Below are 144179 nucleotides of genomic sequence, written 5' to 3'. Positions count from 1 at the left end.
TTTAAAAGCGAGTGTTCGGAATATTAGTCAAAACGGTACCCTGGCGTCTCTTCGTCGTTCTCATGCTCCGGGCACTACGATGAAGAAGTGTGATCGATCCGATGTAAAAACATCCTAAAGTAGCAATGACCCATCAGGAACTACATCAGATGAAAGATTACGTCGGCAGGTTTGGATTGAACCGGTGGATCCACCTTTTTTTCGTTTCTGTGCCGCTCCTTCTGCCACCATACAATTAGACAGATTTCCACCATCATCGCTACGTTTCTGGCGTCACTCAATATCAATACTGAAAACACTCAATATTTTCCGCAAGAATGATGAAGATTGGGATCATCCTGCCGATAAACATACCGCCTGTCGATTCTTGTGGCCATCACCACTGTACAGTGGGAATAAAAGGACCCGTAGCGGTAGTTATTTAGATGCCGCTATTTTGAAGGTCCGGAAAAGATATTGATATTGGTGATATTTTGGAAAAGGCCCATTTTGCCCAATTTTTCCCCAAACACCATAAAAGCGAATTAATCAACGGAAAATCTTATTTGTCTCTCCCGGGGAGGATTCAAATATTATTCAAGTGTTGATAGAATATTGGTGAAATGGATTGTATTGAGTTTTGTACGTGACGTATTTCAAAATTAGCCTATTTTGCCCGACTCTCCCCTACACTCATGAATTAGTTTTAAAAAAGTTGCTGGAAAGTGATTTCTCTCCTTTAAAATGATCTTTGCTATATAGTACTATAGTACAAATCTTTTCAATATACATGAATATTCTGATCATTTCGAGATTACAGATTTACGAAAAGGGTCCATTTTGCCCCATTTTCCCCAGAATACTTCTAAAAGCGAATTATTCAACGGAAAATCCTTTTTTGTTGCTTTCGAAGATGTCTCAAATATGAGTAATTGAATTCTGTGCGTGACATAACGCAAAATATACCTATTTTGCTCGATTCTCCCCTGAACTCAGTCCCGCGAAGGAATTCCTCCATAAGTTCTGTAACCTTTCTTGAAGTTTACAAGGCTGAAATGCCATTTCAGGTGATTGTTTTGCCACACCATTATTGGATTATTGTTAACAGTAAATGTAAATATTCACACAAGAACATTTTTCTTATATACATATAAATACAACCCCCCCCCCCCCCTCCCATCGAATTTCGATAAATTGAATTACAATTTTTATAATTGCGGTAACCGGATTGGGATTGATCATCACGCTGAATTTAAAAAAAAATGGAATTCTAGCAGCACGGCAAAAAGAGTTCATGTGCCGTCAAGTGAGAGTTCTCTCAATACGGTGAACCAATAGGAGGTAGGGAAAGTTCGAAATTCGAATATAGCTAGGAAGCACGCCTGGGGATATGTTCACTGCTCGCAACTATCATCGGACGGCGCCAAACTAATACCATCTAGCAATATGCCCACGAGTTGGTATCATTCGATAGACCATGCGATTGGATCCTCTGACCCTATATAAGTCCCATCGATCCACATGGAAGGGCTCGATTAGATCCTGGATAGTGTGCCAAACGGTGTTTTATTTCGGCAGTGAAAGTTTAATTTTTTCAAACGTTATTGCCTTTGGCAAAGTGATTTAGTTCTTAGACTATTACAGTTTGCGAATTCGTTAATAATCGCGACTGGTAAGGCTACTAGTTAGCCCCGGTTCTCCTTACCGTCAACGTAGAGACCGGTACAGTCAAACCTCCATGAGTCGATGTTCTATGACTCGATATCGACTCATGGAAGCAAATTATTCCATATCAAAAAATATTTTCTGGGTTACTGTGATGGTCCCTCCAAAGAGCTTTCCAAAGATTTCCTATTCCACATCTCGATATTTCCATGAGTCGATGGTCCCTTCAATATCGACTCATGGAGGTTTGACTGTAGTTAAAGTGAGAGGTCGCAACAGGTCGAAGAGTTTAAGTCGGTACAGTGATTGATTGTGAATATACCGACCTAGTGTGCATGGTGCCGCGGTTAAATTCCTCTCGAAGACACTATTCAGTGGTCTGCCGAAGGTCGTCCGTCAACAAACGACCCCAACGTAAAGTCCTCCAGGCGGAGGTGAAAGTAAAGCCTTCCCGAATTAGTGGAACAGTGAGCCGAAGAGCAGCATTTCCCCGGCAGTTCTAGTGCCGAAAGTTGTCTCCGGCCGGTTGTGAACCGGCGCCATTGCCAACCAAGTGGACCTCGTGGTGGCGATATCACGTGCAGCAGCATCAACGAGCTAAAGTGAGTCCGTTCCCTATTAACAGTGCCTAGAATTTCCAAATAAAAATAACCTAGTATCAAAATGATAAATTTCTAGTTCATTATTCACTTCTTATAGAGTACTTATAGAGTTCTTATAGGAGTACTACAAAGAAATTCCTCAGAAAGTTCCTCAAACGAATTATCCAGATGTGCCTTAAAGGAATTCCTCCGAAGTTCCTCAAATGAATTCTTTCGGAAGTTCCTCAAAGCAATTACTCCGGAAGTTCCTCAAAGGAATTCCTCCGGAAGTTCTGCAAAAAAATTCCTTCGGAAGTTTCTCAAAGGAATTCCTTCGGAAGTTCCTCAAAGGAATTCCTCCAGAAGTTACTCAAATCGATTCCTCTGTAGGTTCCTCAAAGCAATTACTCCGCAAGTTTTTAAAAGGAACTCCTTTGGAAGTTCTACTAAGGAATTCGTCTGGAAGGTCTTCAAATGAATTCTTCCAAAAGCTCCTTAAAAGAATTTCTCCGGAGGTTCTACAATAGAATTCCTCAGAAAGTTCTGCAAAAGAATTCCTTTGGTAGTTCCTCAAAGTTCCGCAAGTACTCTGAAAATTCATCAAAGGAATTCCTCCGGAAATTCTACAAAGGAATTCTTTTGGGAGCTCTACAAAGGAATTCTTCTGGAAGTTCCTGTTACGTTCCTGCACATGACCAACTGGAGCAGTTATGGGTTCGTGTTTCTACTGCTTCGAACGATGTTTGTATTGGTGTGATATATATACCACCAGAATACGCTACTGATCCTCACTACATTGAGCAGCATATTGAGTGTGCCAGTCACGTTGCGGGCTCACTTGGGCTGCATGATTCCCACCTTATACTTGGTGACTATAATCAGCCTGGACTCGTATGGAAAAATGTCCCTAACAATTTCCTATACCCCGACCCTTGTGAATCATCTTTCAATAGATCCAACTCAGCGCTGATTGACGGTATGTCGGTGCTTGATATGAACCAACTTAACCCAGTTATCAATCATAGTGATCGTATACTGGACCTGGTTTTCTGCTATGAGAAAGATGCTTGCCAGTGTAGCATTACTGAAGCCGATGAGCCACTGGTTGCTATGGATGCATTCCATCCTGCTCTCCTAGTATCACTTAACTGTCCGCAGAAGATACCCTTTATAGATACCATGGAACTTTCTCAGTTCAATTTTCGTAAAACTGATTTCTCCGCATTAAACCGTGCCATTTTAGAAAAAGACTGGACACCACTGTATACTGCTGAAAATGTGAACGATGCTGTGAGAATCCTCACTGATACGCTTCTCGAGTTGTTTCGGGTCTATGCTCCTGCAACTCGTCGTACTCAAGGTCAACCTTGGTCGAACCAACGCCTGAGAATATTAAAACGTAAACGTGCTAAAGCCTTACGGCACTATTCTGCCAATCGGAATATAGTTACAAAACAAGAGTTTCAGGTCGCTAGTAATAGATATAAGAACTATAACCGACTACTATATTCATATTATGTGCGACGAAGACAAAATGATTTGAAGCGTAATCCCAAGCGCTTCTGGACATTTGTGAATGAAAAGCATAAAGTAAATGGTTTTCCCTCCGTTATGTCCTATGGTACTGAAGCAGCATCATCTTCTGCGGAGATATGCAATCTATTTGCAAGCCATCGTAGCCGCTCTTCGTAATGTCCCAGAAGGACTACTAGGAATGCAGAACATTGTTTTCACTGAAGCGAATATTTGTGATGCTATCACCAAACTGAAAACATCTTGCCAACCAGGACCAGATGGTATACCACCCATTGTTTTCAAAAAATGTGCCTTGGCACTCTGCGCTCCTCTATCTGCTATTTGCAATCAATCTATGGCACAATCAGTAATTCCCAGATACATGGAAGAAATCCATCCTCATCCCAGTTTTCAAAAAAGGCAACCGTGGCAATGTGAACAACTATCGCGGTATCACATCTTTATGTGCAGGATCAAAGTTACTTGAAATTCTGGTTCACAAAATACTGTTTCATGAAGTAAGGAATTATATTTCAAATGATCAACATGGCTTCTTTGCTGGTCGATCAACAGTCACTAACCTCACAGAATTTACATCGTTCTGCTTACGTAATATGGAATACGGGTGTCAAGTAGACACTATATACACTGATCTGAAAGCTGCATTCGATCGTGTTGACCACAATCTTCTCCTTGCGAAGATCCAGCGGATGGGTGCTGCGCCAAAATTTGTCAACTGGTTAAAATCATACCTAATTAATCGACGTCTGTCTGTGAAGATTGGTGGAGCTCAGTCCAATTCCTTCTCGAATTTTTCCGGTGTTCCTCAGGGCAGCAACCTAGGCCCTTTGCTGTTTTCCTTGTTCATCAATGATGTTTGCGCTGTTCTCCCTAGAGGCTGCCGACTTCTGTATGCAGATGATCTTAAAATATATATCGTTATAAAGTCCCTCGAAGATTGTTTGAAACTCCAGAAACTTGTTGATGCCTTTGCAGAATGGTGTGGAATCAACGAGATGTTAATCAGTACTAAAAATGCTCGGTTATATCTTTCACCCGTAAAAAGAACCCAATCAAGTGGAACTATGATATTGAAGGTGAAATAGTCGCGAGAGAATCAGTAGTTAAGGATCTTGGCGTTCAACTAGACACAAAACTGTCTTTTCGAGAGCATTACTCGTATGTTATTGCGAAAGCTAATCGAAATCTGGGATTTATCTTCAGAATATCAAATGAATTCAAGGATCCGTACTGCTTGCGAGCATTGTATTTCTCGCTAGTGCGGTCTGTACTTGAATATGCTGCTGTCGTGTGGAGCCCTTATTCTGAAAGCTGGACTTCGAGAATAGAAGCCGTCCAATCTCGTTTTGTTCGTTATGCGTTGAGGTATCTTCCTTGGCGTGACCCTTTCAACTTACCATCATACCGGGGTCGCTGCCGTTTGCTTGCAATGGACACATTAATCAGGAGACGTCAGGTGGAAAGAATTCTGTTTATACAAAAAGTGATCAATACATCATTTATTCAATTTGCTAGCTTAAATCAACATACATGTTATTCCTCCTAACTTTTTAAGATTGGACTATAGACGCACTGGCTATGGTCAGAACGAGCCAATACGTATAATGTGTTGTATGTTTAATAGTGTTTACAGTTTATTTGATTTTTCTATAAGCACAAGTAATTTCAGACTACGATTGTTGCAATCTAATGCATTTGCCTAGCTTAAGTTTTATTCATGTAGACAATGATGTCAGATGAATGTACCAATTAATAAATAAATAAATAAATAAAAAGAATTCCTCTGGAACTTCCGGAGGAATCCGTTTAGAGAACTTCCGGACGAATTCCTTTGTAGAACTTCCGAAGGAATTCCTTTAAAGAACTTACGGACAAATTCATTTGTAGAATTTCCGGAGGAAATTTATTTGAGGTACTTCCGGAGCAATTTCTGATAAGTGATAAGTGATAAGTGAAAAGTGAAAAGTGGAAAGTGAAAAGAACGTGATAAGTGATTGGTGATTAGCAATAAGTGATAAATAATTAGTCATAAGTAATTAGTGATTAGTAATTAGTGATTAGTGATAAGTAATAAGTAATTAGTGATTAGTGATTCGTGATTAATGATGAGTTAATGAGTTAGTTAGATGTTAAGTGAAAAGTGAAAAGAACGTGATAAGTGATTAGCAATAGGTGATAAGTAATTAGTGATTAGTGATTAGTGATTAGTGTTTAGTAATGAGTGACTTAGTGACTTGTAATTAGTGATTAGTGATTAATGATTAGTGGTTAGTGATTAGTGATTATTGATTAGGGTTTGGTGATTAGTAATTAGTGATTAATGATTAGTAATAAGCAGAGATGCATCCTGAACAGAACATGAGCCAAGAGCGCGCCTTGGTGTTCTTAGTTTTGAACTCTGAACACAGTTCAGTGTGCACTGGGTTGGTACGCAAGCAAAACGATCATGGTAACTAAGATTCCTTAGATTTGGAACTATGCAAAAACATACGAGCATGCTTGATTTCTATCCGTTAGATGCCCACGTGTTCCGTTACTAGCCGAAAAATGTGTAGCAAACCGTCGCTTGAATTTGTTTTCCTAGGATACAAGTTGCTAAGTTAGGTCAGTGCTCTTGAACAGTGTGCAGTGTTCAGAATGTTTTGAACACGAACACGCGTTCTCGTGTTCAGATGCATCTCTGGTAATAAGTGATTAGTGATTAGTGATTAGTGATAAGTAATTGGTGATTAGTGATTTGTGATAAGTAATTAGTGATTAGTGATTCGTGATTAGTTATGAGTGATGTTAAGTGAAAAGTGAAAAGAACGTGATAAGTGATTAGTGATTAGCAATAAGTGATAAGTAATTAGTGATTAGTGATTAGTGTTTAGTGATGAGTGACTTAATGACTTGTAATTAGTGATTAGTGATTAATGATTAGTGATTAGTGATACGTAATTGAGTTATAGTGATGAGTGATTAGTGATTAGCGATTAGTGATTAGTGATGAGTGATGATAAGTGAAAAGTGAAAAGAACGTGATAAGTGAATATTGATTAGCGATAAGTGATAACTAGTGATTAGTGATTAGTAATTACTGATTAGTGATGAGTGACTTAGTGACTTATAATTAGTGATTAGTGATTAATGATTAGTGTTTGGTGATTAGTAATTAGTGATGAATGATTAGTGATGAGTGATAAGTAATTAGTGATTAGTGATTAGTGATTAGCGATTAGTGATTAGTGATTAGTGATTAGTGTTTAGTGATAAGTGATTAGTGATAATAATTAGTGATGATTAATTAGTGATTAGTGATTAGTGATTAGTGATTAGTGAAAAGTAATTAGTGATTAGTGATTAGTGATTAGTGATTAGTGATTAGTGATTAGTGATTAGTGATTAGTGATTAGTGATTAGTGATAAGTAATTAGTGATTAGTGATTAGTGATAAGTGATTAGTGATTTGTGTTTAGTAATGAGTGACTTAGTGACTTGTAATTAGTGATAAGTGATTAGTGATTAATGATTAGTGATTAGTGATTAGTGATTAGTGTTTGGTGATTAGTAATAAGTGACAAATGATTAGTGATTAGTGTTTAGTGATACAGTGAACTCTCCCTTACTCGATATTGAAGGGACCATCGAGTTAGGGAGGTATCAAGATAGGGAACACATTTATATTTGGCCGAATGCCGTTTATCCGAACAGTTAAAATTTGTTTTCTTAATTAGTGAAGTGAGAAGAGAGATGTTCGAAGTGAATGTTGAACAGCGAGAACTGAGAAGTGAGAAATGAGCTATTTTAAAATGAGTACAGAGTAGTGAGAAGTGAGTACTGAAGAATGGAAGTGAGTGTTGAGCAGTGAGATGTGTGCAGTAACATGTGAGTAGTAGAAAGTGAGAAATGAGAAGTGAGAAGAAAGTGGGGAGAAGTGAGTTGTGATAGTTGCGAAATGAGAAGAAGTATGTGAGTAGTGAGAAAAAGAGAAAAAAAGGAATTAGAAGGAGAGAGGATAATTATGAGGTGAGAAGCGAGATGTTAAGTAGTGAGAAGTGAGAGGAGAGATATAAGACAGTAGAAGGAAGAGAAAAAAAGAAAGAAGGAAAAAGAAAGAATATCGTTTTTCATTTCTTGTTCCTCGGTCCTCACTTCTAACTTCTGATTACTCCCTTCTCATAACTGACTTCTCACTCCTAATTTCTCACTTTTCACTTCTCACTACTTACTTCTTACTTCTCTCTTCGCACATTTGGCTTCTCATTTCCCTTTTCCCACAACTCACTTCTCACTTTGTACTTGGCACTTTGCACTTCTCACTATTAATTTCTCACCTCTTACTTCCCACATCTCATTTTTCACTTCTTACTTCTCACTTATAACTTCTTATATCTCTTATATCTTCTGACTTCTCATTTCTCATTCATCACTTTTCACTTCTCACTATTCGCTTCGATCTTCGTACTCTAAACTTCTCACTTCTCACCTCTCATTTCTCACTTCCCACTACTCACCACTCACTTCTTACTTCTCATTTCTCACTTTACTTTTCACACTTTGAATTTCTCACTTCTCACTTTTAACTTTTCATTTCTCACTATTAATTTCTCACTTCTCACTTCGCGCATCTCACTTTTCACTTCGCACATCTTACTTCTGACTTCGCACATATCACTTCTCATTTTTCACTTTTCACTTCTCACATATAACTTCTTATATCTTACTTCTGGCTTCTCATTTCTCACTTATCACATTCCACTTCTACCTTCTGACTTTTCACTTCCAACTTCTAACTTTTCACTTCTCACTTCTCTCTTCATACTTTTCACTTCTCATAACACTCTTCGCACTTCTTACTATGTATTTTCTACTTCCCACTACTTATTTCTCACTTCTTACTTCAAACTTCTCATCTCTCATTTCTCACTTCTCACTTTTAATTTCTTATTCCTAACTTTACCTCTCTCACTTTTCATATCTCACGTCTCATATCTCACTTCTCATTCTTCACTTCTAACTTCTTATTTCGCATATCTCATTTCTCACTTCTCGCTTATCACTTTTCACTTCTAACTATGTCGTGCATGTACTTTTTCTGACAACATCGAGTAAGCGAGGTGAAAATGCTTTGTAAAATTACTTCGACTTGTTAGATTCAAGTTAGATAGATTCAATTCACTATGTTAGATTCAAGGGACTTTGAATTTCATCGAGTTAGAGAAAATATCGAGTTACAGAATATCGAGTTAGGGAGAGTTCACTGTAAGTGATTAGTGATAAGTAATTTTTCGCACTGAGTGTAGGACAGCACTGAGTACAGGCAGTGCAAGTGAAGGCAGTGGAGGAGATGACTACGTCAGTTCAGCGGACAATGGAAAAAAGTTAAGGTTGCCATCCAAAGCAGCTGGTAGGGATGGTATCGGAGATGAGCTCATCAAGATGGGCTTGGAAAAGCTGGCCACTTGCCTGCATAAACTGATAGTCAGAATCTGGAAAACTGAACAACTACCGGAGGAAAGGAAGGAAGGGGTTATATCTACAAGAAAGACAACAATCTGGAGTGTGAGAACTTTCGAGCGATCACCCAGACCACCTTCCGTCGTCTGTCACCATTAGTGAATGATTTCATGGGAAGTTATCCTAACGCCCCATCTGTTCATTGATTTCAAGGCGCCATACAGTCAAACCTCCATGAGTCGATGTTCTATGACTCGATATCGACTCATGGAAGCAAATTATTCCATATCAAAAAATATTTTCTGGGTTACTGTGATGGTCCCTCCAAAGAGCTTTCCAAAGATTTCCTATTCCACATCTCGATATTTCCATGAGTCGATGGTCCCTTCAATATCGACTCATGGAGGTTTGACTGTACGACAGTACCCAAGTAACAATTTCCATGCTTCTTGGATTTATCTAATTCTTATTGCGGACTTATGACAGCAATCACCAAGCTAATTGCTCAGTTTTATTGACGCTCTTATTGCTATCAATAAAGCTCTCATAAATCTGTTGAAAAATGCTCCAAACGTCAAATGCCTATTGACCATATGAATAGATCTATGGTTGTGTGAATAGATCTATGGTTGTGTTGAGCGTAATAAATCCAATTTTCAACGCTTGAATAAAGCTTCAATTTTTGGTCATAATGTGGTCAAATGAATTACCCCCATAAGAATATTTGCATTGCGAAGAGTTTATGACGGTGTTTAATAAAAGCAAAATTTCACATATTATGAGTAACTGCCATGTCACTCATTTTAGTGTAACCGAAGGCTGACGATTTCTGATAAGTTAATTTCACACAGTAAGAGAGCAGTCGGCAATCGGACATAACCTCAATTATATTAAGAAAATTATTTTGAGCTTTTCAGTGGAATGTCTTCACTTGTCATAAGACGAGTTTGTACCATCCCGTCGAGTCAAGTACGAGACACTGAAGACGACCTTACTGTTGAGGTCGAAATACGTATCTGTCAAGGTACAATCAAGTGGTGGAATTAAAAGGGATGGTACAAACTCGTCTTATGACAAGTGACTCAATTATATGTTGTCAAGATGATGTTCAATGCCATCGAAACAAGAGGAAAAACCTACGAAGAAGTATGATTCCTTGATCGCAGGGTCACTAGCCGACCGTCTAAACTTTTTTCTTTTTGTGAGAAGCTAATGTAGTCCCTTAAAGCGATTGCTATGCCTCTTCGAGTGTAGTCGACTTTGCTGATTACTACGTATCCTGCGAGATTCTACTGTTCGTTCTCGACCTGTAGGATGAATTTGATACCGAGATCCACTATTCGTGCAAATGATTATTTTGGTGTCGTTCGTAATCGTGTTAATATTGATAGTGGCAATATTGTAGCTGGAAAGATCCATTTTTAGTGCAAGTTTTCTGGGTTGTTTGTGTATGTGTCAGCATCGAGACTCATTTTCTTGAGATATGATCGTCTGAGGGTCCGGCTACTGCTATACAAAGTAGAGGATTCGTCGGCTTCGTGTCCATCGCTTCGTAGGAAGGCATCTGAACGAGTTGGCTGTCGATGTAGTGAAGTTGATCCTGTGGTGGCCCACATCTTGAAATTAGGTTGTATTTTTGAAAATTCTAACAGCGAGAAGACATCTTGTGTCAGGCAAGATCGAAGGAGCCCATTGCAATGCATTGTAAGACACGCAGCTTTGCTCGTCGGTGATTGTGATTATGAAAGGTAAATAACATACCTATCATTCTTGCGACTCGAATGCTGTTTGATCATCTTTCGAAGAAGGTTCTTTCCTTTCTATGTCTGGCCTCGGAAAGACAGTACTTCTCCAAAATGAGAGAGAAAATCTGTGATTGTTTGATTCTGTACATGTTCGATTGTACTGCCTGACGTCAAATCATTCGCCTTTTATCCACATGCGGATTGGTTAGCTCTTTTTGTGAACTCATCATTTGCCCGGGATCGCAAGGACGTGTACTCGCGATGCGGAACAGACCCGATGTTGCCTTGAAATTATTTGACTTGAAATAAAACTTTTTTGTATAATCTGTGATCGACTTTCAAATATTAAGCTTCTGTAAAACATCAGAAGATTTCCAACTCTAAAACATCGCAGACCGGACCGAGATTCAAATTCGTCATCTTCGAATTGGCAATCCTACGCCGTTGCTGGCATAGCCGACTGGAGACAGCGTCTGTACCATTTAGAAATTAAGCGTCAACTCTTCAGCTCAATCAGACCAGCCGCAATAAATGATTCCATTCGTATTTAGAGATGTCGTAAATCAATCGATTACTTCGATTATCGATTAATTTTAGATCGACTACTTTCCAACGATTAATCGATTCAATAATCGACAGGAATCGAGAGTAATCGATTAGTTACTAATCGATTAATCGGGATTTTATGACAACTCTTATATGATTACTTCGATAAATCGTTCTATCATTATGATAATCGATTAATTTTGAATCGATTACTACTCAACAATGAATCGATTCAGTAATCGTCAAGAATCGATAGTAATCGATTAGTTACTAATCGATTAATCGAGATTTTACGACATCTCTATTCGTATTACTGAAATTATTCAGGCAGATTGTCATTGTCCAAAACACCACGAATATAATTGTTTTCCACTAGGCTGACTTTGTTCTTACATAGCGCCTGAGATTTAACCTTTATTTAATTGGATTAATCACCATTACTTGGTATGCAGTTTTTTTTATTGATTTTAAAGGTCAACAATTAGTTGTTAGAGTCACGTAAGGACCTAACACAAATCCTGTCCATATTACCCCATGAGTCAATATAACAGAAAATCGTCTCATATTGCAACTATTTTTCAATAAACATTGATTGATTTTGGCTAACTAAACATTTAAAGCATATACTCCAAAGCAATTTGAAGGTATTGCGTCCTGTCCCTTAAGCTCATTTATTATTCAGATGCAATGCTCGCCATGCCCATTAGCTTCATTTATGCTAATTTAAAATCAATGTAAGCCATCATCTGACCATCAGGCACAGTATTGTGGAAATTCTTGGCGCCAACAGCGTTCTGAATCATACGCGTGGAACTTGTTTCCCAACCGTAGCCACCCGCTCCCGACCCAGCATGAGTTAATATGCATTTGCCATCGGGAAACTTGCCGCCACGTGCGTATCACTAGACTAGACCTTCCGAATCCCCAAACACGAGCAACATACCTGTTTCAGCAGTTCCCTCTTCTCTGACGTCAACTGCACGCAACTTTCTTCCTGCTCTTTCAACTGGTACTCCAAGCTGTGCCATTTGACGATCGATGATGCCAGTTCCTCCTCGACGTGAGTCAGCTGTGACTGGAGCTTGTCTTTGATCTGGATCGACTCTTCCAGCTTCGACATCTTGTCCAGATGTGCCGTCTTCTCGTCCAGCAGCTTTTTCTCCAGGCTATCGACCTTCGCCTTGAGTGTGCGGATCTCGTTTCGCGCGAATTCGTGGTTTTTGCACTCATTTTGATAAAGAGACCGAAGTGTTTCCAATTGATTGCGGTACTTAATTGACTATTTAAAAATAAATACGAATATTTATTTTTACAAAATAACTAATCACTTAACAGCCAACTTACAGTACTGTCTTTCTGGCTGAGTTGCGTGTTCAAACGGTCGTTTTTGCGCTTGGCTGCTCTCCAGCACTTCAGCAGCATCTTGAATCCGGTCTCGAAGAATAGTTTGCTCGTGTTGCTCACCATTCGGGTTGTCCCGTCGTCGGCCAGTGCGGTAGTAGACTGGGACAAACTCCCTGTGGGCTGCGCACCGTGCTGCTGTTGGCTCTGCTTGGAAGGCGATCCCATTTCAATCATGGTCAGTGCTTTTTCCATTGGAAATTTACGTCCAGGGGTTTGCTTATTGACAAGAGATTCGGATAAAACTGGCTCCGGAAAGAGTTGCTTTTGGGCGGGTCGAATTGGTTTTCTAACGGTGAATTTGCTAACTGTTTTTGGAAGCGTTTGTTTCGAACTATTGTTCAAAAACAATTGTAGTAAGTGAAGGATTTTTAATTAATCTGGCACAAAACTTACAGATTAGACGTTGACTGAGCAGCTTTGATTTTTGGGGCCTTCTCGGAAGAAGTGCGCCGTCCAGCAACGCGGTTTACCAAAGCAGCATGATCGCTGTTGGAGCGGTTAATTCGAGATGTCTGTAGCTTCTCCATTTTGCGCTAAATGACAAGTAGTCGGCGTACCTACTGCGATCAAGGGGTTCTAATTATAATAATTATTAAATACTAACAGACCCGACGAACTTCGTTTCACCAGGTTTTGCCTAAAATTAATTTATTCTCTGCTTAGTTCTCGAGTCATGCAGAAATTTCTGTTTCATTTATATGGGAGCCCCCCTTTCCAAAGGAGGGAGGGGTCTCTAATCATCTTAGAAACCTTCCCCGGCCCCAAAAACCTCTCCATACCATTTTTACGCCGATCGGTTCAGTAGTTTCGGAATCTATATTCAAACAAACAGAAATTCATTTTTATGTATATAGATAGGACTATAGAGGCCAAGGTTTATACCAAATTATACTCTTGAAAGCGGAATTTATTTTTTCGGGAATTTGGTCCACAGGTTTTGTCTCCAAGTTGGGTGGGATTGACGAAATTTCGACATGAAATATAAAAGATTCGGCCTTATTTAAATACGTAGGAATCGGAATCAGTCGGAAAATTTTCTCTAGGTGCGAACAACGCTAACAGCACATATCATATAGGCACTTTTGCCGTGGAATGTGATCCTTCCATAATTTTGAAACAACAGCGAACCTAGCGGAGGAAATCAAGCTAAGCTTTACTGCACAACGAGCATGAGACAGAGCAGCTGGGCATGCTTTTCTGTCTCTTTCTTTTGCCTAGGATTTACGGGAGCGCCGTTCGTCGTTTGTTGATACACTAATAGTTCACTTTGAAACATATAGTATGTTCTATCACGCCTATCTGTTTTGTGTCAAAAGCCTTTTCAAATTATAAGCATCAACGATGTATTTTAAGTGATACCAAATTAAATTATAACAAGATGAGCTTTTACCAAAATCAATTATAAAGCTTTTTATTTAAAAATAGTATTTCTTCATATTTAATAATTAAACTCCACTATTTCCACCTCTATATTACTACACTAGTAATCTACAAAAAATCAAGATATCACCTCAGAATGCAAGTTCGGATTGTTTTCTATCGTTCTGAGGTGATAAACAACAAGAAAATCCGCTGCTTGTCGCTTTTATATAAAAGAGGTGAAGTCGATGAAGAGAATTCTCTCTTGCGACATTCGCTCTTATTCCAGATAGAGCTTGATTTGGAGCATGCAAATTAACGTAACATTTAATTGATCTCACTATTCTTCTTAATCTAAATATAATTAAACGGTGCTTGCTTGTAAAATTCAATGAAATTTAATTGAATATCGAATGTTAATTCATTTGATGGGATAAGCTGCAATTTTACACGTCGTTCAATTTTCAAAATTATTTGCTGTGTAGTTAGAACGCTTTGGATTGCTAAATGTTGCGGACGGAAAAGAGGGGGCTGCCCAAAGGCGTTTTCATTCCATTGAAAATGTAGGCAATTAACCTTTGGATGCATTAACCACACTAAGTCGAATCAAACAGTCGGAATCGCGAAAGCATCATTTTAATTTAAGTTTAAAAGTGAAAATTTAAAGTTATCGTACCGTCGTCGGGGTTGCATGACAATGAGTCAAATTGGGGTCAGAATGGGCCACTGTTTTAACTACCTATAATGCTTGTAGAATTGATTTTGAGTATCTAAGGGCAATAAAACTGAATTATAAGAGACCTTTTTAAACGATTTTGTTATCCGACCTCCAGACTGTCGGTGAGGGCACTGACCAATTGTCACTCCCCAGACCCATTGTGTCCCCCGATGACGGTATCCAACAATTTTCATATTTTTAGTTACGTAAATTTTGTTCTGAACCAGTGACGTAAGTGAGAAAGTAAATATTCATGATTACATTCCTCAACGCACCAAACTGTATTACTTAGTTTATGATGGGCGGTCGTGTCTTGTACATAACTCTTCAGATTTTTTCTTTCTTTTTTCTTCCTTCTTTCTCCTTTCTCTTATGTTCTTATTTCTTTTTCTTCCTTTTTCTTTCTCCCTTCTTCCACCATCCTTCATCTTTCTTTCTTCTTTTTTCTTTCTCCATACCTTCCTTCTTCCTTCTTAATTCTTCCTTCTTTCTTCTTTTCGCCTTCTTCCTTTTCCTTCTTTGCCTTTTTCTTTCTTCTTCATCTTCCTCTTTCCTTCTTTCTTTTCCCTTATTCCTTCTTCCATCTTTCTTCTTTCTTCTTTCTTTTTCCTTCTTCCTTCTTCCTTCTTCCTCTTTCCCTCATGCTTCTTCCTTGTTCCTTTTTCCTTCTTCATTTTTCCAACCTCCTCCTTTCTTTTTCTTTCTAGTTTTTCCATTCGCCTTTCTCCCTTTTTCCTTCTTCTTTCTTCCTTTACCTTTCTTCCTACTTCTTTTTTCCTTCTTTCTTCCTTCTTCTTTCCTATTTCTTACTTCTTCGTCATCCATAATTCCTTCTTCATTTTTTCTTCTTCTTTCTTCCTTCTTCTTTTTTCTATTCTCCTTCTTCCTTCTTCTCTCTTCCTTCTTTCCTCTCCCTTCTTTTTTCTTCCTCCATCCTTCTTAATAGGCATTGCAATATCATCTGAGCACAGGATACCATCTTTGCTTGTGCAAAGATATTATCCCTAATCAAAGAGTATTTGATGATGATCCTGATAGCCGGTTCGGTGTTTGTTCACGTTGAGAGGGCGTTGCTACAACAAAAGCTGTAAAAAAACTTTTCTCCATGGCGAACACTGCAATTTGTTTACTGAGCAGATAGATAACTAAGATCGATATCGCAGCATATCATCAGTATCTTTGCTCAGAAGATCGAATGATGGGATAAATTGCAATGCCTGCTTCTAAATTCTTCTTCTCCCTTCTTTTTTCTTCCTACTTTCTTCTTTATGCTTTTTTCGCATTTTCTTCTTCCTCTTACCTCTGCCTTCTTCCATCTTCCTTCTTCCTTTTTTTCTTTCTCATTCCTACTTTCTTCTTCCTCCTTCCTTATTCCTTCTTCTTTTTCTTTCTCCCTCACCCTTATTTCTTCTTCCTTCTTTCTTCTTCCTTATTCTTACTTTCTTCTTCCGTTCTCCTTCTGTTCATCCTCACTTCACACTACTAACTTCTCACTCCCCACTTCCCAATCGTCCTAATTGTCATTCGACCCAAATGATCGTTCGGCCTAGTGACCATTCGGCCTAATGATCCAGTATTCTTAGTAATCATACCATTTTTGGAAAACCACCTAATTTAAAAAAGTTATAACTTTTTTGACCATCATTTCTCCATTTATGAATCATAGTGCAAAAACTACATATATTCTCTGCTACAACATAACTGAAAAATAAATGGGAAATTCATTTTTTAAAAATCCATTTTTAGGTTTGATATTCAACGAAAACGACATGAAATCAAATCACATTTGATTCAAATGATCACTAAGAGGAGCCCTCCTTAGCCTAGCGGTAAGATGCACGGCTATAAAGCAAGACCCTGCTGAAGGTGGCTGGGTTCGATTTCCGATGCCAGTCTAGACAATTTTCGATTTGGAAAGTCTCGACTTCCTGGGCGGCAATGGCCCAGTGGGGGATTTAATGCCAATAATAATAACAATAAGAAGAAGAAGAAGAAAAAGATGAGCAAATTGTTCTTTCGTTACTCTTATATACCATAAGTCCTATACTCAAATGCTTGAAATTCTTAGATAGCCCGGAATAAAATTATTCATCTGATGATTTTGAAACAGCTCAAAACTACAACGATAGAACGCTATGAGAGCATGCTTTAGCATAATCAAGCCTATCTTCATTTCTTTTGATAAAAATCATTCATTCATTTATTTAGTTTACATCTAAACAGATAACACTAAATCAACAATTTGACGCCACAATACACGGTTCGAGGCCGCATCTCTCCATCCTCGAATGCGCCCCACGCTCGCCAAGTCGTTTTGCACCTGGTCTGCCCACCTCGCTCGCTGTGCTCCACGCCGTCTCGTACCTGCCGGATCGGAAGCGAACACCATCTTTGCAGGGTTGCTGTCCGGCATTCTTGCAACATGCCCTGCCCATCGTACCCTTCCGGCTTTAGCTACCTTCTGGATACTTGGTTCTCTGGCGAGCTCGTGGTTCATTCTTCGCCGGCACACACCGTCTTCTTGCACACCGCCAAAGATGGTTCTAAGCACACGTCTCTCGAATACTCAGAGTGCTTGCAAGTCCTCCTCGAGCATTGTCCATATTTCATGTCCGTAGAGGACTACCGGTCTTATTAGCGTCTTGTACATGACACATTTGGTGTGGTGGCGAATCTTTTTTGACCGCAGTTTCTTCTGGAGCCCGTAGTAGGCCCGACTTCCACAGATGATGCGCCCTCATATATCACGACTAACATTGTTATCAGATTATGGATCGACTGTACGTTTTAATTTCATTTATTGAACGGCTACTCAGTCTTGCACTTATTACAACGAGTTTTTTATTTACCCGACGTTACGACACGGGGATTTGTCTTTTTCAAGGGGAAAGTATTTCCCTCGTTGTAATAAGTACAAGACTGAGTAGCCGTTCAATAAATGAAATTGTTATCAGCCGTTAGCAAGGATCCAAGATAGACGAACTCTTTGACCGCCTCGAAGGTATCCCCGTCTATCGTAGCACTGCTTCCCAGGCGGGCCCTGTCGCGCTCGGTTCCGCCCACAAGCACGTACAAGCATGATAAAAATCATATGGGTATCAGAATTGGAATCCGAATATGACAAGTCTCATACTTTTACTTTTACACACCCACGACAAAAAGCTCATCGCAATAGGCACTTATTTCAAACTGATATAAAAATGACCAGATTCGGGATAATTCGCCCAAAGAAATGTGCAGTGCGAAATGTCAATCATCTTTAAATGAAAACACTAGGTTTTTTTATATAGACTGATTTATTCGTTACTAAAACACTGGTCGACTCTCTACATCTCGATGTTCCAATATCTTTTTCTATGTCGACGGTTTTCTCGGTCCCTTCGATCCACGCACGTTTTTGCTTCCTACATATCGATAACCTCTCTATCTAATTGTTTCGTTTCTGTCGTGGCCGAGCGAATATCCTTAGGACATCCATCGAATATCTGAATCGTCATAGTCGAAGTACTCACAAGTATGTTCCAACACAACAATTAGCTCTAATGATACTTGAGCGAAGCACCAGAAGTTCAGATTAATATCGTCACTTTTTCTTCATTTCGTTCTGTCAATCAAGCTCATATTTATGGTAATGATGAACGCCTACTATTTGGAAGCTATTTGATTAGCAGTTCAAATTTCATTCAAATAATTTATACTTTTATTCAGTAACTTCAATTATTATTTTAATACCATCTGCTACTACCACAGTTTCGTCAAATTTCGAATCAAATGAGAACTTAATTTTGTATCGTTTCCATATCACGTAATAATTTATATTTCGTTTCGTTACGAACTAATATAGACATTTCTAATCTCGTTCCGTTTCGTTTCGCCAAGAAAAAGTATGTTATCGCATATCCATAACAGGTATCACATGGCCGTTGGACGGCTGCCATTTCCAGATGATGCTTTTGATCCTATTGATGAGTTGCTTGTGCCTTTGGCCTTTCAATCACCTTTGAAGACAATGGAGCTCGGTCTACTTTAAATCCTTTAACAGTTTTCGAAACATTTTCACGTTCAAAAATGTCCACCGTGTACTTTTCACACGAGCTTCGTTCGCTTGAAAAAAATGTACAATGCGGAGCGCAACCTTCCTGTTTTGACAACATGTTTGAAACAACTGAACATGTTGTAGTAAAAGATCGATCCTTACCAAATTTTTAGAGTAGATTCAGGGATTGAAATAACAATGTTTAGCAAATCTTTGCCAGCTAACTTTATTGGTTCATTTATTAAAAAATAAATATGTGGAAAAAATGGTGTCTCACATTAATAGTTACATTTAACAAAACGCGTATCAACATTTTTAATAAGGTCGATACAAATATTAAATTTATTTTATGTCCTACAGCTCTCGGAAGGTACGAGGGTGGGAATAAAAAAATAACAAGGAAACAAAAAAAAAGTCCAAATGCAATTATTCCATGGAAAATTTAAAATTTTAATGGAAAATGATAGCAAAGAATGTTTAGATAAAGCAAAGAATATGAATATTTGTAACATATTTATCCAGTAGTGAATATAGCATAAACTTATAATTTGAAAAAATACTGGAACTTATTTCTGTAGAATATTTTGTTTTTTTTTTTTTTTTTCTTTTTGAAAAGTGCTGTTTTGCTGAAGGACTCTTAACTGTTGAAACAATAACAACAAAATATTTAGTACTGCCAGAATTATAAACTTTTTTTTAGGTCAAGTATGAAACTCAAACTGGTTGAATAAATGGGGGCAATGGTCAGATGTACTTTTGAAATCACAGACGTGTAGTCTGAACATGACTATTTTATAAAGTTCTTGCAAAGGTTCGGAATTGCAGACTTCCCGGACTATACGGAATACATGTGAAGTGTGAAGTAGAATCGGTGAAGCATCATATCAGCATGGCCTACTACTTGTTAGCGGATGGACTACGGGGATTTTTGTATAGTCGTACGGAGGTCATTTCGGCTCAAGCACGGCGGTTGCTGTCTGGGCGCTTCCCAACCCCCACACGATGCGAGATGTCTTCTCATGTGTCTGGTTGCAGATTTTCCCTTACCTTACTTCAAGCAAAGGTACGATCGTACACTAAAAACAACCTTGATTATTGGGTTTTATGAAAAATAAAACATTCTTCCAAACAAGTTCTACAATAATCTAAATAAATCTCTATTTCTTTATAAAAATAGTCAATCAAAATTACATTGGCTTTACGACACCGGGGTTGGTTTCCTTCTCAGCACCCATGTACGTGTGCCATTCATTAAGTGGGATCCAATTCTCACACACTCACTCTTGTGTTCTGAGTACCTTTAGGGGTACATAGGGCCAACGTAAAAGATCTCCATCCTTGACTTCGACCCAAGTCTGATTCCTATCGACTTCGTTTATTTCTCTGTTAAGGTTTCGTCGCCACGAGATCCTAGGTTTGCCTCTGCTATGATGTTCTGCCGGATTCCTGTCCAGCGCTTGCTTGCAGATTTCTTCTCCGCTCTTACGTGGCGTGTGACCGGTCTACGTCCATTCATATTGTAGAGATGCTGTTGATATCGGATTTCGGCAAATCTATGTGATCTCTGCTACCAAGTCTTACTGGCGTATAACATCACAGATTTCACGTTAGAGTTGCGTATTCGGGGTTTAATGCATTGCCTGAACCCAGTGGCGTAGCCATGGGGATGGTTTTGGGTATAAAACCCCCCCCAGAGACAACATTTTTAGAAGAAAATTTTTTTACCTTCTCAAATAAAAAAAAAGTTGTTCAGAGAACCCCCCCCCCAGACCAATTTTCTGGCTACGCCACTGCCTGAACCGATTGGATCTCCATGTTCAATGTTGATCTTGGTCCGCCGCCCGTTGTTGGCTGGTTTTGATTTTCGACCTTCTCCACTGTTTGCCCGGCAATTGCACAGTTGAAGTTGTTCACATCCAACGATTTGGTCTTGTTGACGTTGATGAGTGTCATTCAGTCACACGGCCAGGTCATTCAGTTTACTCTACACGGTAAAGCACTGTTGCGTTGATAAGGCAGTATCATCATCTGGGTTGAGGTCGTTCGATTGCTCTATGGTGGTGGGCTGCTAGAGCGGTCCATGATTTCGTCGATTTCGATTGGCAACAGCAACAGAGATATAATACATCCATTCTTGCCTCACTCTAGCGATTCCATTGTGCAGAACTCTTTGGTCAATTAGTACCAACTAGAGGGACTCTTGAAATTCAATGATGCAAAGCGTGACAGAATGGTTCTGACTTGATCGTGTTCGGGGGAATCCTGCCTGCTGCCGTCGGAGAATCGTCAACCTTTCCCTATAACTGAATTAGGATAAGTCTCCAATCATGCGTTGTGAATCATAGAAGAGGCTATTATTGACGGTTGTTTTGGCTTTCCTTCCATCGTCGACCATGGAGCCCACCTGCGCCCGTTTCTCCCGTTTGCAGCCAGCAGCGTTTGACTTACTTCTCTGAAGCCGCTTTTAGTTGACAGGTTTAGTATTTGGCTCCACTGGTAATGGATCAGCTGAAAATGGAGACGGTACCCGTAATAAACGCAGCGCTGAAATCGCATTTCATTATCATCTTCTAATTGGCGAGATCCGACAACGCATTGCTCGGATTCAGCGGCAGGAGGAGAGGTACGGGCGACGAATCAAAACAGACCGACTAGAGATCCAGCTGTGAAGAGATCGTTCGTTGAAGAACTTGGAGCTCGGGTAGTTGATATTCTGGAAGGTGGTAGCGTAGAAGAGAAGTGGGCGACGAAGAATGCTTTTATCGCAACAGGCGACAACAATTTGGGTGTGCTGTGCACGCAGCGAAAAGAACGGAAGATTTTGGAGCATAGAGAAGCAAAGATTGAGCAACAGATAGAATCAGAGGAGTTCGAGTCCCGTCAACGGAATGTGTCTCTGTAAGTAGGAGGCGGGCGCTGCTGCAGTCAGGACAGGACAGAAAGGATGGTTGCAGCAACCGGAGATTATCAATTACTCACTGACTTGGACAGCTGAAATGTTGGTTCGAGCACTTCAAATACTTTCTCCAAGTCTCAGTCAGTGTTCTTCATGAAGCAGCCATCCGAAGCATGAAATCTAAAGGGGCCCCCAATGTCGGTCGGCTGTCGGTGGAGGTGTTCAGGGCTGATCCTATGCTGTCTGTGCGAATGTTGTAGCAACTATTACGCAATATTTTTCCCCACTTCGCATCATTCTGGAGCACGGCAACAAGTTGGAAGTGTCCCTTTGTAATTCATTGACTACGGATGGGATTTCTGTTGTCTGAGTCACGAAAATCCGTGTGGCACCCAGGGGTGCAAGGGATTTTAAGATTTTCAGATCGGAGCTTTGTCTAGCCCCATTCGGATAGTCGCTGATGTGAGGCAAGGATTTCATCTTCCCTGTTAATTCTGAGCGTAATCGATAAGATCTTGGTGGGTGCGATTTACTGTGTACCATACCTTGAGCTGCTTTGGCAGTTTATTTTCGTGTAACATCTAGACGACTCTGATTTAAATTGGCTAATGATCACGATTCGAAACCCTATGTTAGTACAACGAGCTAACCGTATGCTTCATTGCGGCGGGTCTCACCATCAACGTCAGCATGACGAGGTGGCTGAGTGTCAACAGGAACAGCCCCTCAAACTTTGCAGTAGCCGGACGTTCGGAGGATTTCAATATCCTGGCAGTCTGATATCATCAGACGGTGAAATTAGGATCGACATGGAAGCACGAGTCAGAGAGGCTGGGGCTACCTTCGCGAGTTTTAGAGATATTCGGAGACCCAACCGGATTGTTCGACGCACCAAAATTTGAATGTACTACTCTATTGTGAAACATGTTGAATAGGCAGATATAACGCAGATGATGTCTAAAATTCATAATTCTGAAGGCATTACAGCTGGATAATGTGTGCCGAGCAACATAAACGCCATCAGACACCGCTAACAATAGATGCTAAAAACGTGGATGGAAATGACCACATATATGTGGCCGGAATCTGTAGGACGGAATCTGTAGGACGGAATCTGTAAGCAAGATAAATTATCCTTTGTAATTAAAATGAAATCCTATCCCAAGAATATCGTGGAGATGCAGAGGTATACTCGGTCTCTAGTAGCAAAGAGAGTCGGACTAGCAATCCTTTCCTTCCTCCATGACCGTAAGGAAGTGGCCGGCGCCGTTATTGACGTTACATATTTGAGCTCCCGAAACGTGTACATTAAGAATGGGTAGCTAGTCTCAAGCCCAATTTATTGTGTTGTCTGTACAATTTCGCAAGTTCCAGTCAATCACAGAGTAGCAACTACGAATTGTGCGGTCATAATACTCATGGTCATAGTACTGTGTTATGTAGGTATATGGTCCATTTGGTCACATTCCGGTACACTTTAAAATAATGGTTCTACTAGGAAAGTGGCAACTTTTCTATCCATTCGGAAACCTGGCTTACGAGACAGCAAACTTCATAGGTAATATTCCGGGACATTCTGGAATGCTGGATCCCTGGGATAAGTGGCCACTTATTGGTCAATTCCAGTGTTGTAGAATGTCATTTGCATTCGTTTGGATAATTTTCCCAGAACTTTTTCCAGAAGGTAGCTATCAATTCATGATGTATGACGAACTTATGGCGCTTAAATGTGCCTACAACTTTGTCTAACAAGACATTGCTGTAAATATGTAATCTGGGGCGTAGGAGGCAAAATGTCATTCAAATGACATTATGTCAAATGACACGTGACATTTTGATGAGTTTTCACTCTCCATCCTAAGGTGTTATATTTAGAGCAAAGTACCCTTGGACAAAACTATAGCCCTACTCAAGCGTTATGAGTACATCTAAAATTATGCAATAAATTTGGCTTCTAAAGAAGGTTATGAACAAATTAGTCAAATGACATGCAGATGACATTTTACAAGCCTGGTCAATTCCAAAACCTGATTTGCGACGTATCGACACCAGAGAATCAATATTCGAGCAACGCCTTACAATACACCCTTTTTCATCAACAGAGTTTGTTACTGACAAACACACCTCACAACAAGCCTTCATCAGAACCCGAACACAATATGACAAGAATCATTTGCCTTGCATGCTCTGGAATTTCCGAGAATACAATGCTATTTTTGTAATCGGAGTTAGATTCTCTAATATTGTCATAAAAACATGAGCTACGATAGCATCAAACCGAAATTTGCTGTAAAGATAATGCAACACAACGGGATCAAAAGTTACCAACATTTTTTTTGTTGCTGACAGAATTCCTCTGATCTTTGTCATTATTATCTCAAACAAAAACAAAGCTTTTTCGTTGGTTCTCTTTTGTCGCTTGTTTGATTCCCTGATCGACAGCCTTAGAACACATTCCTAGGGGGTCCCGTATCGTAGTTGGCTACACGTTCGCCTTATAAGCGAATGATCATGGGTTCGATTCCCAGCCCCCCCACCTCGTCAGTCGCCGGATCCGCAGCCCATACGGTGGCGTTTGGGGTACGCGCCTTGATGATGACTGACAACTTGTTCTTCTCGGAGGCATTCCTCCAACGTTACCCGGATTAAATGGCAACCGAACAATGCTACGATCATTGGATACTCGGCATGGACTAATGGACACAATGGACTCCCGACAAGACGAACTGGCAACGACAACAATAACGAAAATAGATTCTGTACAGCAGAATACCATAGTAGATCACGGCGCAGTAGCGGTTAAGAACACAGAGTGCCTACCAAATAAATATACGAATAAAAAAAAAGTGAATGGTCATGGGTTCGATTCCCAGCCCCTCCACCAAACCCTCGTCAGTCGCCGGATGCGCAGCCCATGCGGTAGCGTATTGGGAGACCCACCTTATCGTCATGGCTGCCTGGCCCTGATGACGACTGACAACTTGTTTTTCTCGGAAGCATTCCTCCAACGTACCCGGATAAATTGGCAACCGAACGATGGCACGACATGGACAAACGGACACAACGGACTGACGATGAGATGAACAACTGGCAACGACAACAATAATGGTAATGGAAAACTAAAAATAGATTCTGTTTGGATTTTGCACAGCAGAATACCACAGTAGCGATTAAGTAACACAGAGTGCCTGAATAAATAAATAAAGGAATAAAAAAAATAAAAAATAAAAAAAAGAACACATTCCTGTGAACTTGATTTGCAAAATCATTAAGTTTTATGCCTCGCAAGCTAGGTTTTAGAATTGAGAAAAAAAAGTGGTCACTTTCCCCAGCGAGCCAGCTTTCTAGGGTATTCCGGAATGTGACCAGATGGACTCAATTCCCTCAGTACACATTCCTATTGACCTGATTTGCAAAATCATGAAGTTTGATACGTCGCAAGTCGGGTTTCAAAGTTGATGAAAAGTAACCACTTCTCCAAGGGAACCCAAGTATTTCAGGGTGTTCTGGGATGTGACCACATTCATATGAACTTGTTTTGCAAAATCGTGTAGATTGACATGTGGCCATTTTTTCGGGAAGAGAGACAACCCCGATACTTCCATCAATATCTCCGGAACCATGTCCATTTTCAAAATGATGACCAATGCCCCAAAAACTATAGGAAGAATGTGATCGATTGCTGAAAACAGAATCAAATTCCAAAATGCAAGACTGCTGAGAACCATCATTTTGAAAATTTAGTTTTCCATGAAATTGGGGATCAGTTCGTAAGTGTTAACTAAGAAATCGACCTTGAAATTCCGGGCTAGTCCGGGTGTATATAGCTAGTATTAGACATTCAATATCGAGATGTAGCGCACAAATTTATAAAAAATCCTTTGATTTTCACCGTAAATCAACAATGTGAGGTAAGATTTTCATTCAATCAAATAATGTTTACAAACAACCATGCGTTCACCCTTTATTCCTCATTCAAGTGTGTATTTTGCACCACTCATAGAGCCGTTTCACCAAAGTCCCATTTTTTAAATAAAATAAAAACAATAGAACAATGTTATTTTGAGTAGGTGATCATTGTAATATGTAGCTAGTTTTGTAAATTTGTGTCTACTCGTTGAAGTGTTTCGATATCTCGGTTTATATTGGTTAAAATATCCAAATGCTTAAGAAGGGCATTTTGGACCATCTTCCCCTATCTCCATCTCGACTCGATGGTCATCCATCTGGGTTAGGTTTACGTACATTTTGACAGATGTCCCAATGAAAACCATGATATGTCCCATAGAAAAACTAATAAAACGTCACCAGTCATAACACGAGTTAAATACACGAAACTTTTCGAAGCCTTTCCGTGAAATTGATCCATAGTAGCGCATAACGGATGAATATAAATGAGCTCCCCGTATCCACCAGATATAATTTCGCAGCATTTCTTATCTTTTATCACACCCACTGAACAGTAATTGAATGCCTTTGAATCAATTTTTAGATTGTTTAGTATCGTGTTTTTCATAACAAGGTATTTTTTTAATTTCAATTCGCATGTAAAATTATCAGAAATTTTTAAGGATTTAAGACTGTGATGAATCTTGATCCATCACTCAAGACTATAAGGTTATAAAAACAGGAGTTACTAACGAACACTATGCTGCTATATGGCAATGTTGTCCCAATGTTGCAATGTTGAATTACAAAATGCTATAGAACTTGTACTATGCTGCCGCTAACCGCAAGTCAGACTTATCTGTATATGGTGCCCATATACAAATAAGTCTGATTTGCGGTTAGCGGCAGTATAGAGCTAACCAGAAAAGCATTTCGAGATCCCTATTTCGATATTTGCAAAAATTCATCGAGACAATGGTCTAAACAAATTACAGTTTTTAGGTGAAGGTTGTTTTCTGGAAAATCTCAAGTGGTCAATATTTTTGTCACGCGTTGAATTAGACACGTATGTTTATTAAATACATTACACCTATAGTAGTTTGTGCAACAAGTTGCAAAAAGATGATTTTTTCAGCACGAGTCGTACGTTTATGCAACGAGGCTTGCCGAGTTGGATAAATACTACGAGTGCCGAAAAAATCGAGTTTTGCAACGAGTTGCACACGCTATTTTTTGCAATGACGAAAAATGGACTTTAATATGACAAATCTGTACCAAAATTATACTTGTGCTTGTATAATTCCTTCCAGAATTTACTCCACATGTTCATTCTTGCCAATCAATTATGTTGCTACAGAGAACAATCAGATTCCATATTGCCGTGCCACATTGCATAGTTCGATAAACCGTGAAGCGATAGATGTACTTGCCTTTGAAAATTTTTGATGCCATGTCCATCAAACTATTTAATTTATTACGCGACGCAGAGAATACACTATTTGAACACTTACCTAAGCTTATTCTGCAAAATGTAGTCATGTTACAACTGTTCTGATGTTGGTTTTTCATTATAGCACCCAAATGAGTGTTATAATGAATATTATGCAACCCATTTGAGTTGCATAATGTTCATTAAAGCACCCATTTCGTTGGTATGGAAAAGTAGGCCGTTTTATGACTCAAAGGCGAACTGTAAACCAGATATTATGATCAGGAATTGCAAAAAATTTATTTACAAATGGGCTTCCAGTAACTGTTGTTTAAAAATAGTCCATAAAGAATGATTGAGCAGAAAAGTTGCAAAAAAAATCGTTGGATAATTGTTCGAACTGCAGGTCACTCCAGACAATCTTCTGATCGAATTTTGCCTGCCTTTCATGACGTTAGATTATCGTTGTGGTTGCTGCACGATATGCGAGCTCAAAAATTGATTGGAATCGTACATACTAGAAAAGTATGGGTTTTCCAAAGTATCGACGTAGTCGCGCAATATGCTATCACTTACCGTACTGGACCGGTTGCGAATTTGCACAACCACTTGCCGTAAAAGCATTCCACAAAAGGTAATACATCAACGTACCGAGCGTACACTCCACTTCATGTTATGAATCACTCATAACTGGGGAAAGCATGGTACAATCGACTTTTATCAATACATATTTTTTTCTCGAACGCATTTATTGCATCACCACCTGATTTTGTTCATACATTCTGCATATGTTTCGATGACAAGTTGGTAAAACAACTAACAAGTCCAATAAACATTATTAGCGATCTGGTGTAAACATAAAATTCGTAAACTATGATAATGATAATTTGAGGATAACATATTCGTTATGAATCCAAAAAATTAACACAAGGGAAAACGTGGAAATATGTTTGAACTTTTCAGCCTAGCCTCACATTTGACCGCTAATTATTCTGACAAAATGACTATTAATTCGTTTTGGAGCCTAGATAGTAGAATCCAAAACTTATTCACACAAGTTCGTTTATTGATGGTTATGATTTTTCAATGAATCTTTATAATGATTCTGTCTTGAGTGTGTCGCAGTAAATACAAGAATCAATACATGTGTTCAAAAATCGAGGGAATAATGTACCAAACGAAAGATCGAACCAAACAAACTTTGCGCACGCGTCATCACAGTCGCATCAATCGGTGTTAATCATAGTGCATTTACCTATACATCAATGCAACACACGTTGGAGTGATTTCATCGCCACTAGAAGAGTTCTGTAGTATTCACGAGTTTTTATACCATTAGCATGATGGTCACTGTAGTGAAATGGTTTCAATGTCGATCATCAGTCAATATTATGCTTTTAGTCTAAATCAGTACTAGTGTCCATATTTCTATACAAGATAACTGCTTATATTGTGGAATAATCTGTCCTGAAAACCTCTACATATCAGTTTGATTAAAGCTTCGCCCTAAAGTATCTAACCTGAGGTAGAAAAGCTCCCTCCTAGCTCAACAAACACAGAATAATTTAGTTAAACAGTCGAAATCATCGCACCCATCCACACAGCAACACGGCGAACGAAACAAACACCGCATTCCGCCCTACGCCGATGTCTCGTCAACTGGCGGCCAGTGTTAGTGCACAGTAGGCCAAGCTCGCGTGAACATCCATAGAACTACACTGCGATTGAATATTGCTCACACACGTTCCGTCCGCCAGCCCGTCAGCACTCGGCTCGTGTGAGTGTGCAGCGAGCTTGTTTTCTATTTCACTGGGCACGAGCCGTCGTGGTGAGTTTTCCCGGCGCTTTTCCAGAATCCATGCTTTCGCCAGCCGGAAAACTGACGGTGGTCTATCAGACGGTTCATGGCACTCGAAGCGACTGCAACGTTATCCAAACAGTGACGGTGCAATTTTTTTGGTGAAAATTTATTGTGTTCAGGAATTAGTGACTTATAAGCAGTAGCTTAACGAGAGTTAGCAATTAATCGTGTGCGTGTGGAATAATGCAAAACAATAAAACAAACGATTAGGCAGCAGGCGACGGGTTTCACCAGTGTGTCAAACTGAAATAATAAATCTGTCCAGGATTTACACCGTTTGCTTCCCACGGTTACAGCTCGTAGCCCACTATGACAACGCGAACCTCATCGTGAGAACCAAGAATTTCCAAGTTCAGTAAAACAGATCCCAGCAGGCCAAACGAGCAAGTGCAGTTGTCCGACCAAGGAGCACTTTGTTAGTTATTTGCCGTAATCCGTTAATATTTAGTGAAAAGTTTAAAAAAGAGTCAAGTGTCTCAACAGCCGTTATCAGTTTAAGGTGTTATCTTCCTTATCGCTATCTCACATTCGACCAATCACATACATTGTCGCCGGAAAATAACAATTCACCTTACGGCCCAGCGCTACTCTTTGGGTTTGGCGAAATTGAGTGATAATTGATCAACGGGATTTGAAGAGGTGGTCGCAGCACAAACGTCCATTCCACCGGACCAGACTGACGTCAATCCACAGTCGAGAAACTACAACTATTTTTATTGCTCCTGTAATCGAATGGTGAGTCGTCTTTCTCTGCTTATTATATTTTGATTTTCGTTTCTCATGCATTATGCCTTTGAACCAATGTTTGGATCGCTGCGTTTATTACCTTCCACTGCTCTGCATGGTTTGGTGCACATGTCTTGTAGGAACATACATCGATGACCCGAGTTCACATTGGACGATTTATCACGAGCACCCACCTGCTAAAGCACATAACGTTATATGTTAGCTTTTTTACCTGAGGCATTATAGTTTAAACGTGGTTTAAATTATTATTTATAATGTTTAGCTTTATTGAACATCAGATGAAAAACTACTATCAACAGGTTAAGCGAAGCACTACAGTGAACATATCTTTACTCGATGTTGAATGGACTTAAGTTACAAGAATAACCAAATAGAATTAGATCATTTTAAAATTATTTTGAAGAAATCGATCGAAGTATACAATCGAAAGACAAATTTACATGATTTTCTCTGCCTAGACACAAAAAAGATAACTTCCACCAATAATTCATAGAGTAAACAAGATACCAATTGAGTTATAGTACACATCACGTAAGGGAGTGTTTATTGTTGTCGTATATCAAGAATCCATTTTGAATATCGAGAGTTTATGTCACAAAACTGATTAGTGAGTCACATAGTACGCTTAATTATTATGGTGACCAGCTGAATGAAGTGTAATTGTTCGCTGTCACAAGAAGCTATGGCATGAATCATGTGATTGTGTGATATAAGGGAGATGTAACAAATGCACTAAATTATTTATCTTTGAAAGTTTACTCTGGAACTATATAGGAAACAGTTTGTAAATTTGAAAGATTTTCTGAATTATTAAAATCAGTATGAACAATAATGTTTACTGCAAAATTTCTAGAAACATGTACATACATATAAGTACATATATCGGTAATGGTGCTATAAATTGTGTGACTGGCACGTTATTGAAGCGTTCCTTGTTACATTGAATTTTTACACTTTTACATCACAGTAGCCAAACAATCAGATTTCAAAACAAGCGAGCAAAAACAACAACTTTAATTACGTTTCCAACAATCCGAAGTATCGTGATAAAATATGGGTTGCTGAGGTTGGATATGATTTTCAAAACTCTTGTGCACTAAAACTAGTTTTTCGTTCGATTCTATTCCAAGTAAAAGAAAAAAATATTTAGGCTTTTTTAGTGCTAATGTCATAAGGCGAGTTCACTACTATTCCGTTCATTCCACCACGTTGTAATCTTTACAGAAACGTATTCCGTATACGTCTTCAACTGAAAAACCATCTCCCAGTTCTCGTAATCTGTAAAGATTACAACGTGGTGAAATTAAATGGAAAAGTACTATACTCGTCTTAAGAACGTCATAGGAAAAGGCTCAAGAAAGGATAATATAAGCCGAGTTTGTATCAGTGGTGACAAAATCGAAGTGATTGAAGAATGACATTCAAGGTATCAGAAAATGTGGGAATTGTTCTCCAGGTATTTAAAGAATTGTTTCTAGGACTCCTCCGGAAATTTCTTTAAAAATACTTCAAGTTCTAGAATTTCTTCAACAACTTTCTCAGGATTTTTTTTAAACATCGAAAGTTCATTCCAGAATTTATCCAAACAATCTTTCGGAGATTCAAACCGGAAACTTCTTCGAGAATTTTCTCAATGAATCTCAAAAGAAATGTATCCGAAAATCTTTCTTTCTACAAAAATACCATTTTGAATTCTTCTGAAAGAATATCCCGGGAAACACCTTGAGGAACTTTTGCGGGAATTTAAATAAAAATTCCCTTGTGATTTCGGATAAACTTCCGATGGTATTTATGAAGAGATTTCGGGAAGAACTTTTGAAGTAAATTTCGCGGAAATTTCTGGATGATCTGTTGGGAGAACTCGTGCAAGAAAATTGGGAGAATTTCCAGGGTAAACTGTAAAGGAGTTCCCCAAGGAATTTCCCGGAAAAAATCCAGACGAGTTTGCTGGGTGATTTCTTGACGAAAAGTTGGGGATAGTACCTGGAGAATTTTGAAGGGGACTTTCGGCAGTAATTTCTGGAGAAGCTATATGGGGGGTGGACGACCGAAGTTGTACTTTTAAGATTGAAGTTTTTCGGCGATAGCAGTTTTAATAAGTAGCAAATACTTTCTTGCGACAACATTTCTTCCTTTCGTAGATTCAAACTCTTCGTTGATCATTTCATTCATTTATTTAGTTAACATCTAAACAGATAACACTGAATCAACAATTTGACGCCACAATGCACGGTTCGAGGCCGCATCTCTCCATCCTCGGATACGCCCCACGCTCGCCAAGTCGTTCTGCACCTGGTCTGCCCATCTCGCTCGCTGCGCTCCACGCCGTCTCGTACCTGCCGGATCGGAAGCGAACACCATCTTTGCAGGGTTGCTGTCCGGCATTCTTGCAACATGTCCTGCCCATCGTACCTTTCCGGCTTTAGCTACCTTCTGGATACTGGGTTCGCCGTAGAGTTGGGCGAGCTCATGGTTCATTCTTCGCCGCCACACACCGTCTTCTTGCACACCGCCAAAGATGGTCCTAAGCACCCGTCTCTCGAATACTCCGAGTGCTTGCAAGTCCTCCTCGAGCATTGTCCATGTTTCATGTCCGTAGAGGACAACCGGTCTTATTAGCGTCTTGTACATGACACATTTGGTGCGGTGGCGAATCTTTGTCGACCGCAGTTTCTTCTGGAGCCCGTAGTAGGCCCGACTTCCACAGATGATGCGCCTTCGTATTTCACGACTAACGTTGTTGTCAGCCGTTAGCAAGGATCCGAGGTAGACGAATTCCTCGACCACCTCGAAGGTATCCCCGTCTATCGTAACACTACTTCCCAGGCGGGCCCTGTCGCGCTCGGTTCCGCCCACAAGCATGTACTTTGTCTTTGACGCATTCACCACCAGTCCAACTTTTGTTGCTTTTGCTTTTGTTGCTTCGCTGATCATGTTTTTTATAAATAAATAATCTGATTGCCTGGGAGTTATGAATTGTCTCCCAAATTCAAGCCTGCACGGTTGTTTGGCCGTTTTAATACTTGTTTCATATTTATGATATGCTGCAAATATTAATGCAGCCAAGAAAATGCTGTGCATGTGTTAAGACAAGACAACATTTCGGTTTGTCGGATGTAGGAGAAAAAACACATTTATTAAGACTGCTATCGCCGAATGAATTCAATCGTTTCTGGAGTACTTCCCGTGGGTGTATTTCGTTGCATAATTTCTTGAGAAATTTCTGGATGGATTCGAAGAGAAATTTATGGAGCTGTTTTTAGATAAGTTTAAGAAAGAATTTTTGTAGCAATTTCTGAAGGAATAACTGGAAGAACTTTGTAAGGAATTTCCAGAATAGTCTCTGAAGGAACTTCTAAAGAATTCTTTAACCATTTTCTAGTACAATTATTGGAAGAACTTTGGAGGAATATTCTGACGGAATTTCCTGTAAAATTGTCGGGAGCTGGATGGGAGGTGATTTTAGACGAATTACATGTGAATTTAGGAAGGAATTGAAAAAAAAAATTCAGTGGGGCAAAATAATTTATGTAAAGTTCTTGTATCTGTGGTAAAAATCTAATAATTTTGATGTGATCTAAAATCTAAAATTCTGATGTGAATTTCTAGAGTAGAATTGAATTGAATTATCTTTAATTACGAGATTTTCGGCCCTGGGCTGGTTCATCTCGTATTTCTAGTGGAATTTCTGGCGAAACTACTGAAAAATTTCCCGGGGGAAATTCCGGAGCAATTTCTAGATGAACTTTAGGCAGAATTTGAAAACAAACTTCGGGAGGAAATCTTGGATTAACTTCTGAACGAACTTTCGTAGGAGTTTCAGAACAAAATTCCGGAGAAAATCCTAGAATAACTTTCGGAGGAATTCCTGAAGAAACTTTCTTATGAATTTCTTGCGGAGCTTCCGGAGGAATTCCTGGAGGAACTTCCGGAGGAATTCCTGGAGGAACTTCCAGAGGAATACCAGAGGAACAAAATTCCGGAGAAAATCCTAGAATAACTTTCGGAGGAATTCCTGAAGGAACTTTCTTAAGAACTTCTTGCGGAACTTCCGGTAGAATTCCTGGAGGAACTTCTGGAGGAATTCCTGGAGGAACTTCCGGAAGAATTCCTGGGGGAACTTCCGGAGGAATTCCTGGGGGAACTTCCGGAGGAATTCCTGGGGGAACTTCCGGAGGAATTCCTGGAGGAACTTCCGGAGGAATTCCTGGAGGAACTTCCGGAGGAATTCCTGGAGGAACTTCCGGAGGAATTCCTGGAGGAACTTCCGGAGGAATTCCTGGAGGAACTTCCGGAGGAATTCCTGGAGGAACTTCCGGAGGAATTCCTGGAGGAACTTTCGAAGGAATTCCTGGAGGAACTTCCTGAGGAATTCCTGGAGGAACTTTCGAAGGAATTCCTGGACGAACTTCTGGAAGAACTTCTGGATGAATTCTTGGAGGAACTTCCGGAGAAATTCCTAGAGTAATTTTCGGAGGAATTGTTGGAGGAACTTCCGGAAGAATTGTTGGAGCAACTACCGAAAGAATTCTTTCCTTCTTAGAAATTCCTGGAGAGCTTGGAACTCTTGGAAGCTTCCGGAAAAATTCGGAAAATTTTTGATGCATGAAATTAGGTAGGTATTAGGTGATCAAAGCTTTCCTAATTATAGAAATTAGGTACTTTGGACTCGTTCCGATAGAATAGAGTTCGCCCCCATACCTGACTACAAGTATGTTCCGGTTTTTATCTACACGGTCCTTGAGTTTCAATTGATAAAATAGAAACAGTGACAAAATCGGAATAATATTCTTAGACGATTTTTTTATGCTAAAATTTTAGTAAAAATGATTTATTGCTGGTAAAATGTGAGATTATCAGGTTCTAACATTTTTATATGCTGAAGGACTGTCCATAAACCACGTGCACATGCTAGTGGGTGGCAATGGTTAGTGAAAAGACATAGGAAATACATATTTATCATCAATGGTGACTGGTTGAGGTTCCTGACAAGTAAGAAGTGCATAAAAGGAACGTCCATAAATGATGTTACGAAAAATTAATCATTGTCAATCCCTCCTCCATTCATTGTCCCACTTTTTGTATGAAATTTCATATAAATTGATATGAGTAGTCACACTTTTAGAAATCCTCTCCCTCCCTCTCCTCCACGTGACGTAATTTATATCCGTTCCCTAAGATAAGGTGGCATCCGTTGATAACATAACAATAAATTTGAAAATATTTGACCTCCTTAACCCTTTCGGGACGGATGGTTCATATATGCCCAGCGTTTCAGATTGGCTGAGAAAAAACTACCGAAGAGAGCAAGGTCCCCAGTTTCTTCAGCAAAAATGTTCATCAGGAAGTCGGCTACCCAGGAAAAATATTGAAGGTCAAGTTTGACTATACCCTGAAGACCTAGATATCCAAAACCTTGGGAAGATTTTGCTTCGGACAGCTTGCAGATGAATCTGAAATATTTGGATCCTATACCACATTGTTTAATAAATCTGAACACTCAATCAAATTTAGTCATCCTGATCGTTGAGACAGAGATCAGTTTTCTGGAATACGAGATGCTTAAGGTTCTCCAAAACGTTTTCGAATTCAGCCCACGGTATCTACCAAATCAACCAAGGCTTATGCAAAGTCATCATCATCGTCATATACCCAATCCAGTCCAATTGTCCAATGTCCTCCAAAGTAATCTTGAGTTAAGATCAAGATATCTATTAGATGCACAATAACTAAGGAGGTGTTTGTATCGAGCAGTTTAGCTGCGGACTTTTTTGCTGAGGCATATTACGGACTTGGATTAGATAAAACAATACGACTTCCAGAATATTTTAGCCAACCGTAAAGGCCTGCAATGGTTCTAGCTAGTGATGATTGAAGTCATATAAGCAAAATAGACTCACTGCGATATCATATCTAACACCATTCATAAGTTCATTGTATAGGTCAAAGTCGTTTTGAAAATTTGGTAATAACCCAAACAACACCACTTGTTTCTTAGTGAGTAACAACAAGTGTGGTGTGACTTACTAATAGTCTGGGTTATGCACAACGCGTCGTATATGGAACTCCTTTGTGACACAAAAAGCGCAAGAGGTGGAGCCTATTTGCAACATCTTGCGGCTACAATGAAAATAAAAACACAAAAACCAACCGGGAATCGAACCATGGACCTTGAGATTTGTAACTTTTCACTATAACCATCACACCATCAATTCTATTTTGAGATTCTGCTACAAGTGCACTGCATAAACAACAACGTCATTTGAAACTTCATTGTACCTTATACGGAACATGTCAAAAATAAAACACTGCTCAACTGAGCTCAAAGTGTTTTGCAACACATCAGAAACATTGTCGTAACAGCAATGAACCAAAGTGTTATTAATTCTGCAACTTATCTGTTTTGTTTCTGATATGAAACACACTGAATTCCAAATCACCCAAGAAGTCAGATGCGTTGTATATTGCAACGCCACTTAAACGGAAATGGAACATTGTGTGTTTCTGAAACTGGAAAGTGGCTTTAATGTGACTCGATGTATTGCCAGTGTCTTCAATGCAATTTCTTAGGAACAAACAGCTATTTGAAAGATGTTGCACGTGCTGCTTGGGAAAATGATGTAATAAAGTCGGTATTGAGATGTGGAACAGAAATTCTTGGAAAATTGTTTGAAAAAACTATCAAAGTAACCGTGAAAATATTGTTGTATGGCATCATTCGATATCGAGTCTTAGAACATCAACTCATGAAGGGTCCACTGTAGCTCTTAGAAAAATTAAGTGATATCCTACCAGCTAGATGGAACTGCTGGAATGTTTGTGATGTTATGCACGGATATATCATTTAGGACTTGGTTGAACAGGTAGATCACATGTTCGGAACTTCAGGACATTTTAGAGAACAGAAAATACTTGTAGTAGCTTGTAAAAGTAATAAGTACCATTCTATTGGCTCGACGGACCTGCTGGGATGTTTAGCGACACACAGATACATCTTTCAGGACTTGGTTGAGTAACTAGATCACATGTTCTGAACTCAAGGACGTTCAGGCCTGTAACCACTTGTAAAAATAATGAGTGAATCCTATCGGCTTAATGGATCTGCTGGGATGTTCAACGATGCATGTATATGCATTAGGGTGGCTCAAATTAGTATGGGAAAACTTTGTTCAATTTTTTTGATGGGCCGCCGTCTTATTCGGTTCTATTTGATGCCCTGATGCTCTGGACAAAATTTCAGCCAAATCGGTCAACGTTTGGGCGGTGCTAAATTCGTTGGAAGTTTATATGGAAAAATGTATGCAGAAACATCCAAAAACAGTAAATTGCAGCTAAACTACACAACTTACGATGAAGAACTATGATACTCATTCAGATCTTGGAGAATTTAATACAGAATGTTATGCAGAAAACCGCGAGAAGATTCGAGTTTGCCCGGCTAAGTTATTAGCATTTCTCTGCAGTGGGGTTGGAGCAAATTTCGTTTCTTTTACCTTTGAAAAGAAATAAATTCACCCCTACAACACTCCAGTAAAATGCTAATATCTTTGCGTAATAAACTCTAATCTTCTCGCGGTTTTCAGCATAACATTCTGTATTTTATTTTACAAGAACTGAATGAGTATCATAACTCCTGATCGTAAATTGTGCCTTCCAACTGGAAATCTCTGTTTTGGATATTTCTGCATACATTTTTGCATATAAACTTCCAACGAGCACTGCCCAAACGTTGACCGATTTGGCTGAAATTTTGTCCAGAGCATCAGGGCATCAAATAGAAACGAATAAGAGGGCGGCCCATCAAAAAATTTGAAAAAGTGTTTTTTGAGCCACCCTAATATGCATATATCGTCCAGGGCTTGGTTGATCGGGTAGGGTTAGGTTTCGGCTGATGCGATTCGATCAAAAAACCCAAAAATACACAAATCAGCTCCTAATAAATCAGCCGAAAATTATATAAAAGTTCATTTAATCATCATACAATGTTCTGTGAAATTGTTCTGTAGCATACCAACTGCCGTTTTTGCAATTCTGAGGTCAATCGAGCAAACAGAACCAATTTCCGGATCGAATGAGTGACGGAGGTGTATTTTCCTATACATTTTGGCTGAAATCCCCATACAAACTTCAAATCAAATGCGCCAGCTTATGCAACAAGCGATTGAGCTGAAATTTTCAGAGATTGATTTTCTCACCCAAAGACACAATTCTGCCCCGTGGAATACGACAACATTTTTTCTCCCCATAGTAATCTGGGTGGAGGAGGCGAATGAATCACGAGTTGCATCAGCTGTTGGGAGATCCATCCATCGTTCACACCGTGAAAAACGGACTATTGTTGTGGAATGTCGGAAAGCAATCCGGTGAAAATGACCCTCCGAAGACTGTGTGGTTGGCGACGTGCAGCCGTGGACCGAACTGAATGGAGTCGTCTAATTGGTTACGCCAACCACCAATTACGCCGCCTTCTTCAGTGCACAAAACACGACGGTTTTACCCCTACTACGCGGTAGTCGCTCGTGAGTGAACCGTGATGGTATGATAAACTGCTAGCAGCGATAACGCAGGCAAACTGATGGAGACGCGTGGCTACTCACATGTAGGAGTGCATTTTTGAATGTTGATGGGTGGATGACTTGCATGGTGGTAGAGTGCCTTGGAACTTTAGAAGGAACATTGTGTTCACTCAGCATGGCACTCAAAAGAGGTCAATTAAAGACAAGCCTCCCGGAATCCAAAACTAAATCCACTCGCGTTTTAAAGGGCACTACCACTCAATACGGAAGCAACGCACAACTGTCATTTTTATTATTTCACGCATACTGCGATTGAGTAAAGCTGCCTTTGGTGTGCCTTTAACAACGCGAGAAAATTTAAATTAGGATTCCGCGAAGCTTGTCCTTAAATTTAGTTTTCTTCCTCAGACTTGTGATGAAATATGATTTTATTCATTCATTCAAGTTGCCAAAAATGAAAATTAAAACAAGAATTATCTGACCACCTTAGGATGACTTCCACAAGAATAAAGGAATTTGCTCGTAATCGACGCTTGTTTTTGGTTTTAAAATGTCAAATTTTTGCAGCGCCACACTGTAGATCAACTTACTCACGATCGGTTTGAAGTTATGCACAATGCACAAGCTTTGTGCATTTTTTAACTATATTTTTTAATATAGGGGGTCTGTCATTTCACTACGATCCATAAAAATTAAACATACTGTGTGTTTAAAAACTTACATGGGGAAAGGAGTTGAAAACCTCAGAAAAAATTATTTTCCATGATTAGTGTACCGCTCCATAACACCTTGCAAGTCGGTCAATCCGTTCGCGAGTTAAAATGTGGCAAAGGAAATTTCAAATAGGAAATTAGATTCTCTAGAATTTGATCGCATGCTTCAAAATGTTTCCACACGAGTAGCGTTTGTTGGGTTTTCTTTAACCGATTAGGCCCTATAGTGATTCCGACCCAATTCAAATAACCAACCAAGCCACATCAAATATGGATTTTTCTTAATCCAACTACTGACTAGTGCATAAAATATTCACCTTCACGACGATTCAAAACATAGAAGGACTTTTACTCAGTTTTCTTGACAGATATTGACTATTAGCGCTTAAAATGGCCCTCAGTTGAAGGTCGGAATCAGATCTATGTGAGTGTTCAGTTTTACAGTAATTTATTCGTTTACGGAATCTAAGTAAATACTCACTGACTGATATTTGATCGGAAATTGTCGGTGTTCAGCCGAATATGAATTTGTTATGAAGTGAGGGTGACAAAGAAGGCCGATAGGCTTCACCAAAAACATTCGATTATTTAAAGCTTCGCTACTGACTGTTCGATAGCGACTCCGAGACACCCACTCAAGAATTGGATTTTTCTTGATCCAAATATGTCCGATGGCAATTACAGCCACCAACCAACCTGCCGCAGAATTGTTTTTTTCTTGATCTGACTAGATCACATAGTGATTCCGAAAATCGATCAACTTTTATCAATTTTTCGTAGTATTTAATTCTTGACTATTACTGTCCAATTTAAAAAAAAACCTTTCTGCATTTATATTACAAAACGTGGTGGAAAGTAGTAAAATCGTCTTACGACAGTTACAATTTTTTGTCGCACAATTCAAAAAGGTTTAGTAAAGTTTAGTTGGTTCACTTTTGGGCGACGAAACTACCCAGGTAACCAGTAAGCATTATATAAAGCATTTAAGTGGCATTATATGCGCCTTTACTGCAATACATTAAATGCCAATAAGCCCTGTAGTCGCCTTTAATGCTATTTTAATGCAGGTTTTGGCCCAATATATGGCTGCTTAAATGCTCAATCCTACTTTATCGATAAAGTAGAAATTTCGCTGAGTAGCATTTATTCAGCATCCGAAATGCTGAATAAATGCTTAATTTTAAAAACAAGAAAAAGGTTTTTTTATTGGCATTTTTTTGTTTTCTAATTGTCTTACATAGTTTTTTTTTTCATTTTATATCGTTATTGTCATATTTTCATAATTGAAATGGAACATTTTTTTTACTTTCTTCGAGCGGGATTCGAACTCACGCTCTTTCCACCCGACGCTGTAGTTGTCATCGCCCTTACCAGCTGGGCCATAAGAGAGAGATGGTAGTGGGAATAATTTTGTTCAACATAAACATTACGCCTTTCATACCCAGTTGCAATGGAACAGCTACAGTAGTGCTGCTTTAATGCATCCATCGAAAATAGTGCAGAGGAATAATAAAATGTAGCCAAACTATGTAATTACTGATAGGGTTAGGTTAACGACAAGTACTCCTGTCAATGGTCGGAATGGAAAAACATTCTGCACGTACCGATTTCTTTTCTCAAATGTAAGTTCATTGGACAAATAGTCCCCGCTTTATGATTCCATATTGGAAAACGTTTGACGTATGAACACTACAGGCCTTAAAGTGGCACTAATGTAGCTGTTCCATTGCACTTAACGAAAAACAACATTGTGCATTCAAAATGCTATTATAAGGCTATGCCTCATATGATTGCTTTGAGAATGCTTATTTAGAACAGCCAGGTTTTCGAAATGCTTATTTACAGCAAGGAGCATATTCAATGCCAGTATAATGCTACTATAGTGCTTACTTTAATGCTTATTGGTTACCTGGGTATAATATAATTGAATCATTTGTTTGAGAAACTGCAGAAGTCCATTTTACACTATTTCGAGAAAACAACAAAAAACTGTTTTTGAACAAATTTGCACCGAATCTTTCAATTTCTTCGATACAGATCAATAGTTTTTGGCAAAACTCAACACCCTGGGGCACTGTCATTGCAAAAAATGTAAGCAGTACTCCACAATTGCTCTTCAAAGTACGTGGACATTTGTAGTTTCTCAAACAAACGAAAAACAAAATTCATACATTCCTGAACAAAAAAACGTATTTTTGAACGAGAATTCCGAATATTTAAAAATCTCATTTTGGCCAAAAATGTTACATATGCAGTTTCTCAAACAAACGGTTCAATTAAGGCCGGGATCTCCAGTTGGCCTTGCAAGCAAAGGCGTATAATTGCCAATGCGGAGATGGCAAGTTCGATTCTCTCGAGAAAATGGTTTCTGAAGGGCCAATTAAAATCGAATCGCAGAGCAAACGTCAAACTTAAATTGTGAATTCAAAAACAATGTTGGTACTTAAAAATGAATTTTGGGCGAGACGGAGTTCAACGGAATATTGGACTTGTATTGAAAAAGGCGGTATCATTACAAGGGGAAAGCATTTAAGATTACCTAAATTCAGTTTGTGTGTTAGAGCTTCAATCCAATTTACTTCAAAACCGGTTATTTATCATAGTAAAAAGTGTTGGGGAATACTCGTTATGTGGAATTACCAGCGGATTTTTGAAGATTACTTATAACCAAAAAGATGGCCTTTTACCTTACAACAAAAACCTTATCACTGCCACCAACTTTTATATGACATACCTTCTTATCAGAGCGAGTCCGAAGTATTGATCTACTCAGCAAATTTCGCATTGCGAATTTCCCCACGCTCCCCAAAAACCCCAACGAAACGTAGACCGGCCGCGGCGGCGATGATCCCGTTCCTTTGTAAGTATCTTGCGGGTTCCCCTTCATTGCCGTTTCCAGCGATGACGCAATTCTCTAGCCCGTTGTTACTGTTCTATGATTTAATCAACGCCACTTCTCCCGTCCACGTTCCAGACCCAATTCAGCGTTAGTACATTGCTGATGTTTGCGGGTCATACCACCTGTGCTGGAAAAACCCTACTCAGCCTTGTTTCAAAAACAAGCCCCATCCACGATGCAGCCAGGCGATTGCTTCCCTAGATAATGTGATGCTGCCTCGTACAAGCACCTGCCTAATCGCGCCGCACCGCACTAGGAGCTCGGCAGATGATTGCTCGTAGCGGATTAGTCAACCCGCGCACTCTCTCTTCCCGATTGTCGGATCGAAAGTAGAGCCACCCGGGATCTTCCCGTCTGGTGTCTGGCTCGGGGGGCACGAAAACCGGTAGCAACATGTGCTTGGTAAAACCCAAAGCGTAGGGTTTTCCCCATTCATGAAAATTGCATCCGTCGGTGTGAGAGAGTTTGGTGCCGTTCTGACGTCAGTCCAATCAAATCTCGCCAGGCGCCTCGCCTAACCCACACATTGGGGCGGAACACACTTTCGTATTGGTCGCGGGCTGTAATCATCGATCGCTTCCAACACGCGCGCAGGTCGGCGTAGTCTGCGCGAGGGGAACGCATGCGCGGTTCAATCAAACGTGTTACACTGAAAGACATTTCACCATTCGATTCAGCCGGATTCCACCGCAACGAAATGCATTCTCGCGTTGGTTTTCGTGTGTGGAACCCAACAAGCATACAACCACACCCCCACCAACTGGTACTGGTTCAAGGTTTCTTCTACCTTGTTTTGTTTTGCTCTCTTGGCGACTTGTTTACAGTTTTTGAGCCACAATCACAGCGACTAACACCACCAGCGACCACGGAAAGCTATCGACTACAAAAACGTTCGAGCTTCTGCGCATTGGCGTAACTAGACGACTCAGTTGCGTACAAAATGTGTGACAAATTTTGGAATCTGGATTAGAATCTTAGAAATTCTTCAAAGAGTTATATTATATAATTTGAGATGTATTGAAGACCACAAAGTTTTATTTGCTGGAGCATTTTGATGAGACACTTAAACTAATATTAGCAATCTTTTCTAAAAAGTGTGGCAGCCCATCCATGCAAAGTATTGCATCTGTAATTCTACCCTAAATATTTTCATTCAATTTGCCAGATTCTGTTTAAAATAGGAATAAGATTCCCACAAGCACAACACCAAATTTTAGAAAACCAATCAATTAGGTGGACATCCATGATATGACCATGAATTGCCGATTTGAGGGTTTGCAAAGTCCCCCCAATCAGACACGCTGCCGTTTTCTCGGACATGTGTTATGTGGTGCCTTTCCATCCATGTTCATCTGATTCCTACGTCCGCCTCACCCGATAGCCGCACCGCGCTCTCGCTTACAGAGACGTGGCGGAATTATAGACACTGTTTATATTGTGTATGATCCGGTTCCCTCGCTTCTGTGTGTTTTCAACTAGCTAGTCGTCGTCGCCTTTCGTTTGCTTTCATAATCCAACCAAACGGTTCTGCTCCTTTCAGTTACAATCTGAGTGCCGTTACAAATTGTCGCGAATTGCAGATCGATCGCACCCGCGGTTTTCTACGTTCTTAGTCGAAAGATAGAGGAGCTCGGTGAACTAAAGCACTGGACAGAGGGAAGAATCTGTCTAAGTGATTTGCTTTGATCAGTGAAAAAAGTATGTGTAATAGCTAATAGGGGAGTTTGATGTTTGTGTGATAAAAGCAATATGTTGCAGCAAAACAGAAAAAACGCTTTGATGGGAAAACACAGGAAACGTGATAATGTGCTTTTTCCCTTTTCCATCTTTTTACTGAAACAATTTTAATTTGCGCAAATTCATTTGCTTAATTCAACATATTTAGGTTCAAATTTTCATAAAAGGAGCTTTTCTTATTATCAAGTTAAGATATTAAAAAGCCCAAAATCAAGAATCAAAACAATTTTTGAGAATGCTAAAAGTGTTAAAACTGGATGCGGAAATCAAAGCGAATACCCTTTTCCAACCACTGTAATAATTGAGCGCATTATCGACGTATAAACCCAATTCCAATTCATTGATCCTTATGGGACTTTCACTTCAGAAGGAAACATCCCGCCAGAATTATCATCTCCATGCAAAATGCAACAAGCATCTTAGTGCTCATTCAAGTAAAACCCAATCTACTGCAGGTCATCATGACCCCTACAATCTATCCCGCAATCGTCAAATTGTGCAAACTGGATTGCGAATCAACCTACACAGCACGCTTCCATACTTTATTCACTTCTACGCACACATTCAAGCCCTCGCCACTAGCTGATGTACATCACGATAAGTGCCTACAACAACCCACCGCCACCGTACAAATGGAACGAACGTCTCAGATCGTGTTTTTATTTCGCCGCTGCTTGCTTTGATTTTGTTGTTGTTTTGAATTTTATTGGTTTAAGCTTTTTAGCTGGAGGAGCCCGTTTGCGTCGCTCACCACACCGCATGCCAAATAGTCCTATACCGTACTTAGCCGATCGCATCGCATCATGGCACCGTCATTCCGGATCGAATGGAGGTGTTCCGAAAACGTGTAAAACCTGTTCCTAGTAAACACACGACCGACCGACCGATCAAAACGGACGACAGAACTCTAAAGCAGCAATCGCAGGCTATTAGTGCGCTATTCGACCCGGTGTGCCTCTCTCGTAGCCTTAGTCGTAGTAGTGACAATCCCGCTTGCTAGCATAGTGCACGATTTTTGCTCTGCGTTTTTTTGTAGTATCCTTGCCACCTTCCAAGGATCGTAATTAATTCCGTATATTATGTGTATTCTGTTGCAGAGTTTGACTACAGTTTTTGAAAAATGAAGCAATCCTTTGGTGGTGGTTGAAACAGTTCCAAAAGTCCAAACAAGTTTACGGTGTCTACAGAAGAAAAGTACTATTTGATTGAGTGTTCAAAATAGAAAGTGATAAATTTGAAGCGGTGACTTGGTTCGGTGTTGCTGGAGTGACGAAAGACAAACCCCAGTAGGCGCTGAACTGCACGCAATGGGACCAAACGACAACAACAACGTTTTGGAAGGTACGTTGGTTTTCCAGGATTGCTTTGATACTGTGTGTACTGTGTAGGGTGCAGCAAAAAAGGATAAAATGCCAATGCAGGTTTTTGCATAACTCATATTGAAAGCTAAGAAGTCGTAGGCTTGGAAGAAGGATATTATTTCCACACATTTAAAGAAAAGAAATATTGGAATCAGAAGCAAGATTTTCAAACTCTTTTTAATACATTTAAAAGAAGCATTGTGCATCAGTACTCCCCAGTGTGTCTGCCTATCTCCATGCGCTGTTCACATTATAAGCAGAAAAGCGCGCGCGTGGTACGCCATTCTCTGAGAAATACAAAGATTACTAGATGTTTAACTTTATCAGATTCGAAACAATTAATCAACATTATTTCAGCATGGTTATGCTTTGTAGCCGCGTATCTTACCGCACGGTTACGGAAGGCCCCAACATTTATTTCCACTATTTTTTCCTTTCTAATCTATTTTCAAAACATATTTGAAAAACCTGTCTTGATTCATACTTTATTCACTTATCGACCTATTCTTCATTAAACACTCATAATTCAAAATTTAGTGCTTCGAGAGTCTCAGATTAAGAACTTTGTCTGCATAATTTTATATTTAGAATAATAGACACTAAATCATTGAATTATATTTTTTATTTTGTTGCAAAATAGTCACCTATTCAATGAACAGGTTGAACAGACTGACCAGACGATCTTGTTATGAGGAATGGAAATTATCATTTCTATAAATCAGAATAAAAGATTAGGATCCGCCGATCAACTAGGTATGAAAACTAGTTTGTGATGAAATTATTTGCACGTTTTTGTCCTACATACATACGAAACACGCAAAGTCTGTCATTAAATGGTACAAAGTTTGCATACGAGAACAACGATCCAGCTAGTTGTAATATTGGAGGTCTGTCTCATGGTTAGACATGCGCCAAACATATCTATCAAAAAATATCATGATTGAAACATTTGAAAGTAGCAATCGATTGGAGTCAGTTTTGGATCAAGCATTTGTCCCAAAACCGGTTTGCAAAAACACAATAAACAATTACTATGTCTGAAACTCGATTATGCATATGCACAACATGTGATGGATTTAGTACGGAAAACGTATTGGAGGGTAACCGCCCCTTCGGTGGGGTTTGATCCCACGACCCCAGTACGCTAGACAGGCGCTTTCCCTACTAAGCTACGAAGGACCTCCATCGTCCTCCGCAGCTTAGCGGGTACTGATGAAAAACCAAATTCCCAGCACCGGGCCACCAGCCGAACTCTCGCAATACATTTTCAGAACTAACTAACAGAACATCGTAGCTTAGTAGGGAAAGCACCTGTCTGGGTTCGTGGGATCAAACCTCACCGAAGGGGTGCCGGTTACCCTCCAATACCTTTTCCGAACTAAATCTTTCACATGTTGTGCATATGCATAATCGAGTTATTAATTTCCACTCCGGGTGGCTTAATACCCGGCATATAGGTAATTAACTTTGAATGTACACAATAAACAATTTATCTTGTAGATTATAAATAACTTACCGGCGAAAATTAAATTGAGCTCGGCAGAGAAGGTTTAAACTAATTTGATAAATTTTGAAGAACTTTATGGAGAAATGAAAAGCTTGCACTGAATAAAAAAACGTTCATAAGAACAGCAATTTTGAAATCAGAAATGTCTCAAAATAAGAAAGTCAACAGCAAAATATTATTAACAGAAATTAAATTTCAGGGACGGTATAACATAATCTAAATATAAGCATCAGGACTTCAATGTCAAAATAAGGACCTCAGGATTAGAATCATAAACTCCGTTTTTTGAAGCTTAAAATGAGAAACTGAGAAACAAAAATTTAAAATCCAAAATTCAATCAGAATCAGAAAAAAATTGGAGTGTTAGAATCACAGCATAATCAGAATTATAAAATCAAAATTGGTATCAATAAAAAATAGAATAAACAGATATTCAGAATACGAGATTCAAATTGAATTCTAAGAATCATACAAACCAGGCAATCAGAACCTGAATCTTGGGATCAACATTCAGAGTCAGAATCTTAGAATTAGTATCTCGTTGCCAGGATCTCCGAAATAGCATCTCAAATCTTGCATGTCCCAATTAGAATTTAAAAATTGAAATCTTGGTATTTTAATCAAAAACTATCAATCATTAGCCTTCGGGGACTCGCGCCGTTGTAAAAAGTACAACACCTTCGAAAAAATCACGCTTCACGTTCACAACAGAAGCGGGAGTTCGTGAGCGGTCCAGGACCACGCGAGTCCCGGAAGGTTAACAGATAATCAAACTATCATAGTCATAAACTCAAAATCAGAATCTAACAATAAAAAATCAGAAACTGAACTTCTGCAATAGAATATCAGAATCAGAATCGAGAAAAATTCAGTGTTTTAAAACAAAAACCAATAGTTGGAATTTAAAAATCAGAATCATAAAAGTAGTTTCAAAGACTCAAAATCAGTCAGTATCTGAGGATCTTAAGGAGTACCAAAATCAGAAACTCAAAAACAGAGTCTTAGAAATATATGACAGTAAATAGTTTTTATTGTTGGTTTGCATTCGTTGGTTCGGCATTTTATTAGAATCTCAAAATCTTAGAATAAGAATCTCAATATCCACCTTATTATGCAAAATTAAGTTATTTTATTGAAATCTGAATATCAAAATCGGACTTGTAAATTTGAAATCTCAAAATCTCAATTCGATATCTCTAAGCCAGTCAATAACTCATAATCAGCATATCAAAGGCGAGATATTTAAGAATGAGAATCATAATCTCAAAAGTAGGATCAGAATTTTGAAACTACAATTCCAGAACCGGAAGCTCAGAATCGAAAACCACCTAATTAGAATATCAGAATACCAAAGTTAGCATCATAACATCAATTTTTAAATCTCAAAAAAACGCAAAACGGGTCTAGTCTTGACAATTTAAGTTACCATGTAGCTCCAGCTGGACACCCAAAAAAAATCAGTTTTTAAACCTCGTTATCAGAAGCAGAAACTGAAAATCAGAAAGTGCTAACTAAATCTGGAAATTAGCATCAGTGTCAAAATTCTGAGTCACGAATCACAAGCTAAAATTTGCGAATTAGAAAATCGTATTCAGAATTATTATGTCCAAATCGAAATCTAGGTCAGTTTGAAATAGGAGAATCAGTAACTCATCGGAAAATCAGAATCAGCATTTCATTTAAAAATCTTGGTAATGAGAATCTCAAGAACAAAATTTCACACATTCAGTTTTTAATTCTGCAGATCGCCAAAAATTCGCAAAGTACCTAGCAAAATGAAAAACTGATATTTCGACAAAAATGACAATTGTTAGCTGATTTTCGGAAAATTATTTGCTGATTTTCAGCAATTTTGACAAAAATCTCGGCAAAAAAACATTGTTGGGGCTCGGCTGTGCGAATCTCGGTAAAAGTTTAACAAATTGCTGATATCCCGGTAAAAAAGTGTGCAAAATCAGAATCTAAATGTCGAAACCGTATTATCCTAAATTGCGTTTTATGAAAGGAATCTGATAAGCAGAATCTGAATTGTGATTTTTATATCTCAAACCAGTATCTCATAATCAGCATCAAAGAGTCAATATCTCCGAATCAGGTTCTCAAAATCGAGATATTCGACATCAGAAACTCAGAATCAGGAGTCAGAGCAATAATATCACATTCAGAATCAGAATCAAAATAAAAGAATGACAATTTCAGAATCTGAAGCTCAGAATTACATCACTTAAATTTGAATCTATGTTTCCGAAGAGAATCTCAGAATCACAATCTAAAAAATCGATTTTCGAAGGAGAGTTTCAGAATGAAGTATCCTTCTGAAAAATAGAGTCTCAGTATCGTGAGAGTTGTCAAATCAGAATAAGCATTTTTACTGGGGTTTCAAAATTTTAAAATAAGAATCCCAAAAACAAAATTCCGGAATCAAAAACTAAATGTCGAAACCGTATACTAAATCAAGCTTTTGATTGAAGTCTGATAAGCAAGACCAGGATTGAAATGTAGAAATCCTAAATCTATATCTCAGAATCAACACAGTCAATATCTCTGAATCAGCTTTTCTAAATTAAGATATTCGATATCAACAACGCAGAATCAGCAACGAATCTCAGAATCAGAATCAATATTAAAGAATTACAATTTTTGAATCAGAATCCAAAAATCACAAAATTTCAGAATCTAAATCTCAAAATTAGAGTTCCGGGATGGTAAGCTTAGAATCACAATCTAAAATCGAAATCCTAGAATCAGAATTTGAAAATGAAGAATCCTTCAATAAGAATCGCAGAAGGTATACCAAAACCAGAACCTCAAAAACAAAGACTCAAGGTCGTGGGAGTTTCCAAATCAGGATCTTAAATGCAGAATCTTCGATACGGAAGCTCCAAAAACTCCCATTCAGAATCTCAGAATCAAAATTGGAGAAACAAAATCCGATCTTAAAACTAAAATCACTGAATCGAAATTTTGAACAATCTCAGAACCAAAATCAGAGAACCAGAATCTCAGAGACAGATCCTCTGTATTAGAATATCAAAAACAGACTCTCAAATTCAGAATCAAAATCTTAAATTGCTCGGTAATCAGAATCCTCAAACCAAAACAAATAACAAAAATCACAAGAATATCGGAATCTGAGTATCAAAATCAAAATCTTAGAATTGGAATCCTAATAGCGGAATCGAAATCTCAAAATCAAAATGGCAGCAAAATAAAATGTCCATGAAGAATTAGAAATTTTCCATTGAAAATTAGAGAATTGTCAATAAAGAAATCATAATATAAATATAAAATTTGCTTATACCCTGATTTCTTTATTGGCAATTGACTATTTTTTATGGAAATTTTCTGATTCCTTAGAGGTAGTTTTTGAGTGTTAGAATCAGAGTCCCTAAATCATAAGCAGATCTTCAAAACATCAAAATAAATATTTAGGAACTCGAATCTCGGATCATAATTTTGAGGCGTGGAATGTCAAATTGAGAATCTAAGAATTAGAATATCAGAATCTCAAAATCTAAATCGCATAATTGGAATCTCAGACATAGCATCTCAAAACCAAGTATTTTATTTTCAAAATCTTGGTGTCAAAATTCTGAGTCACGAGTCACAAATCGAAATCTCCAAATTAGAAAATCGTTATAATAATTCTGTTATGTCGAAATCAAAATCTCAAAATCACAAACTGAGATTGTACTCTTCTGAACCAGAAAAATCGAATATCAGTTTCAGAATCCAATGTTCAGAATATCTTGAACATAATCTCAGAATCAGTATCTTTGAATCAGAATTTGAAAATTAAGAATCTCAAAATCAAAATATAAGTATCAGATTCGCAAAATCATAATCTTCGAATCGAATTTCCAAAATGAAAATCTAAACATCCTGGAATTGCCATCTCCGAAACAGGACCACTGAATCAGAGGTTCAGAATAACAGACTTATCATAATAATCTCAGAATCGAAATCTCGTAAATCAGAATCACCGAAACAAGATCTCAAAGGTTCAGAACCATAATATAAGAATTCAAATATCAAAATTAGAATCTCTGAGTCAAATTCCAAAATTGAAAAATAAGAAAATCAAGAATCCGCTAGTTCAGCAAAGAATTCCGCTAATTCAGCGATTCTGAATCAAAATTAAGGCCAGAATCTCTTCCTTAGTATACTAAAATAATAATCAACGACTCGTTTTATAAAAATTAAAAAAATAATCGAAATCCAAAAATCAAGGTCCTAAAATCTTAAAGTCAGTGTCTCAGAACCTCAATCCTTAAATAGGAATGTTTTGATCAGATTAACAGAATCAGACCCACAGAGCCAGATGCTCCCGAATTTGCATATAATTTTGGTGGTGTGTAAGAAATGTAAGTGAGAAAAACTTTATTTGTGCATTGTACAGAAAATAAAATTGAACATCAACTCAAACATTATCTGGTGGACGCAAGAGAGGATTCTCTTTGTCTATTTTACATTAAAAAGGCAAGCAAAAGATTTTTTTACAGGTTATCACCTTATGGACAATCCTCACGGAATCGAAATTAAAAAATACTCGCGTTTTGCTGCGTCGCAGCATACGCCCAGGACGATTGTCCTTAACCTTTTGTCTGTGCTCTGAGGCCAATATGACCCCAGGGGTGTAGGTATGAGGGATCTCAAGCAAAAACAATATTTTAAACATGTAAGCATATTGCAAGTACACTAGCGTCGCCTATTTGTAAAATTACCAAATATTTTTCCGTTACAAGAAAGTCTATTCCCACTAGACGACCTTTGCTCAAGACGCCATTTTAACAAATTTTAAATTTGTGCGATAAAAAGATTTACAATGGGAGAATTCTACACGCAAAAAAAGCGTTCATGAATTCGTGAACTAACAAGTTCACGGTGTATTTTTTCGTGAACAACAGTCACGGATTCGGGAACACAGTCACGTTTTCTGGAACGTTCTGGAAAACGTGACTGGTGTTCTCGAATCCATGAATTAAATCACGGTGTATTTTTGCTGGTTCACGAATTCGGGAACGCTTTTTTTGCGTGTATATATCGGAATATCTTGAGTAGTCTAAAATTCAAATATACCGCTACCTAGCGGCCAAATTCTAAACTAATCAATGCCTCATGCCAAAGCACACGCCTTCCTGCATAACCTTTTGTAAAAGTGCAGTTCAAAATGGTAAGATTTTCAGATATAAGTGAAATAATCATGAAAAATCTATGTTTTTGTACCCTTGTTCACTAAAACCCCTTCCCGCGATGCATCCGCCCACCAATAGTCAATCTTAGGTGACGAAAGATGAATAAATAATCTCTGAAAGATGATTAAATTATCTTTCGAAACATCCAGAAGGTTAAATTAAATATTCTAATTATTTTTTATCGTTCTGAATTGACGAAGGGCCAAGAAATCTGCAGCTTGCCGCTTTGAAATTAGTGATGAGCTCTACATGTTTGAAAAACCACTTAAATGAAGTTAAAAAAAAAACCTTTAATTAAATAGAGGCAAAGTTGGCGAAGAGAACTCTCTCTTGCCACAATCGCTAGACTTCATAGATTTCATATATAAATCAGTATCTCAGTATATCAGTGTGATTCAAATTTGACCAAAATTTCACTTACACTCTTCTGCTTCTAGTCCCTTCAAATTTTGAAATTAAGAATCAGCTCATTACAATCTCAGCTTTCCACGTTCACCATAACGGAGGGTGCTATTTATAACAATTTTGACATTAACTGATTCCCGACACTGAACTGAAACTAAGCAAATATTGATGATTGTTCTTACCAATAACAACCAATGCATTATTTCTTAATCGTCAATAAAGAAAAATTCAGTGATGAATATCTTTCGAAAAAATACTATTTATGTTCCGAATACTGCTTACATTATTATTTTTACCGAATTTCAGCCGTTTCAGAAAAAGCAAAAGATCTCCTATAACCATTTGAATGGTAAACATCAAATGGTTATAGGAGATCTTTTGCTTTTTTAGAGTACTTTGAGAATAGGTCGTATGAGCAAAAGAGAGCCTCTCTTTGGTTCCATTCTATTTCGATTATTACAAAACTATGCAAAAGTTTACTCTGGATTTCTTGGCAGATATCTAAAGACAATAGCTTTGCTTAGCGTAATGAAGTGAAAATGTAGAAGAAAATGCATAACTAACCGATCTATTAGCGAAAGAGAGCGTGATCAAAGAGAGTCTCTCTTTTGCACATATGACCTATTCTTAAAGCAATGTAGATTTATTCTATAAATGTGTGGGCCTCATAAGCAAAGTATCTCAATAAGTATAACGCAAGGATGTTATCGATCATTTAGTAATTTGCGTTCGATCATTTAGTAGTTTGTTAATAACTCATTCCAGAGGCTTAATTAAGTGATGAACTTTGTCAAACTTAAAAATCACTCTAATAAAGTCCAAAAAAAAAGAAGAAGCTGAATTTCAAAATAGCGCTAGTTGCAGTAACTTGAACTAAATAATCGGAATTTTGCTATCATTTAGTCCAAGTTACTGAAACCATAGCTATAACTCCATTATAAGTTGAATTCTAACAACGAACCATTTGGCAGAGTTGTAGAAAAACCTTCACACTAGAAGTCCACCATACAACACGTTTCAAAATTCAGCTTCTGGAATGAGTCATTGACAAACTACTAAATGATCGAACGCAAATTACTAAATGATCGATAACATCCTTGGATAACGAAATGAAATAAGTAATATGAATAGTATTTGGACATAGGATGTAGACATTCATCTCCATTTTTTCAGTTTGAGAAATCAAAATATTATTATTAAATCAAATTCAATAAGATTGTATCCCATTTGGCATAGTGTCGTTTAGCAAGATGGTCCTTTTGTGTAATGGCATAAAGGATAAGAGCTGTCTGATTGATGAATAAAATTTATGGAGCGATGTAGTTATTTATTTGTGGAACGAACTGGAAAAAAGAAAACATGAAATAAGGAATCACTATTTTTTTTCTTAAATCAGCCATGTTAATATTACTAAAAAGTAAACATTACTGCTTTTAAGATTTAAACATCATAAGCATGACTGATGATTTTGGTGTAACTGAGGCACTAGTTATGGAAAAATAGAACATGCAGATTTCAAATGCCACTATATTTGTGGATATTTCGAATACAATGGATAAATTTCACTTCTGATAAACACAATAATTATAAACAAAGGTATTCTTGCTCGAACACCTCGAACATCCGTGATCAACATGTTCCGAAGTTGTTTTATGACATTTTGCAAATTAACCCGAATGACTCTCGAAGCTTCACGAACATTTTTCGGGGTTCGTTTTTTGTTTTCTTTGCGAGTAGTAGTTAGGCAAGAAAAGGGCAAAACAAATGTTCGCGAGTATTTTACATTGCCTACTTCTCGTTTTGTGAGCAATGTTCACAGATTTCCTCCATTGCTCCTAACCAAACTTTTTACTCAAAGGGAGAAAAATATAATCGAAACTCGATGTGTGAAACATTTAATCAAGCGCATGTCCAACTACCAGAGTAAAAAATATTCTCCTTTACGAATTAGCTTCGACGAAAATTTTGACAAACATCGCAAGATTATTCAAAACTTGGATTAACTTACTCGGTTTCCTTTTTCATAGACTCATATGTTTGGTATACAAAATGGTCACCGCGTTAAAAAAAATGAGCCATGATCATATTGACTTTTGGTGCTAAAAGTGCCTCTCAATTGAAGGTCGGGATCGGATCTATAGTAGTAGTTATTCAACTTAACAAATATGTGTTCTGTTTTACAGAAATTTATTAGCTTACGAATTCTAAATAATACTGATATTTATTCGGAAATTGACATTTCACAGCCAGATATGAATATGTTACGAAGTGAGCCGATAAAGAAGACCGATGGGTTTCACAAAAAACAATCGAAAAACCTGCCTACTACACAGAGATCTCCCTCAATGAGAAACCCAGAATCACAGTCCATCAAATGCAAAATTTTGAATACGTCTTTTTTAATCAGGATCAAAACCACCTTTTTTATTATCTACGGTTTAAACTGTAGTCAGATTTATTTTAAAAACCCAGATTAATCCACCTAGCGGTGATGGTGCCTTTCTCGTTCGTTCAAAAGGTTTGGAAAAATCTCAAATAACACCAATATGTGGATTGGTCTTATTTTTCATATTTGTTTATATGCATAAAAAATTATCGCCAAACGCAATTTGTTGCAAACAAATCAGTTGAGCATAAGAGCAAAAATGGCATTTTATTTTGTAGTTTTAAAATTTGTGTTTTCGCCATAACTTTTGACTCAATTGTACGATCCGGCCAACTTTCTATAGGAAACAATGCGACAAGAATCTGCGTCGAATGCAATCTGTTGCGAGCGACCTGAGAAGCACACATATTGCACATCAATCACAGTAAATATGACCGGATTCAGTCACAATATGGTTGCTGCAACCAGATTTGTTGAACTTGTGTTGCTTGGGGAATAGATTAAGTCTAAGTGCTAAAAAAGTGAGCTAGACTTTTTTGAACTAACAGTAATAACAGTAAACAGTAATTTAACCATAACATCTAAGCCCATAGTCCGATCTGGCCAATTTTCAATAAGAAAATATGAGACGAATGCAATTTAATGCGAGCAAATCGGTTGAGGAAAAGTGCCTGAAAAATGAGTGACATTTTTTACGCGATTTTTACGTATGAATTTGTATTTTGGCCATAACTTCCGATTCCATAGTCCGACCTGGCCAATTTTAAAAAGGAAATAATGGGACAGGATTCTGCGTAGAATTCCACTTGTTGCAAGCAAATCGGTTAAAGATAACGATAACGATAACAAGATAACGAGTGACATTTTTTACGCGATTTTTTCGTATGAATTTGTATGTTGGCCATAACTTTTGATCCCATAGTCCGATCTGGCCAATTTCAAATAGGAAATAATGGGACAGGATTCTGCTTCGAATGCAACTTGTTGCGAGCAAATCGGTTAAGGTTAAGTGCCCGAAAAATGAGTGACATTTTTTACGCGATTTTTTCATATGAATTTGTATTTTGACCATAACTTTCGATCCTATAGTTCGATCTGGCCAATTTTCAATAGGAAACAATGGGACAGGATTCTGCGTCGAATGCAATGCTCGCAATTTGCGAGCAAATCAGTTGAAAAAAAGGGTCCGAAAAATGAGTGACATTTTCTACGCAATTTTTTCGTATGAATTTGTATTTTGGCCATAACTTTCGATCCCATAGTCCGATATGGCCAATTTCAAATAGGAAATAATGGGACAGGATTCTGCGTCGAATGCAACTTGTTGCGAGCAAATCGGTTAAAGATAAGTGCCCGAAAAATGAGTGACATTTTTTACGCGATTTTTTCGTATGAATTTGTATGTTGGTCATAACTTTTGATCCCATAGTCCGATCTGGCCAATTTCAAATAGGAAATAATGGGACAGGATTCTGCTTCGAATGCAACTTGTTGCGAGCAAATCGGTTAAGGATAAGTGCCCGAAAAATGAGTAACATTTTTTACGCGTTTTTTTCGCATGAATTTGTATTTTGGCCATAACTTTCGATCCCATAGTCCGATCTGGCCAATTTAGATTAGGAAACAATGGGACAGGATTCTGCGTCGAATGCATTTTGTTGCAAGTAAATCGGTTGAGGATAAGTGCCCGAAAAATGAGTGACATTTTTTACGCGATTTTTTCGTATGAATTTGTATTTTGGCCATAACTTTTGATCCCATAGTCCGATCTGGCCAATTTCAAATAGGAAACAATGGGACAGGATTCTGCGTCGAATGCAACTTGTTGCAAGTAAATCGGTTGAGGATATAGTATACTTAGTATACGAGAAAGGCAAAAACGTAGTGAAACTAATTTGAAATCAAAACCATTTCGAAAATTATTAAAACATATTTTCAATGGAAAAAAGATTTTCGACGCACCCTATTTAACAGACTGTAAATACTGTTCGTGAATATTATTACTACAATTTACTCCGATTTCATATTTCAAATGACACAAGTCTCCATTTTTCACACAAAACTGACAGCTATTGAGTATCCGCGCCGATCGAATTATGGAGGGAATGCATCGGATGAAATGTTGCGACAGCTCCCGGTTCGAGCACTAAATTACCATAGTCCGGCAATTTATTTCCCCCCGCTTGGAGCGAACGTTATTGGCAATTGCGTGCGGCGCAATAAGAATACTAATCACGACTACTCAGGCTACATGTGCTGGTCGGTGGATTCCCGGAACGACCGGCATGGAGCATCTGGATGGAGTTCCCCAGGATTGGGATTTTTGAATCCATTTGAGCGACGATTTTAGTACCAGAGACTAACTACCAGAGTACGGATTCCAACGAAAACCACACAATTCTGCAGCAGTGCAGCAGATCTCGGTGGAGGGCCGAAATATTTGCAGTGTTTTACAAGATTTTACTCACCTGCAAGCCCATTATCATCGAGTGACCTCGGGCCAGGGCTGAATGCCTCCCGTGCCCTAGCAAGTAGTTAGTAGAATGATCAGTGAGGGAGGATGATCAAATAGGCATGACAAAAAAAACTGCAATTCTACACACGGCTAATATAAATAAAACTATGTTGCCTCAAGGCATTTCATTTTGGCAGATAAATAAGCTCTATTAGATTTTGTGTCTTACAAACATGAACAGACGAGCGACCAAAGATTTGATTGGACCAGCATTACTCGAAAAGCGTTCAAAATATATAGAAAATGAGATGGAGATCCGAAGCCTATTTATCTATTTGAAACGTTGTCCAAAAAAACTAAACGAATAATTTTGAGCGCCATATTTTCCTACACTTGCGCTTTGGACCACCTTCCCCTGCCATTGTTTTCTCTCGTTAGTTGCTGGCCCAACCGATGGAGAGACGCTTTCAATGGCGTGCACGCGATTAATTTCTAGCTGATTGCAACCCGCGCCAAGTGCAGTCCGGTGATGGATAGCGATGAGTCTATTACTATATGATGTTCCCGGATCGGAGCAAAGAGGGTGGTTAAATAAAAACATGATCTCAATTTGGTTGCCCCCCAAGGAGCTAGAAAACTTGATTTGAAGTTTCCTTTCATGATGTTGAAAATAATAAATTTGAATTGATGATTCATTTAAGTTTTTCATGGGAACTTTTCGATTGCCAATACATTAGTGATCGTATCCGAAAGTACTGAATACACGACCACCCTAGTTCCGCCAACTCAGAATGCATCTGCCTCTATTTTTCGCCGTGTATTATATAAATTATACCTGACCGATGTTGAATATTCGAATCACTATCGCGCGTTTGGTCGGCCGGTTCAAAGAGGGAAGGCATCAATTCAGAGTGTTGATGCAGTGATTAGCGAATTTTCCGCAAGCCCCACCGCACACACGGGCACAGATCATTGTCTCCGCAGTGACCGGGAGTCGCTTGGGGCGGCTTCCTCCCTCAGTTCAGTACGGAACTAGAATCTAGCGCGAGTGCATCGATCGATCGACGGCAACGGAACAATTGCGAGGAAATGAGAACTGTGTCAGTGGGGAGGCTGCTCTTGTTGTTCATAGCCTTGAGTTCCAGAACTGCCCTGGCGGACAACTATTTGGCCAAAGATGAAGAAGTGGTCAACGCAACATCGTCAATCATGGACAACATCGCATCGGCACAAGCATCCTTAGAATCGTTTAAATCCGATATGCCAACGACTGATTATCTGAAACTGGGTGCTCAAGGTCTGATGGAGTATGTTTCGAACTTGACCAGCAAATTTACTCCTGTTTTTGAAATGTTCGAAGACAATGATCTTCAATTGGTTCAGCAGAACCTCATCGAAGCTATCCGTTATCTGAATGGCTACGAAGTCGTCAACAGCATAACTCTGCTTCAACACGTCGACTACAACCTCTACAATCACAACCAGTTCCGGTCAATCAACAGTGATATGAGAATTGCTTCAATCAGCCTATCGGAGGCAATGTTCGATCAACGCGACGTAACTCCTGCCATGGATGATCTTCTCGCCACATCCGATAAGCTGGTTGAAAACGTGATTCGCGTGTCGGATGCTATCCAGAAAGGCGAAGCTTGGACCCTGGAGACAACCAGTCGGGCTATGGCCGCGCAGCATAGCTTTAACGAATCGATCGATAACTATCTGAACGTATCGGCGACTTTGATCGAGGACACCACCGAATCGTTGAACAACTTACGTACCTACGAGGAAGAATTGTACCAAAAGATGAAGGAGAAAATTCCGATGTTTCCCAAATCTACCATCAACTATTTTATCGCGCTGAAGAAATCACTGGAGAACATGATTCAGAAAGTGATTCTCAATTTCGATAATCTCCGACTCTACAAGCATCGGGAGATCGAACAATGGAAAACGCGATCGTTCATTTCCGCCCCGATGAGTTACATGACTCAAGTTACAACCCAGGTCGCTGCCGATCCGATGCTCGCGAATGATTGCACCGACAGCTACATTGAGAAATTGCTGGCTTTCCCGAACTTCACGATGACTCATGTGAACGCGTGTCTGTTGGATCAAGCGGCGAACGAGGAGAAAACTTTCGAAGCCGTCAACAGTGTCATCGAAAACTTTGCCGTTAGTGCGATCAATGCGTCCTACGCCGCTTTCGATATCTGCTTCCGATATGCTCCGAAAAAAGTGACGTACTGCTTAGATTTGGTAAGTACCTTCCAACGATGTTAGACATCGGATCTACAAAATGTGCTTGTTGTTTTGCAGAACGGGTTCGAGAACACCTGGGCGAACGGGCGAATCTTCATGGCATCGAAACAGATCGAATCGCTCATCGATAGCGAGATTCAAAGCAACTTTAACACCTGCATTGCCCAGATCGGATACTTCCTGAATTATCACAATCTACAGGAGATGTGCTTCTACAACAAGAAAAGAAACCGACCACGTGGTCGTTGGTGAAGACAGACACATCTGCTTCATAGTTATGATATACTAGCAGACCCGACGAACTTCGTTTCGCCAAAATTGATTAATCCTCTGATTAGTTTTCGAGTTTTGCAGAAATTTGTGTATGGGAGCCCCCCTTTCCAGAGTGGGGAGGGGTCTTGAACCATGTTAAGAACCTTCCCCGGCCCAAAAAACCCCTGTGTACAAAATTTCACGCCGATCGGTTCAGTAGTTTCCGAGTCTATAAGGGTCAGACAGACAGAAATTCATTTTTATGTATATAGATTTCTTATAGTATGTTGATTATTATGGGAGTTGTTGATGTTTAATAAAGCTCTGTCACTGGCAGTTAGCTCGTAGTCCAACATTCCGAACATAGCTCTGCAATCGGGAATTGCAGTTGATCAGTTCCGCCTGCACCTGCTCGAACAGATAAAACGTTACCGTATCCAGCAGAAAGAATTTCCCTCCAAAGTCTATGGTGTCGACAATCTATTGGTAAAATTATTTTCGATTATTCATCAAGATACACACAACTTTCCATCCGTACACTCACCTCGTCCAAGCAGTTACTCATAGTTTCATACGGATGGCTGTAACAAATCTCCAAACTGTTGTAAACGGCACTGACGTAGCCCCGTAAGAAGTTGTTCGCAATGGACTGAACTTGACTCGCCCCTTGTCGCTCCAATCCCAGTTGACTGTTGATGCACTGACTAAGTTGTGATTGCACAGTTCCAGGCAACGCTAGAAACGGCGTACGGAAGTTTGAAGCACAGGCATCCGGATTGAGCACGTTCACCAGGCGTCTTGTGAGCTGTTCGGATTCGTCCTCCAGATAGGATTGCGGTTCGTTCTCGTTGGCAAAAACCGCACGCGTGAACAGATAATGCGTCTCAACAACGCTGCGACGGAAGTGTAGATTGACGATCAAACTCTCGATCGATCGGTTCAGGAGATCTAGTTTCTGTTCGACGCGATCGCTCAGAAGAAGCGGCCAGCGAAACACGAACGATTCGTTGACCGTTTTCAGATGATCAAAAAGCGTGTCTGTGGCGACGATAATCGAGTTGAACGATGCATTCGATGAGCTTATGTAGCTGTTAACGATCGAGACAGCTGATTGGCGACTGCTTTGAATTCGAGAGTTCGATGTCGATCGGAAACTGTTGGCGTTATTTATGGCACCCACTAAACTGCTAACCGTTGAGGATAGATCACCCGAAGCGGCAGCAGTTTTTTGAACTGCATCGATCAAATCTTGCAGTAATCCGTTAACTGAAAGGGCCGCTACGAATTGCTGAGTGTTGAGTCCCTGGCCTGCGATTGAGTCGATGACTTGACTAACGTTGTGCACAAGTTTCATCAGAACAAGGCTGTCCGATCGAAGGATGTCGTTCCACCAGGCAAAATAGGATGACGTGCTGTTGTCTCCTTCTGAGTCAAAGTTGGCTGCCAACGATTCCACATAGAGTGATCCATTTTGCAGTAATGGCTGCAGAGCGTTCAACCGGGTACTGATCATCGAAAACACAACCACCGGCGCCGTTGTACGATCGGTGGCCGCTCTGGATACTTCTGTGTACACACTTCCAGCCAGCGCACTGACGTTTCCAATGTAATCCCGAAGCGCGATGGCGCCCTCATTCAAGGACGGTGAAGCCGTTGGAGGGTACCGAACGTAGGAAGACACCGAGTTTCGGGCGTTGTTTAGGTTGGTGACGACTGCGGAAGCATGTCGTGCCAGGGCTGCTCCATGGGGAATTTGGTAGTTGTTGCCGAAAAATGGATCCCCTCGAGCGACAACAATTGTGAGTGCCAATAGGATTGCGGTTAGGGCGTTTGCCATTCTGCAAGTTATGTGACACAATGGTGCAACTGAGTGTGGAGAAAAGTTTCGAATGCATTTTATATCTTAAAGCGATCCCGTTGGAGGGGCTCCAGTTAGCGCAGTCAGTATGGGCGAACTTGCTCGTTTGCTTTGAATCGCAGTTAAAAATAAGCGACAGGTACCAGGGGCCTTTTTTTGGTACTGTTCAAAAAGATATGGCTAGGAATGATTCCTTTACCACTGGTGGAGTTAAGCTGGGGCACGATGGGTCTGTGACCCACTGAATCGGATATTTTCCCTGAAATTTTATTCTATGCGCCAAAACTGCTCTGAAAAAAAAAACTAATTTTTCTACATTTTTTATTAATCCTGGAAAAAAAAAACTTCCAAAGAAGTTCTTTTCGAAAGATTTTTTTTATGAAATATCAGAAAAATATTTCTCCAAAAATTCTGTTGGAAATTCATTTGTAAATTCCTTTGAGAATTCCGTCGGAAATAACTTTAGCAATTCTTTCAGAAATTCTTTTAGAAAATCATTTGTAAATTTCTTTGAAAATTAATCCTAAAATTTCTCCAGAAATTTTTTCGAAAATATCTTTTAAAATTCCCTTCAGTAATAATTTAGAAAATTATGCAAAGATATTCTTTGGCATTCCTTCAGAGATTCCTTCGGAAAATCCTCTGATAAAGCCTTTGTTAGTTCATCCGTAAATTCTTTCGAAACTGTGTGCCATGACTTTATGGTTATTTGAATTATCGTTTGGCAGTGTGTAATATGCATAATATCCATTGCCGATGTCTATCTTATATCGATCTTATGTTTCACGTGACTCACCATACGCAATCGCACCAACGCTGCGAAATTTGAATTGAGCATCAGTAGGCCATGACTTACAACACGTTTGCAAAGCAACCCGTTTTTCCCCTGATTAGTTACGGACGACACGTAAGTACTACTTTGTCCCCGACAATTACCTATCGTATTCAGCTGGTCCCTTTCCGATGGCACGAGGACATACAGGAACTTCCTTTTCCTTTTAGTGAAACCACATCAAATTTCCTCCAAAATTCCTGCAAGAATTATCCCGGATATTTTGTTAGAAGACGTGTTCTGGAAATTTATTAGAAAATTAAATAGGAAATACTAATGCAATTTTCGAAAGAATTTCTAACGGAAATTTTCATATAAAATGTCCGAAAGAACTCTTAAAGTATCACTGTCATAAGAGTTTTTAAGTTTCAATAATAGTTAAGTTTTTCTTAAAGTATTCTTCGAAATATTCCTGAAAGAATTTCTTAAGAAAGATCCGAAGATATTGAATTAAAATTTCTGTCCAAAGGATTTTTCGAAAGAATTCCTGGATGAAATTCTGAAGAAAGTCCTAAGATAAATTTCAAAGGAATTCCAAGAAGTTATTACTAGAGTTTTGAAAGGGGTTTCTTGAAAAAAATATTCCTAAAGAAATTCAGAAATTAGTGAAGTAATTTTCAAAAAAAAATTGAGAGAAATTTTCGAAAATGATTGAATTTTCCGAAGGAATTTCTCGTAAAGGTTTTGTGTGTACGATGCGACGACTTAGCACGACTTTCCGAAAGAAATTTCCAAATTAAATCTTGAAGGAACTCCGATATTCTGAAATTTCTTTTGACATTCTTTTGCCAAGAATTCTTTCGATATTTGCTCCAGAGATTTCTTCAGAAAATCCTCTGGAAATAACTTTTCAGATGAATATAGAAATGCCTTTGAAAATTCCTACGAAATGTAGAAATTTCCTCTGGAAATTACTTTTCAGATGAATCAAGAAATGCCTTTGAAATTTCCTACGAATGTGAAAAAAAGTGTTATGAGAAAAGTTCGAAAATTCATTCCGAAATTCCTTTACGAATTCTTTTAGGAATTTGTTCAGTAATTATTTTAGAAAATCCTTCAGGAATACCTACGGAATTGCTTTGGGATTTCCTGCGGAAATTGGACTAGGAATTCAAAATTCTTCCGAAATTCTAGGAATATTTTTTTCGATTTCCTTCGAAATTTCTTTAGAACTCCATCCAGGAATTCTTTCGGATGTTTTCTAGGGATACCTTCGAACATTCTTCCGGAAATTCAATTCCAAATTCCTTAAGACCTTTGAATATTTCGATTATTTTTTTCGGGAATCTTTTCAGAAAATATTTTTAGGAATCATTCGGAAATTACTTCAACATTCCTTTTCATCTGAAAATTCCTTAGAAATTTTTGCCAAAATATCTTCAGAAAATTCTTTTAGTATATGCTACTTCATTCTTCAATCAGATTTTTGCAAAAAAAAATCTCCAACAAAATTTTGTATGGCTTTACTAAAAAAAATTTCTGAAGGTAGTTTTTAAGGTTTCCGTGGATGTTTACAAAGTGAAGGTATATCTGGACGAATGTAGAAGCGATTGCTGGCACTGTATTCTAAATAATTCCTATCCAGTTTTCAGCAAGCGGTAATTATCGCCAGCTTGCCTGCGGGTTAGTCTCTGATTTGACGTACTATGTGGAGGTCAACTGCACCTACCGTTCAGAGCACCTTGTTCAATGTGGTATATAAGAAGGCTTGAATTCACTTTATCAGCACCTTATTATATGTCACATTGGTCAGAATTCTCGGAGCGGTAGGTGCAGTTGACCTCCACATACGTAAAATCAGAGACTAACCCGCAGGCAAGCTGGCGGCCATTACCGCTTGCTGAAAACTGGATAGTGAATTCCTGGAGGGGTTCCCGAAACAACGTTTGAGGGATACTGAAACAGGGGCTCCTGAAGAATTCTTAAAGAAATTTCCGGAGGATTTCTCGTAAAGGAACTTCCGAAGGTACTCTTAAAACCATTTTTGTAGGTATAACTGGAGAAGTTTACGAGAGTTTGTAAAGGAATTTGTAAGGCAATTTAAAAGAAATTTTCGAAATGTTCTTTGGATTTATCCCCGAAGTAATATCCGGAGATTATTTGAAGAAATGTCTAAATAAGTTCCTGTGGAAATTTAGGAATGTACGAAATTCTTTTAGGAGTTGCTTTGGAAATTCCGTCAGGATTTCGTTCAGAAATCCTTACGGAAATTCCTGAAACTTTGTCCTAGAATTGTGAAAAGAATTCTTGAAGGAAATTCCGGAGGAATTACTGGAGGTATTTTTGAAGCAATGGAATTCCCGATGATATTCGAAGAAATTGATGAAGAAATGCGAAAGAATTTTTTTATTCTAATTTTCTGGATGAAACCTAGAGGTAAAAAAATGTCTCAATTCCCAAGGAATTTTTGAGCACATCCGAAGAATATTGCCACTTGTACAACATCCGACGAATGTCGCTAAACCCCGGTTTTGACTCAGGAATTTTTTGCTAGAAACATTCCCAAAATGTCGAGGTGACAGTCTATAATAAAATGCCAGGAATTGAAAATTTTCGGAAAAATATTTCAAAGAACTCCTAGAGATCGTTTCAATAAATTACTAAACTATTTTGTAATAATTGAAACCGCCTGACATTTTTTTTAGTTCTTATTCGCCATTTTTCTGCTAGGAAGCATTAACATTTCTCTCAGACTTCAACAGCAGTCAAATTCACTTCCGTAATTGAAGCAAATTTTCTTATGATCAGCATATTAGGCCAAATTTCCATTTCTGGTTAAGTTTGGAATTATCTTATTTGGGATGTCACATACAATGCTATTTTTTTGTAATTTTTTTTCAATCATTTGATCATTAGTTTCTTTCAAGAATTATTCTTTTCTGATAGTAGACTTCAATAGTTAAGCGCTGATCATATTCAACTAGGATCGTATAGTTAAAGGAGAACAGTAAGATTGTTATCAGTGCAATTATTATCTTTATGACATTGGATCTCCTTTCTCCAGAGACACGGGTAATCACTTCTGAACTTTACAACAGTCCGCGGAAATGCAGCTTACGTTGATGCGTCAACAAACACGTCAGATGTTCTTAAATGTACCACCGGCTGTTCGGGGAACTACACTAACAGTTTCCATTCATGCCACCAATCTTTAAACAGTTTTCAAAAATCCCCTAATTGTACTGGCATTGTGTACGTATTTATTAGGTTCTGCAGCAGCTGTGCGTAATGTCAATCTAGTGATAGCTTAATAGTCCTGCTTCATGGACTCACGTACCAATCGAGAACTCGAAAACTTGTCAAAAAAAACAGAATTGAGAAATCAGCCCACAGTTGCCATTTATTTGTTTTGATAGAATGAATATGGGAGCTCTACTGCCTTAATATGAAAAAGTGACGTATGCACCAAATTACAACATGCATGTTTTCCATGTTTCTATTGAAGAGGTCGTTCAGTACTACTCGTTAACACTATTTTTGTAGAATAAGACGTAGAACAAAGACAATGACTCTATTTATTTTTTTCTTCGGCGACGATGCTGCAACGGACTCTGAACTTCTGCTTACAATCAGCAAATCGTTTTGATCCCGAACAGACTATGAACCTCGAATGTTTTTCGACTTGGTGGGGTATTGAGAACCATTCTCAGGAATTTATTTTGGACCCGTTGAAGTTTCAGGTGGTGGGTTTTAGCGCAGCTTTCACAGAATGATAAACCGTATTCGATCACAGGGCATATGATCTGCTTGTAGACAGTAAGCTTTTTAAGGGCGATGTAGACCTACGGCTGGTCAGTGGGTGACGGCGGTTATGCAAGGAGCTTGTGGCAAGTGTATCCTACATGGCTACGTGGCATTTCTATCCTTGTATTTTGAAACAAAGTTGGCATTTCTATGACCGCTCATCATTCAAGAATATACAGCCCAACCTTTGCTAATTTATATTCGATTCCTTCTTCTATTACGAGGAAAAACGGTATGATGAAACTGGAATACTTTTAGTAGGGAATACATTGAAGATCTATGTTTAACCTTTTCAATGAAATGGTTTTTCGTAAAATTTGCATGATTTTTTTTTCATTTTGTTCATCTTCTATCTACGAGCGCGCCCCACGCAAGAATAGACAGCCCAACTTTTGCTAATTTATATTCGTTTTCTTCATCTGTTTATAATCATCATCTGAATAATTTCAAAATCAAAATCCAATCTCTTCGATGAAATGGTTTTTCGTACATTTTGTATGGAAATTTCAAATCTTGATCATTTGTATATATAACACGAAGTTGGCATTATCAACCGATAATGGAAAGATCGATATGTGCTCATTTTTGTTAGTGTACTTAACTAATAGAAAACATGGTATTACAAAACTGCAACAAAAAATGAAAACCTTTCTGAAGAACCAATTTGTTTTCTAGGTAAATCATGTACGCAACAAATTGTATCAAAAAATTTCAATTTTTGGATAACCAGCCAAAAAATTCGCCGGGTCGCCGATGGAATTGGACACAATTCATTTTTTATGCAGCACTGGAGTCAATCCTCAGAACTAAATGACAAATCAGGTGCAGTCAAGAAATTGGTAAAGTGGAAAAGAAACACAGAAAGGCGAAGTTGGAGGTTTGAGGAAATTATGAAAGTTGAGTCATTGAGTCCTTTAAAAAGCAGCCAAATATCGATTCAATATGTTGAAACATGAAGCAAGAGAAATGATCGAAGAAACCAAAGCAACATCATAGATGCGTTTGTTATAACAGAGACTCTGTTTCACTGAGAAAATTATTTTTACGGGACTTGATCTATTTGTTACTGTCGACTGTGATTTAATGCCTTAGAGATGGCTTCTCAGTCTAGACAAAATCAAAACGCTGTTATTTAATCTTATCCGACGTTTCGGTCCGTTTGGGACCTTCCTCAGGGACTCTAAAAAATGAAGAAGAAGATGAAGATGCCAGGACCTTTTGTATTTTATCCGAGGGGACTGTCAGAAACAGGTCATGAACATATTTCTTCTAATGCAAAAAAGACAGGACAGCAATAGACGAGCGCAGCAATGTTGACTACAAAGTCGATTGTGGCGATTGCGATGCTTGCTATATTGGCATGACAAACACAAAAGTTAAAAGCGAGAATATCAAAACACAAATCAAGCATCAAGAAATTACTAACACTACAGAAAGCAGGCCATACTACCGACGATGTCGTGATCATGGCCCTGATGGAAACAACAGCGCTAGTAAGCCACGCAGCTAGAGAGAAACATACATTCAAGCTCACCGAGGCGAAAATACTGGACACAATAAATAAACAGAAAAATCTTCCAATGCTTGGAAGCTGTCACATACACAACACTCAAAACTCAATCAACAAAAGAACGGATACGGACAATCTACATGTAGTATTCAAAACGCAAAATCATCTGATCAAAACAAACAAACCACAAATTTGTAAAAACATTCACACACATCTACACTTGAAACAGGGTTTTAAACACACTAAACACCACTTCGCCAGGTACTAAATTCCAAGCAACGATAAGCAGAAAAGGTTTTATCATAAACGCGGTGCTCGAATCATTCTCGTTTAGGAGGAAATATCGTCTGGGTAAAATTAATTTTAAATGGAAAATATTATTATAAAACAGAAATTCTGATCATGTGACAATCAATGGTTCAGCAGAACCACAAATGAGGATAAACCTGTAAGAATTGATAATAATTAGAACAAAAAAGCTTAAATGGAAATATTTTAACAAAGATTGAATAAATACTTTTAGAGTCCCTGAGGTAGGTCCCAAACGGACCGAAACGTCGGACAAGATTAAATAATAGTGTTTTGATTTTGTGAAGACTGAAAAACCATCTCTAAAGCTTGATATATTTGGTCATATTTCAAAATATTCCGAGATGCTGGTTCACACAGGAGAATGTCCTCTTTTTGATCAATTCTGAAGCCTGGCTTGTAGTCCGATCTGGATCATTCAGTTCTTATTGTGCCCGTCATTTACACAGGGACAATATTAGTAAAGGAAAGTGTACTATCACTATTGACCACTTTTGTTTCGATCCTTGCTAAAAAAGTAAATTTTCCTTCAATTTTGGTTTAAAAAAGTCATGAACACAGGTGTTATGAGCTTTTTTATACCTCCAAAGTTCGTTTTTCTTTCGCGAATCATTTTAGTCACGAACAATGTAGACATTGATTTTTATAACACCAACTCATGGTTTTTCACCATCGATTTTGCCCCTAATCGAAGTCCCAGACCCCAAATAAAAAAAAATCTTCTCATGTAAAAGAATATAGAAGGAGATACATATATATAGATATTCGACAGAAAGCGTTCGCCACTGGTCCTGATCGTCTTTTTTCAAGCTTTTTATTCCGTTACATAAATGTTTACCTTCGGATTGATTATTGCGCATAAAAACATGAAAAGTATACTGAATAACCATTTATGCGGAAAAACGCCCCTTATTTCAGTTTCCCAATTAATAAACGGTTTTTACACAGCATTTCGAGAAAAATCTATCAGTAGAGTTTTGCAATTGAGGAAGTATTGTTGAGATAATTTATATTGTGTAAGAGATGGAAGCCTTAGCCGTGCGGTAAGACGCGCGGCTACAAAGCAAGACCATGCTGAGAGTGGCTGGGTTCGATTCCCGGTGCCGGTCTAGGCAATTTTCGGATTGGAAATTGTCTCGACTTCCTTGGGCATAAAAGTATCATCGTGTTAGCCTTATGATATACGAATGCAAAAATGGTAACTTGGGTTAGAAACCTCGCAGTTAATAACTGTGGAAGTGCTTAATGAACACTAAGCTGCGAGGCGGCTCTGCCCCAGTGTAGGGATGTAATGCCAATAAGAAGAAGAAGAAGAGATGGAAGATTACGGTGTTCAATAAAAACATGTGTCTATGCTTGTTTGACAACTTTATAGAAGAGTTGGAAAATGTGATAAATCATTGGAAACAATTATAATGAAAAATATAATATTTAAGATGTTTTCACACCAGAGTAGGAGAAATTACCTCAATACCTCATTCTGTTATTGATACCATACTCTGTTATAAACTAGCCTTGCATAAGAGGTAAAATACCAAAAAATAATCCCTTGTCATAAGACGAGTTAATACAATCCCATTAAATTCCACCACTTAATTGTATCTTGACAGATACGTATTTCGACCTCAACAGTAAGGCCGTCTTCATTATTATTATTTATTCAGACTAAGGCCGAAGTGGCCTGTGCGGTATATAAGAGTCTTCTCCATTCGGCTCGGTCCATGGCTACACGTCGCCAACCACGCAGTCTACGGAGGGTCCGCAAGTCATCTTCCACCTGATCGATCCACCTTGCCCGCTGCGCACCTCGCCTTCTTGTGCCCGTCGGATCGTTGTCGAGAACCATTTTCACCGGGTTACTGTCCAACATTCTGGCTACGTGCCCGGCCCATCGCAGTCGTCCGATTTTCGCGGTGTGAACGATGGATGGTTCTCCCAACAGCTGATGCAATTCGTGGTTCATTCGCCTCCTCCACGTACCGTCCGCCATCTGCACCCCACCATAGATGGTACGCAGCACTTTCCTTTCGAAAGCTCCAAGTGCGCGTTGGTCCTCCACGAGCATCGTCCAGGTCTCGTGTCCGTAAAGGACTACCGGTCTAATTAGCGTTTTGTAGATTGTCAGTTTGGTACGGCGGCGAACTCTATTCGATCGGAGCGTCTTGCGGAGTCCAAAGTACGTACGATTTCCAGCCACTATGCGTCTCCGAATTTCTCTGCTTGTGTCATTTTCGGCAGTCACCAGTGAGCCCAAGTACACAAATTCTTCTACCACCTCGATTTCGTCACCACCGATGCAAACTCGCGGTGGGTGGCTCACATTGTCTTCTCTTGAACCTCTGCCTATCATGTACTTCGTCTTCGACGTGTTGATGACTAGTCCGATCCGCTTAGCTTCCCTCTTCAGTCTGATGTAGGCTTCCTCCATCTTCTCAAAGTTACGTGCCATAATATCTATGTCGTCGGCGAAACCAAATAGCTGGACGGACTTATTGAAAATTGTACCACTCGTGTTAATCCCTACCCTTCGTATTACCCTTCCAAAGCGATGTTGAATAGCAAACACGAAAGACCATCACCTTGCCGTAACCCTCTGCGGGTTTCGAAGGGACTCGAGAATGCCCTGAAACTCGAACTACGCACATCACCCGATCCATCGTCGCTTTGATCAACCGTGTCAGTTTATCCGGAAAACCGTGTTCGTGCATTAGCTGCCATAGCTGGTCCCGATCGATTGTATCATATGCGGCTTTGAAGTCGATGAATAGATGATGTGTGGGCACGTTGTATTCGCGGCATTTCTGCAGTACTTGGCGAATGGCGAACACCTGGTCCGTGGTGGAGCGTTCGCCCATAAAACCCGCCTGGTACTGCCCCACGAACTCCCTTGCAGTTGGTGCTAGTCGACGGCATAAAATTTGGGAGAGTACCTTGTAGGCGGCGTTCAGCAATGTGATTGCGCGGTAGTTGCTACAATCCAGCTTATCGCCCTTTTTGTAGATGGGACACACGACACCTTCCATCCACTCCTGCGGCAAAACTTCCTCCTCCCAAATCTTGGTAATGACCCAGTGCAGCGCTCTAGCCAGTGCCTCACCCCCGTGTTTAAATAACTCTCCTGGTAGTTGGTCAACCCCAGGGGCTTTGTTGTTCTTCAGCCGGCCAATCTCCTCCTGGATTTCCTGGAGATCCGGAGCCGGTAGAATTATGTCCTGCGCGCGTTCTCCCAGGTCCATCACCATACCGCCATCTTCGTCTGCCACATCGCCATTCAGGTGTTCTTCGTAGTGCTGCCGCCACCTTTGGATCACCTCACGCTCGTTCGTAAGAAGGTTCCCGTTTATGTCCTTACACATATCAGGCTGTGGCACGTGGCCCTTACGTGAACGGTTTAACTTCTCATAGAACTTTCGTGTGTTATTAGCGCGGTACAGTTGCTCCGTTTCTTCACGGTCTCGATCTTCCTGCTGGCGCTTTTTCCTCCGGAAAATCGAGTTTTGTCTGTTCCGCGCCTGTTTATATCGTGCCTCGTTCGCCCTCGTGCGGTGTTGCAGCAATCTCGCCCATGCTGCATTCTTCTCTTCCACTAACTGCTCACATTCGCCGTCATACCAGTCGTTTCTCTGATCCGGGGTGACCTAGTGCAGCGGTTGCGGTGCTACCAATGGCGGATCGAATATCTCTCCAGCCATCTTCAAGAGACGCTGCGCCTAGCTGCTCTTCCGTTGGAAGTGCCACTTCCAGCTGCTGCGCGTATTCTTGGGCTAGTCTACCGTCTTGTAGCCGCCCAATGTTGCCGCGGCGTCCGACTTCGACGCGTGTTGTACACCGTCGAGAGTTTTGAGCGCAGGCATACTGCAACGAGGTAGTGGTCGGATTCAATATTCGCACTGCGGTAAGTGCGGACATTCGTGATGTCGGAGAAGAATTTACCGTCGATTAGAACGTGATCGATTTGGTTTTCCGTTTCTTGGTTAGGTGATCTCCATGTGGCCTTGTGGATATTTTTGCGGGGAAAGAAGGTGCTTCGGACTACCATTCCGCGGGAGGCTGCGAAGTTTATGCATCGTTGGCCGTTGTCATTCGATACGGTGTGCAGACTATCCGGTCCGATGACCGGTCTATACATTTCCTCCCTTCCTACCTGTGCGTTCATGTCACCGATGACGATTTTAACGTCCCGCAGTGGGCATCCATCGTATGTCTGCTCCAGCTGTGCGTAGAACGCTTCTTTCTCGTCGTCGGGTCTCCCTTCGTGTGGGCAGTGCACGTTGATGATGCTATAGTTGAAGAAACGGCCTTTAATCCTCAGCTTGCACATCCTTGCGTTGATTGGCTGCCACCCAATCACGCGTTGGCGCATCTTACCCAGCACTATGAAGCCGGTTCCCAGCTCGTTGGTGGTGCCACAGCTTTGGTAGAAGGTAGCCGCTCGATGCCTGCTTTTCCACACTTTCTGTCCTGTCCAGCAAATCTCCTGCAGCGCCACGACGTCGAAGTTGCGGGGATGTAATTCATCGTAGATCATCCTGTCGCAACCTGCGAAACCTAGCGACTTGCAATTCCATGTTCCAAGCTTCCAATCGTGATCCTGTATTCGTCGCCTAGGTCTTTGCCGATTATATCGAGTCGCATTATCTCTTATATTGTTCGTAATGATTGGTTTTCTAGGCGGCTTATTGGGCCTGCAACGGAAGGTCATTGTACACACAAAAATGAGAAACGACGAAAACTTGATGAAGCTTACCAAGCTCGGTGACAATACACCGTTGCTGTGACAGAACATCTCTCCTGAATAAGTGTGTAATCGTTTCGTGCCGTGAATTATTGATGAAGAAAACAGTAATCGAAGAAGAACTCAAATCACAGGGAGTAATTGGTGTACGTCGGCTTGAAAAAAGTTAACGGAGATTTAAGAAAAACCGCCGCGCTATTGTTGACAATCAACAGTCCCAATGAGCCGGAAAGTATCAAAATTGCGTATATGAATGTTCCTACGTAGTATTATCCCCGACCGCGAAGATGTTTTGTGCTTGAAATTCGGTCACATTGCCGTTTCATGTACCGCCGAACAAATCTGTTTCAGGTGCGGCGAGGAGCATCGACAACAATTGCGAAAAAACAGAAAAATTGTCAACTGCAATACGAGCGACCATTGCTCACAAGCAATAAATGCCCTCAATGGATCGACGAAACGAACATAATCAAAGTTAAATAGACCGGAAAATTTCGTTGAAAGAAGCACGGAAAATTTCATTGACAATAAAAAACAGAACTTTTGAAGCCATAACGAAAAGCCTGAAGAAAAAACACCCAGCAGACATCAAAATGCGAATGATCGAATCAAAACCTGGCAGATACACTAGACGACAATTAAAAGAAAAAGATAAGGAGGACGAAACAAAAAAATCCACGAAAATTTCATGCTCTGGAACTAAAATTTGAGAAATGTTACAAGCTTTACACTGAAGAGAAAGCAGCTCGGAACGGGCCGAGCAAGAATACGAATCGCTGTTGACAAGAAGTTGAAACAGAGTGCTCACAAAAGCAGAAAAAGGAATCTCAGAAACATAGGCACATTCGAGACAAGTTCCAAAACAAAAATTCAACTGAGCAATCCCCAACAAGAAAAAGAATAGGACCAGATCAACACGATCAGAGATATGTACTAATGGCACAACGAGACCTAACACAAGGAACTATAAAGATAGCCAAGGTAATTCACATGAAAATACACACAGTGCTCCCGGACTGATTGTGAATCCTCATAAAAGTAATTTACCCCACATCATTGCCAAATGACCCCAAATAAATATAACCTACACGATGAATCACTAATAGAAGTACTGCAGTGGAACTGCAACAGATCGGAAGCCAATTTGAAGATCTTTTGTTATTAATCAGCAAATATAATCCAACCATCATTACGCTAGGAAACCCGAACAAACACACGAAACATCACCTCACTGGGTATGAAATATTACACCGCCACCGACCGTCCGGTCAAGGCGGAGTAGCATTGCAGTCAAGTCAGGGATCAATTACAAAACAGTGCAACTAACACAACTCTTGAAGCGGTAGCAGTGGATCAATATACCGCGAAAGATGACTATATGTAGCATATATCTTCACCTAGCCAGCAAATCAACAAAAAGGAATTGGAAACTATTTTGGACACACTACCTAAACCATTCATACTATCTGTGACTTCAATGCACACCACAATCGATGGGGATCAGGAAAAGATGATGCCAGAGGAAAAATTGTCGAATCTACAGTAAACGATCGAAATTTAACTATCTGAATGATGAAACCCTACTTTCATACATTCAGCAAACTATAACAATAACACGAACCAATTCTTGCATTGATCTTACCATTTGCTCCACGAAATAGCCGAAACAAACTAAATTGACAACAGCAAACGACCTGCAGTAGTGATCATTTTCCAATCATCTAGGTACCGAAAACAAACCAGAAATCGCACAGCTAGATGGAAAATTGAAAATGCTGACTGGAGCACTTATGAAGCTGAAATTGAGAAACTCATTCTTAAAAACACAAACTACTCTTAGAACAAATAACAGAAGCGTACAAACAGCAGCCTCTAAATCTATACCCAAATCTTCTACGAAGGCCCACCCAAAGTCAGTACCTGGTGAACTCAACCTTGCAGACGCGGTTAAGAAGAGAGAAAAGCCTTAAGGAAAAGCAAAAAATTAAACCAGATGATCCAACATCAATTAATTCTGACGATTATACTGGCCAGAAATGAATGCAAAAAATCTAAAGATGAAAAACGGAAAACTTGGGAAAGATTTGCCTCGATCAACGAAAACACACCAACTAAAGAGATTGAACCGCATCCGATCAATATCCAAGAAAGGCTCACCATCAAGAACATGGGCTATTGCTGCGGACAACAAAGTTCTTTCGAAGCCGCTTGACATCGCAAACCATATAGCTGACCACTTTACAAAGAATCTTCCGATGAAACATACTCCGCAAAATTCATACAGAAAAAACAGAAGAAGAAAATCCATTCTTCAAAAGCAACCAGAATTCAAGCCTATACTTCATACTCGATGAATGAGCTTCTCGCAGCTGGATAAACTTACAGGTACTTCACCAGGCCCGGACGAAATACACAACGCAATGTTAAAACAATTGCCATTTTACATTAAAAAGATTTTGCTCGCGCATTCAACAACGTATGGACCTTGGTATCTTTCCAGAATCATGGAAAATCGATTCTTATACCAATACAAAGCCAGGAAAATGTCCAAACACAGCAAAGAATCTCAGACCAATATGTCTATCGAGTTGCATACTCAAATTATTCGAGCAGATGGTAAACAAACGTATAAGTGAACATCTAGAATCAATCAAATATTTGGAAATTCACAATATGGATTTCGAAAAGGACACCAGACAACAGACGTTCTCACTCTCATCGATGACTTAGGAAAGATTGCATATACAATAAAAACATGCAGAAATCATATTCTTGGACTTATCCAAGCATATGATAGAACCTGAGCAACGTCTAATCCTGCAAAGCTAGCAAAAGCAGGGATATCCGGTAATATGGCAAGATTCTGCAAACTTTTTTAGAACAGAGAATTTCAAGTGAGATACGAAGATCAACTATCAGATATCAAAACTCAAATGAACGGCGTTCCACAAGGATCAGTACTGGCCGTAACCTTTTCCTACTCGCCGTTGACAGGCGTAAGAGACTTTCTGCCAAAGGATAGCATTCAGCCGACGAATCACATTAAAATCCTAGACTCCATACAAAAACTGGATCGACGCTACTGGTTTGAAATATCAGCCCCAAATCAGCTGTGATGCATACAGGAAGAAGGAAAAGTAAACAATCATCCAGCCCAACTCTGAATAACGAAGAAATTCCACTCACTAATCATCAAAGTTACTGGTTTGGATCGACAAAAATTTCAACTATAATCTTCACATTAAAACGACACGAGACGAGGTCAAAAACGACTTAATATAATGAGATGTCTCAGCAATACCAGTTTGAGGCTGATAGAAATGCCTTCTACATATTCTACAAATGGTTTTTTACCAAAATTATACGGAGCTACTATAACAACGCGTGCTAATAAAAACAACATGTCAAAATGGAACCCTATACCAAGAATTCGCCTTGCTACTGCAGCGCCTTCCACTCCAGTCCTATAACGGTATTCTTTCAGAAAGTGGTCTCCACTCATTCATAACGACTGAAAAATCATCAACTATACAACAAGACAGCAGCTCAGAGGAATTTTAACTCCAAGCATATCGTAGAAGAAACAAGAAATATGATGACCAAATACTACACTACATATAAATTGAGAGTGAAAATCCTTCAAACCTACTAGCCTGGAAAGAACAGCCAAAATTAGTTAACACAGGTATTCCAGACAACTCCCGCCGAAAGCTAAACAAATTCAATTTAAGGAACTCTGTACTTGAATATCAACACCACAACACATATCACAGATGGATCAAAAAACAACACAAGGCGTCGGATGGAATTCACTCCAACATAAACACATCCATATGTCTACCCTCACACCTATCAATTTTCAGCGGAAGCATTTGCATCATAACAGCTTTGTCTGCAATATAGGACTGAACGTCATTTCACGATTCAAGAAGTGTTATAGAAGCCGTAGCAAATAGAACACGCATCATCCATGGATAGCTAAAATCACAAATATGTTACAAGAAGCATGGAAGCACAACGCTATGCTGGGTACGAACTCATGTAAATATAACAAATGAGAAAGCGGATCTGCTAGCCAAACAAGGAGCATCTCGAAATACTCCCATCGATATAAAAACCCCACTCGAAGATTTCAAACGATAACAAGTGCACGCATCTGTGCATGGTCAATACATGCAACAACACCAGTAAACTAAGGCAGATCAAAACATACCTTTTGAATGTGCCTCTTCCTACACAATAGCGACAGATTCATCGGTAGAGTAATCACAAGGCAAGAATTGGGCACACTAAACTCACGCACGGTCCTTAGCCAAAGAAAAGATCCACCCATGTGTGCTTCTTGCGGCACCAGGATCACAGTTGAACACATTCTGATAGATTGCCGACTCTACGAACAGAAAGACAAAAACACCAACTTGGATCCTCACTCACTTTTACTAGGAACGACGCCAGAACGTTAGAAAAAACCATCAACTTCTTAAAAGATGCAAAATTGCTGAAATTGCTCTAAACAAACCTGCCACACCAGCTTTATAGAGGAACTCTATACTAACCGCTGATCCACATCAACGAACCAAAATAAACAACCGTGAATGAAGACCAGATTATCACCATACCCAAACGCTAGAAGTTTACACGCATACCAACGGACCACACTCATTTATCATTATAGTTAGGGCAATTCTGGATCACCATGACGAAGCCAATCGAGAAACAGCCAATGCAACAAAAGAAAGCAGTGACAATGATAAAATGAATTATTAACTCTGTATTCCTCCTTTCTTTTTTAACGGACCCGAATAATGAATACAGAAGTCCACAAACTGAAGCCGATCTAATACGAGTCCACTTCGAGAATATTTCCACCTTTGTACTGGAGGTTGCACCAAGTGTCTAGTTTGAGTGGGGATTTAACAGTCTCACAAGATAGCTACCATCCGCTCGAAAACGCACTACAAGGTTTATTCGACGTAGTGCAAGGATTGGAAACCAGCAGAAATCCCCAGGAGCCGGGCTAACGCTCCTACACCATCACCTTGCCGTAACCCTCTGCGGGTTTCTGAAGGGACTCGAGAATGCCCCTGAAACTCGAACTACGCACATCCCACCCGATCCATCGTCACGGCTTTGATCAAAGCCGTGTCAGTTTATCCGGGAAAACCGTGTTCGTGCATTGTAGCTGCTATAGCTGGTCCCGATCGATTGTATCATATGCACGGCTTTGAAGTCGATGAATAGATGATGTGTGGGCACGTTGTATTCGCGGCATTTCTGCATTACTTGGCGAATGGCGAACACCTGGTCCGTGGTGGAGCGTTCGCCCATATAAAACCCCGCCTGGTACTGCCCCACGAACTCTCACTTACAGTTGGTGCTAGTCGACGGCATAAAATTTGGGAGGAAGTACTGCCTTGTAGGCGGCGTTCAGCAATGTGATTGCGCGGTAGTTTGCTACAATCCAGCTTATCGCCCTTTTTTGTAGATGGGACACACGACACCTTCCATCTCCACTCACTGCAGCAAAACTTCCTCCTCCCAAATCTTGGCGTAATGACGGCCAGTGCACGGCGCTCTAGGCAGTGCCCTCACCCCCGTGTTTAAATAACTCTCCTGGTAGGTTAGCGAGGTCAACCCCAGGGGCTTTGTTGTTCTTCAGCCGGCCAATCTCCTCCTGGATTTCCTGGAGATCCGGAGCCGATTAAGAATTATGTCCTGCGCGCGCGTTCTCCCAGGTCCATCACCATACCGCCATCTTCGTCCTGCCACATCGCCATTCAGGTGTTCTTCGTAGATGCTGCCTGCCACCTTTGGATCACCTCACGCTCGTTCGTAAGAAAGGTTCCCGTTTATGTCGCCTTACACATATCAGGCTGTGGCACGTGGCCCTTACGTGAACGGTTTAACTTCTCCGCAGAACTTTCGTGTGTTATTAGCGCGGTACCGAGTTGCTCCGTTTCTTCACGGTCTCGATCTTCCTGCTGGCGCTTTTTCCTCCGGAAAATCGAGGTTTTGTCTGTTCCGCGCCTGTTTATATCGTGCCTCGTTTCGCCCTCGTGCGGCGGTGTTACGCAGCAATCTCGCCCATGCTGCATTCTTCTCTTCCACTAACTGCTCACATTCGCCCGTCATACCAGTCGCTTTTCTCTGATCCGGGGGCACCGTACTAAGCCTAGTGCGGCGGTTTGCGAGGTGCCTACCAATGGCGGATCGAATATCTCTCAATAAGCCATCTTCAAGAGACGCTGCGCCCTGGCTGCTCTTCCGTTGGAAGTGCCACTTCCAGCTGCTGCGCGGTATTCTTGCCGGCTAGTCTACCGTCTTGTAGCCGCCCAATGTTAAGCCGCGGCGTCCGACTTCGACGCGCGTGTTGTGACACACCGTCGGGAGTTTTGAAGCGCAGGCATACTGCAACGAGGTACAGTGGTCGGATTCAATATTCGCACTGCAGTAAGTGCGGACATTCGTGATGTCGGAGAAAGAAATTTACCGTCGATTAGAAGGTGATCGATTTGGTTTTCCGTTTCTTGGTTTGGTAGTCTCCATGTGGCCTTGTGGATATTTTGCGGGGAAGAAGGTGCTTCGGACTACCATTCCGCGGGGAGGCTGCGAAGTTTATGCATCCGCGTTGGCCGTTGTCATTCGATACGGTGTGCAGACTATCCGGTCCCGATGACCGGTCTATACATTTCCTCCTTCCTACCTGTGTGCGTTCATGTCACCGATGACGATTTTAACGCGCGTCCACAGTGGGCATCCATCGGCTATGTCTGCTGCTCCAGCTGTGCGTAGAACGCTTCTTTCTCGTCGTCAGGTCTCCCTTCGTGTGGGCAGTGCACGTTGATGATGCTATAGTTGAAGAGAACGGCCTTTAATCACTCCAGCTTGCACCAGAACCGTTTCGATCCACCTGCCGAGGTGAGACGTTTTCGCCGAATCGCTGTTCAATTTATTGCAATCCCGGTTTCGTATTTCAAGTGCAGTGACTGAAACCGTAACCGTACCCATTCAGCAAAAATCTACCACACAAAACAAGTGCGTTCAATTGTGTCAAATTTACGACACTAAGAAGAAGTTTATCAAAATATTATACTTGAACTGGTGTAAACTAAGAAAATGCCGCCGACAGGCGCTGCATAAATAACTTCCCTCGTTGGGGGGCACCAACCTCAAACAAATGGGAAATTTCTAGTGATATGAAGTGCATCAAGAATCAGAAAAAACCTGGAAAAGGTTTTCCGCATTCTTAATTAGAAAAAACAGTGTCCTAGTTACTGTGGTGAAGTGGAAAATCAATCAAAAAAACCCGCGACGGAAAGGTCATTGTACACACACAAAAAATGAGAAACAAGCGAAAACTTGATGAAACTTACTAAGCTCGGTGACAATACACCCGTTGCTGTGACAGAACATCTCTCCCCTGAATAAGTGTCGCGTAATCGTTCCGTGCCGTGAAGTTATTGACGAAGAAGAAACAGTGATCGAAGAAGAACTCAAATCACAGGGAGTAATTGGTGTACGCCGGCTTATGAAAAAAGTTAACGGAGAACTAAAGAAAACCGCCGCGCTACTGTTGACAATCAACAACCCCAATGAGCCGGAAAGTATCAAAATTGCGTACTTGAATGTTCCTACGAGACCGTACCGGCCGCGAAGATGTTTCAAGTGTTTGAAATTCGGTCACATTGCCGTTACGTGTACCGTCGAACAAATCTGTTTCAGGTGCGGCGAGGCATACCACGACAACAATTGCGAAAAAACAGAAAAATGCGTCAACTGCAATACAGGCAACCATTGCTCAATAAGCAATAAGTGCCCTCAATGGATCCACGAAACAAAAATAATCAAAGTTAAAGTTGACCGGAAAATTTTGTTCGAAGAAGCAAGGAAAATTGTCATTGATAATAAAACAGAACTTTGTTGAAGCCATAACGAAAAGCCTGGAAGAAAAACACCTGCAAGACATCAAAATGCGAGATGATCGAATCAAAAACCTGGCAGACACACTAGAAGACAGCATTAAAAGAGAAAAGGAAAGGGAGGACAAACAAAAAAAATCCACGAAAATTTCATGCTCTGGAACTAAAATTTGAGAAATGTTACAAGCTTTACACTGAAGAAAGCAGCTCGGAAACGGGCCGAGCAAGAATACGAATCGCTGTTGAAGCAAGTTGAAACAGAGTGCTCACAAAAGCAGAAAAAGGAATCTCAGAAACACAGGCACCTTCGAAAACAAACTTCCAAACAAAATTCAACCGAGCAATCCCCAACAAGAAAAAGAATAGACCAGATCAACACGATGCAGAGATATGTACTAATAGCACAACGAGACCTAACACAAGGAACTATAAAAGATAGCCAAGGTAATTCACATGAAAATACACGCACAGTGCTCCCGGACTCCGATTGTGAATCCTCATAAAAGTAATTTACCCCACATCATTGCCAAATGACCCCAAATAAATATAACCTACACGATGAATCACTAATAACAGAAGTACTGCAGTGGAACTGCAACGGAATCGGAAGCCAATTTGAAGATCTTTTGTTATTAATCAGCAAATATAATCCAACCATCATTACGCTACAGGAAACCGGAACAAAACCAACTCGAAACATCCACCTCACTGGGTGCGAAATAATACACCGCCACCGACCGTCCGGTCAAGGCGGAGTAGCTATTGCAGTCAAGTCAGGGATCAATTACAAAACAGTGCAACTAAACACAACTCTTGAAGCGGTAGCAGTGGAGGTCAATATACCGCGAAAGATGACTGTATGTAGCATATATCTTTCACCTAGCCAGCAAATCAACAAAAAGGAATTGGAAACTATTTTGGACACACTACCTAAACCATTCATACTATCTGGTGACTTCAATGCACACCACAATCGATGGGGATCAGGAAAAGATGATGCCAGAGGAAAAATTGTCGAATCTACAGTAAACGATCGAAATCTAACTATCTTGAATGATGAAACCCCTACTTTCATACATTCAGCAAACTATAACAATAACACGAACCCCCCTTCTTGCATTGATCTTACCATTTGCTCCACCGAAATAGCCGACAAACTAAATTGGACAACAGCAAACGACCTGCACGGTAGTGATCATTTTCCAATCATCATAGGTACCGAAAAACAAACCAGAAATCGCACAGCTAGATGGAAAATTGAAAATGCTGACTGGAGCACTTATGAAGCTGAAATTGAGAAACTCATTCTTCCAAACACAAACTACTCTATAGAACAAATAACAGAAGCGATACAAACAGCAGCCTCTAAATCTATACCCAAATCTTCTACGAAGGCCCACCCAAAGTCAGTACCCTGGTGGAACTCAACCGTTGCAGACGCAGTTAAGAAGAGGAGAAAAGCCTTAAGGAAGAAGCAAAAAATTAAACCAGATGATCCAACATACCAATTAATTCATGACGAATTTATACTGGCCAGAAATGAATGCAAAAAAATCATTAAAGATGAAAAACGGAAAACTTGGGAAAGATTTGCCTCGTCGATCAACGAAAACACACCAACTAAAGAGATTTGGAACCGCATCCGATCAATATCCAAGAAAGGCTCACCATCAAGAACATGGGCTATTGCTGCGGACAACAAAAGTTCTTTCGAAACCGCTTGACATCGCAAACCATATAGCTGACCACTTTTACAAAGAATCTTCCGATGAAACATACTCCGCAAAATTCATACAGAAAAAACAGAAGAAGAGAAAAATCAATTCACTTCAAAAGCAACCAGAATTCAAGCCTATGCATACCATACTCGATGAATGAGCTTCTCGTGCAGCTGGATAAACTTACAGGTACTTCACCAGGCCCGGACAGAAATACACAACGCAATGTTAAAACAATTTGCCATTTTACATTAAAAAGATTTTGCTCGCGGCATTCAACAACGTATGGACCTGTGGTATCTTTCCAGAATCATGGAAAATCGATTCTTATACCAATACCAAAGCCAGGAAAATGTCCAAACACAGCAAAGAATCTCAGACCAATATGTCTATCGAGTTGCATACTCAAATTATTCGAGCGAATAGTAAACAAACGTATAATGGAACATCTAGAATCAATCAAAATATTTGAAATTCACAATATGGATTTCGAAAAGGACACCAGACAACAGACGTTCTCACTCTCATCGATGACTTCGGAAAAGATTGCATATACAATAAAAACATGCAGAAATCATATTCTTGGACTTATCCAAAGCATATGATAGAACCTAGCGACGTCTAATCCTGCAAAAAGCTAGCAAAAAGCAGGGATATCGGTAATATGGCAAGATTCTGCAAACTTTTTTAGAACGCAGAGAATTTCAAGTGAGATACGAAGATCAACTATCGGATATCAAAACTCAAATGAACGGCGTTCCACAAGGATCAGTACTGGCCGTAACCTTTTTCCTACTCGCCGTTGACAGCGTAAGAGACTTTATACCAAAGGATACATTCATAAAAATGTACGCAGACGACATAACAATAGCAGTTATCTCTAAATCAGCCAAATGGACTCGCGCAAAAGTCCAAAAATCCTGAACTCCATACAAAAACTGGATCGACGCTACTGGTTTTGAAATATCAGCCCCCAAATCAGCTGTGATGCATACAGGAAGAAGAAGGAAAGTAAACAATCATCAGCCCAACTCTGAATAACGAAGAAATTCCACTCACTAATCATCAAAAGTTACTAGGTGTTTGGATCGACAAAAATTTCAACTATAATCTTCACATTAAAACGACACGAGACGAGGTCAAAAAAACGACTTAATATAATGAGATGTCTCAGCAATACCAGTTTCGGGGCTGATAGAAAATGCCTTCTACATATTCTACAAATGGTTATTTTACCAAAATTATTGTACGGAGCTACTATAACAACGCGTGCTAATAAAAACAACGTATGCAAAATGGAACCCCTATATCACCAAGGAATTCGCCTTGCTACCGGCGCCTTCCACTCCAGTCCTATAGACAGTATTCTTTCAGAAAGTGGTCTCCTCCCACTGCATCTCATAACGACTGAAAAAATCATCAACCATACAACAAGACAGCTAGCCAGAGGAATTTTAACTCCAGAGGTTCACATCGGGGAAGAAACAAGAAATATGATGACCAAATACTCCATACCATACATTGAAATTGAGGTGAAAATCCTTCAAACCTACTAGCCTGGAAAGAACAGCCAAAATTAGTTAACACAGGTATTCCAGACAAACTCCCGCCGAAAGCTAAACAAATTCAATTTAAGGAACTCTAGTAACACTGAATATCAACACCACAACCACATATACACAGATGGATCAAAAACAACACAAGGCGTCGGATGCGGAATTCACTCCAACAACATAAACACATCCATATGTCTACCCTCACACCTATCAATTTTCAGCGCGGAAGCATTTGCCATTATAACAGCTTTAGATTACTGCAATATAGGACTGAACGTCATATTCAGCGATTCAAGAAGTGTTATAGAGGCCGTAGCAAATAAGAACACGCATCACAGAAGCATGGAAGCACAACGCTATGCTGGGTACCAGCTCATGTAAATATAACTGGAAATGAGGAAACGGATCTGCTAGTCAAACAAGGAGCATCTCGAAATACTCCCATCGATATAAAAACCCCACTATAAGATTTCAAACGACTAACAAGTGCACGCATAACAACTGCATGGTGCAATACATGGCACAAAAACACCAGTAAACTAAGGCAGATCAAAAACATACCTTTTGAATGGCCTTCCTCCTACAATAGCGACAGATTCATCGGTAAAGTAATCACAAGGCTAAGAATTGGGCACACTAAACTCACGCACGGTCACTTAGCAAAGAAAGAAGATCCACCCATGTGTGCTTCTTGCGGCACCAGGATCACAGTTGAACACATTCTGATAGATTGCCGACTCTACGAACAAGAAAGACAAAAACACCAACGGATCCTCACTCCACTTTTTACTAGGAGACGACGCCAGAACGTTAAGAAAAACCATCAACTTCTTAAAAGATGCAAAATTGCTGAAATTGCTCTAAGCAAACCTGCCACACCAGCTTTATAGAGAACTCTATACTAACCGCTGTATCCACATCAACGAACCAAAATAAACAACCGTGAATGAAGACCAGATTATCACCCATTACCCAAACGCTGAAGTTTACACCAGCATACCAACGGACCACACTCATTATCATTATAGTTAGGACGCAATTCCTGGATCACCATGACGAAGCCAATCGAGAAACAGCCAATGCAGCAAGCAAAGAAAGCAGTGACAATGATAAAATGAATTATTAACTCTGTATTCCTCCTTTCTTTTTTAACGGACCCGAATAATCAATACGGTTAAAAGGTCTATAATAAAGAACCAAACCAAACCAAACCTCAGCTTGCACATCCTTGCGTTGATTGGCTGCCACCCAATCACGCGTTGGCGCATCTTACCCAGCACTATGAAGCCGGTTCCCAGCTCGTTGGTGGTGCCACAGCTTTGGTAGAAGGTAGCCGCTCGATGCCCGCTTTTCCACACTTTCTGTCCTGTCCAGCAAATCTCCTGCAGCGCCACGACGTCGAAGTTGCGGGGATGTAATTCATCGTAGATCATCCTGTCGCAACCTGCGAAACCTAGCGACTTGCAATTCCATGTTCCAAGCTTCCAATCGTGATCCTGTATTCGTCGCCTGGGTCTTTGCCGATTATATCGAGTCGCATTATCTCTTATATTGTTCGTAATGATTGGTTTTCTAGGCGGCTTATTGGGCCTGCGCAAACCTCCTGTCTCATCGGAGGGCCGTCGTGTCAGGGCTGTTTAGCGTCCCACCTAACACCAGGACTTGGGCTTGTGCGCTTTGAGCGGCACACGGTCGCTTTGGTGGGGCCTACTTGCGGATACATGCAGCTTTTTATAGAGGTTTAACAGGGCCCACTGTCAAACCCCACCACATCCTAGAGCAAGCCCCACAACTCGCAGATGGCCTGGGGAGGGATCGTCAAGCCCTTGGACATAGTCCCTGCTGCCCGGCCGTCTTCAGTGTCTCGTATTTGACTCGACTTAAGTCTTTACATTACCAATACTTTTGTGCTTTTGTATTTAGATCGTAAAAATGATGAAATAGAACACTGTGAACCGATTACTAGAGAGAGAGGATGTTTTTCCTAGCGTAGGACTACTTCTGTCTTTTCTATATTACACTTTGCGATTGTGGAAATCGGAGACCGTCACGAAAATATGATAGACTTTGAACATTAATATCTCAGCCGTTTCTTGGTAGATTTACAATATTTTGTGACCAATCGATCAAAAATGGGTCAACGCTTGCATTGTGTGTATTTTTTATTGTTTTAATTGGGTATTGTTCTAAAAATACATATTTATTATTTATTATATTGGTTAATTATTGAAAATTAACAAAAAAAATAGAAATAGTAAAATAATCAATCCCGTGCATGCATCGCAAGCACAGATATCAAAATCAAGCAACTTGCGGGATGGGATCTAATCCCAGTTCGAAAAAGATTTCACGTAGAGCGGACGCAGTGGATCAAAAACAGCACGATGACACGATGCACTATGGTCCAGGATACAGATTTACGCGGAAAGATGAATTTTACGCCAAAACTATATTTTTTAGAAAAAACTGTTGTTCTACAAAATTGTTCGAAATAGTAAGGCCATCATTATGGTTCTACCAAAAAATAGGGTGGCCCATCATATAAAAAGAATTAGAAAATATTTTTTTTATTTCTCAGAATATTGACATGTTATGTTCTACAAAGTTGTAGCCCAAAAGTCTTCAGAAGGTGACATCAGTGAAAAATAAAAAATGAAATGAGCAGGTAATGAATGTCGTTTTTTGAGGGACACCCTAATCCTAGTAAGTAAAATTGCTCTAAGCAAGTGTAGCTCTTAAACATAAAAAGTATATATGGTAAAGTTGATTGGAAAAAGCTGCGCAACTTTGTAGAGCATTTTACGTCAATATTCCGCAAAATAAAAACAAAAAATGAAAATTTTACATTTTTATAAAATGGCCCACCCTATTTTTCGGTAACTCTATAATAAGGGCCCAAGTATCCAGAACAACTTTGTAGAACAAATTTTGTTTCTTAAAAGTATGCTTCAGACCGAAAATGCATTTTTTCTCGTAAATCTTGCAATACGATGATAATGATAAAACTTATAAAAAGTGTTAGAGCTATAGATTTTTTTATTTTTCATTTCTCACGAATGTCATCTTCTAAAGACTTTTGGGGCTTTTCAAAACGCGTGTTTTGCTATAAGAATATCGTCTGTATCTTTTTCCGTTGTCGAGTTATATTAATTTATTTGAAAAAACATGATTTTAGTAAAATTGGGAAAACTTGAGATAAAAAAATAAAATATCCCCAATTTTTTGACATAATAAAGAACATTAAGTTGTCTTTCAAATGCCGTGTAAACATATTTTTTTGGTCTGCCCTAACCGGAGATATCAACTTATGAAAAAATGTAATTTTGACAGAAAAATGATTATAACTTTTGATCGGAAAAAGATATTGTGCATGTTACCCATCAAAAGTTGCATTTTTTTGAGCTCTAAAAGTCACCTGAAGACGACTTTTTCGAGAAACCTAAAAAAAAAAAATTAGATCAAAAATACTGTTTTTTGAGGTACACCCTAATCCAATTAGGTAAAATTGCTTAAGAGCTACAGAAAAAGTTTTTTTTAGCAAAATTGATTGGAATAAGCTACGCTACAACTTTGTAGAACATAACATGTCAATATTCCAAGAAATAAAAAAAATATTTTCTAATTTTTTTTATATGATGGGCCACCCTATTTTTGGTAAAACCATAATGATGGCCTTACTATTTCGAACAATTTTGTAGAACAACAGTTGTTTCTAAAAAATATGGTTTTGGCGTAAAATTCATCTTTCCGCGTAAATCTGTATCCTGGACCATAGTGCGATGTATCATTTTCAACGAAAAACCATCGCATTGATGGTTGTCGTTGGCGTCGGTGGTCATCATTCAACTTAAACAAACCCGCATTTTATGTAAAGAAAGGGATGATTACAAAAATGTCGTCTATTGCGATCCCGCGAGATGCAGAAAATTTATTCCAAATGGTGGCGTCTTATCGAAAAATCATCGAGTTTGGTTGCAGTCAGTTATTGCAAAAGCGCATTGGGGAAAGAAAATCGGATCTTCTCAGGACCAGCGTTTTCTGGACAGAAAGGATTGATTGCAGAAAAAGTCTGTTTCGATGACATCGCCGTGGTAGCGTGGTTGCTGTTAATGTTTTCAGACATTCGAACAAATGTATTGCCTCATCTCCCTCCGACGTCGCTTGTGATTCTGCAACCGAAGGGCAACATTCTGTCGACGCCAAACGATTAAGTTTTTCACTTTGAAGAAAATAAATCTCGAATCAACCATCTTTTGTATGAAATGGCGTCCCGGAAAAAAAATCGATTAAATTTCCAATGACTAATAGGAACAAAATCAAAGACTAACAGAAGCAAAGCCAAAAAATCTTACCAAAAAGTTCACTTTCTGCCGACGACCGCTGAATCGATAAAGATGCTACTTCAGAGGAAAATTTCTACAGCAACCAGCCACCGATGGGCGACCGTCGCTCACCCTGACAGACGCCAAGTGAGTATGTTTTGTACGATGAAGAAATTTCGTCTTGGGTCAAATTTATTATGTTACTCTTTGCAACAAAATATGTTTTGATTCATAAGCTCACAACCAAATTCAGAATCTGCCATACTACGGGACTGCTCTCTGTAGAATCCCGATAAAAATGGCTCGCGCACGCCGGAAAGCAGTTTTGTTGTACCTAATGTATTAATCCCATTAGCTTCGCCTTTTCGTTAATCGCTATGAGTGCACTGCACATCATTTTTACACCCATATCAAATCACAAAGGGGCGGGGCTAACGGGCTTACTTTATTGATTACAAGAAAGCTGCCTTTCGACGCCCGCGAGCCATTTGAATTGGGATACCGCAGATTCCACAAGATTCCACGCAGAGCGGACGGAGCTGAGCGCACTCAGCAGCACGAAGGCTCTGGTAGAGGTTTTAACGGAAAACCATCGCATTGGTGGTGGTTTCCGTAGCGATTCTGTTTCACCAGTGGCGATGCTGAAAATTTATTCAAATTGGTGGCATCTTAGCGAAGTCATCGAGTTGCCGTTGGTCAATAATAATACGAATGGGAAATTTCAACGCAAGGTTTCGACAAGTGTTTGGTTGCAGTAGTTATTAGAATAGCGAATTGGGGAAAAAATTGATTCTTTTCAGGACCAGAATTATCTGAACAGAAAGGTTTGATTGCAAAAATTGGTGGCATCAGCATGGTAGCTTATTTGCTGTGAGTGGTTCCATCCATTCGAACAAATTTATTGCATCATCCCCTCCTTCGAGCGCCAGCGCCAGAAAATTTCCGCCGGCGAAAGCCAAATCGATGAAGACTTAGTGGAAATTTCGTTTAGTGTCTGAAATAGCGCATCATTCTGAGGTGAACCGGTCTAGGGCCGAAAACCTCATTAATGACGACAATAAAAAAAGCGCATCATTAAAAAAAAAGGATTTTTTTCAGAATCGTCATTGTCGTTTAAACGGATTAATTTTTTAAAAATAAGCCGAATAGTCTGTTTGTCTGGGTGAAGATTTTCTCCAACGGTCAATACCAATAACCTCTTGGATAAAAAAGTTTAAGTCCTGAAAGGACTGTGTGTAATAAATTCTTGAAGCTCCTCTCACTTTGCCACCGGCGCCACAGAAAACGATACACGTACGCTTCCGTCGCGGGTGGAAAACGAACGATGCAAATAAATGTATTTGTGTTTGGATTCGAAACACTTCCGATTCTGCTTATTCCCTTATTATTTTATTTAGGACATTTTTGAGGATGGTGTCTTTTAGGATTGTGATGTTCTCTACTAAAAGTAAGTCGAGTAAGCCACTCGGCGATGCGGACGACGAGTCGTATTAATCCCTTTTCCACGTTTGGAGACTCAAAGTCCATCCAACTGGGAGCTACTATTCGGCTTCTTGATTCAGTTGACCTTCGAGCTGTTTGCTTAATGTTAATAAAGAGACTCGGATTATGATAACAAATGTTAGCCATTTCGTAGAGTTACGTAGTCCTACGTCACCTTTGTACGCAATTGGGCTATCCCGGGTACCCGATTGGGCTGCACACTTGAGTTTTTTATCCAAAGATTCAGGATAGACAATGCCTATATGATTGGAAGGTGTAGCAAAGATGGGACTGATATGCGATCAGTGGATTTCAAGAATTTGTCGTCGATTAATTCATATCATGAAATCCATGCATATGCTTGCAGGAAATTTTATTTTCCAGAAGAGGAATTAGATCTAAAACTGATTGTAACTTTTAAATCGGTTCTGAAATGCGATTCATGGGAAACCAGTTTGTCGAAGGACAGCAACAATAAACATACATACATTTATATTCTCCTATTTTTGCATTTTCTGTCGTTATTTGACTATTAAAATCGGTTAAAACTAAGATGCGCAATGTCACTCAGCCTTAATAGACCAGAATCAAACAGAAGAATTGATCACACTACTTTTTGAAAATTTGATAAATCATTTTTCTCTATTAATCCTTCTTACAAACTTAACATTCAAGATAGGAATCGTCTTATTTTATTTAAATGATTTATTTTTATTTAAATGATTCAGCATTTAAATACATTTTGACATGAAGGATTCGGGCCCCACATTCTACTGGAAAGATTTTGTAATGGCTTGGAATCGGATTAAGCCTGCGTGGATTTGCACTTGACTTTCACTTGAGAAGCTATTGACTTAGTTCGAAAAGGTACGTTCTTCGAAATAATTTTTTTGCTAATTTGGAACCTCTTTCCGTCGCGACGATAGGCCGCGGCCTATTTTTTCAGGAGTGTCAAGAAGACGGCTCGCATCCATACATGAGCCGGTACCTACACTCCCTTATCAGAGGAAAGGCGTGATGAGACATATCCATCATTTCGACAGAAGCTGGTTCGAATCTTCATTCGATTGTTATAGAACATTACAAATGGTTTTCAGGTTTTAGCTCACTTCGAGTGTCGTCTACTCAAAGTTGCGTCGAATCTGACTCACTGCTTATTTGTCTATAAAGATCGAATTGAGACAACTGGGGCAGAATGGTCTCCTAGCTCTCTTAACCTGAACCTTGGTATATTTTTGCCTTCTCGTATTTTTCATTTGATTCCACTTTCCATTTATAGTGAAGGACTACACAATCTAGATTTTGTTCCATTTCAAGGCGGATATCCAGAAAGCTTAGAAGAACTTGCACACAGAGTATTCTTACGGTCCAACTGTCATGATTTAAAAAAAACATTCGAAGCTGGTAACAACAACAAGCTTTATTATATTGCACTTTGAAAGTGTATCCGAGCTTATTGATCACGCTTTACATCTTAGAAGGAAATTTGAATTCCTCACGGTTTTGCACTGCACAATTACGTTTGATACTCAAATATGAACATATTTTCAACAAATTATTATCGGGCAATAAATAAGCACTGACTCATAACAGCATGAAATGGCACCCAATTGTGTGTCAATGAATGTTGGCTCGTATCTTTGATTTTCGTGACATGAACAAAGAAGGATGAGATTGTTTAGATAGTATCGTAATTGAGTCATTAAAAAAATGTTTTATTAACATGAGTGAAGAATTGAGCACCGTCGCCAGTGTACCAGTAAAAATAATAAAAAATAAATAATTCCGCCACTGTATAGCAAAATATTTGTGTATTTAGATTCGAAGAATAAAGATTTGAGGTGCAATGATCATCGGAAATCTGAAAACTTTCTATAAAATATACCTCATTTCAGAGAGAATCCTAGAAAGAAGTTGTTTCAAACTTATAATTCAATGCTCGTTATAAGAATAATAAAACTAAAAGAAATAAACTAAAAAAACTCATCGAGTTCCCTGTTATAACACCATAGGAAAATTTTGAATGATAATTACTAACTGCATTGTGCGTCATATCCTATAGCTTTTGCAAAAACCGGTAACATTATTTTTTTGCAAACACACCAGAAAAACAAACTTTTAATTAATTGTTTTGGCTTTCTTTCGTCTAATTGATCCTCTTGAGCCAATTATTGAACTTATTCTGTTTTCCCCTTTCATCGTCAGCTTTGCCACTGCATTGGTATTCCTCTCAGCACACGAAGGTTTGCCGATGACTTGCAACTTTACTTTACGCTGAGTAATATCTATAGATTGACTAATCATGATCCGCAATGGATATCGCTCTGTAGTTGTTGACCCAATACAATTTACTGCTTGTAAAACAAAATCTCTGTATATTTATTTATGCAAAACGTGCTTTAGACAGATCAAAAGTTTCGGTTAACTATAGTTATAAACATTTATTACTTTTACTATCTTATACACAAAGGCAAACTTGATCAAATTTGAAAACATTCGTTGTGTAATAATTGACAATCGCAATGCTCCTAACGTCTTGAACTATCGATGGAACTCTTGTGGTTTTATTACATTTTTGTAGTCTTCCAAAACGGTATAGGACTTCGCCGGATCAGCCATATATTGCTACTTTCATGCTTATAAGTTTTTAAATAGCCATGAAGTGGCATTATAAGGCAGCTTGGCGTAATATAGTGCTAATGTTACTTGGATAAATGACTTGTATAGATCGGAGTTCAACCAAAATTCGATAATGTTTTGATATTTTAAAAAAAAATATAAACAAATTCATCAAGCTGTTGAACGCGTAGTTTCTACATACGTAATACATGAATAATATCAAGAACATTCAAATTGCTTCAATAAAACATGAGCATTGAATGCAAAACGTGATAGATTATGGATATGAGCAATCCAAAATAATAAACTTTGATTAGCACTTCCACAGATTTTCACTGACACCCGCCTACTGTGTTTGTTTGCCATGCTGACAAATTCCACGCGTGCTTTGACAGCACTCTTAGCGTTTACAATTCGCGCCCAGGAATTTAGAGAAGTACCCCCAGCACAAAGAGCGTCCAATCAGCTGCTGCATCATCATCTCCCCTACGAGCCTGCCACCAGCTGTGAGGTGCTGAACTATTTTAATTACCAGCGAGGAATGCTCACGCTGGAAGCTGCAAATATTTGCTACCGTTGCTAAGTGATGCGCCTGTTGATCGGTACATCATAAATCTTGTTCAAATTGTCGGAAGAATGTCACGACGCCACTTTGGCGTTGCGAATTGAACCAAAAACAACCCCCTGGAGCAGCGATGAATAATAATAAAGTCACAATAATGCGGTATGAACCGCAAAAATCCCCTCTTGCCCCGGCTGACGAACCACCGACGGCGCTGACTCTTAATCGCGCAGTGATGTGACAAGCAGTTCTTCAGTTCTACTGAACAAGTTATCTACCTGTTGACCTTGAGCATCCTTCGTGCGACATACGGGATCACATCAACCCCAACATGATCAAAGAATTGGCTAGTCCATTTAGTTTGATGGAAATAAATCGAAAATAATTTCAGACAAGTTCCTATGCATAGTTACCAACGTAAATAATTTATAATCCTTTCTTTCCGAACTGAAACGGCCCGGCTAAGATGCACCGCGAATCGAGGTGACAGTTCAAGATCGGAGCGATGCATTCCGTCCAAGTCCAAGTAGTCACGGTGGTTGCCTACGGTGACAAAGAAGCCAAAGAGGAGGGCGGGCTCGGCGCGGCGCGGTGGCTACATCGTTGCAAGTGGTGATGGATTGTGGTGGTTGCTTGGATTTATTACTTCATGGCAGGCAAGCTATGTGTAAATGAGCTAATGGGAAGCGTATTTCATTTCCTTAAGAGGTGCCGACGCATGGTCGTTCAACTTGAGACATCTCGAGAACATGGAGATGAAGTAATTAAAAATCTTTATTTCTGCGATTGTGTCGAATAATGCATCTAGGATTGGCAGTGTCTGAAAAAGTAGTTGAGCAAAAAGTTACTAAAGTGAATATTATTCTCCACGAAGCCACGCCGGTCAAAGCATGTCACAAAAGAAGCCAAACATTGGCTCTGAATGTTTCGCGTGCATTCAATATTTATGCGTTCAACCGTAATAAGGAATCATTGCTAAAACAATATTTGTGCAATTGCTCTTTTCCCCTCATCTGCTGAACGCTGTAATGAAATATGATCTTTACTGTTATTCTTGTTATTTTCCTCTCGCAGAAACCTTTGTTTATCCACAGCACGAGATCGAACCAACGACACGCCGCGGAAAAAGTGTCAGTGTCAGATGGGAAAATTCTCGCTTTCGCGATCATGATCAAGTACGTTGCCTACAACCAGCGATCATCGTTGCGCATTTGGGGGGGAAATGGTCTTATATGCAAGGGTCGCTGAGATTTGGTAAAGTTCTCAAAATTCTAACCCTGAAAATATTTGGACCTATTTGAACTGTGTGTCAAATTTGATACTGTAATATGGAAAAAACAATTGAACTGTTGAACTTGAGAAACTGCGTATATGACATTTTTGGCCAAAATAAGATTTTTATGTAATGTGGATCCTCATCCAAAAATACAAAATGTTTGTTCGGTAATTCGTTGGTGTTTTCTTCAGGAGTTTTATTTTGTCTTTATTTTCAGCCCTAGGCTGGCTCGACTCTTTTTTCAGGAGTTTCTTAGGCCCGTCTTCCACGAGTTCCTTCTGAAATTCCCTCAAAAATAGTTTTGTTTAAAGAAATTCCTTCATAAGGATTTCTTTCGAACATTCCTTTAGGAATGCTCAAAGAAATCTCTACAAAAATTCTTTCGGTAATTATTTGCTGAATTCCTGTAGGTATTCCACTGGAAATTCCATTCCCTTTCCGTTTTTACAGGAATTGAATTTTCTTCTGTAAGAATTTCCTACATTCTATATAAACTTTCAGAATTTCTTTGGATATTCCTTCAAGAATTTGTTCAGAACTTCCACCAGGGATTCAATCGGAAATTCCCTTAGAAAAACATTAGATAATTCCTAAAGAAATTCTTTCCGAAATTTCTTTGAGAATATCTTCGGAAATTCCTATTGACATTCTCTCGCAAACTTCTTTGGGAATTATTTTAAAAATTTCTTCGAATTTTTCACAGAAACTATATTAACAATTATTTCAGTAATTCCCAAGAGAAGTTATTGCAGTAATTCCTCTTGAAATTCTTTCGGCAACTCTAGGAAGAAATTCCCGGAATTCATTCGAAAGATAGTCTCAGGAAATTTCTCAGCACTTCCTCCAGCAATTCCTTTAAACATTCTCCTGGAACTCTTTTAGAACTTCCTTCAGGAATTCTGAGATTTCTTTAGTTATTGTAGTTGAAATTCCTTCAGAATTTCCAGAAGAAAATGCCTTAAGAAATTCCTTCAAGAAATCTGTTCACAAATTCATTGGGATTTTTTTTGAAAATGCGTTGAAAATTCCTACAAGAGTCCCTTCGAGAATTAATTTTTAAAATCGTTTGTGAATTATTTCGAGAATTCCGCTAGAAACTTCTCCGAAAATTCCTTGAAGATTTCCATCGGAGACTGTTCCATACTAAATAAACTACTAAATTTTGGAAATAGCTTTTTAAGGAATTTCTGGAGGATTTTCTGGAGGAACGGTGACGTTTGTTACAATTTTGGTCATGCAGCCACGTCACACCAAAAGCCATTTAAGACGGCGGTGGCATAAATCGATGTAACGATTTCTAATTGCGTTTGTTACCATGATTTTTTTTTCTAAATTTTGAATTCTTCTGAATTTTCTAGGAAAATTTAAGGCATTTTACAATATTTATTCGAATTGCGACACCAAACTATTCTGAAACATCACACTACGAAAAAGTCGTGTAATATTATGTCATTCAATACCGACATAATAAAGTGAACCAAAAGACGCAATAATGCGTTCAATTTTATAATTACAATACTTACAATAGTTTTCGAGAAAAAAGTGTTGCGTACTATCTCTGGCAGGATACAGGTGGAAGACGGTACACGTTGTTGGAAAAACCGTCCATCGTTCACGCCGCGAAAACCGGACGACTTCGGTGGGCCGGGCATGTAACCAGAATGTTGGACAATAACCCGGTGAAAAACAACGATCCGACGGGCACAAGAAGGCGAGGTAATAATAATAATAATTTATAATTACAAGGCCTTGAAAATGTGGATCCGGAATTTTACACGACTTAAAAACTGGCGTATGAAGAAAAAAGTAATAGAGCCCCAGCATGGAAATCTAACATCATATCTTCTGTGTGTGAGCTCCGTTCGATACCGGTAAGTTATTTCTGCTGCATGGCAGAAGGGAGATCAAAGCTCAACTCTTTCTACGCTGTTTGTAGCTGAGGTAAAAGTAGAGAGAAGGAAGGTGGTGTCCGAAATCTTGCATTCACGTGTCGTACTGTTTTCTACGGCGCACTTTGCATTTCAGACATCTTTACTGTAAATTTAAGTCATTTGGAAATGAGAAGCATCGAATGGCTAGAATTCCGTATTTGATGGATAGTAAGGAAGTGTCGTCGATTGCGGGCCTAGTTGCGCGTTTTGCTCATAACTTTTTTCAAGTCAACATAATGCAGTAATATGCAGTAATATACACCAGTTGAAAGCTGCAGACCTAAGCTAACTTTTATACGAAGTAACAATATTGTTTTACTCAAACAGAAAAAACGGATAGAAATGAAAAAAATATGAAATGCTTATGAATTGTTAAAAAAATAACGTTCATTTATTTTAGAAGCCTTTAGTGGCTAAAAACAACAAAGTAATAGCTTTCAATTGCAGAATGAAAGACAATTATTCTTGCATGTGAAAAAGCTGGTTGCCAGCACACTTTAAATGCACGGAACGATCGCAACCATTGCAATGGGTTGGGTTTGCAGCAAAATAAAATTCACATAAAGAATTAGAAATTTACAATAATTAAAACAATTCAATTATTGATAAAAAATAGGAAATTTCCAACAAAAGAAAAAAAATCCTAGCTATTGCTTTTTTATATTTCTTTATGGAGATTTTTTGATTTCTTTATTGGAAATTTCCTATTTTTTATGGAAAGTTTTAGTTTTCGTTTTAGTCGTTTGCAGCGGACTACATTTAGGTACATTTAGCAACCGGGAATGATAGAATTTTTTTTGTTCACCAAATTTACATGACACAAACATTTCACTTGAATTTGATATCACATCACAATTTAGTTTTACTATTATCGGCTCTTTCAGTCTTATAAAGCAGCTTAAACGTTGTTGCGTCTATTTTCCGACGTTTCGGTGTATATTTCACCTTCTTCAGGGATTTATACACTGAAACGTGAAATATGCACCGAAACGTCGGAAAATAGACGCAACAACGTTTTAGCTGCTTTATAAGACTGAAAGAGCTGATAATAGTTGGAATTCTTTGGAATTTCCACAGAAATGTTTCGGGAGTTTTTATCCGGAGAAAAGAATTTGCAGATTTCATAGGAAATTTTCGGAAATTTTCACAGAAGACTTTTGAGAATCTCCGAAAATTATTTGAAAAATTGGTGGTTGCGGCAAACTTCTCAAGTTCTTAGCAGAATTTCTTTAAAATTCTGAAAACATTATCGAATAAATTTCCGAAAAAAAAATTCTGAATGAAATTTATGAAGGAATTCTTAAAAGGAATCCGGCTAAAATTCTCCAGGTATTCTTTCGAAAGTTTCTCCAGGTTCTATTAAAATCAGGAAAATCTCTTTTTTTAGAACAATTTTGGCGTTCATATTTCTTGCTTAACTTTCAAAAGGACCTAAGTACAATTTTATTCATGAATTGATTTGAATATTGCAATCAACAGGCCAATTTGAAAGCTATCGATAGCAGTATTCAAATTAATTCATGAAAAAAATGTTATTTAGGTCCTTTCGAAAAGTTGAGCAAGATTTAAGTATACTGGGAAAAAAATCAATTCTCGGGTACTTATTCAAAAGGACGTATGGATTTTGTAAACAAAGATTCAAACGTCGATTAGTCCGATCTGATAGCCCTCCCACGCAAACCATAACCATAGACAGATAGGGGGAGGCTTCGGCTACCTGTTGATGGTGTTGGTTTGCGTGGGAGTGCCATCAGATCGGACTAATCGACATTTGAATCTTTGTTTACGAAATCACATACGTCCTTTTGAATAAGTACCCGAGAATTTGGTGCGTCACCAGGGATGCCAGACATACAGACAGACATTTGGTCTTGCATACAGACATTATACAGATTACAGTCATTATACAGACTTTTGATTGAAGTTACAGACTTTTACAGACATTTATTGTTTTTCGAAAACTTTGGGCTTGCAAACAGAATTACTTTTGGCACAGACAAACAGACGTAACACTAGAGAAAATAGCAACGACCATGACTATAACCACCAGTTTAAATTTGATTGATTGCCCATTTGAAAACTAGTGGCGCTAGCGTCGTAATTTTTCGACTTTGACATCTCACTCTAGCTCCTTCTGGTGACAATGTCATACGAACCATTGTTTCGTGTATTATACTCGCAAGATGGTGATAGAGGAGTTAAGCAATCGATTTTCATGAAAAATGTACAAGCTGTTACGTCTGTTTGTCTGTGTTATTGGGCTTCAAACGGAAACATTTAGGGATTTCAAACTTAATCCTTCTATAAGATTTCCAACGGCAATTATGTTGGTCTTTCGAACGTAGAATTTAAGGCTTCTGAAAGTTTTTTTTTTTTTTTAGTTCCGAACAGAACTTTTACGATTTCTTTCAGAAGCCCAGAAATATTCCATTCAGAATTCCAAAATAATTCCATTTGGAAACTTTAGCTTATTTCGTTTGAAAGCCCAGAAGAATTGACATTTCCCTTTATAAATTGTATCACGTTTTATTGTCTCAGTCGATTCTTTGGCTTATTTCAGGCCAACTTTCCCTAAGAACCCATATTTTTTAAAGCCTCTAACTATTTTAAAAATCGAAAACAAATCCGAAAAAGTGCTGAACATGTGAACCGGTCTGAAAAATTCACCCGATGTTCGTTGAAAGTCGGGCAAATTTTAGACCAATCTTGAAAAACTGCACTTTTTCGAATTTTTGTTTTAAATTTTAAAAATACCAAGAGGCGTAAAAAAATATGAGTTCCTTGGAAAATTAAAGTTTAAATAAAATAAAGAATCGATTGAGCGCATACAAATTTTTGACGAGATAGGTCCTAAAGCCCTACATCGTTTATGGTTGCAAACGATAGTGCATCGGTCAAGAATAAACGAACCGATCTATGTCAGTAAATATGATATTTTTGCGTGTGAGACTTTTTAAGACATGTTTGATATGGGGCACATACTTGTGGTATTCGTACCATGGTACAAGGCGACAAGAAAATAATTTCAAGACTATCTTTAATGAAGACAATAATTGGTATGGCACTCATTTCAAGATTTTTGTGCCATGGTATAAATACCAGAAGTGTGTCCTCCATATAAGTCGTCTGTTGCTGAAAAGGCAACATATCAGCACGAATGAACCATCAGCCCACAACGTCAGGCCCATACATTAACTGTCAAAGGATGAGTCAAATGCCCAGGGGTGTTTTGATAGTGCGTTTGAATCATATGATTCCATACGTCAAACAAGACCAAAAATGCCGTCTATTTTTAAACTTCCTTTCGAGTTTTGAATCGAAAAAAAAAACTGGCGTGTTCCGGATAAATAACTTCATAGCTCCCTGAAAGAAAATCCAATATCGATTCATCATTTTAGGACCCAATTGCTTTGGAAAGCCCAAAAGATCTCCGTTCGTACGGATTTTCGCACAGAATTGTGTGAACTTCCGAATGTAATCCTTTAAAAACGGCATTCCTTTGAAATTATGAACAAAATTCTGTTGGACAAAGGAAATCTTCTGCGCCTTCGATTGGAATCCTTCTGGGCTTTAGAACGGATGCCTTCTGGAGTTTCGAGAGGAATTCATTTGGACTTCCTATTGCAGCCTTCGGGGATTCTGAACGGAATCCTTTTCTGCTTCTGGACAGCGGAATCCAAATAGAGCTTCTAAACAGAATTATTTTAGGCTTTCAAAACAGAACTCGTTTGCGCTTCCTAACCAAATTCTTCAAGGCTTTTGGATGAAATTCTTTTGGACTTCCGAATGGAATCTTGTTGGGCTTCCGAACGAAATTATTTTCGACTTTTGAATAAAGTCGTCTTAAACTCGAAAGGAATACGTTTTGAATTCCGAGCGGAGCCATCTATAGGCTTCTGTATGGATTTTTTTTCTCTGCTTCTGTACAAGTATCCTATTGGGATTCCCTCTGGGATTTCTTTTGGAAGCCTTCTGGGATTTCATTTGGAAGCCCAAAAAAGATTTGGATGGAAAGCCTAAAAGAGTTCCGTTCGGAAGAACAAAAAAAACAAAAAAAAGTCCGTTCCGGTCTCTAGATTTCCGAACGGAATTATTCCTTCATTTTAAGTCTCTCCTCCGAACCAAATTCTTTCGGACTTCCTAACTATATATTAAAATATTATTTATTTTAATAAGAAAATTATTTTGAGCTTTTTAGTGGAATGTTTTCACCTGTCATATTATTATTTTAATGTAATAACATACCTACATATGAATAAGATAAAAATAGAGCTTTTCTTAACTTGTCAAAAAACGAGTTAGTACCATTTCATTCCACCACTTGATTGTAACTTTACAGAAACGTATTTCGAACTCAACAACGTCCTCAGTATCTCGTACTTGACTCGACTAAGTTTTACACAAACTTTTTGATTATCGAAATCTCGATATTCCACGTTGACAAAAGTGCATAGTTTTGAATAATTTTCTAATTCTTGTACCTCACAAACTTCATACAGACAAATACAGACATTTTGCTGAGATTGATACAGACTTATAAAAATTGTATCTGCATCCCTGTACGTCACGTGTCTCTAGAGTGGTACAAATTTGGATTTTTTCGCTCCCTTTATGATAAAACGATGATTTCTGCGGTTTCAATAATCCTCCTAAACATTTAGCAAATTTGGTTGTTTTTTGACTAAGCACGCGCAGTTTGAAATTTGTATGGAAATTACTATTGAATCGCCACTTATGTGAAAACCGTTCCATAGTTCCACGGCTTAACTCCGCCAGTGTTAGTGGACCCCTTAGTAGTGGGAGCTCTGGAAGTTCTTAAGGTCACACCTGATGGAATCCAATTTTTAAAGTACTCGCGTTTTCAAGGGCACACCATTCGATACGGAAGCAACGCACAACTGTCATTTTTATTATGTCACGCATGCTGCGACGCAGCAAAGCTAAATCAACAAAAATGACAGTTGTGCGCCGCCTCTGAATCGAGTGGTGTGCCCCTGAAAACGCGAGCACTTTGGAACTTGGATTCCGTCAGGATTGACCTTAATAGGAAATTGTTTGTCTATATTCGACCCTCAATTTAGGTTGCGTTTTAGAATTTTCTGCTTCCCTACTATAAATCCCCCAACATATTCCTGTAATGGACACTCTGGTGGTAATTTCTTACAACATTGTGAAAAATTATTACAATATTATATTACTATGTTACAATAATGTTATTATTTGTGAATTTGTCCAATTTTGTAAACATATTATGGAGACGGAGAGGCATGATTGTGAATTACATTTCCATCCACATCCACTTTCAAACAGAGATGTTATTTTATTCGATCTAATTATTTAAACTTTCGCACCCTTATCCCCTATTAAGGGTCATCGTCGCTCGTGTTTGCCGACCGCCAAATGCAGTTGCAGCTGCACCACTCGAAAATGACAACAGTTGCAAAAAAAGAAAAGGAAAATTGCAACGACATCGGTCGCTTTTCTTCCTTGTTTGTCCGGACCGTGTACGTACCAGAGCAAAACAAAAGATCATGATGCGTGGTTTGTCGTAGCTCGACATCGACGCAACGGGGGGTGTTTATTTTAGATCACTCACCCGCACCGATCTTTGTTTTGGTTCGACCTGTTCTCGATCGATTTGGTCTGTTTTTGCAAAGCGCTGCAACGCAAGGCAGTAACTAATCCAAGCTGGCTGTGTGCTGTCTCCGCTTGCTACGACGGACAACGTCGACGGTGATGGTGATCGTTATGGCAAAGCGAAGCCAAATCGTCCGGAAAACTTTCGCTTTGATGGGTCTTGGGATGAAATAATAATACTAATCGGTTGTACGGTAAATCAACTCGGTCGTAATTTAGTCACTTCCTATTCTTGATTCAAGGTTGACCAGCTGTTCGACCGGTTGAAGGGTGGATGGTACGAGCTCTTTGAATAGTTGAAGTATACGATGGAATTTTATGTGGCAGTTTTGATGGAACATTATTTATAAAATAGTAATTCTCCTTTTCCATAAATCATACAGTTCTAAAACAATTGAAATAAGTTAAATAAGTTTTAATAAACAAAGAACAAAAACTGCTCAAACACTGAACACTAAGTTGAAATGCAGAGTTTGTACTAAGAAAATTTCTGTAATTCAATTTTCTAAAAAGCCCTGCTTGATGAATCTTTTTTGCAATTATTTGAGTATGTGCTGGAGCAACCCAAACAACTAGAACTATCAAAAACTTTCCCATGTTCTATTTGCACTCTTCTAAATTAACAAAAGTATTATACATGATTTACTTGATGCCGACTAATTTTTAAATCATTTATCATAAGTTCCTAACCCGTAAACCGTCAACCCAGGGCAATCCACAATATCGATCTTTCTGCCACTATTAGAATACACTTCCCATCATGCAAACCTCTACTTCTTACTCTTTTGCGATTATTAAGGCTCCTGCAAGAGAAAAACAAGCCATTAAGGTGAAGGTGGGTTGAGTACCAAAACAAAGCTTTGAAAGTATTGGTACAATAAAAACTGTCATGTACTGTAGTAGTATTGGTGTCGTATTTATAAAAAAACAAAGAATATTAGTAGGGTGGTTCAGAAAACTAGCTCCACCACGCTCACACGATTCCGTCCCATGCTCCGAGTGTCCTCCAAAAACCGATTTGAACAAAAACTGGTTGAACACTAGCCGGTTCAAGTTTGTATGAAAACTAATATGAGAATCTTCTTCTTCTTCTTCTTCTAATTGGCATTACATCCCCACACTGGGACAAAGCCTCCTCGCAGCTTAGTGTTCATTAAGCACTTCCACAGTTATTAACTGCGAGGTTTCTAACCCAGGCTACCATTTTTGCATTCGTATATCATGAGGCTAACACGATGATACTTTTATGCCCAGGGAAGTCGAGACAATTTCCAATTCGAAAATTGCCTAGACTGGCACCGGGAATCGAACCCAGCCACCCTCAGCATGGTTTTGCTTTGTAGCCACGCGTCTTACCGCACGGCTAAGGAGGGCCCGCATGAGAAACTAAACCTTTCATTACATTGGCTACAGCGCCTTCCAAACGCTGGCATAAAGAGGCGACTTCATTGAACGAAAACCGCACCGCAGGAAAGATCCATTGATTATGTAACGCGAAAAATAAGCCTAATTATCATGCTAATGATTCGCAACATCGATTAAAATCGACTCCCAGCCATTGAAACGACCATTCAATGTCCATTGTCTATGGAATTAAAGCTCTTGAATATTTCATCCAGTCATATGGTCTCCCCCCTCGCCAGCGCCCAATGACGGAGTGCCACAATCAAAATAATATAAAATTCAACCTCGCCATATTAACTGTCATACAAACCTGAAACGACCTGTGCACGGTAAACCTCTATTCAAACCAACCCAAACCATCGGATGACACCCAAATTATGAATCATAATCGACTGAGCGCGGCGCAGCAAAATCATTTTTGGAACCACCCTATGTATTAGTTTGCTGCTGCCGCTGCCGGTGTTTACATTCGCTCCGCGGTCAGTTTTTAATTGTTTTTCTCGGGCAAAAATAGCAGTTTATATTAAGTTTTCGGTTGAAACAGGTGACTGATTTCAAAAAGTGATGTTTAATTTGCATTCTATCAACATTTCGGGCTGCTCATGTGCGGAGAAGTGAGTAAAAACTTGATTTTTCTATGCCTTTTGAGAAGAAGTGAAGTGCAGTGATAAGCCCACCGAATCGCGAACGGCTATTAAATTGGCACGAAACTGCTGATTTACGATAAAGTTCGAGCCGAAATTCATAGGACTCTTTGAAGAAACATGTTCATTATCACGGGAAGTGAATAAATATGCTGTGAACAGGTTAGTAATTTGAATATTATACTTTTGTTCGATGCTGTTCGATGCATTCGAATGTTGGTGGAAGAGGAGTGCGGGAGGTGTGGGGTTGACCCGTGGAAGGTCCGGTGCCATATTGACGGCCATCTTGGTACTCTTCCAACTATGTCCTTAAAGCCCGCGCACACAGGAGTGCTTATTGCAAATAACTGGTTAAAAAGATTATAATATTTTAGACTCTTTGAAGATTTTTTGTGAATTTATAAAACGTATGACCCTATGAACACAACAGATTGAATCAAAGCAAATCAACAGCCAACATTTTTTAATACAATTCTTACAACTATGATGAAAATGTTCACACTAATTTCAAAAGTATTCTGTTTTGCTCAAAAATCTTGTTCACCTTGATGGACGACCGGCTCTAAAGTAGCATTAGTTCGTTCAATGATCTTAATTTAAACTCCCTTTTAAAAAATAAACATATGGTAATCAATCATATTTTGATTTGAAAAACAATCCTTCTTACCATCTTTCTAAGCAAAACAGGCTCCTATGCACAACGGGTGGAATCCACTACCCACATTCCATTCGTACTCATTCCACCCATCATCGGGTTGTGAACTTATGTTTGTATACATCACCTGTGTACCACTGCTGCCAGGCAGTGCCTACTATGCGTGATTGAAATATTTCACCCCCTTTCGTAGCCATGATGGTTCTTTTCATCACACCACCCCACTGAGTTATGCATTCCTGATTGCCTGGAACCAGCAGAGGTACTTAAATCCATCGGAACAGTCTGATAGCCATCGGGGAGGTAAACATTAGCAGTGAAATTATACGACCAGTGCCAGTTAGATAGACTCTCAAAATTCCTAGAATTCCTAGCATTCATTTGGGCAGGCGTGTGCCGGTGGGATCTGTTTTTCCGCTTTTTTATTACAACAACAGTCAGACGATGGATATTTTCCCACGCCTACACACTTGTGTGACTTACTCATCCCTTCAAAAAATTTACTCTTTTCTTTCCAGATGATCCCAATCTGCAGGATCTTCCCAATAACCTCATAGTAGCAGATGACATTTTGGATCTAATCAGTAAGTATCTACTGTCATAATTTAAATTTGCTGCAAATAAAAACACAGCAGGCGCTAAGCACTACTGACCGACTGCTCGTTGGGCAACTAACGGCTAGACGTTGGTGGTTACACTCGAATTGGGCATGAACTTGACAAATGGCTTTCGGCTAGACGGATTGGTGTCTGCTGGTTTTGATTTGGTGACTCGGCCTGTGCGCAGCAACGGGGAACAGATCTGCAGTTTAGTAGCGGCACACTAGTGGCAGAAACGGGGTTCAAGTTCAAGGCGAGGATCGAAATTCTCGTTCGGTACTCGAGGGCGACGAAGGTACTGACTGACCTTAATTTGATGTGTTTTTTTGTATGTTCGTCTAGACTCTGTTACGGTATAAAATGATAGACGTTACGGTCAATTATAAACGGCGCGGAATTCAAAATATATAGGAAAATTTATTTGTTGCTATAAGATTGGATAGACCGTGAATTTGCATTAATCATCATTAAACTGATTTGCTGATGAGCAATTTGGTTTTCGCCATGGGCATTCAACCATTCTTCAGTTATTGAGAGTTACAAATTTAATTCGACTAAACAAACCTGAAGGATATTCGACTGGAGTTTCACAGTGTTTGACACATAGGTTTGATTGTAGAATTGATGTATTTTTATTTTTCTCTGGATACTTTTTCACTTACTTGCGAAAATAAAACAAGTTTAAATAAATCATTTATCTGATCAAGGTAATGTTAAATGTTTCAAACCGTTTGGTACTGAAAGAAGTAACTAATTTTGCTTGTGTCGTATCAAAAGAAAACAGCTGAAACCGAATCAACCGTGTCCAAAGGCTGACTTATTTCTGAAACAATCTATTGCCCTATTGAAGCTTCGAACCCTTAGGTGTACCTCTGCTGCGATGTCCTGTCTGATTCCAATCCAGCGCATGTCCGCACTCCGCTCTTTCGTAAGTGTGGCCGACCAGTCTCCATTCACACTCGAATTGCTGTTGAAATCGGCATCTTTGATGGAGCTCAGCATTCAAGATCCACTCACAAAGCCACCAGGCCCGAATTGTAACGACTTCGGTTAACAAATGCGGCTTCTGCACAATACCAGCTGATGAACACCAAGTCTCACTGGCGTATAACAACACAGATTTCACTTTGTAGTTGGATATTTGACTTGGCATTTTCGATCCGTGCTCGATTTCAGTTAGTTCTGCCGTTCGACTTGGAAGTTCTTGACCTTCTCCACTGATTGCCTAGCTATCGTAAAGTTGAAGAGTTTGTTCTAGTTGACGTCCAATGATTTGGCCTTGTTTACGCTATAAAGGAACGTACGTGGAGCAACATCATCAGCCAAATCTAAGTCGTTCAGGTGCTCCATATTAATAGCCCACAGTTAGGTACAAGGTAAATCGCAAGTATCCATCATGATCTCGTCGATTACGATGTGAACTAGTACTGGAATAAGTCATGATCGTCATAAGACAGAGAGCAAAGCGCCTTTTTCTAATTCAGGCGACCAAATGAAAGAATCTTGGGTTCTTTGATCAACTTCGCATGAAAGGCAGTCATGAAAGGATGTTGTGTTTTATTTTAAAATTATAATTTCTAAATTATTTTAATTGATATATGCAAAGAACAGTGAGTAGTCGATAAATTATTCATATTCCTTTAATTCACCGGGTTGAAAGCACTTTCATGCCCTGTCACAGGACAAATATTGTTTGAGATTTTTGTAGCATGCCATTCATCCTTCGCGTTTCTATAGATATTGAAAGGGGCAGATATGTAAACATCGCGTTCCAGTACTGAGTGAACATTATAATACATCCATGCCTAATCCCAAATGGATCAAACAAAGCTCCATTATGCAGGACTCTGCACGTTAATCCGCAAAAATCTGAATTTCTTCAAAATAACAAATCAAGAACTTAATTTTAAACTAATAGTTTCATCACTCTCGACGACGTTGCAATCCTTGAGATCTAAAACTCGGTCGAACGGAACCCCAAGATGTAAACAAATATTCGTTCCGTTTACTGTTAGGTCCTCCAAACGACCAACTACCATGATGTGACATTGCCAAAGAATGAGACTTCTCGAATCAAAAACATACAAATAAATGGGAGGACATAACTTATTAATCGCCCCTTGGCAAACTTTGGCAAGAATGGAGATCTCCATTCTTGCCAAAGTTTGCCGCTATGGAGGCGTCTAACGCTTTGCTGAAGTGACTGTAGTAAGGCACTGATGTCGTCGACGGAGTTTTCTGTCAAAGCGATTTAGATTCGGAAATGACAGGATGTGGAAAACATAACTTCTTGATCAGCCCCTTGCAATTTGCTCTCAATTGCCCCAATTGTGCCCCTAGTGTGTCCCTACCTAGCCTAATTTTCTACCATAGATCCGTTGGAACGGCGTTTGTTGAAGGGTTGATCTTCACTAAAAAAAAACCGCGAGATACCAAAGTGTCCCAACTGTCGTCCTATGGCCGGTTGGCCATCTCGAATGGGAAGAATACAAGTTTTTGACACTGCGGTATAACCCATCTTCGGTACTGACGGTGACTACCCTACCCTTCACGTGGATGAATCTCCGTGACTCGTCTTCAAATTCAGTGGTTGAACGTTGTCCATAGTCTTAACAGTGAGATTGTTTCTGCTTCTCGACCTTCGCCTACGAATTTGTAGGCTTGATAAGCAATTCGTGCTGCATTGCTAAACCCACTGCCATCTGTTGAGTCTATTCGATTGCAGCTCGCTGAGATTTGGTTCAGACACTGAAACTGGCACAGGAATATCTACAGAAATTGTTTTCGAAAATTTCTTCAGGAGAAATGTTTGAAAATTGATTCAGAAATTTCTTCGTTTGTAACGGAGATTTCAAATAAATTTTCAGAAGAATTTTCCGAAAACTCTTATAGTTATTTCCAAATGATTCTTGAAAGAATTTCTGAATTAATTGCTGAAGTGAATTTTTCGATTTTTTTAAAGGAATATCCAAAGATTTGAGACTAGAGTCCGAAGAAATTCAAAAAATAATCGAAGGAATTCCTAGGTGATGTTGTAAAAAAAAATCCGAAGGGATTACTTAAGGAATAACTAGAACAAGTTTTTTGAGAAATTCGAAGGAATTTCTAAACCAATTTCCACAGTTTCCAATTTCCCATAAGAAATATCTGAAGGAATTAACATAAGGGAATTGCGGAAGGTTTCCCTGTAACAATTTCCGTAGGTATTGCTAAAGAAGCTCTCGAAGGAATTCTGACCAAGAATTTCTTTTTAATAACTTGTTAAGGATAGTTCGAAGAAGTTTTCAAGACGCAAGTATTCCTTAAGGATTTTTTAAAGGTTTTCCTAAAGGAATTTTTGAAGCAATATCCTGGTGCATTTCCAAAAGAATTTCTGGATCTATCTTCTAAGTAATTTCCTGAGCATTTGCCGAAAGAATCCCTGGAGAAAACTCCGAAGGAATTCTTGGAGGAATGTACAGAGAAATTCAAGAATTTCGGAAATTCCTTCAGGAGTTTCTTAGATTTTTTTTTAAGAAATTATGTCTGAAAGGAATTCCGGCAGAAATACGGGAGCCGAGGGAATGTAACACCTGGAAGAATTTTTGAATTTATGAAAATTTGCTAAAGATTTTCCTTGAAAAATAATCAGAGGGAATTTCCAAACGAATTTTTGGACAATGTTTTAAAGAAATTTTCGTAAAAATTCCTAAAGAAATTTCTGGAGGTATTTCTAGATTTATTTGCGGAGGATTTTCGAAGAAATTCCTTGAGGAATTTAGTAATGAATCACTGGAGGAATTTCCGATGTATTACTTAGAGAAATTGACGATGGAACTCCTCTAGAAATTTTTGAAAGTAATCCTAACAGAAATAGTTCCTGGAGGTATTTTTTACGAAAAAAAAATGTTTGGAGGACTTTCCGAACGAACTTTTGATTACATTTAAGAAATATCACCTGGATGAATACTGGATAAATTTTCGAAGCAACTCCTGAAGTGAATTCCTAAGGAATTCTTGAGAATATCTGAAGAAGTATGATGATCGACTGCAATCCCGATATTTTTTGGGTCATTCTCTTAAGTATGAATTCTCAATTGCAGATTCAAAACAGTGTTTTATTTTACTACTGTCCGGATTTTCAGATGAACTCCTGGATAAATTACTAGAAGAATTGAGAAATTCGTAAGCAAATACTTTTCGAAAGCCTATCCAGGTTGTTCTTTGGAAATTGCTTCGATAACTCATTCGGAAATTTCTCCTGAAATACATTTTGAAAATCTTTCAAGAATATTTCCTGAAAATCCTACAGATATTTTTTCGAGCACTCCTCCAGGAATAATTTATAAAATTTCCCCAGTATCACATCTGAATACTACTCTAGGAATTCTTTCATAAAAACACCAAAAAATCCTTATGTAAATAGCTTCAGAAAATTCTTCAGTAAAACAGTGTAATATGCTTTTCAAAATTCCTGCAGGGAAAATTCCGGATATCTTGTTGACAGCATTCTTCCGAAAAATGTCCCATTCTTCCGAAAAATTATTGAAGAATAAAATAGAAAATTCTAAGGGAATTTCCGGAGCAGTTGCTAACGAAAATTCAAAGAGATTTCCTGGAAGAATTTCTTAAGAAATTTCTAAATATTTCCCGAAGCAATTCTCAAAAGGAATTTTGAATGAAATTTCCGAGGGATTCCTGAAAGAATTTCTTAAGGGATTTTTGAAGGGATTCCCGAAAGAATGCTCAGAGGGAATTTCGAAGAAATTTAAAAAGGAATCTCTGAAGAACTAGAGGTTGCCTGAAAAATCCGAATGAATGGGCGAAGGAATTCCTATAAGAATTTTCGAAAGAATACCTGGAGATCTAAAATATTTCATGAGGGAAATTTCGAAGGAACTCCAAGAAACTCTTTACAGAGTTTCCGAAAGGATTTCCTAAGAAAGAATTCTGTCAGTTTCTTAACACATATTCCAAAGAAATTCCTAAAATAATTCGTAGAAAAAAATCTCCGAATGACTTTCGAAATTTTCTTATAATTCCAATCTTTGAGTTATCCAAGTTAAGCTTCCAACACCATTTCGACGGAGTCAAATCAAGCATCAGTCCAAGGCTGAATCTGCTTAAAACCATAACCAAACCACACCGATCGAACAACCGCAGAATCCGGCTCCAAGTAGCGAGAGCCGTGATCGATAGTCGGTTATTATACGGGTGTCGAACTGACCTGCAACGCCCACGAAAAAGCTGTTGAAATCCTGGGACCCATCTACAACAACTACGTCCGAGTCGTTTCGGGTCTTCTTCCCTCGACTCCTGCTGACGCGGCATGCGCCGGATTAGGAAGTCTTCCGTTCCGTCTGCTGTTGCGAGCCTCCATATGCCGCAAGGTGGCCGGAATTGCGGCAAAAACTGCTGGAGATGAAAAACCTTTCCGCCTATGCCTAGGGGACAGATTTCTACGGGCTGTTTCCGCAAGCATAATTAACGAACCGTTTTTGTACCTTTGATGAGGGGCCCAGATCCTAAGGTGTCAGGCCATTTGGCCGAATGCCGTTTGGCCGAACGCCATTTGGCCGAATGCCGTTTGGCCGAATAGTCAAAAAAATGACCTCAGTTTACGAGTGGTCCTTCTTCCTTCTTCATTCTTCCTCCTCCTTTCTTCCTCTTCCTTCTTTCATCTTTCTTCTTCCTTCGACCTTCGTTTTCTTCCTTCTTCTTTCTTCCTACTTTCTCCTTCCTTCTTTCTTCTTCCTTGTTCTTTTTTTTTCTTTATTTTTCTTCCTTCTTTCTTCTTCCTTGTTCTTTTTTCCTTCTTCGTTCTTCCTTCTTCCTTCTTCCTTATCCTTTATTCTTCTTTCTGCTTTCTTCCTTATCCCTTCTTCCTTATCCTTTCTTCTTCTTTCTGCCTTCTTCCTTCTTTTTTTACTTTTTTCCTTCTTTCTTCTTTCTTCTTCCTTCTCCATTCTTCCTTCTCCATTCTTTCTTTTTCATTCTTCCTTCTTCCTTCTTCCTTTATCCTTCTTCCTTCTTCCTTTTCCTTCTTCCTGCTTCCTTCTTCCTGCTTCCTTCTTCCTCCTTCCTTCTTCCTTTTTCCTTCTTCCTTCTTCCTTCTTCCTTCTTTCTTCTTCCTTCTTCCTTCTTCCTTCTTCCTTCTTCCTTCTTCCTTCTTCCTCCTTCCTTCTTCCTTTTTCCTTCTTCCTTCTTCCTTCTTCCTTCTTTCTTCTTCCTTCTTCCTTCTTCCTTCTTCCTTCTTCCTTCTTCCTTCCTTCAAACGAGCCTTTCGGCCAAACGACATTCGGCCAAATGACCCTAAACCGATCCGAACACCGTACTCGAGAACACCGCGGGCTAAACAGCAATACAGCGACTTGAGCATATGAATGTCGTCGAAAAAGGTTGTGTTACGTCGCAGAAAACCGAACATCACGTTGGCTTTGGCGATTGTTGCAGAGATGTGCTCGTTGAAACGGAGCTTGCTGTCGAGAATGACGCCAAGTTCTTTGATTGACGAGACCCGTTCAAGCATAACATCACGCAAACGATAGTTGATCGAAACAGCAGATAGACACCGCGTAAAAGTTAAAGCTTTACACTTAGTTATATTAATCCTCATCCCATTAATTTCACACCATTTCGATACATATTCGATGTCTGGTTGCAATGCACAGCAAAATGATTCGATAGATTTTCAAGTCGTCGGCGTATAAAATCTTGCTGTACCTCAGGATGTCACATAGGTCATTGATAAAGAGAATGAAAATGAGGGGACCTAGATGGCTACCTTGTGGTACTGAGGGAATATCAAAAGCATCAGATCTTGAGTCTTGTATTTTCACGAAAGCTCTGCGAGATGATAGATATGAAGTTAACTATCGAACAAACCTGGTAGGTAGTCCTAGATGACTCAATTTATCAATTGCAAGCTTATTAATATATTGCTTCATAATCCCTGAACAACTTTGTAGAAGATGGCAACTTCCTAAATCACATAGATCCCGAGATATCGAACGCAACTAGTAGTTTCATATACACTAGCGCCGCCAAGTGGAAGAATTCCAAACCAAATAATCAAATACAGTGGCTGGTTTCCTACCCGCCGCTGCCAGTATCCAGGCGCTAACGTATTTGTGAAAATAGCCAGCATGAGTTAACCACCTGCAATAAGTATGGCGAAGGACATCTAACGCGGGTTTTCTCAACAGTTTCTCAAAAGCTATTTGGTACCAGTTATGTAGGAAATATTTTTTAGATTAAGGTGCTTATTTTTGAGATATTAAACCTTAGATAATAGTTGCCTTTCGCCATACTGATTTCCGAACGTTAACTCTTAGTGTGCCGCTGCAAGCACGCTCAAAGTAGGCGATTCATTATTTTCTTGACTCATGGAATCATAGATGGATAAAGCACTAAAGATTCACTTCGCCAAGATTTTTAGAAATGTGATAGGAAACGTCGTGCCGTTTATTGAGAAAATCGACTATTTTCACCGGTGTTCCGTTGGTTCCGGATTTTCCGGAGGCCCAGCATTAGATTCATAGAATCTAAAAAATACCCTCAATGAATGTACCTATCCCCCTTAATATTTTGCCGAAAAAATCACGTTGATATTATTTTAATTGGTTTCAGCTTAATGGGTCGCACTGCCGTACTTTTTAAAACATGCTGTTAAAAATAAATTACATTAATGTTCAAATTATATCATTTTTCCTAGAGAAGATTTGTTCAATTCATCAGAGCCATGTGCTAGGATAAATAACAGATTAGGAATGTTTAGTTCAAAACCATAAAATGTTTCCTGTGGCATATGTTTACTCTGTCTCCCAGGAAGGGCCATATCAAGCAAGGAATGTTTTCCTAAGATTAGGTTTCTATGTTCAGCTTCAAAGTAATAAAACTCCATATGGCGTATGTTTTTCTACCTCCCTGGAAGAGCTATATCGGGCTGGGAATGTTTGTCTAACGCTTGCTCAGGGGAGGTAGGAAAAACGTTCCCACGATGCAGATGCAGTTTTATTACTTAGTACTTTTCCACTCGATTCGTTTTGCTTGCAAGTGTCGCATACTTGCGTTAAATTATACCCTTAAAAGAAAGCAGATGGCACCATTCATAAGTATTTGCTCGATAGGTGTCGCCATATTGAGAAATTGCATTAAATGTTGCATGCAATTTGAGGCACTTCTAATTAGAATAGCAGGTCCTTTAGCTAGGTGCCTTTAGAGGTCGGCACCTAAATTATAAGAGTGCCATCTGTATTAGAATTTCTTACAATAAGAATTTAGAATACCAATTAGAATTGGTTGAACGTGTAGGATAATTAATATGTATATGTTAAGAATTATTCCCAAATCATGTATAAATAGTACTAGCGGTTTGGGAAATAAAGGTAGTCATTATTATCCATCAAGTGAATCACTTTCTTTCTCTTCAAGAGAAAATTCCGTTGCTCACAGTTGCCTTTGAAGAACTTGATTTAATCTTCAGGAAGCATAGAACCAAATTGCTGGTGACTAGCCCTGGAATTCATTCAATCTTGTTCGGAAATTGCAACTTATCCGAAATCATCCGAAACACTTTTAATATTGGTGTCCTCCAGAGAGGATAAATTAACTCACACCTTCGCGGAACGGATCGAATCGGAATTTCGGAAATCTTTCCAAGGAGGAAAGGAGGATCGGAAAGTGAATTTACTAATTGGCGCCAACGACCAACGAGGAGGAAAGATAGGAAGCCTCAATAGGAATCAGCTCGGGATAATTGGAGCTGATTACACCACATCAAAGGATAGGAACAAATCGAGATTTGCCGCGTAAGTCGTAGCGTCGCATCAGGATCATCGATTAACGTTCCGCTTTAAAGGAATTGGCGCCTACGACCACAGAGGAAAGTGACTCACGGTTTCGCGGATTGTAATTCGGAAAATTCCAACGAGGAGTTTTATTGGATCAGTGACGTTGTGTTTAAATGGATCATCGAGTGACAAAATTATTCTTTCAATGAGGATGTTAGAATAAATTATATCGAAGGATTGGCCGCGTAAGTCGTAGCGTCGCAGAACGGGATCATCGATTGTCATCAAGTTGTCGTCGAACTGTCATCAACCGTTTACTCAGTAAAGGAAAACTGGGTAATTTATGAAATCTGATCGCCTTAGTAAGGCGGGAAAATGATTTCACACTGAATTAATTAGGACTCGGACAAACGGATCGGCCGTTACGAGCTAATTCAGTGAAGATTGATTGATGTATCGGAGAAATACAAATCAATAAAAATGTCGTCAATGAACTACATTATGAATCCACATGGACGTTGCCCACTGTGTACAAGTATGGATAAAAAAGATGACATGGTGTCATGCAACAGGTGCATGGCACAGTTCCATTTATGTTGTGTCGGTATTAGAGATAAACCGAACAAAGGATATCAATGGATATGCGCTAAGTGCAGCGAGATATCTGCATTGGAAAGTAAATTGGCGGAACTTAATGAAGTTCTGTCTCAACAATTATCAGGTGATGTCAAGTCAACGACATCACCGCAAGAAATATCATTCGAGGTAGAGAAGCTACGACTCGAATTGATGAATGTCGAAGGATCGACAGATTCTGATGTTATAGAAATATCAGAAAAGTTGGATAAGCTGGTCGTCAACTTAGGCTATTTGGATAAATATAGCTTCAATCCATTCCGATATTGTAATTCAACCCTACTCGGATGTTTGATTGAAAAGCTTCCAACGGATTTAAATCAAAAGTCTTGGAAGTTTGTTGCGCAATTTGCAAGAAATATTCGTCAACCATCTGTAGATATTGTTCCCACATTGGATGTGTTCAATGCATGGCTCAAGCCACATGCAGAGGAACTGAAGCGAATGAATGCTTTAAAGCAATATCTCAATCGAAGTTATGAAAATTTAATCGATTGGAATGGAGCAGAAGAGGCTCAATGCACTAATGAAATTAGTGATAATGGTAAAATGGATAATGGCAATTCCTGCGTAATTGAAGTTGATCAGAACGAGAGACCCTGTCGCCCTCCTGCCAGGTGCAGCATACCAGATCGGTATCGAGCGGAATATTTTGAATCAAGTAATCATGAGGATCCCGAGCTCAGTAGAGTTGAACCAGGGAAACGGTTTATCGATAGAGATAAGCTTGTTCCGGATCGGGAACAAGAAGTATCAAATGAGCTACCAGAAGAACAATCAATTACGGAATCTGAGGATTTAGCTGTTCTTTTCGAACAACTCCAAGAAGGTGAACAACAATTCAGAAATGACATCAAATGTACTGCACCCAAGAGGTCAAAGCAGAGTACAAAGAGAAAGATACTCATCAACAATTGTGAACATTTGATCAAAGAGGAGAAACAAGTAGATCCTGTCAAACCAGATTGTGCTATCCCGTCACAGCACAAGAAATATGACGCATATGCAGCGAATAATCTGCAAGAGTTTGGCAACAAGTTCAGCGAAAATGAAATATCTTCGACTGGAAGTAATACATTAGAAAGCATTAATATTGAAAAGCGAGGTAATAAATTAAGAACTATTAGGGAGGCCTGAAGTTCAAAAAAGTCCATTGTAAATGGAAGTGATGTATTCAAAATGAAACGAGCTAAGAATGCATTTATATGTCACGGCATAAATATAGCACAGAAAAACTTGTTGATACCTGGAGCACAAAATCATGGCGCAGAAACTTATGCTCCGAACTATGCTTTCAAATCAAAATATGCTTCTGATCATAATTATGAAATGATTGAACGCGATTTTATGATCAATGAAATTTCCATTACGCTGATTTCACGAGTTGTATTCGATAGAGGCAGAGCAGATATTATTGATTATTTGGTACAACAAAGAGAGACAACAAAATTAAAAGAACCACGGCAAATCATAAGCAGAACAGTTTACGGTTCACAACTAATAAAGAGTATGAAACGAAAAGCAGTAATGGAAACGAATCTACAGCAATTAGTGTGCCATTTGTGCTATTCCGAAACCAAGGATGGCAAGTCCAGTAAGTCCATATTGCATATATCGAAACAGGATAAACGAAAATCAGTAGATTTGAGTTTTCCAAACTGGGGCAAGAGACAACAAGTCAATGAAGACAAGGTCAAGGAAAAAAGGAAAAAATTACAACAAGAAATAGAGGCGTCGGAACTCAAATCAAGCAAAGTAAGACGAATATCATTCACGCCCTCTCTGATGCTGCAAATCCTGCTTTGTTCTTCTTACTTGGCGCTGCATTCGGACTAGGATCATCTGGACTAATAGCTTACGACTGTGCGGATCCAGGAGTCAACCTGACAAGTTATTCATTGTTAGAAGTTGCATCTTGCGTACCTCCATCCTCTAAACTAATAACCACCGAGGAAACCATTCAAGTGCTTCAACGGAATGCGAAATCTATTACCAAGGTCACGCAGTGTAAGGTGATAATACAGCGTTTCATACGACATTGTGGTATGCATTCCCATATATCGGATTATGAACATGGATATGCGTATATAGTAAAGGAGTTTACTACGGAGGAGTGCATTAGAGCGCATCAACTGGCGACCATTTCTCTCTCGGAACAAGCAGTTATTCAGGAGCTAAAATGAACAGCACTACACGAGGAGAAGTATTGATAGTCGGGAGCGTGCATGGAAGTAACTGCAATGGTGAGACGTACCGAACACCAGCATATACGTGGACAAAGGCTCTAGTGTACTATAGATACGAAATTACGCTAAACGATTATACAGCTAACATTGATATGGAGCTTGATCAGATCCTGCTTCGGAAAGGATTGGTTTGCACATACTCTACCGGAAAATGCTTGGACGCAGAAGAAGGCTACTTAACATGGGACGTAGATCTAAACAAGCGATGCGAAGATACAGAGTTTGAGGTGATTTATGAAGGAATTGTCAACAAGACAAAGGAAAATTCGACAAGCCAAATCACCGTTCCATAACCGTTTACAGTACAATCTCAGACTCTCACCTTTTTTCAATAAAAGCTAATGATGCTACGAGAATTTGTGGATACAACGGCTATACGACTGATCACCATCGTATCCTAATATTGGAAACCAATACTATAAGATCGCCGTTCACCAGGAAAGTAACCTCTTCAAAGAATTACGACATCTTCACATACTTCAATTCGAAAATTACGTTTGTGGAAAGCTACTTTGGACAAAAATTAATGATATGTACTATTCCATCATATCAGAAATTTGCAAGTTGGATAAATCCTTGATGGAAACCAAACTCACTCTTGCGAGACTCAACCCCACTGAGTTTGCTACAGCGATTACGAAGGAACAAGGATTTACGGCCGTAGTAGCTGGAGAAGTTTTGCATGTCTTAAAATGTAAACCAGTATATGTGCTACCACGATCAAGCAATAGGTGCTATCAGGAGATTCCAGCGAACTACAACAACGAATCAGTATTTATTGCGCCTGTTACTCGAGTACTTCAGAAAAGAGGAACAGAAATTGATTGTACGCCTTTGCTTCCCGCAAAGTTTATGTTTGGAGGAAGATGGTATACGACGGACGGAAAGTTCCGGGAAACAACCGCTCCGGAAAAGTTATCAACCGAAATTGTGACTAGTTGGACATACACCTCTTTACCAAACCTGATGAAATCTGGCGTTTACGATGAGGACAGTGTCAGAAAGATGAAGAACATGATTTATGAGCAAGGAGACCGACGTATCGCATCATCAGTTATACATCGGATTTTGACAAACCAGAACCCAAATCATCAAGGATTTCGATTCGAAGCCTTGATTGCGGAACACATGGTGGAAGGAATCGTTAGCCAATACTGGGAAAAGTTTTTAACCTGGTCCCACTGGTTTGGACATCTATCGTCGACGGTCTTAGGAGCATATCTTATATTGCGGATTCTGAAGTTCATCATCGACACGCTAATTCATGGACGGATACTTTACGATATATATGGATTTGGATGGCAGCTGATCGCTTCATTGTGGGATTCATTCACCAATTTTTTATCGCATCGTCATGCTACTAGAAGGCCGACAGCCCAGGATTTCGACGTAGAGCAACCCGCACTGGTATCACCAACAGCACCACTCAGTGCTCCTTTAGATCAGATAAGAGATGTCGAAGCAGAAACCCCTTTTAAACCGACATACCCTATTATAAACAATTTGAACAACCATTAAGGTGTAAATCTATAAATAAATTTACAGGGGCAAGAATGTTAAAAATAAATTACATTAATGTTCAAATTATATCATTTTTCCTAGAGAAGATTTGTTCAATTCATTAGAGCCATGTGCCAGGATAAATAACAGATTAGGAATGTTTAGTTCAAAACCATAAAATGTTTCCTGTGGCATATGTTTACTCTGTCTCCCAGGAAGGGCCATATCAAGCAAGGAATGTTTTCCTAAGATTAGGTTTCTATGTTCAGCTTCAAATAATCAGGCTAAGATTAGATTTCTATGTTAGCTTCAAAGTAATAAAACTCCATATGGCGTATGTTTTTCTACCTCCCTGGAAGAGCTATATCGGGCTGGGAATGTTTGTCTAACGCTTGCTCAGGGGAGGTAGGAAAAACGTTCCCACGATGCAGATGCAGTTTTATTACTTAGGGTCTGTCTCAATTGGATAATTAAACTGAAATTAAACTTAAAAGTGACATTTCAATAATTATCAAATAACCCTGCTCGCAGAGCAAGATTACTTTTGACAGATATCGAATCATTTTCCATCGATGTCCTATTGGAATTGCTGGGTAGCACCAGCCATTCTTATAACGGGGTGATTTTTTAATTTTCGAACTGTCACTTTTAAGTTTAATTCTCCAAATGAGACAGAGCCTTAGTACTTTCCACTCGATTCGTTTTGCTTGCAAGTGTCGCATACTTGCGTTAAATTATACTCTTAAAAGAAAGCAGATGGCACCATTCATAAGTATTTGCACGATAGGTGTCGCCATATTGAGAAATTGCATTAAATGTTGCATGCAATTTGAGGCACTTCTAATTAGAATAGCAGGTCCTTTAGCTAGGTGCCTTTAGAGGTCGGCACCTAAATTATAAGAGTGCCATCTGTATTAGAATTTCTTACAATAAGAATTTAGAATACCAATTAGAATTGGTTGAACGTGTAGGATAATTAATATGTATATGTTAAGGATTATTCCCAAATCATGTATAAATAGTACTAGCGGTTTGGGAAATAAAGGTAGTCATTATTATCCATCAAGTGAATCACTTTCTTTCTCTTCAAGAGAAAATTCCGTTGCTCACAGTTGCCTTTGAAGAACTTGATTTAATCTTCAGGAAGCATAGAACCAAATTGCTGGTGACTAGCCCTGGAATTCATTCAATCTTGTTCGGAAATTGCAACTTATCCGAAATCATCCGAAACACTTTTAATACATACGTTTTTGAGTTTTCGTGTTATGAAAGTTGAAGCGAGTTGCAGAAGGGTAAGAATGTCACCTACGTCGTTTCCCATGTTGGCTTTCTGTCCTCAATCCTAACAGAGGCTGATGAAAGTTGCTTGGAATTCGTGTCTCACAATGGAATCTGTGAATCAAGTCTCCAAACCAAGGAAGGTTTTGATTATTTAGTAATGTGGGTTGATTATTTAATGGTTTTTCATTAAAATTGCTAACAAAAACTTCAATAATGTAGTATCAGTCACTGTAACTAGCATTAGGACTCCGTTATAATAAATATATTTTTCGAAACATATTCAAATATTCCAGAAAATGCTATAGTATTTCTAATAGTAAGAAAACAATAAATTAGATTAGATTCTACAAATATTTAAAGAGTCATTGATATTGACATGAAAAGATGATCAAAATCAACTATACTTCTGTACCAGGGTTATTCCAAAAGGTTCTACAAAATCGAGTACACAAACAAAAGCGGAACAAAAACAAATATTCAAATTGACACCGGCCGGCCAGTTTGAACAATACGCGCAGATTTTGTCAATCATTTGCACACAATTGACTCGCCAAAACTCATTCAACCGAGCACGACGTGAGTGATGCAGAAAATAAGAAAACGAAAGCCTCGCGAACTTGCTTCATGGCACAACGGCAGGAAATGTTTATAAATAATGCTTAACGCATCGTTCTTGACTGAAGAAAATCACACGGGAAAAAACAAAATGAAAATGCGAAGACGTGCAAAATTTTCGTGAATTAACGACTTCACCCATAGAGGAGCAAGCTGGGCGCAAGAACTACGAAGAAGAAAAGCTGGCGACAATCGAAAAAACGTGAGTCGAGCATGATCGTGTGATACGAAAATAAAATTCACGGTTTTCGCGCCTGGACGCACTCAGGTGCAGCACCGACGACGACGATCGACTCACACAGCTAACGATTTATGGTTTGTGAGTTTGAGCCAGCCGAATCACGACATCACTTAATCCGTACCGCAGTGGTTGGGGTGGTGTTTTGAACATTTTCATTCACTTTCATCGACGCCTACTTAGTGGTGCGAGGGGTTCCTCCCTATCGACGGTTGAGGAAAAAAAAACAAAAAATAATGGCGCACGCCTGCTGCGATCATCGTCAAACCGGTGACGAGTGAGTAGAAAAAAGAAAAGTGTCGCCAAATTGCTGACTTTTTTTTCGCTCGTTTTGCCAATGACGTAATTGATTTGGGTTCGCTCTGGGACTCGGATAGTGAACTGGGGTAAACCACGCAGTGCGTGCGGAAAGCGTGGGAAGGAAAGCGGTATTGCACGAGCCAGCAGTAGTGGCACTTGGTCCATCATTAGGATTTTCCACGAATTCGGCCAAAACTGTAGAGCAGACCTTGAAGTAGGTATTGAGTCACTGATTATTTTCTGGTGTTGAAGCGTTTATCGCAACCCAACTGCGGGGTTAATTTCTCGTTGATCGGTCGAATGATTCACGAGAGGGTAGAACATTAGTGATGTTGGGCAAATGCTGTATTACGAAAACGGAGGATCAAGTAACATGCGCGTTATTCAACGTATCATCGTCATCATAGTCGCCGGAACAGTAATTAATGTTGTCTAGTCGTTTAGGGCTCTGGCTGGCACCGCTGGTTCGTGGGACAGATGAAGCACCAGCTGCTGCATGTTCAACTGTCTGTTTGTCAGATGACTAATGTCAAGCTTGTAGATCGCAAGGTGGAATATGTTTTTTTTTCGCACAACGAACAAGTGATTTTTCAGGTTCAATATTATTCGACCAAATTTTTTTGTTTTTTTTGCGTTATGTCTTAGAAACAGAAGCAAGTGTTCATTTTGACAGTTTAAGGCAAATTTTTAAAGAAATTTCTCACAATATTTTAAATGTTCCAAGATTTATTGGAAAAGTTATACTTCTAATAGATAAATTTGCAGCAGAACACGAAAAAAATGGTATTAATTTTAGTAGAACCAGAAGTCACCCGTCTATAAGACGATGTTGAATAGTTCGTCAACCTCTGGAAATAATAATAACAAGTGGAAAAACAAAATAGAAAAATGCATTTGCAGGAAAAGTTTCAATATTTCAATTTTCCTTTTTAACCTAATGAATAAAAACTTTTAGTCCCAAATGTTATCGTACTCAATGAAACGAATTGATAATTTAATCCTTTCTTAGTAATGAATTTTGTTTTTGTTATGTTACTACTTTGACACACATAATCAGCGTAGGCTACTTTGATTGACCATTGCGATTCATGGCATTCTTTTTCAAAAACTACATAATCGAACACCAACTGTACTTTTTACCAAAATTGCTTTTCATTTAACTCATACCTTTGTGTATGTGCGCAGATAGCACCATGCGGCTCGACTAACATCACTCGAGAATGAAACGAAGCTCCCAAGAGAGATAGGAAAATTGGCGAGCGCTCTCGCGCAAATTTCCCACACGAGGAAAAACCTATCCCAAGACTATCGGATCGCTCCTTTTACCCCGATCAGTTTGAAATTTCAAAGCCGCGCAACTAAATCGCTACTGATAGCGCTTGCCTAGCCAATCTTCTATCGCTTTGACAAATCAAAAAAGAAAAATCTGTCTTCGAACACTACTTTGCAATACCTGGTGGAAAGATCAACCTGCATCCCGTTGGAAGTGCTGAAAGGTCCACACGATCTGAATACGTCGCCAAGAGGAGGATCAACGTTCAAATTTATGGTACTTGTCACCATGGTTCCGTCATCAATCATGGCTTGCTTTTAAGTGCGTTTCGTTTATGGGTTGAATGTGATTTGAAGTGATAAAGAAATGTGAAGATCGATCAAGAAAAGGATTCCCAATTTTCGATGATTTCGAACAATTGAAATGAAAATTTCGAACCCAAATCAAAGTGAAAAAGATCCACCTCGCGGGGTGCAATCGGCTCCCGATGGTCATCTGCACCGTACGTGTACACCCGGGGCCAGCGCCAGAAGAGAGTTTGAAAATTTGTTTAAAAATAGAATTTCTCCATTTTTTGCTGAACCCATCGCAAGCATCATCGTCTGCTGCTGCCGCTACTGATGCTGTTGCTCTCGCATTCTCGTCGGTGCGTGTATCCGTTCCAACTCTTGCCTCTATGTGTGTTCAGTTGTGGATTTTCCTCAAGACGCGATCGGTTGGAAAATCGCGTCCGATATTTAAGAAGTTAAACTGCGGTGGAATTCGATACCAATAATCGATCTTTAACTATCGTACGATCGATTGCTCGCTGGTGGGACAGTGTCTGTGTGGAGAACGTTTTATGGACTGTGTGAGATGGGAAGAAAATGATCGGAATGGGTTTCGCTGCCTGAAGACGTCGAAGTATGACGCGAGACGCCTAGTGGTTCCATGTGGAAAACAAGTTGCGAAAATATGTGATCTATTTATAACCGTGCGTGTAGAGTTTCATAGCACGTCTTGTTCAGAATTTACATCACTGGATAATTCGCTTGTCCATGATCCGTGGCATGCAGCGATGATGATTGAAATATAGTATCGGGATAAAGGGGTTATCGAAGGCTACGAGCGCTGTGACCTTCGAATAACCTAGAAGTAAACAACGTAGATATAGTGGATCAGATTGACCCATTTAGTGTGGATGTGAGAAGCAATATGTTTACTATATTTAGTTCTATCTATAAGATGGAATAAAATCATGTAACAAAAAGTATTCGTTCAAAAATACTGAAGACACTTAAAGCTTCTTAAACTTGTTTTTGATTTCAACCTGATAAGCATCGTATCAGAATAATCTGACAGTCCGAATAGATATTTTTTTCCTGAATATACAGATTGAAAATTTAAAAACTATCAACTACATCATTAATTCCTTTACTTGCGCCATATTATTTACATTTTCGATTACATTTGAGGGGGTTAGAAGCAGAGGGGTGTAAGTAACATTTTGATCAAATTTGTGGTGATTACAGCAAAAAATGCTTTGGTCTTAGAGCTTTTGGCAATATATTGATATAGTTTGTAGGGGGAATGACGGCTTTGGCAGGTTTTGTTCTATTATTGGCAGGGGTTTTTTTAAGACTGACTAGGCTCAAATTTGGCCTAAACATTCTTTGCATGTCAAAGAATATTGAGGCCAAATTTCATAAAATTTGGTCGACAAAAACCCCCCTGCCAATAATAGAACAAAACCTGCCAAAGCCGTCTTTCCCCCTACGTCACTTGTAAAAAAATGTGAAAATTCACAGAAAATAAGTATTTTTTTGAACTTTCACACGATTTGTATGGAACGAAAAAATATTGAAATACTTCACACCCATTTTTCTCAAAACTGAGTTTTTGTCACTTGCACCCCTTTTCGTTTGACCTCCTCGTTTCATTACATTTGTCTGTATGAAAAAAAATTGCTCGTTATGTCGATAACATGATATGAGGCTTTATGCAACAGTTGGGCCGACTTCTGTAGAGGTGTTTCCCGAAGCTGGTTTTCAAGATGGATCAAAACTTCTTAATCTGGCGATCATCCGGCTAGTTCGATGAGTGGAAATGTTTGAAAAAATACGATTGTACTCTATGTATGCACATATTAAGCGACATACGTCCGCAATGGACATATGGTCGAACTAGTTTTTTGGCCGAAAAAGTCGTATGTCCTAAATGACTCTTGGCCGAATACACGCTAAAAATGAACTACTCAAAATTGAGTCGAATTCGACTCATTTTCATTAAAAACGGGACAACTCAAAATTTGAGTAAAAGATACTACTTCAATAAAATGATGATTTCGCGAAAGTTAAGCTTGGCCTTCCATCAATTTTTAATACGACAGATGCGAATCAAGTTTATCTATCTATCTAAGTGCATTTTACGACAGACTCCTAGTTTAAGTGCAATCATCATTTTATTGAAGTAGTATCTTTTACTCAAATTTTGAGTTGTCCCGTTTTTAATGAAAATGAGTCGGATTCGACTCAATTTTGAGTAGTTCATTTTTAGCGTGTATGTCGTTTGCCTGAAATGATTGTTAGGTCGAAAATAGCATTACTCTCCAAATGTCATTACTTACAAGTCATATGGCCGAACAGTTCATTTTGTCGGAAAGTCAATGAATAGAAATAGTTATTTAGCAGAAAGGGCTATTCGGACGAAACAGTTATTTGGCCGAACTAGTCATACGGCCGGAAATGTCGTTCGGTCGAATAGGTCACATGACTGGAAATGTCCGATGGCTGAGAAGATCATATGACCGAAGATGTCGTATGGCCGAAAAAGTCATTTGGCCGAATGGATCACTTCCACTTTTCACAGCGAGAAGTAAGAAACAAGGAATGAAAAACAAGGCAGAAAAACTCTTTTTAAATAGTTCAAATTGGTGACTTACAGCACACAATCATAGTCGTCAGTCGATTACGAACTTATACGAGTACAACTTGATGCGCACTAACAGTAGCAAGCGTCGACAATCGTTATCAGTGAGATATTTGTGTCCACATCGGCCATTATCTGATAAACAACAAACACGAGCTAATAAGCGTAAATGCTAGTGATGATAATATAAAAATTTATGAACTACTCAAATGATTCTTCACAATAAGAAGTGAGAAGGGAAGCGTTGAACAGCGATTTCGCCCAATTGACCTTATCGGCCAAATGACCTGTTCGATCGAACGACATTTTCGGTCATATGACCCGTTACGTCAAATGACAGTTTCGACCAAACGACATTTTCGACTAAATAACCTATTCGGTCAAATTACTTAGTCTGCCAGATGACTTTTTCGGCCAAATGTCCTATTCAGCCGAAAATCCTATTCGGATAAATGTCCTATTCGGTCATACGACATTTTCTGAAAATGTCATTTGGCCAATAAGGTCATAAAGCCGAATATGTCGTTTGGCCGAACAGTTCATTTGGTTGGAAAGTCATTTGGTCGAAATGGTAATTTGGCAGAAAGTGCCAATCAGCCTAAATGGTCCTTTGGTCGAATAGATTGTACCGCCGAGAATGTAGTTTGGTCGAATAGGTTATTTGGCCAAGCATGTCATATGGCTGAAGATGTCGTTCGGATGAGAAAGTCATTTGGCCGAAAATGCCATTTGGTCAAAATGGTTGTTTGGTAGAAAGGGTCATTTAGCCGAAAGTATCATTTGGCCGATTGGTCCACTTTTTCTTTCCTCAGTGAGAAATTTGAAGTAAACAAAATGATGAGTCAGAAGCAAGGACTGAAAAGTATTTTAAATACATTTAAATAGGTGCGCACTAATAGTAGCAAGAGTCGACTCGTGATATCAGCGCCTCGCATTTAGACTCAATTTGAAATACAGTGAACTCTTCCTAACTCGATGTTCTGTAACTCGATATTTTTTCTTTACTCGATGAAATTTAAAATCCCTTGAATTTATCATACTGCGTTTCCTCCGTAAGTCGATATCTCCCTTACTCGATATTTTCTAAGTCGAAGTAATTTTCCAATACATTTTCAAATCACTAACTCGATGTTGTCAGAAACAGTTACATGCGCGATATTGTTAGAAGTTAGAAGTGAAACGTGATAAACGAGAAGTGAGAAATAATAAGTTTGCTGTGAGAAATGAGAACTAAATGGTTAGAAGTGAGAAGTGAGAAATTCGAAGTGAGAAGTGAAAAGTATGAAATGAAAAGTGAGAAGTGCGAAGTAAGAAGTGAGAAATGAGTTTGGAAATTGGAATGAGAAGTGTGTAGTGAGAAGTGAAAAGTAATAAGTGAAATGTAAAATAGGTAAAAAAAAAGAGAAAAGCGATAAATGAGAAATGAGAAGTTAGAAGTGATATGAGAAATTATAAGTGAGAAGTGAAAAGTGAAAAATGAGAAGTCAGAAATAAATAGAGAGAAGTAAGAAGTGAAAAGCTAAAAGTGAGAAGTGAGAACTAGTGAGAAGTGCGAAGTAAGAAGTGAGATTTGAGTAGTGGGAAGTGCGAAATTAGAGGGGAGACGAGAGTAGTTAGAAGAAAGAATATTGAAATGGGAAGCAGAAGTGAGAAGTGAAAAGTGATAAGTGAGCAACGAGAAGTCAGAAGTGAGATATGACAAGATATGAAAATGGCAAATGAGTGAGAAGTGAGAAGTGAAAAGTGTGAAATGAAAAGTGAGAAAAAAAAGTGAGAAATGAGTAGTGAGAAGTCAGAAATGTCAGTAAATGGAGTGACAAGTAATAAGTGAAATGAAAAGTGAGAAGTGAAAAGTGATTAATGAGAAATGAGGAGTTAGAAGTGATATAAGAAGTTGAAAAGTGAAAAGAGAGAAGTGGAAAATTAGAAGTGAAAAATAAATAGTGAAAAGTGAGAAGTGTGGAGTGAGGAGAGTTGTGGGAAAAGGGGGTCATGTGTGTAAGTGTGTGTGTCATGAAGTAAGTAGTGAGAAGTGAGAAGTGAGAAGAGAGGACCAGGAAACTTTTTCTTTTTTTATCTCTCTTCTTCTATCTTTCTTCATTATTTCTGTCTCTCTCCACGTACTTCTCATAACTCAACATCTCGCTTCTCACTTCACAATTATCATCTCATATTTCTCACTCCTTGCTTATCACTTCTAATTTCCCACTTTCCACTACTCACATGACACTGCACACATTTCACTACTCAAGACTCACTTCCATATTTCTGTACTCGCTTCTTACTACTCTGTACTTATTTCGAACATCTCACTTGTCACTTCTCAGTTATCGCTGTTCACTATTCACTTCGAACATTTATTCATTTCTTACTTCACTTAATAAGGAAACAAAATTTAACTACTCGGCCAAATATGAATGTGTTCCCCATCTCGATACCTCCCTAACTCGATCTTCAATATCTCCCTTTCACTGTGTCAAAATATGAATATCATTTCATATTCTGGTGCATGGAAATAATAATTTGAATTCAGAACTAGAGATGTCGCAAATTAATCGATTACTTCGATTAATCGATTTATCGTTGTGATAATTGATTAATTTTGAATCGAATACTACCCAACGATTAATCGATTCAATTATCGACAAAAAACGAGAGTGATCGATTAGTTACTAATCGACTAAACGGGATTTTACGACAGCTCTAGTCAGAATGCTAAAGGATGCTGCGTCTGCGGGATTTTACGACAGCTCTAGTCAGAATGCTAAAGGATACGCGTCTGCTTAGTACATAATATGAAATAACAAATAAATTTCGGTGCAAATAAGCCCCAATTGAATATATTCATTCCGGCGCCAAGCGATAGTTATGTTTTTACGCTTGGGTATCAGTTGAATCAGCATCGCCGAGCATATGATCAAAACAAACAAGAGTTGACGACTGTGCTTTCTGCTGGAGTGATGATAATATGATGATTATTAATTAAATTATTTAAATTAAGCCAGAGTGAAAAAATGAGGAATTATAATTGAGAAGTAAGACGTCAAACAATGTTTTCGATTAAATGACCTATCCACCAAACAACTTTTTCGGTCTAATTATCTGCTCATCCAAACGAAACTTTTGACCAAATGGTCCTGTGTATCAAACAACCATTTCGGCCAAATGACCTGTTTGACCAAACGACATTTTCGACCGTATGACCTATTCGGTCAAATCACCGTCGACGCCATTATTTAGCTGCCGTTATTATTCCTTGTGTTTATTAAGTAACTGAAACTTGAACAGTGAGAATGATTGACTAGTTCCAGCCACTGATTCTGGTCAAACACGAAGTAGCAACCATATGAGCTGTAGTTGCAAAACTAAGCTAAGCATGAGGCTCTTACATCCAAATAACCTATTCGACCAGTCTACATTTTCGACCGTATGATCTATTCGGCCAAACGGAATTTTTGGCCATATGACCCATTCGGTCAAATCGCATTTTCGTCCAAAAGGCTCTTTCAGCTCGCTTAACGATCGCGCACTCATAGAAGCTGTTTGGTTCTGATTTGTGAGAGTGTGTAAATTAATTAGAAAATAAAACATTCAGTGGCGTTTGGTCGTGTTTTATATTAGACGCAGAACGATTGCGCGATCATCGTAATTTTTGTTTCTGCAGTCGGTAAGTCGATTAATTTCTGCTCATTCGATTGTCTCGCGCACTGACATTGATTGCATTTCTTAGTGTTCTTAAATGTTATTATTTAAAAAGCACGGACGGTCACATCTCTTATCAGTGTGAAGCCAGACCCAATGATACCCACTCATAATCAAATGTTCCTTTCTGTGATTATTGTGGAGACGCAGGGATAGACACGGTCTCTTAACAGCAAAAAACACCCACTAACGCTGCTTACTTTTTCCTAACTGACTGTAAAGACGTGGCCGGTGCCGTTATTTACCTGCCGTTATTGATTTTGTCTTTATTGATTTACTCGTGTCAAACTATTTAAGCTGAATAAGCCAATTTTTTACCTAAAGAAGACAACTTTCGATTGAATAAACGATTCACCTGCTTCCAATGTTTGAATGATTACAGCTAAGCTAAGCAAGAGGCTATTATATCCAAAAGGCATTTTTGACTAAATGAAGTATTCGACCAAACATCCTATTCGGCCAAATGATGTGTTCGGCCGTTCGCCAGACCTGTTCGGCCGAATGATATTCGGTCAATAGGCAGATAGGTTTCGGCCATGTAGTATATTCGGCCGAACAACTTTCGGCCAAACGGCCCTTACTTAGCTCTTGAAAAGGAGGAAGCCGGCACGAAGAAGCAACCATAGATATGTAGAGTCAGGCAAAGCTAAAGGCTCTTGCTTCTATGCCCTCTTCAAAATTACGCGGCAAATTGTGATGAAATTCTGTCAGCGTAAACTTAACACTTTTTGTTAATTCTAGTCAAAACTTGATTTTCGTTTGCAGTATTGAATAGTTTTAAAGTAAGAAAAATTGATCAGAGTACAACCAAGCCGGCAACACAATGTCCTTCCCAACACGATCTTCCACGAGCCCATTTCTGTCAAAACGCTGCATATATAACTCATCCGGCTCGTCGTCTTCATCCACATCCTCATCGGATTATGAACACGAAAATTTATTCCATAAACTTGACACCCTTACTCGGTCACCACTGGCCGGAATGTATAATCTCATTGTTCATCACGATGCCCCCACTGTCCCTTTGACGTCAAACACGGTCGTTCCCATTCTCCGGGTCACTGAGCCGCTTGACGACCCACCACCAAATTCCGAACCCAGTCCGGAAGGTAATTACTACTGATCGTAATCTTCAATCACCTTAGCTAAGGATATCTGACGCCATGTTTGTTTGCCCGGCACTACTTTCAATCCCCCATCAGTAAAATGTTTACCCACCCTAATAAAGACCTTTCTTTTTTTTTTCAGTTGATATAATCGACCAAGAGATGCCACCAACAGCGCCAGAGAGACCGCACGTCGTCATCACCGAGCAGCCCCAGTCAAAGGCCCTGCGGTTTCGGTATGAGTGCGAGGGCCGTTCGGCCGGGTCGATCCCCGGCGTACACAGCACCCCGGAGCAGAAGACCTTCCCGAGCATCGAAATCCGCGGCTACAAGGGCCGGGCGGTTGTTGTGGTGTCCTGCGTGACGAAGGATCCGCCCTACCGGCCCCATCCGCACAATCTGGTCGGCAAAGAGGGCTGCAAGAAGGGCGTCTGCACGGTTGAGATCAACAGCAGCACCATGAGCTACACCTTTAGCAACCTGGGCATCCAGTGTGTCAAGAAGAAGGACATCGAAGAAGCACTTCGCTTGCGCGAGGAGATTCGGGTCGACCCGTTCAAAAGTGAGTTGACGAAGCGATGAACTCGCAGCTAACCATTAACTGTGAACCCTTTCTTACAGCTGGATACGGTCATGCCAGGCAACCGGCCACCATCGATCTCAATGCCATCCGCCTGTGCTTCCAGGTCTTCCTGGAGGGTCAACAGCGAGGTCGGTTCACGGAACCCTTGCAGCCAGTTGTGTCCGATGTGATCTACGATAAGAAAGCCATGTCCGATCTGGTGATCTGTAAGTTAAGTGACGTAACCGCCCCGGTTGCCGGCGGTAGAGAGATTATTCTGCTGTGTGAGAAGGTCGCCAAAGAGGACATCGCGGTGCGCTTCTACGAAGAACAGCACGGCAACATACTGTGGGAGGACTACGGCGAGTTTCAGCATACCAACGTACACAAACAGGTGGCAATCTGCTTCAGGACGCCCCGCTATCGAACGCTGGAGGTTGAACATCCCGTCCTTGTGAGTAGAACTCTAGCATCCTATGACTATCAAAACGCTAATTGGACACAATTTTTTCCTATCCAGGTGAATATACAACTGAAGAGGCCATCGGACGGTGCTACCAGTGAACCGCTGCCATTCGAGTTGGTGCCGCTAGACTCAGGTAGGCGAAGGTTTTGGTCACTTCAGCGTGACATACTCAAAAATGATTCTCCGGAAAACGATGTCTTCAAGAAGATCCTGCTTGAGGGGGCGGCTCAGCCGGAGAAAAAGTCTCCCCCGATACTGGAATCGGATGAAGTCATTGTGTTGGATACTCCGATTGCCGAGAACAAACCAATCGTTACAGAGCAAATCCCAAGCGATCAGAAAACGACCGAATGGATCGAGCGAAACGAGTTCGACGACGTCGACAACAACAGTCCGGTTTCCAGTGAAGACAATCAGTTGCTCTCGAATGATTCCATTGAACAGCAAGTTCCGAAAGAGGACGAAGATAAGACTCTTAACGAATTGCTGGAACAGGTTGCGGAACTTGATGAGATCTACACTGATCACCAGCTTCGGCGGGAAAATATGATTATTGAAAATGAGTTGAAAATTTTGGAAAAGACCATTCCCACTGGTTTGATAGATACTGGCGATAAGATGGACATTGACGACGTCTTCGATGATGCCGCAACTTACACTAGTCTGCAACGTGCCTTCAAAAATCCAGTTCCTCTCGCGTTAGGCCCTCCAGTTCCTCCAAGACCTCAATACCAGCTAGAATTAGAACCCGGATTCTACGACGCGGTTGAGCCCATGCTTATTTGTCCACCCTCCATTGAAATTGGTTCATTAAAAAGAGAAAACATAGAAGACGAAAAGCTTCCTCCTCTTCCTCCAAAACGTGCTAAGCCAAGTTCTCAGAACAAAGAAAATGCCAATCTCGACACCGGTGATGAGGTCCTTCTTCACAGTATCATTCGCAAAGGGTCTAGTCGCAGTCTTACCCCACGCCCTCAGTCTGATCAGATCATTATCATGAAATCGCCCGACAGTCCCCCTAACAAAAAACTACCCCCGACTCCCCCAGCTTCTCCAACCAAAAATGATTACGGAACCTTGCCCAAGAACAAAAAACCCGGATTTCTCTCGAAGTTGTTCTCTCGGAAAAAGAGCAAATCTGACCTGACGGCTAGTACAAACACTCTTACGCACAAAAGCACTCCTGGGGCTTCCAAGGAGCCCAGCATGGTTAACTTTGAGTTGAATGACTCCACTCGCGATTCCGTTCGTAGTAAATCTTCAGTTGCCGAGAAGGGTGGAGACAAGCGAAAAACTGGCAAACCAGTGGCTCGCAGCGTCAGCAGTGTCTCTTACAAGCGACCAACCACGGATACCAATCCGGATGTGATCTACATACCTCTGAAGGGGGATGGTCCCACTTCTAACCTCGCTAATCGCTCTGGCAGTGGTACCCATTTATCCCTTCCAGGCAATGATTCTTACGAACGGGCCAGCACAGTTTCTCTTCCTCCCTTGGATCGAAGAACCGTCAGTGCCCTACAGTTAGATGTTCCTATTCAGGACGGCAATATGGAGCTGGTGGCCATTGCCGATGCTCGCAGTATAAAGAATTTGGTTGAAGGAGACTACGGCATCAAACTTGATCCCAGTGTAGATCTGACCGAGGCCGAACACTTCGCACTCTACACCTCGATAGCGCCCAATGCTGCGCTGAGCGAGTTTGATGAAACTTCCGCCTACTACGCCCCCGTTGAACCCGGTCCCCTCACATACTTACGCCCTAATAGTACGGCTTACAGCGCTGACGTCTAAACAAAACCCATTTTTTTTGCAGCTAATTTTTCCCATACCATCGTTCTAGATTTAACCATACACAACACAACAGCCATCTACCAAACATTATTTTATTGACATCTTGTACTTATTTCTATGTGTTTGTAGCCAAACGAAAGAAACGCAAGCCTAACACCTGGGGGGACACCCCAGAACACATGCCAGAAGCAGCCCGTAAGTGTCCTCCAGCCTCTTCCGTGATCTCTCGCTATCTCTCAATCTCCTTCCACCATCCTATCACCTGTTATGCTGTACGCATTTAAAAGCATCGACTCATAATTTTTTACTCAGATCCAAATCTACCATTTCATGTGTATCGTTTATTTCATTCATATGCATACTCACCTACTCACCACACTCACCTAACTATTCGTATGGGTTGGCGGTCGTGTCCTTTTGTTCATCGTTCATTCAACCCGGCTGTTTGTCAGTCAGCGCCTACTTCGCCCCGTATGGCTTTGACATTTGCGCTCATTACGCCGTCGCCTACTTTGACGATTACCGGGCGTAATCGAAAACATAGATAAAACTTTTTTGGTGTTGGTTGGAATTGTTGGGAAACAAACAAAAGTGAACTAAAACGAAAAATCATTTGTACATTGGATACTTTTTACATTGAATACTGTTGACATATTGACCAAAGGCTAACAAAACTATTGTACATTAGGGACAAAACAATTGGTATTAAGCAGAAACTGAAGGCATTTTAACAGGTGACACTATTGGTCGATGAATAATCGGAAAAGAATTAGATATTTGGATTAACCTCGTTCGTAAATTTGTTATAGTACGAGTAAACGGTCAACCCCAAGTCAAGCGATGCTAGTCAAACGCTAGAGAATAATGGCAGCTAGTCACAAATTTGAGCTCAATTTCGGTTAACATTTGGAATCGTCAAACAACATCACAGCAACTGGAAAGCCAATTGATCATCGAGAGTTTTTACGCTTGGAGAGTTGTTTTTTAGGTGTACGATCAATGTTTTCTATTTGAAAGATTAGTACGGTTAGGATTATTTTTACTTGAAATATTTTAATGTTGAACGTGACAAAAGTGAAGTCATTTGACGAGCATAATGAACAATTGTTAGTTATAATAGAAGCCTATTGAAGATCCATACATTTTTGAACGATCAGGATTTTTGTAACAGGCAATTGGTGCATATAAACGTTGAATTAAATATACCATTTACTATACAAACACTACTGAAGACTTTCACTCTGTCAATTCGAAGCTGTTACGTTTTAGGTATGGTGAAGATTTACGGTAACGAAAGTAAGTCATACTGTCCAGGTAGCAAGTCTTGTTTCGTGAGCTTTTTTGTACGTTTTGAAGCATGGTTTTATTGTACAATTGTTTGATTTGGTTTGATAACGCTTCGTCCACGTGTCATTTATCATTTTAACATACCGCCAATTGGTACTTTCATTGCGCATCATACTGTGGTTTAACATATTTTATCTCTCTCTCATGTTGGCTTGTTTAACAATTGATTTGAATGCATTTCACATTCAAAAGAAGAAATGAACTACAGACTAATTGTTTCAATTCTACACAGGCCATCAATACTACGCACCGATCGGTAACGTACCAGGGGAAGCTATCAAAACTGAACCAAGGGGTAAGTTTTAGCATGTTTTGATGGAATAATTTAAAATTTGGGAAAGTGATCAATTTCGGCAGAAAATAATCAGCATAAGTGTTGATTGTACTGAGTCAAAGGATTTTGCATTTCAAACTGATCATTTATCCCTAAGTAGAAATATTATCTCAAATTGGAGCCTACTAAACGAACGTACAACAGATTTTTCCAAAGCAAATTAAAAGCAGTTTGAATCAGATTAAATCAAATCCATTCAAATACAAATTCAACCCAAATTCAATCCAAATCCTATCTAAAATAAATCCAAATGCAATTCAAAATAATCCAAATCCAATCAAAATCAAGAAGAATCCAATCCAAATTCTATCCACATGAGATTCAAATCCAATCCAAATCCAAATCCAAATCCAATCCAATCCAAACCAATCCAAATTCAATACAAATCCAATCCAAATCCAATCCAATCCAAATCCAATCCAAATCTAATCAAAATCCAATCCAAATCCAATCCAAATCCAATCCAAATCCAATCCAAATCCAATCCAAATCCAATCCAAATCCAATCCAAATCCAATCCAAATCCAATCCAAATCCAAATCCAATCCAATCTCAATCCAAATCCAATCCAAACCCAATCCAAATCCAATCCAAATCCAATCCAAATCAAATCCAAATCAATCCAAACCAATCCAAACCAATCCAAACCAATCCAAATCCAATCCAAACCAATCCAAACCAATCCAAATCCAATCCAAACCAATCCAAATCAAACCAAATCCAATCCAAACCAATCCAAACCAATCCAAACCAATCCAATCAATCCAATCCAATCCAATCAAATCCAATCCAAATCCATTCCAAATCCAATCAAATCCAATCCAATCCAAACCAATCCAAACCAATCCAAATCAAACCAATCCAAATCAATCAATCCAAATCCAAACCAACCAATCCAAACCAATCCAAATCCAAACCAATCCAAACCAATCCAAATTCAATCCAAACCAATCCAAACCAATCCAAATCCAAACCAATCCAAACTAATCAAACCAATCCAAACCAATCCAAACCAATCCAAATCCAATCCAAACCAATCCACATCAATCAAAACCAAACCAATCCAAACCAATCCAAACCAATCCAAACCAATCCAAACCAACCAACCAACCAAACCAATCCAAACCAATCCAAACCAATCCAAACCAATCCAAACCAATCCAACCAACCAAATCCAATCCAAACCAATCAAAACCAATCCAAACACATTCCAAACCAATCCAAACCAATCCAATCCAAATCAACCAAACCAATCCAAATCCAACCAAACCAATCAAACCAACCAAACCAATCCAAACCAATCAAACCAATCCAAACCAATCCAAATCCAATCCAAATCCAATCCAAACCAATCCAAACCAACCAAATCCAATCCAAACCAATCCAAACCAATCCAATCAAACCAATCCAAACCAATCCAAACCAATCCAAACCAATCCAAACCAAATCCAATCAACCAAACCAATCTAAACCAATCTAAACCAATCCAAACCAATTCAAACCAATCAAACCAATTCAAACCAATCCAAATCGAATCCAAATCGAATCGAAATCGAATCCAAACCAATCCAAACCAATCCAAACCAATCCAAATCCAAACCAATCAAATTCAATCCAAACCAATCCAAATTCAATCCAAACCAATCCAAATCAATCCAAACCAAGCCAAACCAATCCAAGTTCAATCCAAACCAATCCAAATCCAATCAAACCAAACCCAATTCAATCCAAACCAATCCAAATCAATCCAAATCCAATCCAAATCCAACCAAATCAATCCAAACCAATCCAAACCAATCCAAACCAATCAAATCCAATCCAAACCAATCCAAACCAACCAAACCAATCCAAACCAACCAAACCAATCCAAACCAATCCAAACCAATCCAAACCAATCCAAACCAATCCAAACCAATCCAAATCAATCCAAATCAATCAAATCCAACCAAACCAATCCAAACCAATCCAAACCAATCCAAACCAATCCAAATCCAATCAAACCAATCCAAATCCAATCAAACCAATCCAAACCAATCCAAACCAATCAAACCAATCCAAACCAATCCAAACCAATCCAATCAATCCAAACCAACCAAATTCAATCCAATCCAATCCAAATCGAATCCAAACCGAACCAACCAAACCAATCCAAACCAATCCAATCCAAACCAACCAAATCCAATCCAAACCAACCAATCCAAACCAACCAAACCAATCCAAACCAAACCAATCCAAATCCAATCCAAATCCTATCCAAATCAAACCAAACCAATCCAAATCCAAACCAATCCAAACCAATCCAAACCAATCCAAACCAATCCAAACCAATCTAAATCCAACCAAACCAATCCAAACCAATCCAAACCAATCCAAACCAACCAAACCAATCCAAATCCAATTCAAACCAATCCAACCAATCCAAACCAACCAATCCAACCAACCCAAATCTAATCCAACCAAATCTAAATGAAATAAAAATAATCCAATCCAAATCCAACACAAATCTAACCCAAACCAATTCAAACCCAACCCAAACCTAATCCAAACCAAACCAATCCAAACCAATCCAAACCAATCCAAACCAATCCAAACCTATTCAAACCAATCCAAACCAATCCAAACCAACCCAAATCCAATCCAAATCCAATCCAAATCCAATCCAAATCCAATCCAAATCCAATCCAAATCCAATCCAACTCCAATCCAAATCCAACCCAAATCCAATCCAAATCCAAATCTAAATGAAATAAAAAATAATCCAAATCCAATCCAAATCCAACACAAATCTAACCCAAATCCAATTCGAACCCAACCCAAACCTAATCCAAATCCAACTCCAATCCAAATCCAATCCAAATCCAATCCAAATCCAAATCCAATCCAAATCCAATCCAAATCCAATCCAAATCCTATTCACATCCAATTCAAATCCAATCCAACTCCAATCCAAATCCAACCCAAATCCAATCCAAATCCAAATCTAAGTGAAAAAAAAATATTCCAAATCCAATCCAAATCCAACACAAATCCAACCCAAATCCAATTCAAACCCAACCAAAACCTAATCCAAATCCAAATCCAATCCAAATCTAATCCGAACCCAATCCAAATCCAAACCCAATCCAATGTAAATCCAATCCAGATCCAATTCAAATCCAATCCAAAATCAATACAAATCGAATCCAAAGCCAATCCAAATCTAATCCAAATCCAATCCAAATCCAAATCCAAATCCAAATCCAAAGCCAAATCCAATCCAAATCCAAATCCAAATCCAAATCCAATCCAAATCCAATCCAAACCAATCCAAACCAATCCAAACCATTTCAAACCAATCCAAATTCAATCCAAACCAATTCAAACCAATCCAAACCAATCCAAACCAATCCAAATCCAATCCAAACCAATCCAAACCAATCCAAACCAATCCAAACCAATCCAAACCAATCCAAACCAACCAAACCAATCAAACCAATCCAAACCCAACCCAAATCCAACCCAATCCAATCCCAATCCAATCCAAATCCAATCCAAATCCAATCCGAATCAATTCAAACCAATCCAATCCAACCAAACCAATCAAACCAATCCAAATCAATCCAAACCAATCAAACCAATCCAAATCGAATCCAAATCCAATCCAAACCAATCCAAACCAATCCAAACCAATCCAAACCAATCCAAACCAATCCAAACCAATCCAAATCAATCCAAACCAATCAAATCAATCCAAACCAATCCAAACCAATCCAATCAATCCAAATCAATCCAAACCAATCCAAATCCAATCCAAATCCAATCCAAATCCAATCCAAATCCAACCCAAATCCAATCCAAATCCAACCAAATCCAATCCAAATCCAATCCAAATCCAATCCAAATCCAATCCAAATCCAATCCAAATCCAATCCAAATCCAATCCAAATCCAATCCAAATCCAATCCAAATCCAATCCAAATCCAATCCAAATCCAATCCAAATCCATATAATTAAGATATTATGCCATCAAATCTAATAATATTTTTGTTCATAAATTCAAATGATGGAATGGCTTGCAAAGTCTGCTAAGTGTACAAGCTTCAAAAACAAAAATTGATCCCCACTTTAAATGATCGATATCGATGATCCATATTTGTAACGAGAATGAAGGATATTCCAAATCAATCAAATTACCAATAAATAATTGAAAATGCATCCATTTCCAGATTCACCTACTCATCCGCCGTTCAATCCGTTCCTCGGTGCCTACCGCCACCCAAATGAGTCACCGTCCCCCATCGAGCGATCGCCTCTGTATGGCAACACCACCCCAGTTGGACCGACGTCTCCCTACAACGCACCTGGCACCAGCGTGACCCCAACACCGGGCGGCTACCAGCCGAATGTAATGAATCAAGATTTCCTTCTTGGAGGCACCCAGCAGTTCCAAAATCCGTACGCTTTTCCCACACCGTCACCGACAAATGGCCAGCCAATGTACATGCAGCCACCACAGCAACAACAACAACAGCAGCAGCAGCAACCACAACAACACCAATTCCAATCCCCTGCCAACATGAACAACCCCCAGCAGTTCAATGTGAGCAATCTCATTAACCTCCAGGACCAGCTGGCGCAACCGGGGCCCAGTGGCATTCAAGCGGTTCCGGCGTTCCAGACCACTGGCAACATCGGCGAGGTCAACCTTAGCAGTTTGCTGAACATGGACTCGTCGGAGCTGAAATCGCTGATGGCCAACATTTCCACCTCGGACATAAAACAGGAACAGCATCGGATGCAACAGGAAGCGGAAACGCTCTCGGACAGTTTCACCAGGCTGACCACGAACGGGTTAAATAACCTGGACAAGTAGTGGATGGTGCAACGCCTTACTGTAAGAGCAATTGATCAATATGTACATAGATTTTACCATGTAACATTTACTTTGTTAAGTTTTAACTTGGACCGATTGAAACAACGTATTTGTTTGATATAAGAGGGGACTTTGATTATAGATCCGAAACAAAGTGTTCCTTTATGCCTAGCCTTTAAATAAAAATAGAAGAAATATCCTAATATGATCACATTGACTTAACGGTATTCACTTGTCATAAGACGAGTTTCTACCATCCAATTTAATTCCATGATTGTACCTTAACAGATACGTATTTCGACCTCAACAGTAAGACCGTCTTCAGTGTCTCGTACTTGACTCGACGGTGTTACCATTTTCCAGTTGTATCAGTAATTGTGGAATCAAACTGATAATTCGGGGTAAGGACGGTTATTCAGTTGGTTTAAAAACAATAAATTAAAACTTGTTTATTTGACATGGCCTTAAAGCATTAAACTGAAGGCCAAGCTACGTAGAACAGCAAAAGTACAGGTCGAACTTTGGACGCTGTGAGTACCGCAATACTCTCTGGGTCATATGGGAATAATTTCCACTTCCTCAGGCCGCTTTTCGGTCAACCTAGGCTTTACATCCCCGCGGACACAACATTTTATGTGAATATACCTACAATTATGTGGAAGATACCGATTTGAAACATGTATTGGAGGTAACCACTTTCCCTTCGATGGAACTCGAATCCACGACCCTCAGTACGCTAAACTGGTGCTTTAACCAACTAAGCTACCAAGCACATTGTAAATTAATGTCCAAGTCGGTTTAATCCCCGGAATATAGGAAATTAACTTGGATTCAACACAACATTTTAGCCAACCCGGATAATACATCCTACCACCTCCAACAGTTTCTGCCTGCTCTGGAAAATCCTTTCCGAGAAACCCCAAGCTGCCCACCAGAGTTAAAGACGACGCGCGATGGGAAGCAACATAACTCACGCAAAGGAATAAAAAGGAATGGATCAATAAACTGTCAAATTGCACTGTCGTGTCGCGTCGCATCTTGGGGTCGGGTCTACTCTACCTTCACCTTTAGGTTCAAGGCATCACCCAAACCTAAACAAACAACAAGAAACTTAACTGCACGGCAAATGCTGGGTAAAGCGTACCATTGGTACTTCTCATACCTGAAGGAATGAAATGGACCTCATCTCGCGGTCCTTAGCCTCTTACCCAGCTACTCCTATCCCTACCTCCTCGTGGTGCTGGCCAGGATACGAGCAACCCTAGGGAAGATCGGGTAACCAACCCCGGTGGGAACTATGGTCGTATGCTGTCAGGGAAGGGGGGGTTTGCTCCTCACCGGAGGTGCAAATCTTACTGAGCGTCTGTTCTCCATGTCAGGATCGGCTCACAACATCGTCCGAGTGCCAGCGAGGGACTTTAAGTGAAACTGTGCTCCATGGTCCATCGGGAATAAGGAGGAATCGTCCTCCGAAAATTTAGGGGGATTGGTGTCAAGCCCTGCAAGCTAGCCTTTAAAAAAAAACATACGCAACGAACAATCAACAAGAGAATACGAACCGGAACCATCGTCGAAGACCCCTGCGATGAAAAGGGACTAGCGATTGGAAACTCGGATCGTGGAACTGAAAATCTCTCAACGTCAACGGGAATACACGCATACTCACCGATGTGCTCAAGGACCGTGGATTCGGCATCGTAGCGCTGGAGGAGGATTGTTGGAAGGGATCAATGGTGCGAACGTTCAGAGGTAATCATACGACTGGTAGATGGTAGATGTACCAGAGCTGCGGCAACAAACACGAGCTGGGCACAGCTTTCATAGTGATGGGTGATATGGAAAGGCGATTGATCGGGTGGTGTCCGATCAATGAGAGAATGTGCAGGTTGAGGATCAAAGCCCGGTTCTTCAACATAATCAACGTCCAGCTGGAACGTGAGTACGACTGCTACTCAAGCCACGATGTCAAAATAATCATAGGAGATTTGAACGCTCAGGTTGGCCAAGAGGAGGAGTTTAGACCGACTATTGGGAAGTTCAGCGCTCACCGACTGACGAACGAAAGCGGCTTACGGCTAAATGATTTCGACGCCTCAAAGAATATGGCCATTCGCAGCACCTACTTCCAATACAACCTCCTGTATCGGTACACCTGGAGATCACCACTGCAGACACAATCACAAATCGACAACATTCTGCATCGGTACTTCTCCGATATTATCGACGTCAGAACATATCGTGACGCTAACATCGACTCTGATCACTATCAGGTGATGGTTAAACTGCACCCAAAACTATCCGTCATCAACAATGTTCGGTACCGACGACCGCCGCGGTACGACCTAGAGCGACTGAAGCAACCTGATGTTGCCACTGCATACGCGCAGCATCTCGAGACAGCGTTGCCGGAAGAGGGTGAGCCTGATAGGGCCCCTCTTGAGGACTACTGGACGTCGGGTATGTGGGACGAAGTCGACGGAGCGATTGGTTCGACGAAGAGTGCAGGCAGATTTTGGGAGAAAGAAACGCAGCGCGGTCGCGCTGCAGGAAGGTGCCCGGCAGGACGTGGAACGTTATAGACGGAAGCGGAGTCAGCAGAACCACCTTTTTCAGGAGAAGAAACGCCGCCTGGAAGAAGAGGAGTGCGAGGAGATGGAACAGCTGTGCCGTTCTCAAGAAACACGCAAGTTCTATCAGAAGCTCAACGCATCCCGCAAAGGCTTCGTGCCGCGAGCCGGAATGTGCAGCGATAAGGATAGGAGCTTCTTGACGGACGAACGTGTGGGGATCGAAAGGTGGAAGCAGTACTACGAGGAACATTTGAATGGCGCTGAGAGTACAGGCAGTGAAAGTCAAGAGTGAAGATGACTGCGTCAGTTCAGCGGACGATGCAAGCCAACCACCCACCATCTTGAGAGGAGTTAAGGATGCCATCCAACAGCTAAAGACCAATAAAGCAGCTGGTAAGAATGGTATCGGAGCTGAGCTCATCAAGATGGGCCCGGAAAAGCTAGCCACTTGCCTCCACAAACGGATAGTCAGAATTTGGGAAACTGAACAGCTACCGGAGGAGTGGAAGGAAGGGGCTATATGCCCCATCTACAAGAAAGGCGACAAGCTGGAGTGTGAGATCTTTCGAGCGATCACCATCCCCTATGCCGCCTACAAAGTGATATCCCAGATCATCTCCCGACGTCTGTCACCATTAGTGAATGAGTTCGTGGGAAGTTATCAAGACGGCTTCGTTGATGACCGCTCGATAACGGACCAGATCTTTACTGTACGGCAAATCCTTCAAAAATGCCGTAAATACCAGGTCCCAACGCACCATCTGTTCGTTGATTTCAAGGTGGCATACGACAGTATAGACCGCGTAGAGCTAGAAGACGGTGTATGGCGGCGAAGAATGAACCACGAGCTCGCCCAACTCTACGGCCAACCCCAGTATCCAGAAGGTAGCTAAAGCCGGAAGGGTACGATGGGCAGGGCATGTTGCAAGAATACGGAACAGGAACCATGCAAAGCTTCCGATCCGTCAGGTACGAGACGGCGTGGAGCACAGCGAGCGAGGTGGACAGACCAGGTGCAAAATGACTTGACGAGCGTTGGGCGCATTCGAGGATGGAGACATGCGGCCTTGAACCGTGTATTGTGGCGTCAAATTGTTGATTCAGTGTTATCTGTTGAGATGTAAACTAAATAAATGAAATGAATGAACTTAACTGCTTACAGCAGAACCTCTCTGGACACAAACGGGAGACACAATCCTAACGTCCAGTCCGATATCTTCCCTACCTTACGGCTTGCCACCGGGCAACACACAAAAGGTGATTTGAGAGCTACCACTTCCCCATATTAATTACCGCTATTGCCTCCACCCTAATATCTTCCGGATACCACGATGGCGCTACGATGCCGCTGGCTGGGATGCATATGACCAGAAACTTCAACGCACGCTGGAGTGAAACACATCGTCAACGCTACCCGACTTTATCCATACCACTTGGATACCGCTTATGCTTTACTGCCCATGAGTTCATAGTTAACGTATCAACCATTCGAAATTCCAGTAATTTTTACTTATTACGCATTTTCCAGGGCAATTAAATCGCTGCAACATTGATACGTTGATTGTCCAAATTCATTTAAGTGCTTATTGGTAGTAATGTTTTAAATTTCCGATGCTTGATCCCAAATTCTTCGAAACTCATGGGCAGTATAGTCCTACGAACCAGAAAACGGTCAGGGTGGAAGGCACTCCCGAGCAGCACACATACTGACCGAATTCAGTCACAATATGGTTACGCAACCAGATTTGTTCAACTTGTGCTGCTTGTGTGGTGATTCACCACTCTCACCCTGAAACTAATGGTATCAACGAAAGGGACCAAAGCGGTTGCGCCGCCTGACTAATAAAATGCACTGGAAATAATGCTGTCTGCCTGTCGCGGCGAACCGAAACAGGCAGAAGCATACCCGAAGGGAGGTAAACAAAAAAAAAACGTTTATCTTTAAGTATGCTTATGTATCGTGGGAGGTAGATGTAAGATTTCTTTATAAAACAAAATGTAAAATAAAGACAGTCTTGAATCGGAAGCTAAAGCGTCCAGACGGATTATTCATATATCACCGACCACGTTACCGCCGGCTGGCATCCTTCCGGATGTTAGGCCGGCCTAAATTATTACATTGGTGGCAGCGGAAAAGTACCCTTAGTGGTACAGGCAATTTTTTGCATGTGAAAAAAACGTGCTTGAAACAATGTTTGCACGTAAAAGTCAGTAAAAACAGTGAAATCTTAGAAAAGACTAATCGACGATCCACGTATTTTGCCTATGGTGTGTAGTGTGTAATTCTAAAATGATTGAACGTCCCAGTGATAACCGAGGACGTAATAAACCGATCTTGGAAAAAAAACGTCGCCGAGATCTGAATTTACACAAGTTTCAATGAGGTGAAAACCCCTGATGTTGGTCGCAATGAAGGAAGACGCAGCTCATCATTCAATTTGGAGAAGGCTAATATCTTGGAAATGACAGTGAAGCACCTTGAAAATCTGCAGCAACAAGTCCTGTGACAATGTTGGTGACGAGCAGCTTTCGCCAGTATTACACCAGTTCAGCAGCACTCAGGAATTTGTCAACATCTGAATCCAAAACACATCAACATCAATCACCACGTGGAGGTCTCTCAACATCGCGGCAGGTCAACGACGATAACATCCTCGTGCATGTAAGTTAATGACACGAACCGATATTTTCATTTTATTTACTAAATTTTTTTTAATGCGTATAAATATCATTTATACAGTAAACGTGAAAATCACTTCCAAAAAAAAAAAAATTAACGTTTTGAGTTCGAAATATATCTGATATGCTATGTTCATTCACATTCGATTAAAATGGGTTGACAGGGCTCGGTGA

At 39.6% G+C, this 144179-nt stretch overlaps 6 protein-coding genes across 13 annotated transcripts in view; 4 read left to right on the top strand and 2 right to left on the bottom strand.

Annotated features, from left to right (window-relative positions):
- LOC134213869 (uncharacterized) overlaps positions 1 to 13450 on the bottom strand; it is a 16745-nt gene extending 3295 nt beyond the window's left edge. Inside the window, exons 1-3 of the mRNA XM_062693298.1 lie at positions 13289 to 13450; positions 12836 to 13226; positions 12435 to 12770 (exon numbers count right to left, since the gene is read on the bottom strand). Of these exons, the coding sequence (XP_062549282.1) occupies positions 12435 to 12770; positions 12836 to 13226; positions 13289 to 13422 (861 nt within the window). The 5' untranslated portion in view covers positions 13423 to 13450. The remainder of the gene's footprint in view (positions 1 to 12434; positions 12771 to 12835; positions 13227 to 13288) is intronic.
- A 15390-nt stretch (positions 13451 to 28840) lies between these two features.
- Positions 28841 to 138879, top strand: LOC134213866 (embryonic polarity protein dorsal-like). Of its 8 annotated transcripts, XM_062693297.1 has the most exons (9): positions 43468 to 43655; positions 44792 to 45035; positions 104746 to 104811; positions 129544 to 129963; positions 130023 to 130417; positions 130484 to 130562; positions 132353 to 132418; positions 133803 to 133865; positions 138110 to 138879. In XM_062693297.1, the coding sequence occupies exons 2-9, from the start codon at positions 45002 to 45004 to the stop codon at positions 138754 to 138756; spliced, it is 1770 nt and encodes a 589-aa protein (XP_062549281.1). In that variant the 5' UTR covers positions 43468 to 43655; positions 44792 to 45001; the 3' UTR covers positions 138757 to 138879. The 8 variants fall into 8 exon arrangements, with proteins under 8 accessions (XP_062549275.1, XP_062549277.1, XP_062549276.1 ...); XM_062693295.1 differs by lacking the exons at positions 43468 to 43655; positions 44792 to 45035; positions 104746 to 104811 and adding an exon at positions 129083 to 129404; XM_062693291.1 differs by lacking the exons at positions 43468 to 43655; positions 133803 to 133865; positions 138110 to 138879 and adding an exon at positions 28841 to 29817 and having other exon boundaries at positions 130484 to 132495.
- Positions 57174 to 59514, top strand: LOC134213864 (uncharacterized). Its single transcript, XM_062693283.1, has 2 exons — positions 57174 to 59259; positions 59320 to 59514. The coding sequence occupies exons 1-2, from the start codon at positions 58093 to 58095 to the stop codon at positions 59512 to 59514; spliced, it is 1362 nt and encodes a 453-aa protein (XP_062549267.1). The 5' UTR covers positions 57174 to 58092.
- LOC134213863 (uncharacterized) lies at positions 59842 to 61379 on the bottom strand. The gene is made up of 2 exons (XM_062693282.1): positions 60059 to 61379; positions 59842 to 59994 (listed from the first exon to the last, which is right to left on the bottom strand). Exons 1-2 carry the CDS (start codon positions 61349 to 61351, stop codon positions 59842 to 59844), a joined length of 1446 nt encoding a protein of 481 aa, XP_062549266.1. The 5' UTR covers positions 61352 to 61379.
- Positions 112470 to 115385, top strand: LOC134213862 (uncharacterized). The gene is made up of 2 exons (XM_062693281.1): positions 112470 to 112919; positions 113049 to 115385. Exon 2 carries the CDS (start codon positions 114078 to 114080, stop codon positions 115368 to 115370), a length of 1293 nt encoding a protein of 430 aa, XP_062549265.1. The 5' UTR covers positions 112470 to 112919; positions 113049 to 114077; the 3' UTR covers positions 115371 to 115385.
- LOC134213861 (uncharacterized) lies at positions 117004 to 119228 on the top strand. Its single transcript, XM_062693280.1, has 2 exons — positions 117004 to 118234; positions 118274 to 119228. Exon 1 carries the CDS (start codon positions 117011 to 117013, stop codon positions 117995 to 117997), a length of 987 nt encoding a protein of 328 aa, XP_062549264.1. The 5' UTR covers positions 117004 to 117010; the 3' UTR covers positions 117998 to 118234; positions 118274 to 119228.
- Positions 138880 to 144179: the final 5300 nt, after the last annotated feature.

The sequence above is a fragment of the Armigeres subalbatus genome, chromosome 2 (genome assembly GCF_024139115.2).
Source record: "Armigeres subalbatus isolate Guangzhou_Male chromosome 2, GZ_Asu_2, whole genome shotgun sequence".
In the NCBI taxonomy this organism is placed as follows: Eukaryota; Metazoa; Arthropoda; class Insecta; order Diptera; family Culicidae; genus Armigeres; species Armigeres subalbatus.
The sequence above is the reverse complement of the archived record's forward strand: the minus strand, read 5'-3'. Positions and strand labels throughout refer to the sequence as shown.

What these genes read in the sequence shown, in the direction of transcription:
- LOC134213861 (XM_062693280.1), top strand. Translation starts at nt 117,011, where the DNA reads ATGTACTATTCCATCATATCAGAAATTTGCAAGTTGGATAAATCCTTG.
- LOC134213866 (XM_062693289.1), top strand. Translation starts at nt 129,119, where the DNA reads ATGTCCTTCCCAACACGATCTTCCACGAGCCCATTTCTGTCAAAACGC. An exon ending in TTCCGAACCCAGTCCGGAAG is followed by an intron (nt 129,405 to 129,543) that starts GTAATTACTACT and finishes TTTTTTTTTCAG; the next exon opens with TTGATATAATCGACCAAGAG. An exon ending in AGGTTGAACATCCCGTCCTT is followed by an intron (nt 130,418 to 130,483) that starts GTGAGTAGAACT and finishes TTTCCTATCCAG; the next exon opens with GTGAATATACAACTGAAGAG.
- LOC134213862 (XM_062693281.1), top strand. Translation starts at nt 114,078, where the DNA reads ATGTCGTCAATGAACTACATTATGAATCCACATGGACGTTGCCCACTG.
- LOC134213864 (XM_062693283.1), top strand. Translation starts at nt 58,093, where the DNA reads ATGAGAACTGTGTCAGTGGGGAGGCTGCTCTTGTTGTTCATAGCCTTG. An exon ending in TGACGTACTGCTTAGATTTG is followed by an intron (nt 59,260 to 59,319) that starts GTAAGTACCTTC and finishes GTTGTTTTGCAG; the next exon opens with AACGGGTTCGAGAACACCTG.
- LOC134213863 (XM_062693282.1), bottom strand. Translation starts at nt 61,351, where the DNA reads ATGGCAAACGCCCTAACCGCAATCCTATTGGCACTCACAATTGTTGTC. An exon ending in TGAGTAACTGCTTGGACGAG is followed by an intron (nt 59,995 to 60,058) that starts GTGAGTGTACGG and finishes TTTTACCAATAG; the next exon opens with ATTGTCGACACCATAGACTT.